This window comes from Rhinopithecus roxellana, chromosome 18 (genome assembly GCF_007565055.1).
Source record: "Rhinopithecus roxellana isolate Shanxi Qingling chromosome 18, ASM756505v1, whole genome shotgun sequence".
Lineage (NCBI taxonomy): Eukaryota > Metazoa > Chordata > Mammalia > Primates > Cercopithecidae > Rhinopithecus > Rhinopithecus roxellana.
In genome coordinates, this window is record NC_044566.1 from 76673380 (window position 1) to 76817558 (window position 144179).

Consider the following 144179-nt stretch of genomic DNA (forward strand, 5'->3'; position numbering starts at 1 on the left):
TTCCTTTTTAGATAGCCTGAGAACAGTTCTACACCTCATCATGAGTCACCTGGGTAATTATTACCTGGTGATTTTGTAACAAAATGCTACCTATCAAATGTATCATGCCACTCTTTGCATTACGAAGAAAAAACAATTTCTATATGCCAAATTACACCTGAAAATCGAGGAGAAAAAAATGTTGTTATAGTTTCTTTTTAAATGTAATAACACTCTCTGTCAAGAAATACTGTAAGGAAACTGTTCAGATCGTATTCTCAGGTACAGAAAGGCATTTTACCTTAATTCTGGTTATCAGTATCCATTTGGAAATGCGGTAACTTGAAAAAGAAACCGACACTTTGGAGCCTCCTATCACCTTTTGTGTTAAAGCTGGAATTTAGTTAAAGGCAGTCCTCAAATGATGCCCTGTCAGTTCATTGTTTTCAATTAGAACGCATTTATCCAGAGAGAAGAAAGAATGAAACTAGTATTTATTTAACTAGGGTTTCCTGTTATCATCTTTCCAGTGTAATGATGCATGTACGCAAGAACTTAGTATATTGTGAATAAATATTTGTTGAATGAATAAATAAGCAATTAGCCAATGACAAAGTGTTCTCTTTGATTCCAGGGACAAGGGGAGCCTTTCAAGCACATTCACCTATTGTTCCCTGGAGATGAGTGACATTAATGGGGAAAGTACTCATAGACCTACCCCTGGAGGTTCCTGTGCCTCGGCAGTAGGGCTGGAAAAGTGTCCTCACAGCCAGGTGAGGTGGCTCAGGCCTGTAACCCCAGCACTTTGGGAGGCCGAGGCAGGTGGATCACCTGAGGTCAGGAGTTTGAGACCAGCCTGGCCAACATGGTGAAACTTCGTCTCTACTAAAAATACAAAAATTAGTCGGGCGTGGTGGTGGGCGCCTGTAATCCTAGCTACTTGGAAGGCTGAGGCACAAGAATCACTTGAACCCAGGAGGCAGAGGTTACAGTGAGCCGAGATCACACCACTGCACTCCAGCCTGGGCGAAAGAGTAAGACTTTGTCTCCAAAAAAAAAAAATAAAACAAAATAAAAAAGCGTCCTTGCATTTTTCCTGCAGGCTATAAGAGAAGTAATCTCAGTTTCTCTGGGAATGGAAGGTTAAGAGTTGTAACTGGATATCTTTCTGAGATTCTCAACCTCCTATATTAGTCCATGGGTGACATCCAGGGAAACTCAACAATTCCACATTGGAAAGGAGTCTCCAGTTCCAACACTTCCCTCCCGCAAACACTCACTAATCACCTGGAAGTATGATTTCAGAGTTAGAGCATTTGGCCATAGTTTTGAAATACTATGTATAGCAATAATGATTTCATATCAGTTTTTCACAACCTATGTGAGCAGAATGACCTAAGTCAGAACCATTCACCAGCCAGGTAGACTTCACATCACAGGAGTGGAGCGCTTAGGATTTCACTCACCTTCTTTATTTGTATAAGTCACAAAGACAAAAGCTAATCCTGTTGCAAAGCCATGGTTCAATTCATCCATGATAGGCCCTGAGAGGTTTGCCTGGATTTCAGCTGTATCTAATTAAGCCATGGCAATTTGCAGTAAGAGAGAACAAGATGTGACTGATGGCATTTACTGTGGATCTGTAGAGTAAGCAGTAAACTCTTCTTTCTAAGGTGCATTTGGGTACTTCAGGTCAAAGAGATTTGCATGAGAAATTTTTGCACCTGGCAATATAAATTACATGCTTAATAACTGCATGTGTGCTAAAGGAAATGTTATTAAGGCCTTGGAGAAGATTGGACTTACAGACCATACATGCTAATTCCAGGAAGGGGCAAACACAGGGGCTACTTCCAAAGGATTACAATCTGAGTCTAGGTCTGATGTAGACTCCAATTCCGAACAACACTTTTTATGGTTTGTACCAGGAGTCAGGGCTGGGAAATGCCTCTGAGCTAAATGAGCAGAAGCAGAAATTTGGTACTTGTCTCTCTCTCTCTATATATACACACACATATGTGTGTGTGTGTGTGTATATGTGTATATATATATATGAAATTGTCAAGTTTTGTAGGAGAAGATTACGTTTAAGCAGTCTAAGAACAGTTTGAATAAGTTGCACTCTAGAACTCTATGGAGATGAAAGGTGAGTGATTAAAGTGGTGGTTTCGGTCTACACCATAGTGAGTGTTCAGCACTCTCTTTGGCACAGATCAGTGAATTGTTACACCCTTCCCAGAAGCTTGGGGCTGAAAGATTAAGGACAGTAGAGGTCAAAGGTTAGTTATGTTAATGTATTTATTAGGGAAAATATACAAAAGCCCTGATTAACCTTGGCTTTTGAAGTCTGAGCTGTCAATCCTTCATGTTCATGATCAGTTTTCATCTGAAAATGTTTTCAAACAGTCTAGTATCAAAACAGAATCTATGTACCTCAGGTAGAAACATGTTGAACTGCACGGTACCTATAATATTATGTACACTGGCAGCCTCATTTGGTAGATACCTATCATGTAAGCTACTCTTTTGTTCCTATAAATTTAGTTACTATTTTAGGAGAGAAGGTAATTTATTAAAAAAAAAAAAAAAAAAAAGATGGGGTGGAGGGAACATTCTCTATTATTTTAAAAAATATGTACTTTTTAGAAATTAAGCTTTCAGCTCCTTAATCTGTTAGGGGAATCCTTACTCAAAACAAAAACAAAAACAAAAACAAACAAAACACAAAACTCTATGTGTCTTTCAGTCTGATGGGGGTTTAGCAACAAACCATTATTGTTTGCAGATTGATTTTTCTGTGAGAAGGCAAGCTGCCTTAATGACAGCTTATGCAATAACAATCCGTGATATAGTACTTACCTGGATGTAGCAACAACTGTGCTTTAAGCCAAGAAGAAGGAAGAAAAAAAGTCAGTATCTTGTGCGTGAGAAGCTTGTAGATACCCTGAGGTGACTTCATATAATTCTAAAATAGCAGGTAGCTTCTTGCATAGCTAATCAAGGTATCAGCGCCTGGAGCAAATGGAGGTGGCTGACAGCATGCTTTGGTTTCAGATGCATTCAGCTCTTTTTGAGTGGTATGAGCTTAATTCATGTTCTAGTTTCCATACGAAAAGTTTATGCATTCTGATTTGGCAAATATCCTCTCCTATAACCTGACAGCTCTGTGCTTTGATAAAGCTGTTGACCTTAACATCTTACTTGTATTTATTCATTATATGTGGTGAGAAAGTTAGTATAGTTTAAAAATGGGAACAGCCTTTTTTTTTAATAAAGCATTTGAGTTATATACCCCAACCCTCCACTTTTATTCATTGCTTAGCAAAGGAGGATACAGGGGGCTCACCTAAAAACTTGAAATAGCCGGGCGCGTTGCTCAAGCCTGTAATCCCAGCACTACTTTGGGGAGGCCGAGAACGGGCAGGATAGAGGTCAGGAGATCGAGACCATCCTGGCTAACACGGTGAAACCCCGTCTCTACTAAAAATACAAAAAACGAGCCGGGCGAGGTGGCAAGCGCCTGTAGTCCCAGCTATCGGGTAGGCTGAGGCAGGAGAATGGCTAACACGGTGAAACCCCGTCTCTACTAAAAAATACAAAAAACTAGCCGGGCGAGGTGGCAGGCGCCTGTAGTCCCAGCTACTCGGGAGGCTGAGGCAGGAGAATGGCGTGAACCCGGGAGGCGGAGCTTGCAGTGAGCTGAGATCCGGCCACTGCACTCCAGCCTGGGCGACAGAGCGAGACTCCGTCTCAAAAAAAAAAAGAAAGAAAAAAAAAAAAAAAAAAAAAAAAAAAAAAAAAAAAAAAAAAAAAAAAAAAAAACTTGAAATATACTCTGCAGGGAAGTGGAAAGAGCTTAAAGAGAAGGAAGTCTTAAAAAAAATTAATTAAAAAAAAGAGAGAGAGAAAAGAGTCATCCTAACTTTGTAAGGTGGGTGGGTCGTTTCGGGAGAGAGCAGTCCCTGGATCAGAGTGAAGGTCGCAGAGTGACAGCCTCTGGTAATTTTAATTGCTAGTGTCTTGAGGTTTTCTAAAGAAAGTCTAACATTAGCAGGTAGCTTTGGTTTGTCATGGTGTCTATCCAATATCTGGGCTGTCCAACATGGTGAAACCCCATTTCTACAAAAAATAAAATAAAATAAGGCCGGGCGCGGTGGCTCAAGCCTGTAATCCCAGCACTTTGGGAGGCCGAGGCGGGCAGATCACGAGGTCAGGAGATCGAGACCATCCTGGCTAACACGGTGAAACCCCGTCTCTACTAAAAAATACAAAAAACTAGCCGGGCGAGGTGGCGGGCGCCTGTAGTCCCAGCTACTCAGAGGCTGAGACAGGAGAATGGCGTAAACCCGGGAGGCGGAGCTTGCAGTGAGCTGAGATCCGGCCACTGCACTCCAGCCCGGGCGACAGAGCGAGACTCCGTCTCAAAAAAATAAAATAAAATAAAATAAAATAAAATAAAATAAAATAAAATAAAATAAAATAAAATAAAATAAAATAAAAACAAGTTAGCCAGGCATGGTAGTGCACGCCTATAGTCCCAGCTACTCAGGGGGTTGATGTAGGAGGACTGTTTGAGCCTGGAAGGTTGAGGCTGCAGTAAACCATGATCATGCCACTGCACTCCAGTCTGGGTGACAGAGTGAGATTCTATCTCAAAAAAAGTCTAGTTTCCCTTTCTGAGTCCCTCTGGATTACTGCCTAGAGGAAACAGTTTTTCTTAGGGAACACTGGCCACCAGTAAGGCAATAATTGGCCTGAAGTGGACCTGCCTTACAAAAAGGAGGGCTCTGAATCACATTTATTGCTTTGGTGCACAGGAAGCTACAAGTGAAAATGCCATGTGCAAAGAGCCCATAATTTTACTCTAATAGATATTTAGCAGCTTAAATGAAATAACAAGGAATACATTCATCCAGGCGCCATCCAGGAGGATTTCGTGGGTATTTTACATTCCACTCTTTGAAAAGAAAAACATAATTTTTGATACTTTCCCAAGATATATGAATATTTCAGCATGCAAAGCAATAATACATAGCATGCGTTTCAAGTTGAACCAAATTCTGTTTGGCCAAAAGGATTTATTGCTGTCACTATAATGCAAGCCAGTCAATCAAGTTGAATTTTTCTTCCAAATCAGTTGATTAGAGCTCAGTCAGGCAGCTACTTGCTTTCCTGTTTGTTCACATGCTGCTGATTTTCTTGTGCTTAGCTAAGAGGCATGGAATCAACAAATATGAATGCTATAACTTGCCACTCTGTGCGTGTTTCTCCTTAATCCCTGGATCCCAGCTCTCTCATGGATGGTTTGCATTCCTATAGTTTTTCTTCCTAGCCACTCAAAATTCAATGGGTCTAAGGAGAGTTTATTATCCTTTTCCCTCATCCAATCTCATACTCCTTCAAGTTGCAGTCCTTAGAGTTTTTTGAATTTTTTTTTTTTTGAGACAGAGTCTTACTCTGTCTCCCAGGCTGAAGTGCAGTGGCATGATCTTGGCTCACTGCAACCTCCACCTGCTGGGTTCAAGCGATTCTCCTGCCTCAGCCACCCCCACACCCCTGAGTAGCTGGGATTACAGCTGCACACCACCATGACCAGTTAATTTTTGTATTTTTAGTAGAGATGGGGTTTCTCCATGTTGGCCAGGCTGGTCTCAAACTCCTGACCTCAGGTAATCCGCCCCTGTTGGCCTCCCAAAGTGCTGGGATTACAGGAGTGACTTCTTTTGATCGTTCATTGGCACCTTCATTCAATGCCTTCCCTCCATGGCTCTTGCCATCATGCAGTTTGTGTGCCTGCGCTGAACTGCTGCCACGTTGACAGGATTATTGTGCAGTGGCTACCCTAGGAAAGCACCCAGGCTCTCCAGTTAAGCAGAGCAGGATCAAATCCTGCCTCTGTACTTGGTGTAGGCCTTTGGTTATCACCCATCTATGATACAGGAATAACTTACAGGACTTTCCTCTTAAATAAGAGCATGCAAATCGAGGACTTAGCATGTGTGTCTGGCTAGTTAGTGCTCAGTACATTGTAGTTATTATGAGTGTCTGTTGGTCTTCCTGCCTCTCTGTCTCATCTTCCCACAATTTTAGTAAACTGGTCTTCCTCCTACAAGGAGTCAATCAGTCCCCTGCACTCTTCAGACATCTCTAGTCATTGCTAGTCCTAATGGTCCAGGCTTTTCAATGCACTCCAAGACTTTCCTACAAAATGGAGGAAACCCAGTTCTTTATATCCTCGTCTTCATGTCTGTGTCCTGCACCCCAGACCCACAGGACATTTTGTGTTGTCCAATCCACTCTTGTACCTCTGGGCCTTTGGTCATGCTCTGCCTGCAATGCCTCTGTCTTTCTCTGTCTCTTGTTAAAATTCTACTCACCCCTCGAGGTCTTGTTCAAATGCCACCTCTTTGGGGAAATATTTTTGTCTAAATGTGTTTTGAAATATTCCTTGGCCATCTACTTAGAATTGATTCCTCCATTAACCACAGTCTCACAGCACTTTGCTTGTACCTTGAGTTCAGCTTGACCCACTGTATTTTGCAAAAGAGTTAGTTGCTCAAATCTGTATCCTTCATGGCCTTCTAAACAACTTCACGGAAGGAATAGTAGCTTTGTAAAATCAGTATCCACACAGTGCTTTGCTCCTAATATGTGATCTGTGTTTTACAATTGAATTAAAACTGGATATTAAATAGATGGCTTCTAAATATTTGTGAGTGAGCTGCAGCCATTGGTCTGGTCAGATCTGTTACAGAGCTTAGTAAGTGTGACTCTGGCAACATAATAGTGTAGTAAAGAGAAAGACACAGGACTTTCCAGTGTCTTTGACAGCAGGCTAGTCCTCACTTATTCCAAATCGTTGATGAGATAGCAGATGGGATGTGAGCTGATGGATGAGAGTCATCTGTTACTTGAAGAGGTTAAGGGAGAGGGGTTTCCTCTTCTACTAAAAGGATGGAGAGAGGAATAGCTACTTCTAATTGGTGCATAGCTCCAAGTTGTGGTTCTTGGCCAGTCTGTGGTAAGATCTGGTCAGGGAGTTGGGATTCATTCCTGGATTCCAAGTGGTTTCCGGGTTGTGCTGACATAGCAGAGGAATTCAGCTTCCGGCATAGAGCCATGCTTTCTCAGTAGTTGAAAAAGTTCACTAGCTGTGTGAATGGGAAAGGTATTCAAAGTGTTTGTGGTGAGGATACTACTTGTCTACTGAAACCTTCTTTCTCTTGTTCCTGAATAAGAGTTGCAGATGGAATATGGTTGCCTGCCTCAGCACCTCAGTTCCCAGCCTTGCTTGTAGCTAGGTCAGGCAGAGAAATATGCTCAAGAACGTTGTGTGCAACTTCCCACTCTCTAAAGGAGAGTTTCTGGTGCTGGAGCTCCACTTTTTCCTTTCTTCCTGTTAGCTAGGATGGAAGCCCTTAACCTGGCCCTGGAAGCCACTTGTTGAAGATGGTAGAGGTCCGTCGGCCTGCCTCCCTGAACACCTGCATGAATGGGAGCCTCCTGATGGGGACTGGGAGAGTTTCAGCCATTGCTTTGCAGTTATTTTAGTAGCTGTCATTTCTGCAATACAATGTCTTTTCTTTTTCCATCTCTATAAAGCTACCAACAGATATTTATTGAGCAATGACTATGTGTTAGGTCCTGAGGGAGATAAATAGAAAATAATGCTTCATAGTCCCTATCCTTAAGGAGTTTATAATCAGGTTGACCGGAAAAACAAACAAACATGAAAAAAAAGAAAAAAAAAAACCTAGATAAGAGTAAAATGAACTGTGTAGGCAGGCTATCACTCAGATCACAGTGAATACACACTAGTATAGAAAGATTCCTTTAGGCTACAGAGAGCTAGGAATTCTTTTGAAGGAAGTAAGACTTGAGAAATTTCTTGAGGACTGATCAGATTTGGAAAGCTGAAGAGAAGCCAGTAAAGCACAGCAGATGGGCAAGTGCAGTGTGTGTCTTGAGATTGGGCAAGGTGCAATAGCGAGTCCCCTAATTTGAGTAGATGAAGCAATTCGTTTGCTTCAAGGAGTAGTGGTAGTTACCTTTGGAGAGATTGTTGGGGTGTGATTAGGTGAAGTCTTAAATACCAGACTGCCCAGGAAGCTGGTTTCTCCCTGTAGCCTAGAGCAGCATCCTTGCATACTGTTGTGAATCTACCAGCGTGAATGTAGTCACCCAAGCAACTTTTTGTTGTTCACAAATCTGTTGTTCAGGCATTTTGTAGGAGGCTATGAAAAGTCTGGGTAGGTCTCCAAAGTACAGTTTTCCTACAAATAGCTGGTTTGTTTACTGAGGGCCTGAGGCCATTCTTCAGAACAAACTGTAGAGGAAGAAATACATGGATGGTTGTCTCACAGGTTCAACTCTTTCCTGTTAACCCCACCTTTAAAATAAACTTCCTTTCAGCTTCCTGGTCTCCCATTTTCTACACCAGTGACTTCTCACTGTACCTGTCTTTGTAGAATTACTTTTAAAAAATGCAAGTAAACTTTGCATGTTTAATCTCATTCTTCTTACCTCATTCACTGGCGTTTTATTAATTTCCCTGTCCAAGAAGTCATGTTCAGACTCAGTTCCTCTGCAGTCAATCTGTCTTGTTTTTATTTATCAACAACCTAGCAACATAGTCTTTAAGAAAGCCCTCATTAACAATTGGTATTCTACATGCATTTCTACGGTATTGTGTAGATTTTTCCAGCTACATGCAAACTTCTCCTCCATTCAAACTAGTGGCAATTATCTCAAAAATTGAGAGGGTATCACTGGCTTGTCTTTCTCTTCTCCTCAGGGAAAAACAGGCTCATGGAACAGTTACTTATAGGTGTTTTTCTTTGTCTTATCTCCAAAGAGTTGGACTTCTGTTGTCTTGAAAGGTGCAAAAGTTTAGTTGAAGGAGAGTTTGATTGCAGCTGGCAATATTTGAATCACAGCTGTCAACCTGGGCGGGCTATCATTAACTTCAACGTGTTTTCTAAATATGGGAGGGTGGAGGACCAAGATGCCAGAACAGTTTTCTGTGACCTTTTGTCCAAGAGCAACCTTTCTTAAATTATTCAATCTGATGTGGGAGAAAATAGTATAAAAATAAAAAGTCTTCTCAGGTTAAAGTGTTTTAATTTTACAAAATATTACTCCTGACAATATGATGGAAAATGTTGTGTAATTCATTTTTGCAACTTAGAAAGTTAGGAATAGGGGCTCCTTTTGGGCTATCAGAAAAGATTCTCAAACTTTTCTATCTCAATAACTTCTCAATTTATAGAATATTGTATGGTTTTGGTGAAGAGAATTATGGTCAACATTCTGGTAATTTAGCTTCACTTTTATCATATTCTGGCAAGTTATGTTTAAATAGGTCATGATATTGTATTTTTTAAATACTGTCTCTGTGTTTTCTTTCCTTATAAAAGTGAGATTATCAGTTAGGAAAATGAGCCCATGTTGGCGTTAGCATCGCTAGGATACTTGCTGAAATACGGATTTGAAGTGAACAACATGATTATTTAGCTCCATCCACATGCAGCTTTGCTTATAGTTTCCTACCCCTACTTTTTGCTGTTTCTTCTTTTAGTTCCCTCATATTACTTTTCTTAGTCACTACATACCATTGTTTGTAAAGTTTATGATTAGGGTTGGGGAAGAACGGGGATTGACTATTGATGAGCACAGAGTTTCTTTTTGGAGTGATGAAAATGTTCTAAAATTGATTGTGGTGATGGCTGTACTCTGTGAATATACAAAAAGCATTGAATTTATACTTTATGTGAATTGTATGGTATATGAATTATACCATATAATAGAATTGTCATTTTTTAAAAAAACGCTTATGGTTATTCAGAACTCTGAATTTAAGAAGTTTTCCAGAAGATATTGTTCTTTCTTGTACTTCCAACTCAGCTTGTCCTTATTACTATATTAAGAAGTTCATCATGAAATCAGGTTGACACTACCAATCTTCTCCAAGTTCTGCATATTTTATTCAGTCTTGGCTGAGACATTGCAATGTGTAATTGAAATCAATGATTTGTGAGATATTACCCAACAAGCAGAAAGGTCATGTTTTACCTTAACATTTTGCTACAATCTTACCTTACTTAGCCTTAATTTTGCCTGTTGATTTAATAATTTTTTCATCATAATCTGAAAAATTGACTTTAGAGGTATAACATTAAAAATCTTGGGTTTTTTTCTTTACTCCAAACTTTGCAGATAGATAGATAGATAGATGGATGGATAGATAGATAGATAGATAGATAGGTAGATAGATAGATAGACTCATAAAGCTTCTGTAAAAAATTAATTGAACCTGACATGAATATTTATATTCCCATGAATCTGCTAAAGCAAACGCCCTTGGCTTTTGCCCTTTCAATGATTATTTGCCCTTTCAATGATTATTTTGCCCTTTCAATATTTTGCCCTTTCAAGGATTATTCAATAAAACCCCTTCTTCAACGTCTAGCTCAAACCTAACTGCCTCATAGAACGTTTGATGTGATCTCCAGCCTACTTTCTCCTAAGTTACAAAATATTTATAGCTTTCATCGTCAGAGCCACAGCATGGCAAAATATTTAACTTCAATGTATTTGACTTTGACAATAGATGTTCAATATATCATGAGACTTATGTTATTTATTTATTTCTTTTGAGATAGAGTCTTGCTCTGTCGCCAGGCTGGAGTGCAGTGGTGCGATCTTGGCTTACTGCAACCTCTGCCTCCCAAGTTCAAGTGATTCTCCTGCCTCAGCCTCCCAAGTAGCTGGGACTGTAGGTTCTCGCCACCATGCCCAGATAATTTTTGTATTTTTAATAGAGACGGTGTTTCATCATGTTGGCCTCTTGGCCTCTTGATCTCTTGACCTCGTGATCCACCTACCTCGGCCTCCCAAAGTGCTGGGATTACAGCGACTTATATCCTTTAAACTTTTAAATTTGCATACAAGTAAGAAAACTATCCTTTATTATCTAAATTGAATTGGTTCCTGAGTTAAGATGGTTAACTTTCATATTCAATCAATGTAACAGTATTTAGAATAAAACATCAAAGTTCTGTTTCACACCCTTTCCACTTCTATCATCTCATTCTCTCTCAGAAGTAACCACTATTAACAGTTTCCCTATATACATACGTATGGGTTTTTGTTTTGTTTTTCAAGATAAACAGGAACATTCTATATGAGCTACTGGGCCACCTGCTTTTTTGTCTTTATTTTTGTTGTCGCTTGTATTAGCCCATTTTCACACTGCTGATAAAGACATACCTGAGACTGGGTAATTTATAAAGGAAAAGTTTAATGGACTCACAGTTCCACACGGCTGGGGAGGCCTCAGAATCATGGCAGAAGGTGAAAAGGCATGTCTTACATGGCAGCAGACCAGAGAGAAAAAACCAAGTGAAAGGAGTTTCCCCTTTTAAAACCATTAGATCTCATGAGACTTATTCACTACCATGAGAACAGTATGGGGAAAACCACCCCCATGATTCAATCATCTCCTATTGGGTCTCTCCCACAACACATGGGAATTATGGGAGCTACAATTCAAGACACAACCAAACCATATCATTCCACCCCTGGATATTTGGGAGGAGCCAAATATCATGTCCTCACATTTCAAAACCAATCATGCCTTCCCAATCGTCTGCCAAAGTCTTAATTCATTTCAGCATCAACTCAAAAGTCCACAGTCCAAAGTCTCATCTGAGACATGGCAAGTCCCTTCTACCTATAAGCTTATAAAATCAAAAGCAAGTAACCCACAGCTAATATCATACTGAATGGGCAAAAACTGGAAAAATTCCCTTTGAAAACTGGCACAAGACAGGGATGCCCTCTCTCACCACTCCTATTCAACATAGTGTTGGAAGTTCTGGCTAGGGCAATCAGGCAAGAGAAAGAAATCAAGGGTATCCAGTTAGGAAAAGAAGAAGTCAAATTGTCCCTGTTTGCAGATGACATGATTGTATATTTAGAAAACCCCATTGTCTCAGCCCAAAATCTCCTTAAGCTGATAAGCAACTTCAGCAAAGTCTCAGGATACAAAATTAATGTGCAAAAATCACAAGCATTCTATACACCAGTAACAGACAAGCAGAGAGCCAAATCAGAAATGAACTTCCATTCACAATTGCTTCAAAGAGAATAAAATACCTAGGAATCCAGCTTACAAGGGATGTAAAGGACCTCTTCAAGGAGAACTACAAACCACTGCTCAGTGAAATCAAAGAGGACACTAACAAATGGAAGAACATACCATGCTCATGGATAGGAAGAATCAATATCGTGAAAATGGCCATACTGCCCAAGGTAATTTATAGATTCAATGCCATCCCCATCAAGCTACCAATGAGTTTCTTCACAGAATTGGAAAAAACTGCTTTAAAGTTCATCTGGAACCAAAAAAGAGCCCGCATTACCAAGACAATCCTAAGTCAAAAGGACAAAGCTGGAGGCGTCACGCTACCTGACTTCAAACTATACTACAAGGCTACAGTAACCAAAACAGCATGGTACTGGTACCAAAACAGAGATATAGACCAATGGAACAGAACAGAGTCCTCAGAAATAATACCACACATCTACAGCCATCTGATCTTTGACAAACCTGAGAGAAACAAGAAATGGGGAAAGGATTCCCTATTTAATAAATGGTGCTGGGAAAATTGGCTAGCCATAAGTAGAAAGCTGAAACTGGATCCTTTCCTTACTCCTTATATGAAAATTAATTCAAGATGGATTAGAGACTTAAATGTTAGACCTAATACCATAAAAACCCTAGAAGAAAATCTAGGTAGTACCATTCAGGACATAGGCATGGGCAAGGACTTCATGTCTAAAACACCAAAAGCAACGGCAGCAAAAGCCAAAATTGACAAATGGGATCTAATTAAACTAAAGAGCTTTTGCACAGCAAAAGAAACTACCATCAGAGTGAACAGACAACCTACAGAATGGGAGAACATTTTTGCAACCTACTCATCTGACAAAGGGCTAATATCCAGAATCTACAAAGAACTCAAACAAATATACAAGAAAAAAACAAACAACCCCATCAAAAAGTGGGGAAAGGATATGAACAGACATTTCTCAAAAGAAGACATTCATACAGCCAACAGACACATGAAAAAATGCTCATCATCACTCGCCATCAGAGAAATGCAAGTCAAAACCACAATGAGATACCATCTCACACCAGTTAGAGTGGCAATCATTAAGAAGTCAGGAAACAACAGGTGTTGGAGAGGATGTGGAGAAATAGGAACACTTTTACACTGTTGGTGGGATTGTAAACTAGTTCAACCATTATGGAAAACAGTATGGCAATTCCTCAAGGATCTAGAACTAGATGTACCATATGACCCAGCCATCCCACTACTGGGTATATACCCAAAGGATTATAAATTATTCTACTACAAAGACACATGCACATGTATGTTTATTGTGGCACTATTCACAATAGCAAAGACTTGGAATCAACCCAAATGTCCATCTGTGACAGACTGGATTAAGAAAATGTGGCACATATACACCATGGAATACTATGCAGCCATAAAAAAGGATGAGTTTGCGTCCTTTGTAGGGACATGGATGCAGCTGGAAACCATCATTCTTAGCAAACTATCACAAGAAGAGAAAACCAAACACTGCATGTTCTCACTCATAGGTGGGAACTGAACAATGAGATCACTTGGACTCGGGAAGGGGAACATCACACACTGGGGCCTATCATGGGGAAGGGGGAGGAGGGAGGGATTGCATTGGGGAGTTATACATGATATAAATGATGAATTGATGGGTGCTGACGAGTTGATGGGTGCAGCACACCAACATGGCATAAGTATACATATGTAACAAACCTGCACGTTATGCACATGTACCCTAGAACTTAAAGTATAATAAAAAAAAAAAGTAATAAAAAACAAAAGCAAGTTAGTTACTTCCTAGATGCAATGGGGGTACAGGCATTTGATAAATACACCCATTCCAAATGGGACAAATTGGCCAAAACAAAAGGGCTAAAGGCTCCATTCAAGTTCAAAATCCAGTGGAGAGTCAAACTTTAAAGTTCCGAAATGATCTCCTTTGACTCCAGGTCTCACATCCAGGTCACACCAATGCAAGAGGTGGGTTCCCATGTTATTGGGCAGCTCCACTCCTGTGACTTGGCAGGGTACAGCCTCCCTCCCAGCTGCTTTCACGAGCTGGCATTGAGTGTCTTTGGCTTTTTCAGGCATATGGTGCAAGCTGTCAGTGGATCTACAATTCTGGGGTCTGGAGGATGGTGGCCCTCTTCTCACAGTTCCACTAAGCAGTGCCTCAGTGGGGACTCTGTGTGATAGTTTCAACCCCACGTTTCCCTTCTGCACTGCCCTAGCAGAGGTTCTCCATGATGGCCCCAACCCTGCAGCAAACTCCTGCCTAGAAATCCAGGCATTTCCATATGTCCTCTGAAATCTAGGTGGAGGTTCCCAAATCTCAATCCTCGACTTCTGAACACCTGCAGACCCAACAGCACATGCAAGCTGCCAAGGCTGGAGGCTTACACCCTGTGAAGACACAGCTGGAGTGGCTAGGAGGCAGGGCACCAAGTCCCAAGGCTGCACACAGCAGGGGTCCCTGGGCCCAACCCATGAAACCATTTTGTCCTTCTAGGCCTCTGGAACTGTGATGGGAAGGGGCTGCTGCAAAGGTCTCTGACATGCCCTGGAGAAATTTTCCCCATTGTCTTGGTGATTAACATTTGGCTCCTTGTTACTTATGCAAATTTCTGCAGCCAGCTTGAATTTTTCCTCAGAAAAGGGATTTTTCTTTTCTATGGCATCATCAAGCTGCAAATTTTCCAAACTTTCATGCTCTATCACCTCTTGAATGCTTTGCTACTTAGAAATTTCTTCCACCAGATACCCCAAATCATCTCTCTCAAGTTCAAAGTTCCACAGATCTCTAGGGCAGGGACAAAATGTACCAGTTTCTGCATAGTGAGGGTGATGTTGACTCTAGTTCCCAACAAGTTCCTCTTCTCCATCTGAGACCACCTCAGCCTGGATTTCATTGTCCATTATCAATATCAGAATTTTGGTCAAAACCATTCAACAAGTCTCTAGGAAGTTCCAAACTTTCTCACATTTTCCTGTCTTCTTCTGAGTCCTCCAAACTGTTCCAAGTTCTGCCTGTTACCCAGTTCCAAAGTTGTGTCCACATTATGGGGTATCTTTACAGCAGCACCCCACTCTACTGGTACCAATTTACTGTATTAGTCCATTTTCACACTGCTGATAAAGACATACTGAGACTGGGTAATTTATAAAGGAAAAGAAGTTTAATGGAGTCACAGTTTCATGTGGCTAGGGAGGTCTCATGATCATGGCAGAAGGTGAAAGGCACATCTTACATGGTGGCAGACAAGAGAGAAAAGAGAACCAAGTGAAAGGGGTTTTGCCTTATAAAACCATTAGCTCTTGTGAGACTGATTTACTACCATAAGAACAGTATGGGGGAACCTCCCCCATGATTCAATTATCTCCCATTGGGTCCCTTCCACAACACATAGAAATTATGGGAGCTACAATTCAAGATGAGATTTGAGTGGGAACACAGCCTAACCATATCATTGCTATTGATTTGAGAGAAACATTGTATCTTGAAAATATCATTCATTTTAACTTCTGCATTGTATTTCATGGTATGGAAATTACCACTATTCATTTCAACCCTTAGCCTACTAAAGGATGTTTAAGTTTTTAGTTGGTTATTTTAACAAACACTGTTCCCTCAGACATCCTTGTGTATGCTTCTTTGTATATGTATAGAAGCATATCTCTAATATGAAGACCTAAAAGTGAAATTATTGGGATAAGTGATATTTGCATTAATTTTTATTTGTTTTCTTGAGACAGGATTTCACTCTGTCACCCAGGCTAGAGTGCAATAGCATGATCACAGCTCATTGCAGCCTTGACCTCCCAGGCTTAAGTGATCCTCCCACCTCAGCCTCCTGTCTCTGGGACTACAGGCATGCACCACCATGCCTGGCTAATTTTTTAAGTTTTTGTAGACATGGAGTCTCCCTATGTTGTCCAGACTGGTTTCAAACTCCTGAGCTCAAGTGATCCTCCCTCCTTGGCCTCCCAAAATGCTGGGATTAAAGGCATAAATCATGGTGGCTGATCTGCATTCACTTTTTAGATCAATGCATTTAAAATGCTGCCTTGGTTTCCTCTTTCTTTCCAGCAACAGGATGATCACTTAGGTATCGTCTTGTTCAGTACTCAAAATTTATTTTCATTTTCTCTGATTTACAATAAAAATATTTTGTGGTATCAGTTATATAGATGCTTTTCTTTTTATTGAAACTTTCATATGTCAAAGTCAACACTGCTTTTATCCATTCAGCAGATGTGTATTGAGAGCCTTGGTGAGCCAGGTTCTGCTTAGGCCCTGGGACCAGTGGTTAACAAAATCAGTAAGTTGCCTGTCTTCATAGGATTGGATAGTCCTTTGTGATGGAACTAATACTAAATAATTTAAAAATTATTCTATATATTAACAAATTATCTAAAGAATATTTTAAGAGAAAAATATTGTAGAGAGTTTATTTAGGATGGAATCATCAGAAGGACTCTCTTTGAGACAGTAACATTTCCGTGAACCTGAATTTTGAGGGGAAACTCAGACATGTGAAAATTTGGTGCAGAAACACTCCAGGCAGAGAGAACATGTAAGGAAAAGGCCTGGTATTGCTGAAGTATAGAAAAGGAGGGCAGATCTTGCAAGGTAAAGAAACTGATTTTTTGGCTGGGCATAGGGGTGGCTCACACCTGTAATCTGAGCACTTTGGGAGGCTGAGATGGGCGGATCACTTGAAGTCAGGAGTTCGAGACCAGTCTAACCAACATGGTGAAACCCAGCCTCTACTAAAAATACAAAAATTAGTCTAGTATGATGGCAGGTGCATGTAATCCCAGCTACTTGGAAGGCTGAGGCAAGAGAATCACCTGAACCCGGGAGGCGGAGATTGCAGTGAGCTGAGGTTGCAACACTGCACTCCAGCCTGGGCAACAGAGCGAGACTCCATCTCAAAACAAAACAAAACAAACACAAAAACCAAGAAATTGATTTTTGTTGTAATTGTAATGGTCAGTCACTGAAAGATCTTAGATAGGGGTGTACTGTAGTTTGATTTTGTTTAGAACGACTTCAGAGACCTAATAGAAGGCTGTTACATTGCTCTAGAGGGGAAAAGATGTTTATATTATGGTGAGAGTAGTAGAGATGTGTGTGTTTTTAAAATATTTCCTACCATAGTATGACAAACACAACGGACATTCTGTTAAGTGAATGAATGTTTGGAGAAGACCATTTGAGGAGAGATATCTGAACAACTACAAAAGGTCATTGATATATTGACCTTTTGTGGAATGAAATGTTGACATTTGAATTTACCAATAGTTGTTGAGATCATGGAGGATGCCGCTATGGGTTGCAGTCTGAACTTGTGTATCAGTAAAGATAATACAAGGGTAATTCCTTTGTGCTTCACTGTTCATCACAATGCAATGCTGAAAGAAAGGATTTCATTTGAGGTTAAAGAGATTGTGCAATTGGAAAGGAGGGGTGGTTTGACTTTCAAGGTAATCTCTTTTCTGTACCTTTATATCTTCCTGTTATTGTCTCTACTTGTCCTGGTGATATTTGTTGAGTTAAAAACACCATTTCTAAAAATAGAGACCTAGAACTTAGAGGGTCAGTAACATTGTAATAATATTCACTGGGGAGCAGAAACCGGAGCTATGAGATGTGGAATGTATTCTCTGAACAATCTATCTCATTATTCAAGATATAAGAAGGCCATGATACCTGCTAAGAATTAGTTCCATATTTGGATTTCTTGTTTCCTAGAAATTAACTTTGTCACAACAGGTCCATGCATCTCTTCTGGGAAACAGCTGGTATGGAAGGGAGAGTATGTCCTTTGAAAATCAGTTCATATCCTGGTTTTGCCACATACTGATTTCAAGAGCTTGGGAAAGCTACTTCAATTCTGGGCTCATAGTTCTAAGCTGCAATATGGTAGCACTCATCTACTATTTTCAAAAATAACTGCTTTTGAATGCTTTTTATATGTGAGATCACGTATATGAATTAGCTTAAAGCATGGTCTCTTTGTTTCCTTCCTAAGTGAGTAGTTGTCAGATATAATTTCATTGCTCATCAATATTGCTATGTTGGGAGAACATAGAGGTTTGAGAGATCCCAAGACAAAGGCTCATCAAGGTATTAAATTGGGTGTAGAGTCCTGGCTTTCCCTTAGGACATGCAGGGACAGCCAAAGTAGGCAAGAATTAAGTGAGCTGATGAATTTCGATGATTAAGCCAGAATCTGGGAGAATCAAAAGACCACGCTGGCTATAAGTACATTTGGATGAAGGCTGCTGAGAATGGGAAAGTACTGAACCTCCATTTAGATGTGAGCTTTTGACTTGGTTACACTGTTTCCTCTCCAAACTGGCACTTTATTCTCAGCCCTCAAATAAAGAGCTACCATTGGATTTTGTAATGTAAAAACCATTATTGCCCTTAGGGAAAGGATTACTGAACTTTCTTTACCTAGTGTTTATGCGTTTAATAAGCACAGTGTTTCCAACAGAATTGAATGCCTTTTTGTACTATGATGTTTTTCTATTACTACGTCTAAATTTTGTACCTTAATGTCTGGGAAGCTTGTTTACATAAATTCACAGAAACCTGACAAACAGTAGGAATTTGTTCCTGTAGAGATGGGTAAATCCCTAAAGAACTTGTTGGTTTCATGCTAACCACTTTGCTGTAGCCAGGCGCCTTTCCTTTCTAAGGAAAAGATTTATAGATGGGGAAAAGGTTCATGGGAAATAACACCCAGGTCACTGCAGCAGCGCCACACATTGAAAGTTCATCCAGCTCCATATGAAAACTCTTGCATGCTCTAACATTTGACTGAGCTTTAAGGTTTGTATGTAGCATTGCATTTTGATTCTAAATATGACTTAATAAAGGACAATAGCATAAAAATACTTCTCCTAAACATTAAAAGCCAAAACATGAGGAGGAAGTATCTAAGCATGGAGAGATGAGAATGGAGAAAAAAGCAAGAGTCAGATGCCAAAGGGCTTTGTGAACCAGCTTCAAGGGTTTAAACTTTATTCTCAGGAAACTTTGGAAGAATGTGGGAGGCTCATAAGACAGGAGATAGTATTTTTAGAGATACAATATTTGTTGGGGATCAGTGGAGATTTGATCTGAAGGGTGAAGCCTAGAGGGAGGTAGACCAGGTGGATGGTTTAGAGGAATTAAAGTGAAGAAAGAGGCCATGAAGTGTGGCCATGATGGTAAGGATGGAAAGATTGGGACAAGTTTGGGCAGATGAATGAATAAAGAAAAAGCCAGGGCAACAAAATCATGGCAGTTAGAACACATGATTAATTTGCTCTTTTGACCAGCCAATTTCCTAACAAATCAACAGATTGTACCATGTTGAAAGAAACATTTTTGTGTAACATTTATCAAGAATATTTAGTTGGGTTGTGGAAACTTTGTAGACTCTGGACAGAGCTACTTTTCCACTCACCTTTAAAACACTGCTTTATCATCATTTAGAGTGCTTTTTAAGAGATTCTCCTTATTAAAATCAACCAAAGGGAAATTAAGAGAGGTAAAATATTATATATTTATATATTTATTTTACTTCTGCTGCTGGATTCTTTGAAGGTCTACTGTGATTTCTTAGTTCCAGTAAGTTTTTAATGACTGTTAAAGAGTTCATCTCATTGGTTACTTTCATATTAGGAAATAAAGGAGGAGATTTAAACTGAGGAATACAACAGTAGTAGTTCATATTTTTAGTCATAAGGATTTATAAAATATTAAAACTGATGAATGCTTGGTGTGGAATTAGACATTATTTGGATGTTTTCCATCCTGTATCCTCTTTAGAAAGCATTTACAGTTCTTATTTATACCCTCCTGAGACAGCTAGGTCACAAACGCAGGAGTCATATTCAGTCAGGTGAATAGGGTCTGGAGGCAGGGAACCTAAGGCCAGTTCACACAGACTTCCCAGATCTAAATCAAAAGGAAAACCCCAACTTTCCATACCCAAGTAGCAAGAGGACCAGAGGCTACTCCCTTTGCACTGCCTCCGCTTTTCTGCATGTCAGATAAAAATTGAAAGTATCTCTAATTGGTCCTCTCCCACAACCAATCAGACTGGTCGTGGGCCAAGTCTTCATTTACATAACAGTGTAACTTGTAACTTCACTTCAGCCTCTGATTGGTCAGTTTCTGCAACCAATCAGACTGATCGCAGGCAACTACTTCATCTACATAGGGTGTACGCCAAGTAACCAATGGGAAACCTCTAGAGGGTATTAAACCTCAGAAAATTCTGTAATGCAGCTCTTGAGCCGCTTTCACCCTGTGGAGTGTACTTTCATTTTCAGTAAATCTCTGATTTTATTACTTTATTCTTTCCTTGCTTTGTGTGTTTTGTCTAATTCTTTGTTCAAGATGCCAAGAACCTGGATCCCCTCCACCGGGATCAGTATATATCACCTATGGAAAACATACACTGCTATGCATACAGTAGGCATTAAGCAAAATCACGTCATCATGCATAAGTATGTGTTGTGAGCATAGCACTGAGTTGAGGGGGTGGAAAATGAAAGGTGGGTCCAAAAAATAAAAGTTTCTTCTCTTACAATTTAGTTAATGAGACAATACACATCAATGTACAAGATTTGACTGACAAAGTCAAATGGCAATCCAAGATAATCACAAGATACAGCAACCAGAAGCATACGGTTGAGAACTAAATGAGCGATGGTGACAATAAATGTCTGAGAAAGAGAGAAAGCCATGTGGGCTGAGGTGGTCTAAGATGGGCCTCAGTAGAGTTTGTATAGATGGAGAGGAGGAAGCAGAAAACACAAAGACAGGGACATGCCAGGTATGTTTTTTTGGAAAATGAACAATGGATAGTTGCAGCCTGAAAAGTAGATTATTGTACAAGAATAAAGACAATATATCTTAGGTATTAAGAGCTGCTTTTGAGTTGTGAGTTAGAATTCCAGAACAGTCATCTGCCAACTATTTTTCTTTGGGCAAGAAAGTATCTTTCTAATCCTTAATTTCTTAGTAAAATTTGACTAATAACAATTATTCGTTGGAGGTGTGTGTGTGTGAACGCATGGTGCATGTTTTAACTGACAATGTGTAAAGTGCTCGGTACAGTGCTGTTTAGTAAATGGCAAATTAAAGACATAAGCTATATATATCCTTGGGTTATCAGGGATGGTTTTTAATGTGGACAGTGGCATAATAAAAAACTCATAAGAAAGAATGATAGGGCAATGATGAGTAAGATAGGGTATAAAGTTATAGGGAAGGACGTGCTCACATTAAAGCTATCATATTAAATCTAGCATGAGCAAGTAAGTGTACAAATTATTATTATGTTTTGTTTTGTTTTGGTTTGGTTTGGTTTTGAGATGGAGTCCCACTCTGTCACCAGGCTGGAGTGCAGTAGCGTGATCTTGGCTCACTGCAACCGCTACCTCCCAGGTTCAAGAGATTCTGCTGTCTCAGCCTCCCGAGTAGCTGGGACTACAGGTGCATACCAACATGCCCAGCTGATTTTTGTATTTTTAGTAGAGACAGATTTCATCATGTTGGCCAGGATGGTCTCCATCTCCTGAACTTGTGATCCACCCACCTTGGCCTCCCAAAGTGCTGGGATTACAGGCATGAGCCACCACGCCTGGCCTAAATGTCCAAATTATAATGGTGATAATAAAGATAAAAAAAAAAAAAACCAAAACCAAACAAACAAAAAAACAATGGGGCTTGGATCTAAGAGATTTTAAATAGAAGAAAAGTAAGACTTTATGACTGATTGAATACAGGTAAGGGGTAAAGGCAAGAGGAAATCTACACAGATAATTTTGAAATTGTGAGAGACTCTGATGTAGGAAATGCTGATTCTATTTTCAGGGAAGTGTGAAGGGACAGCCAGTTGGGGGGTGGGGTGGGGTTTGGTTTGAGATACATTGTTTTGCAGGCAGGAAGTAAAATGAAATTGCTGAGGTTTAGTAAGAAAGGCTCACAGAGCAGAGCTCACACCTGAGAGAAGCTCACACCTAGAAGAGTGAGAAGGGACAGGGGAGGCTGTAAAGAAGGCAGGTGAGCAGCAGGCAGGAGTGGGAGGCAAAACCTCGGGATGTAGTAAGAATCCGCCACAGAGAAGGGAACATCCAGCATGGATGTGGTGTCTCATCTGTAGAGTGACACTGCAAAAGAGCCTGAGGAATGTGCCAAAGCCTCTGAACTTGTCAGTGGGAGGTCACTGTCAACCCTTGAGAAGACTGTTTTCATGTTTGAGAAACATGGTGGGTGGGAAAGAGACCAGGGTGAGAAGAGACAGCAACGGTAGGGACAGAAGACTGCAGGTGAGAAGTTGGACAACCAAAAGCAGAAAGCAAATTATAGGTATCAGGAATGCAGATGGTTTTTCAAGACGAGTGATGCCAGAACCTTTAGGCAGGCAGAAGGCATAGAACATTCAATGGAGAAAACTCAGTGTGCTGGAGAGGCAGGCACTAAGAAAAGAAGTAAGTTCTTGGAGTCGGAAGTTGATAAAATGGAAAGAAGGCAAGAAACTGGGTCAAAATGGAAAGAAGGCAGGAAACTGGGTTATCTCTACCTATGAGATAAGAGAGGGAAAAAAATGATAGATATAAAAACAGGTATCTTGAATGGGGACTTTTCACTGGCCTTGGAAAAAACAAAATTTGAAATTGTCTGCAAATCGGGAAGAAAACAGGAACCAATAAAGGGAAAATGAGAGACGTTCTTTCCGAAAGAATCATGGTGTTTGGTCATTATTAGGAAAGTGAAAGAACAACAAACCTCACGTCCCGTATTGTGGGACGGGCAAGGGCATGGTCAGCTAAGTCACTCTAATAACCCACAGTATTCATGAAAGCATCTGCATCTCATCACAGAATTCTAAGGTAAATTAATAAGGGTGATGACACATTCAAGGTAAAATGGTGCTGAAGAAAAACAAAGCTTTCAATGATGGACTATCCTGCACTGTGGAGGCAGAAAAACTGGCATTTCCTGATCAGGTGAAACTATAAGAAATGAAGGAGAAACCAAAAACAGTAGGATACAACAGCTTAGAGTGTTTTGACGTCAGTCAACAACCAGTGGGATTGCCCAGAAGGAACATTTAAACAGCCAATGGAAGTGATCCAGAGAATAATAAACTCTTGTTTTTAAGTCGCCTAATTAGAAAGTGACATGACAGTATATAAACATGCAATATGTCAGCATTTTGTCACCAAACATCTGAAGTTGACAAACCAACCAACTGAACAAAATGTTACTGAGTGGGACAGGCCATTGTGAAGGGAAATTACTCACAAGCTAAAATAAATACTATTTTATGTGACATTTCAGAATGGTGAGGCTTCAAAAAATAGCAGATGAAGAAGCCCTTGCTGATAATGAATGAGAAGAAAGAAATACCCGAGACTATGGAGAAAGACAAATATAAGAGAAGGCAGAATTTAGATCAGTTGTAGTTTAAGAGTGTGGACTGTATTTCAAGAAACCTGTTATCGAATCAGTCATTGTACCTGAAGGTACAAATCACAGCAGGCTGTTCAAAATATTTCCTTGGCCTTAAATGGCAGGGGGACCCTACGTTACAGTTTGCCCCTTTCCAAAAGGATTGGGTTGAAATAATGATTAGGGTCACTTCTAGATGTGAAGTTCTGTGATATTTGATGTTCAGGCAGGCTTTTCATACAAGAATTCAGACACTATTGGATATTAGAAAGAACATTGCTTTAGGGACAGAAGAATCAGAAACCATAACTGTGTGGCTTATGACAAGGCATTTGACTTCTCAGGTTGTTTTAGAACTACCATTTGACCCAGCAATCTCATCATTGGATATATACCCAAAAGAATAGGAATCATTCTATCATAAAGACACATGTACACATATGTTCATCACAGTACTATTCACAATCACAAAGACATGGAATCAACCTAAATGCCTATCAATGGTAGACTGAATAAAGAAAATGTGGCACAGATACACTGTGGAATACTACACAGCCATAAAAAAGATGAGATTATGTCCTTTGTAGCAACAGGGCAGGAGCTGGAGTCCATTTTCCTAAGCAAACTAACACAAGAACAGAAAACCAAATACCACATGTTCTCACTTACAAGTGGGAGCTAAACACTGAGTACAAATGGATACATAGAAGGGAACAACAGGCAACAGGACCTACTTGAGGATGGAGGGTGAGAGGATGGTGAGGATCCAAAAACTACCTATTGGGCACTATGCTTACGAAATAATCTGTTCGCCAAACCCCTGCTGCAGGCAATTTACCTATATAACAAACCTGCATATGTACCCCTGAACCTAAAATAAAAGTATTTTAAAATAAAAGTATTTTAAAAATCAGGGGGTTTTTTTTGTTTGTTTGTTTTTTGTTTTTTTGCCAAATATCAGCTATAGAAACAACTATGTTGTGGGTGGCAGAAGCTGTATCACCCTCTAGAAACGAAATACTTCCTATCGGGAGGGGATCTGGTGCCTAGTGCCAAAGCATGGCATCTGGTGATGGCAGTGGGAGGCCTTGCTGTTCATGAAAGGGGTTGGTTGGTGGCTTTCCTGAGCTGGCTGCCAAGCTGTTTCCTTAATTAGGTCACAGGGGATGGTGCTGAAGGTCTGGGAAGACTCCAAGGCCTCCAGAGACTCTAACACTGTGGTCATGTACTGAAGAGTAAATTTTTACTTAGGCCCTGCGACTGGTCAGGGGTTACCATGTATGTTGGGGAGGCATCATGGTGGCATGTCTTACCTCTCAGAAAAGGTGACTTACACCTACCAGGGTTTTGCTGTGATATGCTGAGGGTTGCTTGAAGCTATGAAACAAATATATCACGTCTTCCTGGAATATCAATCATTCCTCAGAGATCTTGAAGAAGAGTAAGAGATTTAGATTGTTAAAGCAAAGGTAACAGCTGTAACCAGCTCCACAATATGCAATGACTCAGGCATGTAGAAGTGGTTTCTCACTAATGTAATTGTGAGCTTGGCATACAGCTTTCCCTTCAAGGGGTCACTCAGAGAGCCAGGCTTTTTCTGTGTCATAGCTCTGTCATCTTCAACATGTGGCTTCCAAGGTCAGACTGCTGTTTTTTTTATTTTTTTTCAGCGAGAGATGGGGTCTCACTATGTTGCCCAGGCTGCTATCAAACTCTTGGGCTCAAGCGATCCACCCACCTTGGCCTCCCAAAGTGCTGGGGATTACAGGTGTGCGCCACCACTCCCGGCCATCATGCTCTTTTGCTTAAAGTCACTCAAAGGAGAAAGGGCCTAGAGGATTGAGCTTTAAAAAGTTTATCAGTAAGGTTTAGAACAGGGTCGTGTGTCAACGACTGACACTCAAGAAAATGGTTACATATAACTGCAAAGAAGACCGGGAAAGTGACTTTAGCCCCATATATAGATAGATAAAATAGCTTTGAAGAGAAGCTATGTAGCATCCTAACAATAATTAATAATTCAAATATTATCCAGACTTCTTTTTTATTAAAACAAACACACATGGGATGTAAGACACAAATTCACATAGATTCTGAGGCTAGTGTAACTAGCCTCAAATTTTAGTGTAACTAAAATTTGAAGATGCTTTCAGCTAGCTTCAGGCTACTCTGTGTTTACCATACCCAAGATTGTTGGAGTTCCACATTCAATCTTCTCTACCAAATTATTAAAAAGGGGCATAAACTTCATTCTACCTAGTTTATAACAGGCATTTAATATATATGTTTTGATTAAATAAATCAGTGGATGCATGAAATGCTATCAGTCAGTACTTGTCTGATTCATAGGAAGTGGGCAAGTGAGTGCCAGAAAGGCCTCTTGAAAGTACTTTGCCTTGGTCAGCTTGTAAGTTGTCACCTGGATAACTTGGAATAACTGAAATTTTACTTTAGAGACTCATGCTGGTTAAATATGATAACTTTTAGGAGTCCTTACTAAAGGGATAATATATTAGCAGTTATTCATATCTTAAGTTACAATGAAAATGCTGACTGAGATTAAAGCTGCTCAGATAATCTGCATCACTTTAAAGAGTTTCTTGTTTTGACTGAATTAACAAAGCAGTTTGTAAACAACTGAAGTCAGTCATGTGACTGATGTGATAATAATTTCCATGTAATTGATTGATAATTTGACTAGATTAATCACCCTTCCCCCACCACCTTTTGTTACAGTTACTCTTCACCTGAATGACTTAAGAAGAAAAAGTGGGTAAAATAACTGGCATGCATTAATGTAACTATGTATTCACAAAATATATTGTGGGAAGAAGCAAGAAGGAATAAGAATAGTAAGTAATAGAAGAATAAGAAGATCATATACTGTGGATTTCATCAGTCACCTGACTGCTAAAAAAAAATCTAGTGATTGGCTGAGCGCAGTGGCTCATACCTGTAATCCCAGCACTTTGGGAGGCCAAGGCAGGTGGATCACAAGGTCAGGAGATCGAGACCATTCTGGCCAACATGGTGAAACCTCATCTCTACTAAAAATACAAAAAATTAGATGGGCGTAGTGGCGGGCGCCTGTAGTCCCAACTACTCTGGTGTGAACCCGGGAAGTGGAGGTTGCAGTGAGCAGAGATCATGCCACTGCACTTCAGCCTGGGCGACAGAGTGAGACTGCATCTCAAAAAAAAAAAAAAAAAAAAAAAAAAAAAAAAAAAAAAATCTAGTGATTTTCAGGAAGCTATAGATAAGACATTTGTCATTCATTGCTTAGTTTCCACTATAATTACCAACAGTCATTCATTTGTGTGTTCAACAAGTATTTACTATGTGCAATTACTGTCTTAGGAGGTAAAAATATATTCATTCATTCAATAAATATTTGTTGAGTACCTTTAATGTGTTAGTTATTGTTCTAGGAGAGTAGATATAGCCAATAAAATAAATATAGACTATGGCAGGTGAGGTAGGGACAAAGAAGAGACATAAAGGACCATAAAAGAACAGAGAGTGATGAGGAAGTTGGATAGGGTTAAAGAAGACTTCTCTAGTAAGGTGATATTTGAGCAGACTGCTGAAAGAAAGGAGGCAGGAAGCCATGCAGGAATCTGGGGATAGAATGATCTAAACATAAGAAACAGCAAGTATAAAAGTCCAGAGGCAAAATATCCTTGGTGAGAAAAAGCAAAGAGGTATATATACTTGCATCACAGTGAAGGGGAAAGAGTGCTAGAAAATCTAATAGGTACGAGGAGGTGGAGATGAAGTAGATTACATATGCCCTTGAAGGCAATACTAAGACCTCCGAATTCTCTTCCTCTTGAAACTGGGTTGAGCTTAGTAACTACATTAGTCAAATGGCATGCTGGGACTCCTGATGCTAGATCAAAAGAAACTTTACAGATTATGCTTACTCTGGGGAAGGTAAGCTGCCAAGTAAGACATCTGGATACTGTGAGACTGCCATGTTGGATAGGCCACAAGTGGCTGCTCTGGTCAAAAGTCCCAGTTGAGTGAGATATGCAGAGCTAGACCTACAAGTGTACAAACTGTGTGGTTGCATAGGGCTGTGCTAGTGCCTTCTTGAAAATCTTTTAAGAATTATCACAGAAGCAGGCTAGTTATTGCAAGAGTGGGTTGTTATAAGGCAAGCCCAGATCCTGGAGCTCCTCTCTTATGCACACTCTCACTTGCCCGTTTGCTCTCCCACCGTGGAATAGCACAGCATGATGGTCCTCACAAGATGCTGGTGTCATGCTCTTGGACTTCCCAGTCTCCAGAACTGTAAGAAATACATTTCTTTTGTTTATAAAGTACTCACTCTATGGCATCTTGTGATGGCAACAGAAAATGGACTAAGATAGTCCCATAGACCTGTCTATTCACTAAAGTACTCTTAAATGTTCTTATGGGTAACAGAAGAATCACCAGCTGAACCAAATTTGTGACATATAATAAAATTGTTGTTGTTTTAAGTTACTACTCTTTGAGCAATTTTGTGTGCAGCAGTAGGTAAAAAGATCAGTCATCTTATAAGCTGTTTCTGTGATATCCAAGTGGAAATACCAGTAGATACTTCTTTGGGTTGAAAATAAATACTTGAGAACCATCAGCATATAGATGATATTGAAGCCATGGGACTGAATAATGTGACCTGGGGAGTGAGTGTAGATTGAGAGGAGGACAGAAGATTAAATCTTACTTTTGCCCTCCAAGGTTGTAAGGACCTAACAAAGGAAATTGAGAGTAGCTTTGAGATTATAGGAAAACCAAGAGATAATAAAATCTAAGCAGCCAAGGAAAGTGATGTGTTATGGAGGATGCAATGATTAATGTTGTCAAATGCTACTGATCAAAAGAAGATGAGGACTGAGAATTGTCTATTGGATTTGGCAATATGGGGTCATTACTGAAAGTGATAAGATACATTTCATAGAATAATGGCCATGGGAGAAAAGGAGAGCAGGAAGTAGATCTAGCAAGCACGGAAACCCTTTCAATGAATTTTGCAGTAAAGGGAACCAACAACCGAAGAGAAATATAGATAAGGTCAAGGAGTTCTTGTTTTGTTGCTCAATGGGAAAGAGAATGATGCAGTAAAGTAGAAAAATGGATTATTCAGGAGCCAATTGGCAACAGAGACACAAATAACTAAGCAAAGTAATTTCGGATTGTGGTAAATGCTGTGAAGAAACTACATAGGATGCAGGACCTAGAGAAATGTTGGGATTTTACTTTGGATAAAGTGGTGAGAGAAGACCTTTCCGGAATGTTTGAGTTAAGATCTAAAGATTTTCTTCAATCACCCAGGGAGAAGGATGAAGGGAGAAGAGAGAGAGAAGAAATAGAAAGATAGAAAGTTCAGGTGACCCAGCTGAGCTTAGTTGGGCATTTGGGGGTGTGAGGAAAGGGGCCAGTGCTGTTAAAGAAAAGTGAGCAGGGCTGGGCGTGGTGGCTTATGCCTAGAATCCCAGCACTTTGGGAGGCCAAGGCAGGCGGATCATCACGAGACCATCCTGGTCAACATGGTGAAACCCTGTCTCTACTAAAAATGCAAAAGATTAGCTAGGCATGGTGGCACATGCCTGTAGTCCCAGCTACTTGGGAGGACGAGGCGGGAGGATCGCTTGAACCTGGAGGCAGAGATTGCAGTTAACCAAGATCGTGCCACTGCACTCCAGCCTGGAGACACAGCAAGATTCCATCACAAAAAATAAATAAAATAAAATAAAATAGAAAAGAAAAAGAAAAAGAAAAGTGAGCAGCAATAACTGAGCTGAAGAGGAGGCAGGTTCCAGATCTTGTCATTGTTTGTCAATCACAATAAGTTTAGATTTTATTGTAAGTGCAAAGGGAAGTCCCTGGAAGATTGTAAACAGGAGAATGGTTTAATATGATCATTAATAACATGATTAACAGAAATTTTATCATCTTGCATTTTGAAGTGCTTTATGATTTATAAGCATTGAATCTCATAAATGGAGACTCAGAGTTTGAATCATTTGCCTAAGGTGTGAGCACAGATCTGGACACCCAGCTCAGTGGTAAGTGCAGAGAATGGACCTAAACCCAGTTCCATCACTTGCAAAGCCAGTGATATTTTCCATCACTCCAGTCTGCTATTCTCATTGCTTGTTTACACTCTCTGCACACTGGAATTCATACTGATCACTCTGTGCCTCAACAAAAACTCTCTACTGCTGTCCCTTATGTCTTTTCTTTGATTCTTAAACACATCAGAATCAGTCTACACCTTTCACATTTTATGCCTCCTGCCACCCACCAAAAAGATCAAGTGAACTTCTTCCTGCTCTCCTGCTTCTCCATCCTTTCGCACACTGAGCTCTATAGTTATTGTTGTCTGTTGCTCTTCATTTTATGACATTATAATGACTTCTTAGAGGTCAAAGACTTTATCTTAATACTTCCTTCAATTAATCTTACTATGTACCCAATAGGCAATAATACATGCCTCAGATAAATGAAGTAATGTGTTTCAAGGGCCAAAACTTGTTTTCATTTAGAGCTATAGAATGTCTATGTATTCTGAACAAGGTCAATGAAACAATCACAGAGGATGCTATTTCAAAATGTCTGGTGCAAGTAGCCCTAGAGCTACTGGATGGCATTGTGTGTAATAGGATCAATGTTCTATAAGACCCTGGGGACATTTATGTTTACTGAAAAGATAAGCTTTTCAAATTTGATAGATTGAGAAAGCAGAAATGTTTCTACTATCTACAATTGAAAAATACTATTTTTTTTGGTATTTTTAAAATGGATATGTCATCATACTTATTTGGTGGTACATGTGATACTTTGATGCAAGTATACAATGTGTAATGATCAAATCAGGGTAATTGGGATGTCCATCATCTTGAAAATACTAATTTACAACTAGAAACTTACTTTTATTGGTAAATGAAAAAGATTTGGTATTTCAAGTAGAAGAGATTAGGAATTATGCCAGCTATATAAGAGTAGGTTACTAGAGACCAATATATTTTATTAAAATCAATGAGATTTGTGACTGGAACATATTAATTGTATTATAAAAGCCTGTAATATAGTTCTTCACTTGCGACTATTTAATTTTCATGTTACACTTTTCAGGCATTTTGATCATTAGTTTTTGGCATAAGTCAATGAGCAAAAGCATCCTCTTAAATCTTTGCAACACAGGAAGGATTCCCAAATTAGGGAATGTATTTTAGTCAACACAGAATTTACCTTACAACGGAGTCAGAGATAGTGACTGAAAATATTCCATTGGCTCCAGTTGTCCCAACTCATGAAAAAGTCCCAAAGAGGAGAGCTGTTAAGTCCAGGTCTCTACCATCCTCACCATCCCCACATGGACATGGGTCAAGGTAAATAAAATTTCCCTAATATTTCATTCATTTCCAATCAGCTGCTGCCATATAGAAACAACAGTATGGTGCCAAATTTATTGCAGAAAAGTTTAAATTACTGAAGATTTGGAATCATTATTTATAGGCGAAGATTATTAAAAATTTATTTTAACCTAGAACATAAAATTAGTGCAGCACAAGATTCATCTGCAGTGTAATTATTTCGCTTTGTGTGGGAATGAAATTATTCCTTTTGAGTTTAAGTCATCAAGAGGCAAAAGGAAAAAAACCTCACCCTAAAACTGAAATTGCTTTACTTGTTAGGGTGGAAGTACAATAGAGCTACAACCTTAGCTACATACAGATTACAAAACTAAGGAACTGCTTTTACAGTAAGTCAAATTATGAGATAATATTTTATTCCATGAAATCCTAATGATATATAAAAAAAATCTGTCAAGAAATCTGCAAATGATTCAATAGCAAGTTGAGACTTGGAAACGAAAAGAATTGCATAGTATTCACCTGTATCAGCTTAGCTATAATTATGTAGATAAAACTATATGTAATTTTTTTATTCAGTATTCATTCATTCAGTTAAATTAAATAGATAAAAATGGAGAACCTGCCACATATGAAGCACTGTGTTAGTCACCACTAGAGAAGCACAGATAAGTAAGATATGGTCTCTGTTCTGAAGGAATTTATTGTCTGGTGGGGGAGGTGGACAAAAACTAGATGTAATACAGGTCTGGCTGTGACCAGCACTACATGATATAATAGCGCACAAGAAAGTGTCATTGATTCTACCCAGAGGAGTCAGGAAGGCCTCACCATTCACTAAGGTGAATGGTAAGTAGAACTTCTATAGGCAGAGAGGAAATAAAAGCTTTCCAGGTAGAGGGGTAACATGATGGAACGTGTTTAATTATGGCTGGAACACAGAGCCCTGATAGGGAGTGACTAGAGACAAATCTACATGAGGGATGGGTTGGAGGTGGAACATACTGGACCTAAGGATAGATATTCAAACTAGGGTATTGACAGTCGGAATGAAAATGAAACAGGGGCTTTGGGACATTTGTGATTCTGCCTTGATTGGGCTCTCTTTCTGTGCCTGAAATGATCTATGGGAGATTTTCTGCTTATTTTTAAAAAATCAGCTCTAATATGCTCTTACAGAGTAAGCCTTCCTCCACCTTGTCAGGCAACAAACATCCCTCTACCCTTGGGGGTCCCATAGCATTTGGATCACATCATTCATAGAGTTCTTATAGGCTACAGCCCATATGAGCAGCAGGCTTTGAGGAGGGCTTCATTTTGGATCCACTGTTTGCAAGGCGGTTTTTGGTAGAGGTGGCCAGCAGGCAACTATAATTTCATCTGTAGCTCAGAAAAGAAAAATAAAGTTTAAGGTACAGATTTGGGAAGAATTTGCATAGAAATGGCCATAGAATTGAATAAAATTTAGGAAAGAAACTCTCTGTTTAGTATATATTGAGTTTCAGATGTCTGTAAGATATGCATACTTGGTTGGGCATGGTGGCTCACACCTGTAATCCCAACACTTTGGGAGGCCGAGGTGGGTGGATCATCTGAGGTCGGCAGTTTGAGACCAGCCTGACCAACATGGAGAAACCCCATCTCTACTAAAAATACAAAATTAGCCAGGCGAAGTGGCACATGACTATGATCCCAGCTACTCAGGAGGCTGAGGCAGGAGAATCGTTCGAACCCAGCAGGCAGAGGTTGTGGGGAGCTGAGATCATGCCCCTGCACTCCCGCCTGGCCAACAAGAGCAAAACTCTGTCTCAAAAAAAAATATGCATTCTTTATTTTTTTAAATTCAGGACTAGCTGTGGACTTATGTCTTTGGTGAATTTATGATCTAGAAATGTGTGACCAAAAATAAAGTATACTGTTTGGTGGTAAGCTCAACATTTTTACTGGAGAAATTTAAAGCAAGATAATATAAATTATTATTAATAAAAAGCAAAGAAAATATTCTCTAAAAAATTGTAATTGTCAGTATTTTCATACAAAAATGGAATGCCTAACTGGCATATACTACTTAAGAGAGTATCGGTTATAATTATCAGCAGAAGGATGCTGCTTATGTAAAAATCAACAGTTAGCTTCCAAATGTAAGTCAATTCTCGACTTTTTCCAGGTCGCATCCCATACATTAGGAGACAAGAGGAATGTGTTGGGGTAAAGGAATACGTAAGGTAGATCCTACTGGTGAGGAAGCTGGGATGACAGGGAGTGAAAAAAGGGACTTGGGAATGAAGAACTCCTGGGAATAGGATTAGGACGTGGGAGGGAAGTGCTCACGGAGGGAAGATACTGAAGGAATAAACGTAGACTCAGAAGGCTATCTATGAAAGAAACTTAGCAAGAGTTGTTGCCAGGGAACCAAAAGCAGGGGGCAAGTAGGGAACCAAGAAGCGCCATAAAGCTGCAGACCAGAAAATCTGCCCCCTAAGAGCACAGAATTTAGAATGTACAGCAAATTTAGTAAAAGTAGGTGAGCATAGTATGGCTCAGCAATGACTCTCAAATGTTTCCACTGTGCACACATGATCGAGAATGTTCAAATGTTTTATGTTATCATGGGAGTATATATTTTCTGGCAAGTTAACTGTAACTAAATCTCATTCTCACCCACTCACAAAAAGCCTATAAAGGTGCAAATGAGAAAGAGTGACATTGAATCCTCTCTCATTTATACAAATCACTGGCATGCATGTGCCCCCAAACAAGAGAAAGGGAAGCTCCAAAGCTATGGATTAAGAGGATAATAAATCAGGAAAGCAGACAGAGATGATTTTGTGTCTTAGCCATTTCAGGTTGAAAGGGAAGGCCCCTGTGGAACCTGTGGCCCATAAGACCATACGATGAAGAAGCTGTCAAATAAATGTGCCTTGAGAAGTAACAAAATATGTGAAAGAGAAAAACCTGAAGTGAGGGGCAAAAACTAAGAGGACTAAGAAGATGGAGAGGATATGAACAAAAAAACAGGCAGTGTCCCAGGGAAGAAATGATGAGGAGACCGAGAATTTGGGAAGGGGTTCTAGGAGCAGAGATGGGGCAATTTGCGTCTGCACTGTTTCACTGCTGGCCAGGAAGCAGGCATTGCCCCGAGATCGAGAGGCCAGGCAGGGTGGGGAGGCCCATGAGCAGGGCGGCTCATAAAAGCAGTCTTTTTTGTTATGGAGTCAAGAGACTGGTGGGTCAGATAGACCAGTTTTTTCCCCTTTGTCCCCTTTCTTTGACTTTTGCAAGCTTCATGGGCAATGTGTATTTTGAAGTCTTTAAGTAGCACTCAATCATAGGGGATTTTCCACAAGGACTTACAAAAATGCAGATTACACTGTAAAAATGCTTTTCAGTCAATAAAAGTCCATTTTTACTGGGTAAATTTCTTTATGGTGTTTAACTTTGGTTCAGGTCCTGATTCCGAGAAGTGAAATTTGGTGCAGTAAGAAGGAAAAACAACATGGAAAGAAGAAAACCCTGCGATAGCCATTCAAAACCCCACAGTCAGACCTTGTTTATGTGATATGGACTCTGAGCTTTCTCTTAAAAAATGCATGCGATTAAGAAAATACTTGGAGAACCTAAGAATAGTTCCCTGAAACCTGAGATCCACCTCTCATCTTTCTAACTCTTGGGAATGCAGCTAATAAGAATGTATGTTTTTAATACACTGATTCTTAGCAACAAAGTAGTTCTTTAATTAGTACAAAACTCGAATAATGCATTGCCTATTGTTGTGCATGACACGTAACATTCGGTAACTTGTATGGGCATATTCATTTACATATGTCACTGCTGTACCTGTAATTTAGTTTAATGCCAGATCGATGTGCCAAGTGTGTGTGTGTGGGCATATGTGTGTGTGTGTGCGTGTGTGTGTAAAGCTCTTCCCAACAGTCGTTTCATGGGACTTCTCAGTAGTAACTAAAACAGTGTTCATTTTAGGAAATCACAGTCAAAGTGCCTTTTTTTTGCAGGTGTCCATAATATTCTTTACTCACACTAGGGCACTGAGTGACTCATCAACGGTTTTCCTTTTAGGAAATTATTTAATATTATCTTTTATAAAGAGAAACACTTGGCTGAAGGAGCAATTCATTGTCCACAGTTTTGCCAAGAAAGGTGTTGAATTTTGAGTTAGTTAAATCAAAATAAAAGCACAGGGCAAGAAATCAGCTCGTGAGACTCAGTCAGATGGTTAATTCAGAGGAAAGACCAGATGCAGATGATCTGACTGAACTTTTCCAGTTTTAATTTTTCTCATTTCTCATGTTGAGACATGTAGTTTCCTGATCCAGGGAATCATTTCTTGGCAGAGAAACTGAGTTTTTCCCACGTGACCAACTTGCCCAAAAGGAGGATGTCCGAAAAACAGTGCATGCCAGGTCTTTTCAGTATCAGTATCAATCTCCATCAAAATCATCTTGTCTCTACAGGTGTTGCAGCTAGAAGCTTTGGATGAAAAGAGATTCCAAGAAAATGAGGCAATCTCATCTCAAAACTATTGAAAACTACTCTCCTCTCTCTTGATGAACCGTCAATAGGAAGGGCGTCGTTTATTCCCTCACTCCACACTGGATTCAAATGGGCTGATAGCAGGAGGATTAAAAATTTTTTTATCGTGAGTTAAATCCCTAAGATTTAGAGTATTTTGTTTGTTTGAATGTCTAACTGGGACAAACCTTAGCAATCCATATTAAAATGGAGAATTCCTTCTTTTGGTATTCACAAGCATAACATACATAATCCTTTATCTCTGGCAAAGCTATTCACTTTTTGGCCTTTGGCTGGTCGATGTATACAGTATCTATAGTTATTGCACGCAAGAGTTCTCAACTGACTTGCAAACTCTTTGATCAAACCAGCTAAACTTGATTTTCCAGATTATTCAAGAGACAAGGCACACAACTATCAGCTTTACAAGTCCTGGCAAGCAATCAAGACCCCATGCTCCCCACTCCCTTTATCAGAATCAAAGGTAAACAGGGAGCCAGTTCTCATTTAAATATTTAGCATCGGGATCTCGCCTAGACTTTCAGGGTTGTAGGAACAGAAGAAAAACAACAGTTGCCGTAAGAAAAAGGTTTCTTTGGCATGGATGCCAAACTAAATAATGACACCCAAAGCAAAAACATGCTTCATTGAAACTTGACTTTAGTCGATTCAGCCTACTTAAAACAAAGCTTTTTTTGTCATTTCAAAAGTGAACATTGTACTTTGCTCTGGCAGCCATTTATACGTTTTTGAATGATTCGCTTATACATAAATCTCCGGCCTCCAGGCCTTTCAGCACCTCAAACCCATGAGTGATTTGAAAACACAACTGAAAATTTCTGTATACAGCGCCTGCCTTTTCTTCCTCTTAACCTTTAAAACCATCCACTCTGAGTGACAATGTATTGACATACATCGTCATAGCGCACTTCTCCCCGCTCCTGCTTTTATTACCTTGGAAGTATTTACAAGAGATCAAGGACTGTATTTCCTTTTCCTGAGGAGCATGCGTTCTTCATCACCCCATCATTTCTTTCTTGCTTGCTCCGTGGATGCCACCATTCTATCGACTTCACTAAGGCAGAATCATTGGAAGACATCATTTGTGACCACCTTTGTAATTTGTGCAATCTGTAGTAGGAAGGCAACCAATGAAAATCAGATTTCTTTCTTTTTTAAACTAAAGTAGCAATGTCAAGGCCTTTATTCAAACACTGATAAGTCTGCTTGGTTAGTGAGCAGCTGATGGGACTAGCAGAGTATAAATGGTACTAGTTTGAGAACGTGTGGTGGTTTGGAAGGGGTTGAGGAAGCAGAGGACCATTTTCTTAGCCCCTCTTTTCTTTGGAGGAGTTCTAAGTTAGCACTGATGGCATAGTCTTTGGTGTAAGTGCCGTTCTAGAGGCAGGAGTTCTTGGTACATCCTGAACTAGGTATCAGCACGTTTTCCAGTTAACTTCTTTTATTTTATTTTTTTCTAAAATTGGAAGGGGATGTCCCTATCATTTTGGCTAAATTTCTAAATTGCCATTGCATCTCAGAAGTTTCCACAGATGTTAACAGAATACTTTCCTTACCTCGCTATGGCATCATCTGCTAGCTTTTGTTTGGCACTGCAGAGCAAGTTAATTGGGGGTTGCCTCTTGCATTAAAACCATACAGGTGTGACTGACAAGCATGGTGAAGTCAAAAGTGATACTTCCTACTAGAGTAGATCCTCTAAGGGGACTGTTGAAATTGAGTCAAATTCTGCACAAGGTGCTCCAATGCCCCAGTGTAGCCATAAATTGATCTCTTAAAGCCAATTCTGGGGTAGGATACGTCCACCAACCATTATGGGACTTCCTTGAAAAGTCATTATTGCTAACACTTACCTTTTAGAATAGATAAATACATTTAGAGACAGAAAATTCTTGTGGCTCTCAGCAGCTGTTGATGCTGTTGCTTACTTCATCTATGAGTGTGTGTGTATGTAAAACTGCACTCTTTTTTTATCCTGCCCCTCTGACAACTTCTTCCTAGTCTTCTTTGCTCTTTCCACTTGTTCTAGAAGTGCCAGCCAGATAACAATATTTGCTAGTAGAGTTTCAATTGCCGGCTCTATGGTAATGATTCTTTAATTTTGAGGTAACACTGTTCTTTAAGATTGTAGAGTCATTTATTCAACTAATAACTAGGTATCTGCACTCAGATGTCCCCCAGATACCTCAAACTCAACCTGTCCAACACTGTCATCGGGGACAAAACTGCTTCTGTTCTGTGGCCTATGACCTGCATCCCCGCAAATAGCACCATATTTACCATGTTTGTTTAAGCCATAAACCCAAGAGCCCTTCTGATTCTTTCTCTTTACTGACCTCATACATCTAATCAAACCAGGTCCTACTGATTCTATGTCTCCAAAATGTCTTAGATCTGCTCATTTCACTCCAGCCCCTTTGGCACTTGCCATGCACAGCTCTGTACCACGTCCTGCCTGGGTTATTATTTGGGCTTCTTGTTCTTGGCCTTGGAGATAGACCTTTCTGGACTATAAGCCAAACCTGCCCCTCTCTTTAAAGCCATCAATAGCCATAAATCTCTTTAAACCCTTTCTCTTTGGATAAAATCTAAGCCCCTTTACATAGCCTGTATAATATGATACTTTTTATACCCATCCCATCTTATCTCTTCACTCTTCACTTCTTGAATGCTATCCTTCAGATACTGACTGTCTTTCAGTTCTTTCAAATGCTCTTTAACTTCTGTATCTTCCCTCATGCTGTTTGTAGCCTTTTGCCTGGTTCTATTTGCTCCTCCTTATACCTGGATGATGCCCAATTTTTAAGTCTCCTTTAGAGAGGGCTATTTCTAGGAATCCTTCTTCAATGTCTCAACTCTGGGTAATAGCGCCTCCTATTGCCCGTCTACACTCCTGCACATAACACTGTGGATTTGATTGTCTCTTTAAGAGTTTTCTATTTTTCACTCTCCCATAAGTTCTGTAAGGCCAGTGACTTGGCAAATGTCTATCATGTAGTAGGCAGTTAATAAATAGTGGCTGGACACAGTGGCTCATGCCTGTAACCCCAACACTTTGGGAGGACGAGGCGGGTGGATCACAAGGTCAAGAGATCAAGACCAGCCTGACCAACATGGTGAAACTCCGTCTCTACTAAAAATTACAAAAATTAGCTGGATGTGGTGGAGGGCGCCTGTAGTCCCAGCTACTCAGGAGGCTGAGGCAGGAGAATGGCTTGAACCCGGGAGGTGGAGGTTGCAGTGAGCTGAGATCACCCCACTCCACTCCAGCCTGGCAACAGAGCAAGACTCCGTCTCAAAAATAAATAAATAAATAAATAAATAAATAAATAAATAAATAAATAAAAACAAATAAAAATAAAAAATAGTTTGTGGAAATAAAGAACAAATGAGTGCATCAAAACAGGGTTCGTCAATACTAGCAGGCTCTCCTTGCTTGATGAGACAGACAATGTGCCTCCATTTTATATTCCCAAATCTGGTGCTGTTAGAATCATATTTAATTGAGCAGGGAGAGAAGATCAAGGCAACCTGAGAGTTTGCAGGGTCCTGAGGGATTATATTCATTTTATAGATGAAATACGTAAGGCCCAGGAAGAGTAAGTCACTCATTACCATGCCATAGGATTACTCCTGTGACTCCCAGCCCAGCATCCCCTTTCCTCAGCCTTTTAAATTTCTGCCACCTTGATATGTATGAAATAGCGGCCTACCTTGGGGTTTCTTTGTTTTAATTTGAACTACCCTGATTACTACTGAGTTGAACATATTTCTAAATATATATATATATATATACACACATATATATGATGGAGACTTGCTAGGTCACCCAGGCTAGAGTGCAGTGGCACGATCTCAGCTCACTGCAACTTCCGCCTCCCGGGTTTGAACAATTCTCCTGCCTTGGCCGCCTGAGTAGCTGGGATTACAGGCGCATGCTACCGCACCAGCTAATTTTTGTATTTTTAGTAGAGACAAGATTTCACTATCTTGGCCAGGCTGGTCTCAAACTCCTGATCTCAGGTGATCCACCCGCCTTGGCCTCCCAAAGTGCTGGGAATACAGGTGTGAGCCACTGCGCCCGGCCTCATATTTCTAATATTTAACAATATTTAACAGCAAATAGGGGTTTCTCTTTTTCTAATTGCCTGTTTATATCCTTTGTCCATTTTTTATTGAATCATTTCTTTTTCTTACACATTTGGAGGAATTGTTTATATATATTCTGTATACTAATTCTTTGTTGTTTACATGACTTGCAAATATCTAGCAAATGTGCAGATTTTATAACCTGTGATCCAGCAATTCTATGCTTAGGCATATACCCTAGAGCAAAGCTCTCTCATACATGCCCAAGGAGCTATTTACGAGGATGTTTCCTGTGGTGCTATTTGTAAAAGCACAAAATGTGAACTAGCCTAAATGTACATTCAGTGAGTGAATGACTTATCAAATTATGGTATATTCACATAATGGAAATAAGAGGTTAAATGAATAACTGGCTCTACATGTTATTAACAGAGATGATGCCAGAAAATATTATATTGGTCAAAAATGCAAATAAAAAATCAATACATTCAGTATTGGATATATACAAGTTTTAAATGTCCCACAAAACAATTCTAAATAATATTTATGGGTAAATACATATAAGGCAAAAGCAAAAACCACATACTGCAGAACAGTGTTTGCTTCTAGGGAAGAAGATGGAGTAAAGGTAGAATATTCAACTGGATCTGCCGCACTTCTTTAAAAGAGATTAGTGAAAAACACGAAAATATTAGCATGTGTTAAAAGAGTTGTGGGTAAATGCATGCCTGTTATATGATTCTCTGTAGTGTTTGTGTTTGAAATATTTTCTAATTACAGGGAAGGGAAAAAAGGCAAAGAAGGTATGCCAGAACCTGCTTCCAGGCAGACATGACAGCATATGGACATCTTTGAGGCCTGGGATAACATGATCCATTTGAGGAATTATAGAAGGAGTGAAGAGTTCCAGTGATGGGGGAAGGTTCTGGTGAAATAGGTGGTCGGAGAAAGGCAGATCATGAAATACCCTGCTAACTGACCCAGGGTTGGGAACAGTTATCAGTCTATGAACATTATAATTCCCGGAAGGAGAAATGCATCAGTGGAAATAACAAGCTTCCATTAAACCTTTACGATTTATTCATGTTAACCAATTATAGGAGCTTTAAAATAACTCAAAGTGTATGTAGTCTGATGCCTTCTCTTAGTCATAAGGAAAATGAGGCCCCAAAAAACGAAAACATGAGGAAAATGGAGAGCATTTTGCATAAGAACGTTGAGATACAACTAACCCGGTGATTCTGCATATTTACACTGGCTGACCTGTTCACTGATATGACAGCTAACGATACTGTAGATATAGTAGGTTTTTGAGACAATGTTGTGGAGGATAGACACATTTTGATATGGACATTGTTTTGACTAATGGGACATAACAATGCAGACTTTTGGGCATCAAACAGGTAACACAAAGTGGGCTATTCCTGTTATATGGAAAGAATGCAGAGGCTCCTAGGGAGAGATTGCAGTTAAACTGCTGCTACCTCACAGTTGTGCCTGGATGGGCTGATCAATATCTTGCTCGGATCTCCCAGGCTTTTATGGCTCGTATAAAGACTATCTTATTAGGTAGCCCAAGGCCAAGAGATAACTGTAAGGATCTTCTATGAAGGTTTACAATGGTGATCTAAGGTCACCACCACTAAGGTGGGTCCCTGTGAGTTTTCTCAAGGACTTTCTTCTGGTCATGGGCAAGATGTGAGGCCTAGAAAGCCCCAGGGCATCTGCCTGAGGATCACTGTCAGGTTTCACCCTGGTAAAGATAAAGGAGGCGGCAGAATGCAGTGTGAACCACTCTGTCCAAATTAGCTCATCTATCAGCTCTCCCATCATAGTTGATCTCAAATTTCCCCAGTTAGAAATACTGATTTATGAGGCTGGGCATGGTGGCTCACACCTATAATCCCAGCGCTTTGGGAGGCCCGGATGGGAGGATCCACTGAGCCCAGGAGTTCAAGATCACCTTGAGCAACATAGGGAAACCTTGTTTCTACAAAAAACAAATTAGTTGGGCATTGTGGCATGCACCTGTAGTCCCAGCTATGCAAGAGGTTGAGGTGGGAGGACAGCTTGATCACAGGAGGTCAAGGCTCCAGTGAACCTTGATCATGCCACTGCACTCCAGTCTGGGCAATAGAGTGAGACCCTGTGTCAAAAAACAAACACACAAACAAACAAAAACAAAACAAAACCAAAACCAAAATACTGATTTATGGATACCAGAGGGGCTTGATTTGTCCTTTGATGCAAACAAATGGAGCTGTTCAGAGAAGAGGTTCTTCTGAAGTTATCACCAGGAGCTTTTATTCCACAGGCATATCAATACTACAATGAATTTATTAGATTAGCTAATTGCATCTTTAAAAAGAATAGGGAACTTTGTCCTCAAGAGGTGAGATGGAAGACTGGCAGGTTTCAACATGTTGATGATAGGCTAGACTAAATAAAAACATCAGAGCCTTAAACATCTCTTGGCCAACTCCCACTCAGACATGTTCAGGTTAGTTTCCTCTATCTTACAGGCCCTCATAAGTGTAACACATATGAACATTTTAGTTAAAAACTCAATTGTGTGATTTGTGTTTAATGTTTGTCTTTCTAGATAGCCTGTAAACTTCACGAGTAGAGGGACCACATCTTTTATTGTTTACAACAAGGTGTCCAATCTTTTGTCTTCCTGGGCAACACTGAAGAAGAATTGTCTTGGGCCACACATAAAATACACCAACACTAACCGTAACTGATGAGTTAAAAACTTGCAAAAAAAATCTCATAATGTTTTAAGAAAAGTTTAGTAATCTGTGTTGGGCCGCATTCAAAGCTGTCCTGGGCCACATGCGGCACACGGGCTGTGGGTTGGACAAGTTTGGACAATATCCCAGAGCCTAGCCTGGTGTCTAGTTTATAGTGTGGCTCAGCATAGACATGTTGAATGTATATGTGAATAAATGAGTGAATAAACATAAGTAAATGAGTGAATTAAAAATGAACAAATCAATGGTACTGGTGGAGCAGCAAGAATACTAAGGAGAAGGGTAGCCCACATAGGCCACCATGGGTGAGGTCCTGTCCTTCAAGCAATCAACATGAGATGGGGCCAGGAGTATCAAATGTTTTAGGGTCAGGAAGGAAAAGTTCCCAAGCAATGAGGGAATCCAGAAGCTGTTTCTGAGAATAAAGAACGTAAGTTATCCGTGGAGGTGTTCCAAAGTTAAATTTGACCTATTTCTTAATTTTCCCTGGGTTGACCACATCAGAATACACTGCACGATTACTGCAATGTCATCCCACAACCTCAAAAGACAGTATCTAGAGAAGGGCCATGACAGCGTCTCTTTAAATATGTATTTAGTCATTATAGAGTTTGTAAGTTCTGGACTCTGATAATCCTCAAACTCTTCACACAATGGTTTGCTGTAACTGACGTCATCTTTTATGCTTAATTGAACTACTTGTTCTTAAGATGACTCAGGACACAAAGACATCGCATACATATGAAATATTGCCATACCGTAACCATTTGATTCTAGATGACTTAAAGAATAATGTATTACTTCCACTTTCCCATGATATTTAAATCTTGGCTTTTGAGATTCCTAGGAAAGGAAGTAAAAAATGATCCAGAAGAACTCAGAATTCAGTTGTCTGTGTGATCTAGCTGCCCCTCCCATTACCTTTAAGCTGTATGTAGATGGTCCAAAAATATAGAAGTCTTACAGGATATAAAATATTTTATCTTTTGTTCTGGGCTAATAAATAGAGGTATCAATTTCATGGTGATCGTCACTGATCTTTACTTTAAAAACTGATAATTCATTTTTTGGTTCAAAGTAGACTAAGGACTCTGATATCATTGCTCTTTTTGAGCATGTCGCTCGTACACATAGGCTCAAGGAAGAGTCATAATCAGGCTGGAATTTTATATACTGCTTCTGCAATAAGAGGATATCATTAGTATTTTCAAAAATGTGATCTCTTTGGCTCTTGTTCAAATATGATTCAAATTTTAAAAAGTAGACTTTACTTTTACGAGCAGCTTTAGGTTTCCGGAAAAATTAAGCAAAAAGAGTTTCCAGTACTTCATCTATCCCCAATGTCACACATTCCCCTATTATTAAAATTTTGTTTTCGGGTGGTACATTTCTACAGTTGAAAATATTGATACCCTATTAAAGTTCATAATTGACACTAGTTTTTCTCTCTATGTTATCTAATTCTATGGGTTTTGACAATTACATAATGCCATGTATCCACCATTATACACAGTAAAAACTGTCTTAAAAATTTATTGTGCTCTACCTATTTATCTCTCCCTCCTCTCAGCCTCTCAATGATTTAATTTATAAAAAAATTATAGAGGTGTGCAAACTACCAAGGAGGTCTCTATGTGGGACTCAAGTCATGTTCCTTTAGTTATTATCATGTTTCTGGCATTATTCTATTTTGCTGTAAAATTAGCCAGGGCTGCCACCGAACCACTAGGAGATTTGTCAACTTTATGTTAAAAACATTTTCTTCTTGCCAACCTAAAAGACCTGCCTTAGAGAGAGAAATAAGGTGTTAGGGACTTGGTACCCATGTCCCAGGAAGAGTTCGGGGGAACATAAGAGCAAGTCCCATAAAAGGCTCTCAGCATCTCTCCTTCCGCAAATGTAGTGCTGAAACCAAAGTTGACTATATTTAAGTTATGTTCTTCATGCAGTAGGATGTTCTGCGGCTTCAGGTCCCAGTGCACGATTTTCTTTCTGTAGCTGTACTGGAGGGTGGACAGTGTCTGCTTAAACAGGGCCTGGGCCTTCTTGTCATCCTTGATGTGGCTGTGATGGTGTATTTGGTGGAAAAGCACTCCTTCGAGGGCATATTCCATCACCAAATAGGGGGTGTCCACCTGCCAATCACCTAGTTGAGTTTAATGATGTTCAGGTGATTCAGGGCCTTCATGATTTCTACCTCTTTCTGTAGATAGAGGGTAGGGAAGCCACTCATTTTATAGATGATTTTTGTAACCACCTGTGTCCCAGTCAGTATGTGCCCTGCCAGCTTCACCTGGACGAACACGCCCCTGCCACTGGTCTTGAGGAACATGTACTTTTTGATCTCCTCCCTAGGTGAGTTGGAGGCCAAGCTCTGCTACATGGTGCCTCCTAACTACAAATCCTACCTATGCAAGCTATGCTAACTAATGAACAATGCCAACTATACTAACTAGGCTAACACCACTAACAGACTCCACCAATTGTATTAACTTTGCTAATACTACTAAGTATTATTAGTATGCTAATAATAACCATGGTAACAATACCAACCAACAATACTAACTATACTAACTGCACTAGAAATCCTAACTAAAAAAGTTAAATGGGAAAAAAGAAAAAAGTAAGAAAAATTTGTGAAGAAAATAGGTGAAATGGGAAAAAGAAGAAATAAAGTGAGAAAATAAAAATAAACATGAGAAAAACAAAAATAAAGAAGAAAAGAAAAGAAATAAGATAAAGGAAAGAGAAAAGAAAAAAATAAATTAAAAAATGAAGTAGAAAAAAGAGGAAAAAAAGAAAAAAATGTAGAGAAAAGAGGAAAAAACTAGGAAAAACAGTAACAACGAGAAAACAAGCTAGATACAATCAGAGTCCACAGGTCACCAAAAACAGCTTCCTGGTCTACACGAACCAAAAACCTAGGCCCAGCTGGAGCCTTATATAGCTGTGTGTAATTCATCACAGTGGCTCTTTTTTTTTTTTTTGAGATGGAGTCTCATTCTGTTGCCCAGGCTGGAGTGCAGTGACATGATCTTGGCTCACCCCAACCTCCACCTCCCGGGTTCAAGCAATTCTTCTGCCTCAGTCTCCTGAGGAGTTGGGACTACAGGCACATGCCACCACACCTAGATAATTTTTTGTATTTTTAGTACAGACAGGGTTTCACCATGTTAGCCAAGATGGTCTCGATTTCCTGACCTCATGATCCATCTGCCTCGGCCTTCCAAAGTGCTGGGATTACAGGTGTGAGCCACTGCACCCAGCCCACAGTGCCTCTTTATAAGGTCAGGGCAAAACGTGAACTAATCATGACTGGGGATAATTCACTTTTGGTGGTTTTTTTCGCTTTTGGCCCCAAGAACATTTTATTTTTTTTTAATAAAAATTGCTTTTTGTCTAGGTGGGTCATAGAGATTGATGGTTTATTAGCTACTCAAACCTGTACAATGCCTCAATGGCATTTTTGTTTGTAGTTTGAAAATATGTAATAAATTTTGGCTTTTAAAGACCTCCTAATGTCTACATTCAAAATATTCCATTCGTTTTTAAAAAACTCTGAATGATTCGTCTCAGTCATGGTGGGGATGAGGGGGATATTTTTCTTCTCTTTAGGGTTTTTCCTCTCTCATATGGATGATATCATGTCATGGATGCAGAAGGAAACAGACAGATCCTACCCTTATGGAGCTTATCCTTGTAGGGTGATGAGCATCAGCTGAAGTGGAGACCAGAGGAATAGTCTTCTGGGCCACAGGTTGGTATTGCGTGAGGTGGAAGGAGGCGCTTCCTGGAAGCCAGAGTGCTGAGCCCTGCAGTATGAATAGGAGTCACCTAAGTGAGCAGGGGACCGCTTAGGAGGGCAGCGTCTGTGAAGGATGGGGATGACAGAGTGTGGCACGCTGGAGGGATGACGCTAGTCTAAAGGTGGGACTGGGGCTGGGTTGGGAGAGCTCAAGTCCCAGGACAGAATCGGAACCTGTGTTCTGAGGGCAGAGGGCTCTACAGAATAGTTTAATGTAAAGGGGACGCAGTCAGGTCTGTGTCTCAGGAAGGGACATCTGGTAGCTCTTGGAGGGTAAGGTGGACGGGGCTGGCAGGGAACAGGCTGACAAGTGAGTACTTGGCAATCACCACAGCGGGACCGTCTGCAGTGGGAGGGGAGCCGAGCCTGGGCAGGGAGTCAAGGGGCAGAGCTGTAGGACCTCTCAGAGTGAACTCCTGCTCTCTGCACCCCAGCTGTGTCACCAGAGAGAAGCGTCCTACTATGGAGCCCCACATTTCTTGGAGGTTGGGTGGGAATGACGCCCTGTTCCACGGACCTGAGCACCGCCATTTTACATGCAGAGAGACTATGGGGCCCTTGGCACCATGGTTACCCTAGGCCATGAGTGGAAGTGAGAGTTTTGTGTGAAATATTTTAATTCTTCCTTTGTTTACTGGATATTGTAAAGACTCCTTAGTTTTACTCATTCACTCACTTTCATCATTAAACAAATATTTTTTGGAATCTTTTGAAAATTTCAATAACTTTTGTGGTACAAGTGATTTTTGGTTACATGGATGAATTGTACTGTGGTGAAATCTGAGCTTTTTAGTGCATTCATCCCTCAAGTAGTGTGCACTGAATTCAATATGTAGATTTTTACTCCTCACCTCCCTCCCACCCTCTTCTCTTCTGACTGAGTCTCTAAAGCTCATTATACCACTCCATAAGTGTTTGCGTACCAATAGCTTAGCGCTCACTTATAAGTGTGAACACGCAGTGGTTTTCCATTCCTGAGTTACTTCACTTAGAATGATGGCCTTCATCCTTCCTCTTTTATTGGAGACAACAGTCAACTGTGGCTCATTTGAGAGTAAAATTACCTCTTGTTCCCAAGTCATCAAAATAATTACGTGCCCCCATAACTAACACCATCTTAGGCATCATCAACATCATCAACAATCTTTACTAAATACCTAGATGTGCATGATACTGTTAGGTTTGACCTATCAGAAGGAACTATTTCTGGATCCCTGAAACCTGCCCAGAGCTTTCTTTGCCACTCAGAGAGGATGCTTGAAATAGAAAAATCGTTCACTTGGCTTTGTCAAGCAATCAGGCTTAGATCCCTGAAGTAGATACCCCTTTCCCTGACATTGCTGCTGTATGTTGTAGGAGGAAAGCACATATAAAAGGTGGTAGAGGAGGCATCTCTCTACTCTTGACCAAAGGACCAGGAATTTCCCAGCTCTGCAGTAACTGAACTCTCTAAAGAAGAACATGACTAATTCACATGAATATCACCTTCTTTAGCTTTCATAGAAGCCTCTAAAGCATGACACTTAATTGTTTTTCTTATTAGTTCAAAAATAAAACATGTTGAAGATATTACCATGGCTACTCCTTTAATTAATAAAAAAAGCTTGTTGAGTTTAAAAACAACTAACTCTTTTCATATTCAAGTTACTTTTAGTAGCTATTATAAATTATTACCTTCCTTTACATCAGAAGTTTCTTATGACTAAAGGCCGAGCCAGCCCCCAAGATGCTCTTTAACAATGACTCTTATGTTTCTTTTGGTAAACTCATAATGTTAATTACACTGTGCAACAGATGGAGCGCCTTCCATCAAGGACCTCAATGCACCTTACATACGTCATGAGTCATCAAAGCCCTTCTGTAATGGAGGTAAATATCCATGGCCACAATTTTATAGTTAAAGAAGCACGAAGAAGGTAAGTGCTTTTGTTTTTTAAAGCCGAATATGTTTCTGTAAAACAATTTATCATTTAAGAAGGCAGGGAAACTCAGTGAATATTTATTGAACAAAGAAATGAATGAAATGACTCATCAGCAAGATTTGGTTCCCTCGCAATAAACACCTGAACGATATTAATTATTTTGATGAGTGAGGGGTAAGTAGATCAGAAGCTATCTACTGCTAGCTAATCAGTTGTTATAACGATTGGTGTAGAAAATGGGTACCTGACTACTATAGTGATAGAGCAAATCTAGATAATAAAAATGGCCACTTTTGTAACATGATACAGAAACACTGAAATTTAGAGCTGAAAGATTCTAAACATTGTCCAGTTAAGCACTTTAGCATTTTAGATGAGAAAATTGAGATCCAGAAATGTTAATAGGTGGCCTGCATGAAATCACTTAGCTTTTGAAACCTTAATTTAATTTAATACTTCTTCCTGTTTCAGACAGTATTTAATTGGCTTGGTCCCTCAGCTGGTTAGTGGCATTGATAACTAGAATCCAGGCTCCTGACCTTAAGCAATCCATCTTCCCACTAAATTTCATTAAAAAAAACTTTTACAAATGATTGTCTTCCTACACCCTAAGTATCATAAAAACCATATAAAGTGAAACTTGTTAGGAGGTTACTTTTGTTATACTTTTCTTTAATTGGTGGGGAATCTGATATTCAGGGAATTGAAGGGGATCAAGCAGGGTCTCATGGCTGATTACAGGCATACAGAGGCCTAGAATCCCCACTTTCCTTCATTTCCACTACTTCAGAATCTGGAACTTTCATCTGTTAATCAAGATATCAATAACCAAAACCACCTATATAATTTCATTCTGATTTTTCTGCAATTTTCATTTACTAAAAGCAAATGAAAAATAGACAAGGTAATATTAGGGATTTTAAAAATGAAAAAAAAAGAAAGGTCCAGGACATATCATTAGGTCAGTAGTAATTGAAATTTCAGTCATTTATTTGTTATCTTTCAAACCTGTGAATCCAGATAATGATTATAATTTATTCTAAGAACATTGAAGGATTATAAGATACCAAAGTGCTTACTGACTTTTCAGAGATTAAACTACTTCCTTGAAACCTTCAAGGCTGCACATTTTTTTATTTATGATGAAAACTGGCAACCACAGGCAAAATGTATAGTAATCCTCATTGAGCAAGAACATCTAAATAAAATAGCACATTGATTCTTTTTTTTTTTTTTTTTTTTTAGACAGGCAGAATCTAACTATGTTGCCCAGGCTGGTCTTGAACTCTTAAGCTTAAGCAATCCTCCCATCTTGCTCTCCCAAATTGTTGGGATTACAGGTGTGAGCCATTGTGCCCAGCCTACACATTGATTCTGAATCATCATTGATGACTAAGCGTTTCTAGCATTTTTATGTATTTTGAGTTTGCATCATCCCATTCTACAATCACAATTCTTTAATTAAATGGAGATCACCCAGTGAAACAGAAGAATGCTTGAATTAGTTTCCAGGACAGTTTTTCCTCTAATTTTACATAGCCTTTCCTCCTGTGGAAGTTAGCATGCAAAGATACACTTTGAACCACCTAGTCTATTTTTTTTTTTTAATATTCTAAAGTGAAAGCATCCATGTGGCACAAAACTCACAATATAATAACACTCTCCAGTTATATGGCATTTTTAACTGAAGTTGGTAAGGAGTCTGGGCAATTCTTTGGAGAGCCCTGTGAACGAGTGAAACAGACTCCTCCTATTTCAGAGATGGAGAAGGTAAGGACTGGGGTGGAGGTGAGGAGGAGAATTGTTAAAGACTTTCCTTGAACGCAGTTCTCAAGTTGTCAAGTGCTCCTCGTATGTCTTCAACTTCAATGGCAGACACAGTAGAGCTAGGGAGGAAGTATTGGACTGTGATTCTGAAAATATCACCTCTAGATCTATTTTCTATGGCTAATATTTATTCTGCTGCCTTTACATCTCGTTTCCTTGACACACTTAAGCTTACCATATGAAAATGATTCCCTGTTACTATATGTATTGGAAATCATTCATAGAGCTTTGTATTACTCTGTTTATCTCTCTGTGTATACTAGGGTCTTTGAAAGGTTGTACTGTGGAATTTGTACCGTGAGTTGAATATTAATAAGATAAGGAGAAGAAATAAGTTTTCCCCTTCCTTTATAATCCCACAGTGGCCCTGTGAGCAGGAAAACCAGCTCACATGGGTAGGCCTAGACATCCCAGCTCTGCCCTCCGTATCCCATTAATACCTCATGACAAATAGAGGGGCTGCTTTATGACAGTTTTGGATTTTCTAAGTAAAATATTCAAGAAGTCAGCATCCTCTGCTTTAGCTGAGTGCTTTATTGGGGGAACTATGAAATTTTAGCCTGTTGCTCTTCTTTTTACCTTTTTTTTTTTTTTTAAAGTATAGTTAAGGATTAGCAAAGACTTTTACCACAAGGAATAAAGCATTTCAAACTCCTTAAAGAGATACACTAATATTCTACTTTATTCCCGTATTTTGTAAGTACAAAAACTAATTTTTGTAGATTTTTTCCTCTGGCAGGCTCTTGTCTTCCTTTCCTTGTGTAGGCCCTTAACCTCAGTGTAAAAGAGGCAAATGATCTATACAAAAATATTTTAGATGTGTATATAAATGAAGTTTAGAATGAGAAAGTTGAGATGGGAAAATTGAGACTAAGGTTTCTTTTTATTTTTTCCTATAGCTGATTGATAGGTAAACTCAGAGGCCAATTTTTAATCAGTGGTTATTGTACTTTACATTCTTACACCTATCACACCATCTGAGAATATCCAAGTGTTTAATGGCAGTTGGAATGAAATCTTCACCACATCTTTTCAAATTAAATAGATGGCTTGAATTATCAGCCTCATTTGTTAGATAAAGAAAGGAGATTAATTGTGAATTACGTGAACCAAAGAACATTGGTAGCCTAACTAGTAACTGAAAGTCTAAGTTCAAGTTCTTGCCCTAAAAATTTGAATTCAGGTCAGTTCAACAAACTGGAAGGAGTCTCTACCATGTGCCATGCATAAGGCTGCCTAAACTTTGTAGTATAAGTTGGAAGGCAGAGTAAGGGTTAAATCAAGATTAGTGTTCAGGCCACTGACCCAAGCTTTTAAAATTATGACTGAAATTATATACTTTTCTGTATATTGTGTTCTGTAGTTGGAAAAAAATTATAGAGAGTGATGAGGCACCCAATAAATGCTCAGATATGGGAATGAAGTCAATAATTGGTAACTAAGTTATTTCAAAGCAAGATGAGAGTCAAATTTATTTCTAAGCAATAGGAATTTTGATATTTATTTACCAAAGCTTCTGAAAATTATTACAACTTCTAAAAGCCATTCTATCAATGATATTAACTGAATCTTTATCATATGCAAAGCATCATCCCAGGTGCTATGGGGATCCAGAAATAAGAATCCAAAGGGAAGCATTGAGCACTAGAAGCTAACATGGAATATGTGCTTGTGCAGAGTCATGACCTCTGGTTTACCAATTATGAAGTTTTAGCTCATTTTTCTACTTTACTCCCTCAATTGCTTTGGTTTATATAGCTTCCCGCTTTCAGTAGAATTTATATTATAGAATGCTCCAATTTACTATTTTATTGTATCTCTTTAGCATTCTTGAGATTGAAGCAATGCAGTTTTATGATCTCCATTACATAGACCACAAACTGAAGTTATTAAGAAGTTAAATGAATTTCAAGGTCAAGCAAAGAGCAAGGGTGAGACCTCTGTCTCCTGTCTGCCCCACTCATTTTCTTTTCACTAAACTGCCTTGCCTGAAGGACTATTTGAGCTTCCTAGTAAAAAGTTGAAAGGCACTTCATAATTTTTTCTTCAGTAAGCTTTCTCTTATTAAGATATTTTATTACACTATCATTACAATGAAAATAAGGAAATAAAAATACATCTCATCTCACTCACCCAATTTATTTTCCTCAATGATCTTCTATGCTGATACAGAGATTCAGAAATGAGATCATATCACATTAATTGCTATATCAAATAAATGTTGAGTGATTATTGTACTAACTGTAGAAATGACCATAAAATAATTTCACCCCTTTCTTATGGTATATATTGTCTGCTTCGATCATTTATTTATCACATTTCTTGTCTTCTGAATTAGGTTTTAGTTGCTGGGGGATAGAATCCATATCTGACCTACTTTTGTTTTAAATCTTCTCAGCACTTTGCACCACGAACTGAACAGAGAACAGAGAACCGTGCTCAATAAACATTTGCTTAATGAATGATTACTTCTGCTGAGGAAAACAAAACATGAACACGTTGGTGACAATGGATCAATTCTCTGCTTGCCTTCTCTCCCTCTTCCTTTCGTTTGAGCTCCCTGAAGGCTCTTGCTGGGTGTTTTCTCTCTCCAGTAGCATAGCTGGTCATTGAAAGCCTAACTTTAAGTCCTGGTCTCACACTTCTAGTGTCTCTCTTGTGGCTTCCTGGTTCCACACAAGTACTCCATAAATGTTTGTAGAATGAAGGCAGCAAGGAAGGAGGGAGGGGAGAAAGAGTAGCTAACGATGTGCTGAACAATTGTTGCATGCTCTCTAAGGGCTGAGAACTGCTTTAAATGCCTTATTTGCGAAGTCATTCACTCCCCTCAACATTGCTACTAAGTAGATTCAATCAGTAGCCCCAATTAAAACCAAACCACAGAGAGAGTTAAGTAGTTTGTCCAAGCTCACATAGCTAAGTGGTAAAGGCAGAGTTCAGACCCAGTGTTTTGTTTTTGTTTGTTTGTTTGTTTTGTCACTGAGTTATATTGTGTCTTGATATAGCCACCTGATTTTCAGTACAGCACAGGATAAAAGAGAGAAGGAAGGAAACAATGGTCACTAACAGAGCACCGGTAACAACCAACATGTTATAGTGGAAGAAGCCCTAGAGAAAGAGCCAAAAATCCTATGTCCCAATAAAAGTGTTTTCGTATTCAGTTAACTTCATCTAATGTCCCTGGACTTACTATTCTGATCTGCTAAATGGGTATAATTATCCTAGACCTGCCTTGCTTACAGTTGTAAATTTATGCAAACACAATTTGAAATTAAGTGTATAATGTGCTATGACTATGTAAGCTAAGTATTTTAACAGCTGTTATATACATATCACAGCACATTTTACCTGTTACTCTCAACAAATCTTCATATAACAAATATTAACTTTATTCAACTGAATAGAGGCACAAAATGAGCACCAACTAGACTTTGTTTAGATTCTGTGCAAATGCAGCTTGATAAAAATAGTTTTAACATAAAGCTTTTTATATAAAGTTTTATGATGGAGCTGGATGGAGTCTCAGTTGAATATTGGACATATCGAGCATTACCCAATGAACTCACAATACAAGGGTGGAGGAAATGGTGGTTGTTGGTGGTGGGGTAAATATGTAATGAGAGAAAAGAGCTCCACCTGCTGATCAGCAGTGCGGCTTCCTACCACACCCTTGGAAGTCAGCCTCATACACAGTGGATCATAGCCTGTTCACTTTGGAAGATAACGTTAGGAACATAATTACCATCACCACACACACGCAAACGCGCAAAGCCTACCACTTACTGAGTACTTTTTTTTCCCCAGGCGATGGAAAGTTATTTCTGTTAATCCTAATACCCCGCCCCTGCCCCTGCCCTCGCCCCCGCCAATGGTAGTGATAGAGAAGAGCCTGAATCCAGGCCACTCGGCTCAAAGCCTGAATCTTCCATTTTCTAGGTGTGGCCTTGGGCAATACATTTCCCTGGGCCTTCATTTCTCCATCTCTAAACAGGGTTTATAATAACTTCTACCTCACTGGGTTGTTACAACGATTCAAGGAATCAACGTTTGTAAAGAATTTACAAAAATTGGCCGGGCGCAGTGGCTCACGCCTGTAATCCCAGCGCTTTGGGAGGCCGAGGCAGGCGGATCACGAGGTCAGGAGATCGAGACCATCCTGGCTAACACAGTGAAACCTCGTCTCTACTAAAAACACAAAAAAATTAACCGGGCGTGGTGGCGGGCGCCTGTAGTCCCAGCTACTCGTGAGGCTGAGGCAGGAGAATGGCGTGAACCCAGGAGGTGGAGCTTGCAGTAAGCCGAGATCGCGCCGCTGCACTCCAGCCTGGGCTGCAGAGCGAGACTCCGTCTCAAAAAAAAAAAAAAAAAAAAAAAAAAGAATTTACAAAAATTATTCGTGCATGATAAGCATTTGTGAGATATATTTTTATTTTTTATTTTTTATTTTTATTTTTTGAGACAGAGTCTCGCTCTGTAGCCCAGGCTGGAGTGCAGTGGCCGGATCTCAGCTCACTGCAAGCTCCGCCTCCCGGGTTTACGCCATTCTCCTGCCTCAGCCTCCCGAGTAGCTGGGACTACAGGCGCCCGCCATCTCGCCCGGCTAGTTTTTTTGTATTTTTTTTAGTAGAGACGGGGTTTCACCGTGTAGACCAGGATGGTTTCGATCTCCTGACCTCGTGATCCACCCGTCTCGGCCTCCCAAAGTGCTGGGATTACAGGCTTGAGCCACCGCGCCCGGCCAAGATAGATTTTTAAAAAGGAAAACAAGCTGTAGTTTACAAAACTTTATCACAGAACTCTTAAAAGGGAAAGTCAGGAGTCGAACACAGACTGTCTGACCCCAGTGCCTATGCTCTTAAGCACCAGGCTATGTAGCTTCTCAATACGTGACTATGATGAAATACAACCTAAAAGAACTAAGGACATGTCCTCGAGTTAGTTACAGGAATGATGATTTACTATTTGAATTACATCAAGTTTAGCTCTTTCCATTATTTTATTTCTTATGTTGAATTCCTAATCATTGCCCCCCAACCCCTTAGCTTCAGCCAATTGTTGCTACAAGAATTTTCAGAAAACATAGCCATAATGACGCCAGATGACGGCAATCATGAAACACTTCTCTTTTTATTTTTCTTATCATTTTGATGGCCTTTCCTAAGCACCTCCTTGCCACTGCTTGCAAATTTCTCATTTCAAAGTTCTGTCTCAACTGGATTGTTAAAATCACATATCCAACTCCTGATACAAAGGCATGTAGTAATAATGATAATCTGCTCACTATGTTGAGGCTGCTTATGGGAACCTTCATGGTCCAGAGAAATCATAAAGAAAAGACTTCATGTTTAACACAGTGTCGAATTGGCTCCAACTGCTGAGGTAATGACTTTAGACTCATTGGAGAAATTTGGAATTTGGGTTGAAGGGTGGGACATCCTGCTTTGAGTTGACTGATGATTCCTATCTGAGAGAAGCGGAGAGTCTAAAGGTAAGAGGAATTATTGGAGAAAAGTTCTGAGCATCAGTAACTCCAAACTGAAGCTGAAGAAGAGACAAAGCCAAAGAGGGCCATCCACATACAGCTTCGTTTCCCACCTAATGTCAACATATTACAAGACGTAGTCACAATTTAGTGATATGGGAAGTGGAATAAAATATTTATTTGGAGAAACGACTGTAAATTTATTACACCATTTTAAGTATAATTGGATTTGTCTGTATTTTACATGGCCTTTAAAAATTTTGTTAAGCACCCAAAAAGAAACAAAGATAATTAAAATATTGGGAAATAGAATAGATGAAGAAAAGTTAAAGGGCTGTGGAAAATGTCATTTGAAAAGAAAGCAATTAGGGATAACTTCAGTGTTTTCAAGTCTATGGAATGTTATTTATTACAGAACCAAGTATCTGTTCTCTATTTCCATAGAGATCAGAAATAGAAATGGGCTTAAGTTGCCGCAAGAAAGCTTCTGTTTACACACAAGACAAAACTTCTTGATTAAACTCTAGAACTTACTAGGGAGGGAAATTGTGGGTCTTTGCTCCAGGAAATCTTTAAGAATTGAAGAGGTAAGCCCTGGGTAATCTGATGTGGTGTTGGGTTAAAGCAGAAGGCTTAACTGGAATTTCTTTAGGTCTCATCTAGTACTTAAATGCCATGATTGCATAAATAAGAATTTGTCCACAAAGCAGGAAGGAAGCAGACAGAACAACCAGGCATGGTTCATTTAGCAATGCAGTTGCTATTTCTGAGGGAAGATTTCTGGAAATCTCTGTTTTGAAGTAGAGTTACAATGTCATAGCCAAAACCTTGTGACCAACTTAGAAGGCAGACATTCACTTTTTTAAAGCCTTACTGATAGAGTCAACTTAAGTAACAAAGGACATAGTTACAATTTTCCTTTTGTGTCAGAATTTATGACCATTTTGAGAGTGCCTGTGTATCTACAAAATAATTCATGTTATAATAAATAGAATATTTTAGATGAATTTGTCTGACATTGCTATAATCTAGGCAGTTGCTTTTTGGTAGTTTTCTGATGGTTGTTCTTAAATGGAAATTAAAAGCTGATGTCAGTGTATGAGGGTGATGGTAAGGCATCCCCCCAAATTTTGAAAATAAGGTGCTCTTTTTTAAAACATTAACTTTCCATGAAGTTATAATTGCAAAATTTTTACACAGTGGATATGATTAGCCATCTATATAAGGTGAATGGAGAATTTGGGAAATACCGTCATTTCAGTTTAGGTAAACAGAGGAATATGAGAAAGAAAGACTGGAATGTGACTGTAACTTTGTACTCAGTTTGTGGAAACTCAAACATATGTTTCCTCTCCTGACTTGGAGGAAACATCTCTGATAACAAGGCTCATCAACTACGGAGGCTTAGAAAATGTTGAGTCACAGAAGCCAAAACTCTCAGGGGAGACTTGGCAACACTCTCCTCTACTGGCTGAGGATCTCATGCTATTTAAGATCAGCTCAGTCCTCCATTCTGATTCCCTCCATGCTCTTCACCATGCAACCTTCAACCTTCAGATGATTTGCCTTTCCACGTGGCTTGATGGTGGGAGAAAGTGTACTGATCTTCAACCTTCCTGACAGTTGAATTTCTTTATATATATGTGTGTGTGTGTGTGTATATATGTATATATATATGTATATGTACATAATTTCAATAGCTTTGGGGGTACAAGTGGTTTTTGGTTACATGGATGAAATATACATGATGAATTCTGAGATTTTAGTGCACCCATCACCTGAATAGTGTACATTATATCTAATGTGTAGTTTTTCATCCCCAGCCCCTTTGCCACTCTCCCACTTCTGAGTCTCTAAATTATATCACTCTGTATGCCTTTGCGTACTCGTAGCTTAACTCCCACTTATAAGTGAGAATATATGGTTTTTGGTTTTCCACTCTTGTGTTACTTCACTTAGAATAATGGCCTCCACCTCCATCCAAGATGCTGCAAAAGACATTATTGCATTCCTTTTAATGACTGAGTAGTATTCCACGGTGTGTATATATATATGTATCACATTTTCTTGATCCACTCATTAGTCAATGGGCACGTAAGTTGGTTCCACATTTTTGCAATTGTGAATTGTGCAGTTATAAACATATGTGTGCACGTGTCTTTTTCATATAATAACATCTTTTCCTTTGAGTAGATACCCAGAAGTGGGATTGCTGGATCGAATGGTAGATTTACCTTTAGCTCTTCAAGGAATCTTCATACCTGACAGTCAAATTTCTCATAGTAAATGATTTATAGATCAGCTCCTATGAGCTGAGTTCACGTAAATCTACACATGAGAGATGGCTTGCCCATTGGCAGGCTGGTATGAGGGGTCTGAATCTATAAGTTTCATATCATAGTTTTTTTTTTTTTTTTTTACAGTGAATGCAAACGAGGATTGTATAAGCAGTCTCTCTCTCTCTCTCTCTCTCTCTCTCTCTCTCTCTCTGTGTCTCTCTGTCTCATTGCTTGCCCTCCTCAAGTTGAAACAAAAATATTATTTTAAAATATTTTCCATTCAAGTAATGATTCTTCTCCAGCTCACACAGATGAGATCTCCCTTCCTAGCCCTAGAAGGTGGAGGTGATGGGATTGGGTTATGCCTTCATAGAAGGAGGTACCGAGAGGCTCTCAAGCTGTGCAGCAAGAATAGTTCTCATGTGAGAACAGTGGTGGGGTTGATGACTCACAGGAGCACCAGCCACATTTAATAGACACTTTGTACTTCAATCATTTTGAAATGTTAACAACTCCAATATTCATTTTGACACATATTGGTAGTTTCCTGCATTGCTTTCCAGTGAGTCAATAGAAAGGCTTTGTCTACATGACTGGTAAGAATACGGTTCCATATATCATAAAACTGTGTAGATAAATGTGTATTGGTTTTAGATAGTCATGGATTTCCCAACTCTTAGACCAGCACTCTAGTGAATCTCACTACCACACTACCTCTGGTTGTGACCTTATCAGATTTCATAAGCTGAACAGGCTTTGGCTGGGACAATTTGTGAATGGCAACAACCCAAAGAAAACCAGGTGCTACAGGAAGTGGAATGGGTGATTCAGTCAGGTGCATTCTTTCTTATGATTCAGGCTGACCCACTAACTAATCATTGTGAGTGGGCACTCTGCTCTCAGGGGTGCTTGTGAATAAGACGTATAGTAAAGGTCTTAATCACTTTTGCTGACTGAAAAGCTTTCACAGAGATTGTTTTTCAGAATTTCAAAATGGAGAAATCAATTCTATTGTGGTAATAAAAGTTATTGGTAATCCCATTGTGGATATGCTATATGCTCTATTTCCTATCTTTACTCAATATTGCAATGTGCAATATGTTATTAAGTACCTAAGGCATTTTGATTCAGCACTATGTTTGCATTTGGCAAATTTGTATTTATTCTTTTTTTGTTTATTAAGTCTTTGAACTTTAAAGTAATATACAAGTAAAGTTACTTGTTTATTTCATTTATGTTCTCTTTGCAGGATTCAATAAGAACTAACAAATAGAAGCAATAAGTTAATAAATGAGAATACTGAGGCAAGAAGAAAATACAACTAAGAAATTAAGGCAAACATAAATGTTAAGGTTGGCATCTATTATAGCTCATATATAAAAGACAGTTATAGCAAAACCATCTTGCCTAATTCAGAGGAGAAAGTGTCATTATTAAGCTCTCACTGTTTGCCATGAGACAGATCTGACTGGCCTCTCAACTCTGCTATTTACTCTGTCACCTTGGGGACATGTGAAATGACAATAGGAGTTATATCTACTCTCAAGAGTTTTTAGTGAGTATTAAAGGAGATTGCTCTGAGAAATGTATAGTGTGATGCCTGGTACGTAGTAAGGTTTATCAAATGGTAATTATTTATATTATGATAATGATTATTACATTAATTTCCATAAATTTGTGATTGAAGAGTTCCCAGTTGCCTTTGAAAAAAAAAAAAAAAAAAGCTTTAATGCGACTCAGGTGCCTTTTAAAATATATACATGTCCTTCTGACGATCAGAGGGGACGTGACTTCAGCGGGTCTTGGAGCATATGACATTGTTCATGTCCATTGTCTTCCTAAGCCACAGAGCAGGATCCCTCAGTGATGGCTCGATCTGCTTCAGGGTCCTGCTATAGTTTAAGCCTCCCTTGCCTTCATCACTTCCAGCTTTTCAATGGTGATATGTATGCCTCCTAAAGGCTTGGATGGCCAATGCAGGAATCGGTTAACAATGTATTTGTTCATTTTATGAGCAATGTGAGTATGTAGGGAAATTTTCTGGTTCAGCTTCACTCAGAGGTGAGTAGGAGATCCACTTGCCTTGGCTGCTCCTCACTGCTCGTGGTCTGGAGAAAATGGAATGTTCCCAGGGCTTTGACAAAGACCTTGTACAACCTGCAGCATTCTTCACCTAATCCCTCAGTCTCTTCTTCCTTAGGAGGAGCTGCTTCTGACTCACTGCCACAGGCACAGCCACCTACAGTGCTTACTTAGAGTGACACTTTGATCCTACAATGCAAGAATCATCTTAATGACGCTGCAGCTGCCCTAGGCAGGATGGCTACTCACTATCTATTTGGGAAAATAAAGATCTGCCAAGGAAGGTACATTCAAGGAGGCCAGGGGCTGGCTGTAGGGAAGGAAGAAGGGGCTTCACTGTCCTTTGTTTTTTGTTTTGTTTTCTTTTTTGAGATGGAGTCTTACTCTGTCACTCAGGCTGGAGTGCAGTGTCCATGATTTCAGCTCACTGCAACCTCTGCCTCCTGGGTTCAAGCAGTTCTCCTGCCTCAGCCTTTCAAGTAGCTAGGACTACAGAGACGCACGACCATGCCAGTCTAATTTAGGTAATTTTAGTAGAGACAGGGTTTCACCATGTTGGCCAGAATGGTCTAGAAATACTGGATTAAAGTGATCTGCCCACCTCGGCCTCCCAAAGTGCTGGGATTACAGCCGTGAGCCATTGTGCCGGGCCTTCACTGTCCTTTCTAAAAATATTTCATTAATTAAGAAAAAAATTAATTATAAGTAGTATTTATTTATTGAGAACATCTACTACAAGAAAAAGAAATTATTCTTCAAAAGGATCTTTTGAAGGTACCCCATATTTTTCCTTCTAACATTTCTTCTTAAAATAATTTAAGTAAATTCAAAACTAGTAGAACTTTCCGTATGAAAATAGGTCAGATGTATTTGGGGTGAGAAGCCTAGTTCACATTTCTGAAACGAGCTCATCAAGTGGTCATTTACATTTCCCCAGCATCTTTTATGAACCTTTGCCCCGGATAGATATTCAATTAGGTAGAGTACCTGAACTGCTCACATAATATTTCTGAACTGGACTTGTTTGTCCTAGTAAAGTCTTACCTTAGTAAATTCAGATCTTACATTTCAAACTTTTCTATAGTTTCTAAACTTGTTCTCTTCTCAAATTACTGAATATGATTACTTTTGGTGGGCTCTGGAGTCAGCCTAGGTTCAAATCCTGGCTCAAACACTGACTAGCTGTATAACATTAAGCAGGTCATCTCATCTTTCTAATCCAAAATTTTCTCATCTGTAAACTGAGTATTAATATGAAATAATAAGATTGTGAAGAGTAACACATGTCAATTGCTTAACGCACTGCTTAGCATATAATTCATATGAGCTACTACTGTTATTACAGTCATTATTTCAACACTAAATGATAACTTCAGAAGTGATCAATTCAAAGGATATGAATACATAATTTACAAAAGAAAAAAATTCAAGAGGCATATGCATTTATGAAGAAATACTTAAATTAACTAAAAGTGAGATAATGCAAATTAAACGTTGATAGATAATTTTACTTATAGAATTGGAAAAAACTTTTGAAAATGATCATCTTCTACTTTGGCAAAAGTACGGTTAAACAGGTGGGTACTCGGAGACCTAGGCGTGAACTCTAAATTGGTGTAGGCTTTTGATAATGCAATTCAATATGTATCGTGTTTTAAAAGGCTTCATACTCTTCAACCTTGTAACTGGATGAGTCCTTTAAGGATACAGTGATGCTGTCAAGGATTTTTATTAAACCATAATATATTAATAATAATAAAATGAAACTAATGTGTGAAAGTGGATGAATGTTAAAATATAGCAAGGGACATTATAAAGTTTTAAAATACTACTCTCAAAGAACATTTAAGATTAGGAAAAAAATACTTCTAATATATTACAAAACTGAATAGAGTATTGTGTATGATCCCCCTTTGTTATTTACGTACATATATAACATACACCTATCACTGATGTCTTTTAGACATCTCCACATGGATAACCAATAATCATCTCAAACTTTACGTGTCTACATTCAGATTTTTAAATTTCTAGCCATAAATTGTTAAATCTGTTTCTCCGCTAGTCTTCCCCATCTAGATAAAGGGAAACTTCATCCTTCCAATTGCTCAAGTCAAATATCTGGGGGTCTGTTTTGATTTCTTTCTTTCCTTCATACCCACATTCAATCCATTCACCTCTCCTCTCAAAGCATCCAGAATCTGATCCCTTTCCATGATCCCAACTTCTTCTCTGGCTCCCGCTTCCATCCCCTCCTGCCTATAGGTGACTGCAGGGATCTCTTAACTGGGATCTTTGCACCAGCCCTTCCTCCCTCCATTCTTTTTTCTCAGCACAACAGCCAGAGACAGAGGGAGCCTTTAACATACATCAAATCATGTCACTTCTCTGTTCAAAAGCCTCCAAAAGCAAAGTCAATTCTGTGTATTGACCTGCAAAAGCCTTCCTGATTGACGTTCTGCTGTCTCTCTGAACTTATTGCCCACCACTCTTCTCAAACTTTCAATTTCGCCAGGCCCAGTGGCTCACACATGTAATCCCAGCACTTTGGGAGGCTAGTCGGGCAGATCACCTGAGACCGTCCTGGCCAACATGGTGAAACTCCATCTCTACTAAAAATACAAATATTAGCCAGATGTGGTGATTTGTGCCTGTAATCTCAGCTACTTGGGAGGCTGAGGCAGGAGAATCGCTTGAACCCAGAAGGCAGAGGTTGCAGCAAGCCTAGATCATGCCACTGCACTCCAACCTGGGTGACAGAGTAAGACTCTGTCTCAAAAGAAAAAAAAGAAAGAAAAAGAAAACAACAACAGCCACAACAACAAAAACCTCGGTTTCAGCCCCACTAGCCCCTTGTGTCGCTAATTCTCACCAAACACCTTCTTTTTCTTTCCACCCACACTTAACCTCCGCCTGGAATGCTCCACATGGCTGGTGCTGTCACCTCCTGGAAGTCTTCGCCTAAGGGCCATCTCCTTGAGTGCATACCCATGTTTAAAGACATTCCAGTCTCACCCCAGTATTTCCTCTCTCCCTTAGAAAGCTCCCCCGCAACCTTTTTTTCTTAATAGCACTTAGGAGCAAGTGACTGGTTTTCCTTATTCATCCTTTCTCTCTCCAGTAGAATGCAGGCCCTTTGAGCTGGGGACTTTTTCTTGTTGCTCACTGTTGGATCTTCATTACTTAGAACAGTGCCTGGCTTATGTGGTGAATGAAAACATACATATTTGTTGATTAAATAAACAAATGGGCAAGCACATGATACATGTCTAGATAAATTTAGTGTTTTTTATTTTCTCTTTTAAACTCTTCTGTACTTAAATTTTCTAAATTGACATTATTTTTCCATCTTTATTATCAGAAAAAAACCCACAATCAATGTTACTCTTTTTTATTTTTAACGTGGTAATTACTGGTATTTATGGGCTAACTGAATGTATGAATCTTCCAGCCTTTCTGTATTTTGGATAGCTCACTATGAGGGACAAATCATCTTGATAAAGGATGAACTTCTTTGCTTTTCTGTAACTCTCATTTCCTCTTTTTCATAGCATTGTTGAAAATACCGTATTTTCTGCATTTTCTAACTCTGAATCAGCATTAGGCTGGTGGGCTAGCTCCTTGCCCACTCTTTCAACGTATTATTACTACTACTATTGCCACTACTTTAATTATTTGCTATCAGTGGCCTTTTTTCTGTCTTTTCTCTCCGTTTCTTCCTAGCACATCAGATCCTGTTCTGATCCCAGTTCTGAGGTCAGTGCATCTGTGTACCTCTATGTACACTGGAAGAGCATTAATATCTATAGGGCAGCCCAGGTTCTGGGAACGTGGTCACGTCATCTTACGTATCTTATATCTATTCATCCTCAGAGTAGCCCTCTTTAACAGCTATTATTACTCCACATGACAATGGGGAAACTGAGGCTGGGAGCTTGAGGAACTTGTCAGAAGGCACACAGCTAGGAAGTGGCAGAAAGCAAATGTCTTGACTTCGAAGTCCACACTCTTTCTATTTTTCGTAATGGTTGCCTCCCAGCTCTAAAATTTGTTTATTTCTTCATTTATATACTCTGTCTTTTCAGAAAGGATTTGAGAGAGATGACACATTTGTTATTGTTTCTAAGCTCTGGCTTCTGCCTCCATACTGCTTAAGCCCAGAAGATTGAGGAGGATGGTGTGGGCTGGAGGTGGACTGTGGGAGAAAGCTCTTCCTGTCACCAGAATCCTTTCTTGTCACCAAGTGGCCCACTTGCAGCAGACTCCAGGATGTCCCAGCCAGGGGAGTGTTGGAGTTGTTTGTCATCGGGTGATCCCAGGCTTAGCTTGGTGAGTGTAGTTTGTTTGGTAACTAGTATAATAGTAGGCGGTCTTTGATCTAGAGCTTTCGTTAGTCCTTTAGTGATTCTTTTCTTTGGCAAATTATTTTTTCTTTTGAACTCTTTTGAAAAATGTCATATATATTCTTATTCAATCTATTTTTGTGGTGAAAAACTCCACAACTTTTTAAGAAGAGAAGAGGATGTTAACTAACATCTGCAGAATAGCACTTTAAATGTATTATCTTTTTTAATATTCACAAATGCTAGTGAGATAGATCTCATTATCCTTTTTTGATAAAATAGATGAAGGAATCTTGGTAGAAGAAAATTATGTAATTTACCTAACGGGGGCTTTAAGATTTATTTGTTTTCTACCTATGAACTCATTCTACTATTACATATGCAAATATTGAGAGATTGGACTGCAGCTCTGACACTCGTGGCCTTTAAACAAAAAGGACTCATGGTATAGTTACAGAATTTGAGGCTGCAGAGGATAATGGCAATATTCCAGCCAAGTAGAGAAAGGCAGCCCAGTTTCCCGGGCTTTAGGGGGGTGCTCTGAGCATTGGTATGTTATTGATACATCTATCTGTGACTTATGATTGTAATTTGAAACCTGTTTGTAGAGCAATATCAAGACACTGGTATTCCTCACCAATATTAACATTACCAAGTCCCCTTACTGTATAAACCTCTGTCTAAAATGTTTAAATATTGATTTGTCGAGGGGCAACATGGGGGTTAACACAGAGCTTTCTTAGCTCCTTTTCTGATTTTGACTGATACAATTCTATTGCTTAATTTCCACTGAGATTGTACATTATTCACGCTATCTCACTTACCTAGAATGTGATTTTCCAAGAGTTGCTTGTACTTAGGAAGAATCAAGTTAGTCTCTGACGGTATCTAAGGGGCTTCAGAAGTAAACTAGTTCCTCCAGTGTCAGGAAACTGTGAGTCATCTCAACTCTCATGCTTTCTGACTCTGAATGAAGAAGGGCAATGTTCACATAGAAACCGTATAATTTGTCACGTTAAGAACAGACTGATCTTGTTCTAATGCTCTTGCAGAGCTCCAGATATCCTTATATAAGGAGAAATTTTCAGAAATTAATAAAATGAAGTTCAGCCTTATGGAATGTGACTAATACATCTGAGATAAGTGACTCAAACACTAGAAGAGGGAGATACTTGCAGTTTTAGCATTAAACAATTTTGAGTTACTTGAGATTTTTTTTTTAATCATCAGAACTCATTGTTTTCATATTTGAAACATGAGAAAATTTCTTCACTTTGTAGATTTAAAAGAAACTCATTGGACAGAAATAGACCAAAAATTTAGTCCTTAGAAGATAATATTTTAGTAGTATTATCTCGTAAAGAGTAAATACTTGATGCAACTGTTTGCATATTGACCTCAATGCATGATTTTAAACCCATGATAATTTCCCAAGATAATTTTCTAATGTCCACATTTCCCTGAGTGCTTAGCGCCACTCCCAGACATGTCTATGTGTCATTAAGTCTGCAGGCCTGAGGGGACAAGTGTGTGCACAAGTGCATGCCTAGGTAACAGGAGCCCTTCAGTGATGTCAGATGTGCTGAACATTGGAAACGGGAAATGTTCTGTTTGATGACCTTTGCCAAATTGCAAAGTGCAAACTGGCAAAGTGAGTTTCATCACTCAGAATCTCAGTTTTGGAGATAGCAGAGATACATTACTATCTAGTTAAATCCCTCATCAAATCAAGAAATAAAATGAGGTGTCCAGGCTGTGACTCATGCCTGTAATCCCACCAATTTGGGAGGCCAAAGCAGGTGGATCACCTGAGATCAGGAGTTTGAGACCAGCCTGTCCAACATGGTGAAACCCCATCTCTACTAAAAATACAAAAATTAGCTGGGCGTGGTGGCCTGTGCCTGTAGTTGGGAGCTACTTGAAAGGCTGAGGCAGGAGAATTGCTTGAACCCAGGAGGAGATTGCAGTGAACCGAGATCACGCCACTGTACCCTGGCCTGGGTGACATGACAGAGTGAGACTCTATCTCAAAAAAAAAAAAAAAAGTAGTGAAATTGAAATGAGGATTTTCTTATGGAATATATCTATCTTTTCATAATTACACACTTAAGACATTTCTACCCCTCCACAGTGTGTTCAGTACTCATTGCTCAGTACATGATTTCTAACTAAATATTTGTAAATGACTGAATAGATGAATGAATGAATGAATGAATGGGTGAGTAAATGACAGAATGAGTCTCAGAAGGATCGTGCAAGCACGTGCCAGGAAAAGAAACCCAGGTGTTTCTTATTTTTCCATTTTCTCGTCCCTACAAGTTCTCTTTAGGTGAGCTAATCAACTCATTATCTTTTAATCCTTAAACCCTATTTCTGGACACACCACATATTCTTAGCTGAACTAGGCCCTTTTCTTCCCCTATTTTCACCTCTTCCCCAAAGCTTTGCTGGGTAACTGGAAAAAAGGTGATTTCTTCCTCAACCGTTCTTTGTCTGAACATGCAGCAATGCATGAGTCACTCTTCACTCCTAAGACACAATAGAGCTTTCCATGGCTTGTATTTGCTATAAATATTTACTGCCCTGATCTCTGATTTACTTAATATTAACACAATTGTCTGGGTAGTCCTTAGACCTTTGGTATATATACTAGTCTTAGTATTTGTCTGAGATATCAAACTACATTAGGGTTCTAAATTTGGCAAATATGGAATCCATTCCAATTGAGGTTACTGGTGAAGTTGAAAACACTGTCATTTTTTTCTGGAATAATAGGTATTGTTCTAGAGAATGTCTGTCTGTCTATCTACTTAAACTCAAATCCCTCTAACAATCTTATGGGGTAGTAGCTGAGACTTCGAGAAATGAAATGACTTTTAGAAAGTACTAAAGCCAATATTTAAACTGAGATTGGTCTGTCTTTTCAGGCCAATTTGTGCCCACCACATCACACACTCCCCTCTTCCCATCCCATAATCATGGAGAGCATTTAAAGGCATCAGAACCATTAAATACAGACTACCATGTCTAACAGGGCAGAAAATTTCTGCTCCATTACTCCTTCTAGCCTTTAGGTTCTGAAGGCATAGTGACCATGAGAAGACAATAATAGAGAAAGTTATTCTCTGGCTATGTCTATCAGACCAGTTTATGGTGTCACCAAATGAGAATAAAGAGAAATGACCTCTTCATATTTCTCAGAATCAAGGTTTATTAATCTCCCCTCCACAGCTATGAGGATGCTTTATTTTTTTTTTATTTTTAAAAATTTTATTATACTTTAAGTTCTAGGGTACATGTGCACAACATGCAAGTTTGTTACATATATATACATGTGCCATGTTGGTGTGCTGCACCCGTTTTCTCATCATTTACATCAGGTATCTCTCCTAATGCTATCCCTCCCCTCTACCCCCACCCCACAACAGTTCCCAGTGTGTGGTGTTCACCACCCTGTGTCCAAGTGTTCTCATTGTTCAATTCCCACCTATGAGTGAGAACACGCAGTGTTTGGTTTTCTGTCCTTGCGATAGCTTGCTCAGAATGATGGTTTCCAGCTTCATCCATGTCCCTACAAATGACATGAACTCATCCTTTTTTGTGGCTACATAGTATTCCATGGTGTATATGTGCCACATTTTCTTAATCCAGTCTGTCGTTGATGGACATTTGGGTTGGTTCCAAGTCTTTGCTATTGTGAATAGTGCCACAATAAACATATGTGTGCATGTGTCTTTATAGCAGAATGATTTATAACCCTTTGGGTATATACCCAGTAATGGGATGGCTGGGTCAACTGGCATTTCTAGTGCTAGATCCTTGAGGAATTGCCACACTGTTTTCCACAATGGTTGAACTAGTTTACAGTCCCACCAACAGTGTAAAAGTGTTCCTATTTCTCCACATCCTCTCCAGCACCTGTTATTTCCTGACTTTTTCATGATCGCCATTCTAACTGGTGTGAGATGGTATCTCATTGTGGTTTTGATTTGCATTTCTCTGATGGCCAGTGATGATGAGCATTTTTTCATGTGTCTGTTGGCTGCATAAATGTCTTATTTTGAGAAGTGTCTGTTCATATCCTTTGCCCACTTTTTGATGGGGTTGTTTGATTTTTTCTTGTAAATTTGTTTAAGTTCTTTGTAGATTCTGGATATTAGCCCTTTGTCAGATGGGTAGATTGTAAAAATTTTCTCTCATTCTGTAGGTTGCTTGTTCCTCTGATAGTAGTTTCTTTTGCTGTGCAGAAGCTCTTTACAGTTTAACTAGATCCCATTTGTCAATTTGGCTTTTGTTGCCGTTGCTTTTGGTGTTTTAGACATGAAGTCCTTGCCCATGCCTATGTCCTGAATGGTATTGACTAGGTTTTCTTCTAGGGTTTTTTATGGTTTTAGATCTGACACTTAAGTTTTTAATCCATCTTGAATTAATTTTTGTATAAGGTGTAAAGAAGGCATCCAGTTTCAGCTTTCTACATGTGGCCAGACAGTTTTCGCAGCACAATTTATTAAATAGGGAATCCTTTCCCCATTTCTTGTTTCGTCAGGTTTGTCAAAGATCAGATGGTTGTAGATGTGTGGTATTATTTCTGAGGGCTCTGTTCTGTTCCATTGGTCTATATCTCTGTTTTGGTACCAGTACCATGCTGTTTTGGTTACTGTAGCCTTGTAGTGTAGTTTGAAGTCAGGTAGTGTGATGCCTCCAGCTTTGTTCTTTTGGCTTAGGATTGTCTTGGCAATGCGGGCTCTTTTTTGGTTCCATATGAACTCTAAAGTCGTTTTTTCCAGTTCTGTGAAGAAAGTCATTGGTAGCTTGGTGGAGGTGGCATTGAATCTATAAATTTCCCTGGGCAGTATGGCCATTTTCATGATATTGATTCTTCCTATCCATGAGCATGGAATATTCTTCCATTTGTTTGTGTCTTCTTTTATTTCATTGAACAGTCATTTGTAATTCTCCTTGAAGAGGTCCTTCATGAGGATGCTTTAATTTTTTCTTAATTCAGCCCAGAATATCAGGTTGAGGTGGGAAATTCAGGGCCATTGGTCAGTTGTATCTTAAAGGCATCCACCTATTCTTTTGACACTTCCATTCTTTTTCCAGTGGAAGCAAAAGACATATAACTCCTGCAAGTTAAACTGTGACCAACAGCAAAAATTGGTTTATTTATCCATCAACAAGCATTTATTGAACTATACTATGAGGACAACATGAAATATTAGAATAAAAGGTAGACAGTGATAAATAGTTTAAAGAACATGTAGAGATGGAGGTTTAGAAGAGACAGGAATTACAGTTGGGGAAGAGAACCTGAAAGACTTCCTGGAGAGCATGGTGTTTGCACTGGATCTTAGTAGTTTGGGAAAGGAAAGGAGCCTAAGTGGAAATTAGTATGAATGGAAGGAGTGGGGACCAGGTTACAGAAAGGAAATAGCTAGTAAGCTAGTTTGAATGGAAGACTTTTAAAGAAAAGAAGTGGAGAATAAGGAAAGAGAAGGTTAAGTTCCTTCTGGAAGACAGGGACCACATGTCTGACAAGATTGCTTTATGAGGGTTCAGTATATTTTTGGGGGCAAGCTCAATCTCACAAACCACAAGAGTAGATCAAAATGTCAGAAAAATATACGCAGGACTTGGTGATGATGGTAGTGGTAGTGGTGACGGTGGTGAAGGTGGTGGTGATAATGACAGAAGTGATGCAAATTTTGGTGATCTGGTGACAGGGATGACAGAAGAGGAAGAGGATGTTCAGCAGGAAAAGCAGGTTATTTGAAAAGAAATGGAAAACTCTTTTTTTTTTTTTTTTGGAGACAGAGTTTTGCTCTTGTTGCCCAGGCTGGAGTGCAATGGCACGATCTCAGCTCACCGCAACCTCCACCTCCCAGGTTCAAGTAATTCTCCGCCTCAGCCTCCCAAGTAGCTGGGATTACAGGGATGTGCCACCACACCTGGCTAATTTTGCATTTTTAGTAGAGATGGGATTTCTCCATGTCGGTCAGGCTGGTCTCAAACTCCTGACCTCAGGTGATCTTCCCACTTCGACCTCCCAGAGTGCTGTGATTACAGGCATGAGCCACCACGCCTGGCCGGAAAACTCACTTTTTAAAAAATAACATTACATAATTGCTGAAAATGTATCCTAGTCTATGTAAGGAATGCAGCATCGACTATGGTATTAGGTATGGAGGGAAACCATGAAATTGCTAATTCAGTAGATTTCATATTTAGCTAAGCTAATTAAAGAAGGCATTCTATTTAATTATTTAAGTGATTAAATTAAATCACCCAATTTAATGAGAGTGATTAGGCCTCTTTCAAATGAAAGAAAACCCAGTTAAAAATAAGTAAAATTGGTAACAAGGAAATAACCTAACATATATAATTAACCTGTAGAACTTAGTGTCATAGGATTGAATTAATGATAGTATTTATTAAAGTAGAACTGTAAGATTGTAAAAACATTTGGCACTTACATGAATAATCAATGTTATTAGTATCTAATATCCCCAGAGATAAGTATCATTATCATTTGTTAATTTCACTTAAGTGCTGAAATATACATTCTATAGCTTGCCCAATGAATATGAGAATTTTATATTTTATAGTCTTGAGTTAATTAGGAGCTACATAAATTCTGTAGAACATCATTGAAATAAATGGAATCAATATGACAACTAATCAGTGTTTTTGCTGCCAAGATGAGTGTTCTTTTTTCAAAATCCTTATTAGTATTATTTCAAGCAGGATTTCAGTGTTCTTATGATAGCTTCCATTACTTCCCTAGGGAAACTCTTCCATAAAATAATACTTGTTTCTGTCTAACAACTTTTTTCTTTCTTTTTTCTTTTTTTGAGACAGGGTCTCACTCTGTTACCCAGGCTGGAGTGCAGTGGTGTGATCTCGGCTCACTACAACCTCTGCCTCCTGGGCTTAAGCAATTCTCCTGCCTCAGCCTCCCAAGTAACTGGGATTACAGGCACATGCCACCACGCCCAGCTAATTTTTGTATTTTTAGAAGAGACGGAGTTTCACCATGTTGCCCAGGCTGGTCTTGAACTCCTGACCTCAGGTGATCCACTCCCCTCGGCCTCTCAAAGTGCTGGGATTACAGGCGTGAGCCACCGCGCCCAGCCCCAACTTTTCGTTACTTGCAGTCTTCTTCTTTCTCTCTCTATCCATCAACCATGTCTCACTACTAGATACACATTTTCAAAAACTGCAAATTCTCATCCAAGTCTTAGATAAATTTCCTCCTGCTAATATTTTGGGTCCATTTCTCCGTCACCTTCTCACATTTATGTATTAGTTTGACAAGTCTTTTTGGAACAGCTACTTACCACACCAGCAGGTAGTTTGAAATGGCAAAGAGGACAATGGCTTTGGAATCTGATAAATTAAGGTTTGAACTTTGGCTCTGGTATGTAACAGCTAGTGACCTTGAACAAGTTGTTTCACCAGCTTGAGCCTCAGTCATTATCTGTAAAAGGGATGGAAGGATGAAAACGCTTCCCTAGCAGGATTCTTATGAGGATGTGAGAGAATGTCTAGTATCTGGAACATGGCGGGCACTCATTCTGTAGCAAGTGCACTGGGCTACTTTAGTTTTGCACTACTGTGTCATAGGAGACAACACAGAGCAAAATGTCTTTTAGCTCTTCCCCATTTTTGCTGATTCTTCTTGTTTTCTATCTGTTTTACTTCTGGATCTCATTTCATGCCTAACTAAACTCCGATTTTCCTTGTTTCCTCCCACCACTCCCACCTATTTTCCAAAATGTTGTGTACTTGTATTAACCAACTAGGCTACATGGAGAACCACCAGTGAGTCTTCAGCAGACAGTATTTTCTTGTCTTTTTTCCTCCAGGCTTGTAGGAGATCACAACAGGAAAGCAAAAACCTTATTTTATGCAATAATTTTGCTTATCTGATTTACAGGAAGGGAACTGTTTCATAAGAAGGAGCTTGCTTATAAGGATACCAAAAGGCATGAATAGTATTTCTGGAATAGTAGAGACAATTTTTATCTGTTTGCTTTGTTGCTGGCCACAAAATAGATAAAATATTATGAAACTACAACATTATATAACATTTACCTGCTTGTTTTCCTCATTGCTAGCTTATATTTTTAGTATTTGGCTGTTGCTTTAGCCTTGGAAATATGTCAAATAGGTAGTGCACCCAGATTTGGAAATGGAAGAAAAGAAGAGAATCTCCTTCTCCATAACAGAGGAGGAGGGGGAGGAGAAGAGGGAGGGAGAGAGAGAAAGTGAAAGAAAGAGAGAGAGAAGACTCAGGTCATCAGAGAGCTAAGAATCAGCAAATCCATACATTTTACTGAGAAGCCAGAGTTTGCAAAGCACGGGGTATGGCACAGGAACTGAAATGAGCTTGATATCCAATGCCTGGTGCAGGACATTTACTCAGTACATATCCGGTAACTGGCTAACAGCAGCTACTTGTTCTCTTCCGGGTCTCTGTATAGAAGAGACCCTTTTCTCCTGTTCACTTTATTTTAAACTTATAGAGCAAGAACATCTACCTTGTTGGAACTACTGACTCCACCCATTTGCCCTTAAAGTAACAGGAACAATTTGCTGAGATAAGGCAGAGATAATGAACATCTTAGCATGTCCAGTTTAGATATTCTGGGCTCTCTCTTTTTCAGTCTAGCCTACCTGGAGGGTTGGGCATATACTTGTCCCCTCTTGTTCCTCCCATGTAAGGCACATCTTGATTAGGGCCCAGCACCTACTACAGAAAGACAGGTTGGGACCCATCTGAGCCTTGGGCCTTGATGGGCTCACTCCTGGCTGCAAACTTGGCCATGCTGCTTAAAAGATTCTCAATACAAGGGATTCTAGGTCTAGACTGGAAAAAAATTTGAAGGAAGCCCTTTTTTGATGAAAGAGCCAAATCTTATTTTCCAGTCCAGGTTTACAACTAAAGTATGACACCTGGATTTCTATCCGGCTTTTGAAGATTTTGTTCAATAGGTGTTACTCTTAGAGGGGGTTTGGGAATAAAGCATGCTTAATGTCCTCTTTGCAAAATACAAACCTTCAGAACTCTTGATCCCATAGTGAATTCACTAGGAAAGCCTGAAATTCAGGCACAAGGGCTAGCTTGCATAAAAACAACAACAGCAACGAAAAGCACTTGGAGATATCAAGGTTCAGCAGAGGTAGGAGATCTGGGTGCTTATTAAAAGACACTCTTAAATGTAAAATTTCAATTTTATGAGGTTGTTTATTGAACGTGATTATATACATGAGTGTCATTTAAAGTAAGCTGTAGTTATATAAGGCTTGTTGAGATATGTGGCAGCTCAATGCCCCTCTACTCTCCTCTTTCTCTCCAATGGAAGCAACTTTTAAACTCATATAACTGGTTTTTTAAAATTTTTTTTAGTTTTTAGTTTTTTCTTTAGTTTTTTTTTTTTTTTTTTTTTTTTTTTTTTTTTTTTTGCCTCCAAATGACCAGAGAACATACTTACTTCACTACTTTCTGACTTTGAGGTTGTAGACGTCACTTATTTCTTTAGCCCTTATTTATTGACTTCCCATTTTTGAGAATGAGGATTTGGGTCTCTTTCACACCCCATCTTTCACCATACAACCTCCCCATACCCCATTCTCCAAATATATTATAATGTTGGCAAATTCAGTCTTCAGGATTTTATCACTGTGATAATGAAAACATGATTGGTAGCTGAGTTCTACAGTATAATGTAATTGATGTAATTTTTTCTTTTCTGCATTACTTTTTTGTATGTGTGGAGTCAATAATTGTCATTAGCTTAATGCCAAACTTACGCCTTCAACATACCAATTATCCTAACAGTTTCTCTTTTCCAGGATGTCTCTCCTGGAGGTGGTTGACCTCTCCAGTATGAAGGAAGTCCCCTCATTTCTGGTGTTCCACTGTCATTATAATCCTCATCCCTCTTCACTATAAGCCCAGTGATTCTTTCTGCTGCTCTTGTGTCGGATCTTCTCCTTCCTGGACATGGTGCCATCCTTGTTCTTCACGTGAGGCACATCCTCCGCAAGATTTCTGCCTAGAGCACTCGGTCTGGAGGAAGCTCAATTGCTCAGAATCTCAAGAAGGAAAAAGACTGATTTTTAAAATATCCTTTGGCTTTGATATCTAAACAGGAGTAGAAAGAGACCAAAAGCAAACAGCACTCCAACCAGGCTGGAGTAAGAAAGGGATTTCTTTAGAAAAGAATCTGTTGTCTTGGAGATTAGGCCAGGCTAAACCTACTGCCTATGTAAGCCTAAAGGAGGTACTCTGCTTTTAAAGAAGACTTCATTGTCTGTCACTACATGAGAGCATTTGACTGGTATCCAAGGAAATCTCATACAGGAAGGGAGGTAAGTTCTCAGACGATAAATGGAAATGACTCCCGCCTGAGAGGATCTTATCTAGAGAACTATTCAGAGCCACTCTTTTGTTATTATTTTTTATTTGCATAAATTTAGGGGTGCAGGTGTACTTTTGATACATAAATATATTGCATAGTGGCAAAGTCTGGGCTTTTAGTACAACCATTACCTGAATAGTGTACGTTGTCCCTGTTAAGTAATTTCCCATCCCTCACCCCCTCCTCTCTCCCACCTTTCCAAATCTTCAGTGTCTATTATTCCACACTCTATGTCCATGTGTACACTTTATTTAGCTCCCACTCATAAGTGAGAACATGCAGTATTTGACATTTTGTTTCTGAGTTGTTTCACTTAGGATAATGGCCTCCAGTTCCATCCATGTTGCTGCAACAGACATAATTTCATTCCTTTTATGGCTGAGTCATAGTCCATCATATACATATACCACATTTTCTTTATCAAATCACCTGTTAATTGACACTTAGGTTGATTCCATAGCTTTGCTATTGTGAAGAGTACAGAGCCACTTTTTCAAAGCTTTGTGTGGAGTAACAACCCCTTCAACACTGGGATGCTTATACCAAGTAGTTACATTTGAGGGAAGACTGGGATGATCAGGGGAGAACATGCTAAGTATTATTAGCACAGGAAAGTTTATAGGTGTCAGTTATTTTAGCTGACCAAACGAGTATGTCATCTATGCAGAGAAAGCAAGTATGTTGTATACCCATGCCCAGGAAATTCATTAAGTTATAGAACTCTAAGAAAGAACAGAGGGCAGATGGGACACAGCTATGGCGAAGCAGGGAGGACAGCAATATTTTGTTGAAACCATCTTCTGGAATTTCTCACTTTTCCCATAAAGGTGGAACCATTAAACAAACACTAAGAGCACTGGAGAAAACCCTGCACTTCTCCTTCCGTGGTCACTCATGACTCCTTTCTAAGGGAGGGATGACTTGTCCTTGTGAGAATGCATATGCAGCATGTCTCCAAACCCTTCAAGTTGTCTCATTAAACATGTGCAGCTTTTTATATGTTAGTCATACCTTAATAAAGTGTTTTTTTAAATAAAAAAGATTGCATATACAGCTCAGCTACTTCTGGAAGATTTGTTTTCTAGAGAAGCCTCCCCAGAAGGCAAATGTGTCCTCCCCTCACATTTGCCCCCAACTTAATAAGGCTTCCTGGGGCAGGGTCTTGGGTCTAGAGACCTGTCTCCCTCTTTCCTTATTTTTTTTTTTTTTTTTTTTTGTAAGAGACAGGGTCTCACTCTGTTGTGCAGGCTGGCCTTAAACTCCTGGGCTCAAGTGATCCTCCTGCCTCAGCCTCCTGAGTAGCTGGGATTACAGGTACATATCACTGCACCTGGCTGTCCTCTTTCTTGAGTATTGACAGAAGAGAGGCTCACCAGGATTTGCTGGGCTGCTGACTGAGCAACTGTCTGATTTACAGACTCTCTCTTTAGCCAAGTCCCAAGGTATAGATTGGGAGAAAGTTGAAGAAGCTTTGTTTTTATTGCAGACCCAAATCATATTCTTCAACCCTACTTTGTAGAGAAGAAAGCTGATATATTAATCACTATCTGACTTTTTTGTCCATTTCTCAAAGGGTTCACAATCTATGGGCACAAAGGGTGAGTGAGACTCCCACATCATGGAATATAGTCTAGCAAAGTTTAAGGCATTAATATGGTGATGGAAGAAATGGAAAATAGAAACAAAAATGACTTTTATAATATGGGTAGGAAATTCTTAAGAATGAAGAAAAATGGCTCAATTTCTTTCTATAACTTTGTTGAATTTATTGGGGGTTGCAGTAGATTTAAATCCAGTTTTTCTTTTCTTTTATAATTTTTGGAAACCTGGAGACATTCCTACCCAGTAATAATGTCATGAGTTACATTTTTACTAAGAATTTTAGAATTTTTAGATAAAACAAGCTGGAAGCTATTTGTTGAGCAACAATATTTTCAAGACAGTGTTAGACCCTGTAAGGAAATAAACATGTCTATAATAAAGACATTGCAAGTTTTTCCATTTTGGGGTGGGGAACAGTGTCTCACTATGGTTGCCCAGGCTGACCTTGAACCCCTGGGGTCAAGCTATCCTCTTGCCTCCACATCCAAAAGTTCTGGGAATACAGGGATGAGCCTCTGTATCCCACAAGACATTGCATTTTTATCTACATGGTAAGCCTATTATTTGTTGAAAAGTAGACATATTCCTATAATACAAGGAAGATATTATTTCAAAAGAGGTACATGGAGAGTTGAATAGAGCTAAGTAAAATAATAATAGATACCATTTGTCAAATACTTACTGTTTGCTAGGCATTGTGTTATGCAGTGAATTAATTCACTCATTTAGTCCTCATAATCATCTGATGAGCCAGATACTAGGGCTGTTAGTATTTTAAAGATGAGCAAAATAAGGCCAAAAGAGTCAAATAAGTCAGCCACGTTCATATAGCTGCTAAGTGGCAGAATCAAGAGGGATCCAGGCAGCTTAGCCCCAGAGGTGCCATAGTGCTGAAGGAGCTGACAACCAAAAGCCTTTATTTTCCCCGGAGATGAGTCTCTAGTCATAGAGTTCCCCTCCAAGTTAATATATGAGTTACCTTTTTTTGAGATGAAGTCTTGCTCGGTCGCCAGGCTGGAGGCTAGTGGCACGATCTCAACTCACTGCAACCTCTGCCTCCCAGGTTCAAGCAAGTCTCCTGCCTCAGCCTCCCAAGTAGCTGGGACTACAGGCACATGCCACCATGCCCAGCTAATTTTTGTATTTTTAGTAGAGATGGAGTTTCACCATGTTGGCCAGGATGGTCTCAATCTCTTGAATTCATGATCCATCTGTCTCAGCCTTCCAAAGTGCTGGGATTACGGGTGTGACCCACCGCGCCTGGCCAAGAGTTACCTTTTAAGAGTTGAGATTTTCCAAGCAATTTTACATTACTATATCTGGGCTATTCTCACCTAAAAATAGCTATTTATGGCCAGGCACAGTGACTCATGTTTGTAATCCCAGCTACTCGGGAGGTTGAGGCAGGAGAAGCGCTTGAGCCTGGGAGATGGAGGTTGCAAGGAGCCGAGATCATGCCACTACACTCCAGCTTGGCAGACAAAGCAAGACTCTGTTAAAAAAAAAAAAAAAAAAAAAAAAAAAAAAAAAAAAGCTATTTATGAGACCTTTATCTGAATTTAGAGAGTTTGGCCTGCCATCATGATTAAAAACTCAGAATAGCATTGCAAGTAAACACACATGAAATATATGCATGTGTGTATATATGTATTATATTATATATTATACATGCAGTTATAATATATTACATTATACATATAATGTGTATGCACGTCTTCACCTTTGAAAATCCCAAATGACTGAATTAATCAAACAGTGTATGTATTTTCTTCTTATTGCTGCTGTAACAAGTTGCCACAAACATAGTGGCTTAAAAGAACATCAATTTCTCTTACAGTTCTGAAGGTCAGATTTTGAAATGGCTTTCATTAGGCTGAAATGAAGGTGTAGGCATGGCTGCATGACCTTCTGAAGGCCCTGTGGGAGAATCCATTTTCATGTCTTTCCCAGCTTCTAGAAGCTGCTTTGGCTCATGTGTCCCTTCCATCTTTGAAGCCAGCAATTGCTGTCAAATCTTTTTCATCATACTGTCCCCCTGGATCTGACTCTTTTGCTTCTCTTTCTCCCATTTAAAGTCCACTCAAATAATCCAGGATGATCTCAATATTTTAAAGTCAGCTGATAAGGAACCTGAACTCCACCTGCAACTAATCACGTACTATTGCACATTTCTGGGGATTAGGGCATGAACATTATTCTACCACCATAAACAGGAATTTTTCCTGCCCCTGAAGTGTACCCATTTTTGGAAAAAACATCATGGTCTTTAACTTTACACAATGAAATGATCAATTTTACCATTTAGGACAGAAAGTGAAGGATAACTCTATTAGTCCATTCTTGCAATGTTATAAGGAAACACTGAGACTGGATAATAAAGAAAAGAGGTTTAATTGGTTCACAAAAGAGGTTTAAGAGTTCTGCCAGCTGTATGGGAAGGATTGAGACAACCAGGTGGAGGAGGGGAACTCTGGAGAAACTCCAACCAGCCTGCCCACTGAGGTAGAGCCTCAGGAAGTTCACGCCCTTTGCAGTGGGGAGGGGCCTGGCCTCTCCTCTTTCTATGTGGAACCTGGGATTCAAATGGCAGGTGGGAAGCACTCTAACAGGGGACTCTGGCCTTGCAGAGGAATGCTGTTTCCCCCTTTGTTTCCTTTTACCCAATAAAGTACTCACCCTTTAAACTGTCTATGAGCCTAAATTTCTGTGGCCATGGGATGGACAAGTACCCTGTCCTCGGCTGAACTAAGGAAAAGTCCTGCAACATTTTTGGCACCCAACATGGGGCTCAAGAAGCCATGATTGAAATGGGGACACAAAACCTCTCACTGTTGCTCCTAAGCACTTTCATCCTCGGACTTTTGAGGGTGGGGGAAACATGCCCCTAAACCCCGTCACTCCTGGGGGTTGGGGGAAATGCACTTTCCTTCTTTATTCAGTAAGGACAGGCAAGTAGGGGCTCCTTGCCACCCCTCCCTTCCTTGTGAGGGGTGGAACACATGGCCCAATGGTCACACATAGCCGGCTGGCTGGTTCCCAGTCGTAAGCTGCTGCAGCCTTCTTCCCTGGCGAAGGGTTTCAGCTTTATCAGACAGTAACTAAGCTTTTCTCCTGATGGGGGAACCACTTGCCTAAGAATCAGAGTTTCTTCCCCAGCCATGTTTAAACTGTTTTTTTTTTATTCTCCCTTCTCTACCCCATCAGCAGTTAATCTTTAAAGTACTTTTTCCCTTTTAAAAGATGTTTGATATCTGCATGTTCTCCTAGCCCTGTCTCTTAAAGAACCCCACCCAGGGACTGAGTTTTCTTCTGCCTGTCTGTGTGTGTACTATATGTGATGTCTGTAAAAAGAGTTCTAATTAATTTGGCCTAAAGAAAGACAAGCACTTGGATGTAATATTTTTAAAGAGAAGTTAAAAGCTGTGGAACCTTTCAGTTCACATGACTTCAATCTTTAAGAAGTAACAATAGCCTTAAAGACTATTGGTAAAATCCAGGTCAGATGCAAGGTTTGCTAAGTGTTTTGAAGTTACAAACTGTCTTTTGGGTTTTGAGAACTATTTAACTTGCCAGCTTCACAATTGGTAAGGCTTGGGGACATAAGAAATGGGAACCATGCCCTTAACTAAGAATGCAAACCTTGGCTGCAGTTAGCACACAATTAAATCAACTTACCAAGTTTTACCTTAAAGTTAAACATTGCTAGGAGTTAATTGAAACTACTAGAAATAGATTTACATGGAAGGCGTGTAACAACAGTAAAATGTGTTTTTTTAGTCAAAGGTTAGAAAAAGGCATGGAAATGTAAACTTCTGTGTAGGGTTAAAGGATTGTTTTAAATTAGATAGGAAAAAGCTGAAGGGTCAAAGAAATAATAGAAGCATTGTTGAAATAATCTTGCAGAAGAGGTTCTCTGTGTGAACATATTGACTAAATTAAAAAAGGAGATTATATGGTTTTTCTGTTAATTGAGCATTGAAATAAAAGCGTAACAAGGTTTTCCTAAGGCGCTAATATGCTCTTTGGCAAAATTTGTAAAGGGTTATGAAAGGTTTATGCTTCTTTAAGATTTTTGAGTCATCATTTCGGCAAAATAAATAACTTACGGTGACCTGGAATTCTATTTCACAACATCAAGTGTTTTAAACCTTGAATATTTAACAGCCTTCCCCAAATCAATCTTCAGTTTCAAAATTGTCTTTCCTGACACCTGGTTTTTCAGATAGTCCAGAGGGCCCCTGGAATGTCCAGAAAAGAGAGGTAAACAAGATTATTTGACATGTTTAGGTACATGGAATTGGCAAAATGATGTTCAATCTTCTTTAGGTTATATCTTGGTGAATAATGCTAATATATGTTCCAAAATTGTATGAGATTTCTAAAATTCGAAAGTCTGAGTATATGCTGCCAATCATAATTAAGGTTATTATGTTAAGTTATTGTGAACTACAGAGATAACCAAACTTCTTTGTCAGTTGTGTTTCTAACTGTAACTACCCTGGACATTTTGATCTTCACAGACAATTGTTTTGTTTTAATTTTTTTCAGAGATGGTTTACTGAGCTATAGAAGTTTAACAGGTGCTGGCTACGCGCAGTGGCTCATGCCTGTAATCCGAGCACTTTGGGAGGCTGAGGCAGGCAGATCACGATGTCAGAAGATTGAGACCTTCCTAGCTAACATGGTGAAAGCCCGTCTCTACTAAAAATACAAAAAATTAGCTGGGTGTGGTGGTGGGCGCCTGTAGTCCCAGCTACTTGGGAGGCTGAGGCAGAAGAATGGTGTGAACCTGGGAGGCGGAGCTTGCAGTGAGCCGAGATCACACCACTGCACTCCAGCCTGGGCGACAGAGCAAGACTCTGTCTCAAAAAAAAAAAAAGAAGTTTAACAGCTGCTTTCAAATACAGGCTTCTGATAACTTTAGAGATTGTACATTGGAATAAATGAAAATGTACAGGACTCATGAAGAGTTGAAATGCTTTTGAATATCACGCAAAACCAGAGTTTACTAAATGGACTAAATTCAGAAAGCTGAAGGAACTTTTTGACTTTTGCTTGGAATATTGCTGATCCTTGTTTTGTTTTTCAGAGTCAAGGAAACTTATTTGAACTATTTATGGCCTTTAATAATTAAGTAAGATATACACTTCTGTGATAAAAATTTGGAGCATGTTTGTTTACCTCTGCCTGATTCCTCTAGAATTTGGAAACTATCTGTGAGTATTCTAACCTGTGACAATATAGTTGTTTGCATCAGTGCGATAAGATTCCATTTTTTCTTTTGCAACAGGACACAATTAGATAAAATGGTTATTTTGCCAAGGCTTTGACTGGAAGAGTATTCTTCCCTTTTAAGAGTCTAGCTGAACTTACAGAGCTGATAAAAGCCCCATGGGAGACTGGCCTCATACCTTCATCTATACAGTCCCTGTACAGGTTTCCTGACCTGTGGTCAGTAAAGAATGTCACTTTTGGCAGGGCACGGTGGCTCACACCTGTAATCCCAGCACTTTGGGAGGCTGAGGCAGGTGGATCGTGAGGTCAGGAGATCGAGACCGTCCTGGCCAACATGGTGAAACCCCATCTCCACTAGAAAAACAAAACTTGGGCATGGTGATACATGCCTGTAATCCCAGCTATTTGGGAGGCTGAGACAGGAGAATCACTTGAACCCAGGAGGCAGAGGTCGCAGTGAGCCAAGATTGTGCCACTGAACTCCAGCTTGGAGATGGAGTGAGAATCTATTAAAAAAAAAAAAAAAAAAAAAAAAAAAAAAGATTGTTGTCACTTTCTAACAGGTTAGGAGCTCCAAGTTTATCTTGGGACCTTAAGAGGAGAGGATCACCCAACTCACAAGTTTTTGAGGATGTGAACCCATGTCTGGGTTGGACTTTAAAAGGTCTTATCTGAGATTCCTTGTGGAACAAATTTCCATCAAAGCCAGTCCAAAAGACCTTTGCAGAAATAATTATTCTTGCTGCATTTTAGGCAAATCATCAGGCCAAATATAAAACTACAGTCTATTTTGCAAACAACTCAGTCCTATCATAATTTGTTATTGTTTTTTTAACAAAAATGAGGACTGGAAAGAGAAAAATTATGTTCCAAAACTTACCAAACTTATCGTACATTGGTCATTAAATTCTAAACTCATTAGTTTTTAAGTTTTTGCCTACATTTTAGACTAACTCTGCTTGTTCCTGTGAACCTACCGGCAGTCTCCGGCTACAGCTCAGAAAGAACAAAAGGGATGGGTAATGTAGACATCTGAATTGCTATTCTCTCTCTGAGCAATTATTCTGCAAATCCTGCCACGTGATGGGAAAAAATAGGATGCCCATCACTTGAAGTTATCCTTTTTGGAAAGTAAAACAAAGAGAATTAACCAAAGCCAAGCACCATGCACCCAAATCTTAGCAAGCATAATTATAACCACCAGTTATCTGGTTGTGTCACAAGACATCCTTTTGTCTTTCTTGTTGGAGGAGGACTCAGTTCCACAGTTTCACCATAGCATTTGGCTTATAATAAGGAGTCCATGCAACACCCCCCAAACATATTTTTGTCCCAGATTCAATTCCAAACTTTGGGTCAAAGCCCTAGGAAGGAAAACTGGATCTGAGGGATCCAGAAGCAGGTGATAACAGAAGTTAAAAGGTACAGCACGGGTGAGCATGGCTGATTCCTGCTAAATTAGCCAAGTCCAAGCTTCCTATTTCATGGATAAAGGCCTTTCTAGTATCCACGGCATAAATGAGGTCCAGGGAACTCCAAGGCTACTGACAGTAGGTGGGAAAGAGACATAGGGGAGAATGGATAATTCCTATTCTCTAGGCCCCCCTGCTTCATGGGTGCAAGCTGCTTTGATGTCCCTGGTGGTACCTGCCAAGGTCGTTGGAATTCAGAAATACGAGGATGGAAGAGGGAAAGAGGAAACTCTTCCCTCTCTCCCTTAAGTACCCCAGGTATGTGCTAGGAAGAGAAGAGAGCCAGGGACGCCTGCTCCCCTCTTTCCAGATAGCTAGGCATTCACCTTCATTGTGTACCCCTTTCAAATGCATCCGAAACCCCGGTACTCCTTTGAAAAAACACCGTCTTTTTTTCCTCTCTTCTCTGTCCTCTCTTCACTGATAGTAATTGTGTCTCTGTAGTATGGAACACTCCCCACAGATGCATCCTCCAAACTGGAAAGAGTTAATTTCTCAAATCTTAAACTGGTTGGCTTAGGACTGGGCTCAGGGGAAGGGAACCCAGAAGCCTGACATGCTGGCAAAAGAGTAAAGTTTTCTTTTAACCAGTTGGGCTTTTGGCCTCCCTCTCCCTGGGCAAATGGGTAAAAGGCCTCAGAATGTTTGAGCTGTCCTTATTCCTCCCCTTGTTTTATTTTGATACATGTTTTCTAATAACTCGGTTTGTTCTTGCCTTCAGGCCATCACACTCGTCATGCAACTGGAGCCTCTAACAATGGCCTCTTTTGCTGGGAACCCTTAGATAGGCCTCTGAGGGAAATCTGACTGCTCTTTTCCCAAAATGGTGTCCCCTGTCAGCAGGAAGCTGTTAAGATCGGTCTTTGTCCTTATCTTCAATCTAACAGCGGTTAGAAGTACTTACTTAGAGGGGGGAATGAGACAGCCGGGTGGAAGGGGGACCCTGGAGAAACTCTAACCAGCCTACCCACTGAGGTGGAGCCTCTGGAAGTTCGTACCCTTTGCAGCAGGGAGAAGCTTGACCCCTCCTCTTCCTGTGTGGAACCTGGGATTCAAATGGGGGGCGGTAAATGCTCTAACAGAGGACTCTGGCCTTGCAGAGGATCCCTGTTTCCCCTTTTTTCCCCCTCTTTCACCCAATAAAACCTTGCTTTACCTACTCTTTAAACCATCTGAAAGCCTAAATTTTCGTGTCGGTGGGACAGACAAGAACCCTGTCTTTAACTGAACTAAGCAAAAGTCCTGCAACAGCATGATGCTGGTGTGTCCGGAATTGGTTCCTGCCAGTGGGTTCATGGTCTCACTGACTTAAAGAATGAAGCCGCGGACCTTCCCCGGTGAGTGTTACAGTTGTTAAAGATGGCATGGACCCAGAGTGAGTGGTAGCAAGGTTTATTGTGAAGAGCAAAAGGACAAAGCTTCCACAGCGTGGAAGGTACCCGAGCAGGCTGCCACTGCTGGCTGGGGTGGCCAACTTTTATTCCCTTATTGTGCTCGCCCATGTTCCATTTCTGTCCTATCATAATGCCCTTTTTTCAGTCCTCCCTGTGATTGGCTACTTTTAGAATCCTGCTTATTGGTGCATTTTACAGAGTGCTGATTGGTGTGTTTTACAATCCTTTTGTGAGACAGGAAAGTTCCCCAAGTTCCCACTCAACCCAGAAAGTCCAGCTGGCCTCACCTCTCACTGGCATCTTCTGGGGAGGCCTCAGGAAACTTTCAATCATGGTGGAAGGCGAAGGGGAAGCCAGCAAGTCTTCCACGGCCAGAACAGGAGCAAGAGAGAGAGACGGGGGAGATGCCACATACTTTTTAAATGACCAGATCTCATGAGAACCCACTCACTATCACAAGAACATCAGCAAGGGGGAAAACTTCCCCATGAGCCAATCACCTCCCACCAGGCCCCACTTCCAATATTGAGGATTACAATTCAACATGTGGTTTGGGCAGGGACACACATCCAAGCCATATCAATAACTAATCCAAACTGGAGGGGCAAACAAGAAGCTGGGGCCCTGGACTGATCCTCAGTTGCCCAACTTCTTTGGGCTCTGGTAAAAAGAGATACATTTCTGACATCATTTTTTTTTTTTAATTAAGATTTTCTACAGAGACAGGTCTCATGATATTGTTTAGGCTGATCTCTAGCTCCTGGCCTCAAGCAATTCTTCCACGTTGGTCTCCCAAAGTGCTGGGATTTACTAGTGAGCCACTATGCCTGGCCTGTCATCATAATTTAAATGGAGAAAACATTATCTTAAATCACTTGGTCCTGAAAAATCTTAATGGTTTGGTTGATTATATTCAAATATATGCTTGTGCATTCTTTGTGCTATTTCTAGTAGTTTTGCTTACAGGTTTATTTCATACAGCTGTTAGTGTCATTTTTCCAGTACTAAAAAATATCCTAACAGCAGTAAATCACCACACAATTAAAATGACCACACACATACGCACACACACGGACACGCACAGGCACATATCTCTCTATTGTTAATGGTCTAGTAGTCAGATTCAAAATGGAGAAATTTGTTATAAAGATATTAACACGTGATGGTCTTTATAGATCATTGTTTCCAAAAATGCACTGAAAGTTAAAGTTGCGTGCATTTTCTGGGAAAATAAGTATGTAACATTCTGAAAGTCTGCATCTTTCATTGGTCCTTCTAATAGGCTCATGGGTTTCATTTCCTTTGTTTTGCTCAAGTCGGTAATGCAAATGTTAAGCTCCCTCTATTAGTGCCCCTTAAAAGTAAGTTGATACTTTGGAGCTTTTAAGTGGACCTAAATGGTTTTTCAGGCATTATCATTTCTGTTTTCTGCTAGCGAGGGAGACCCTAAGGGTGGGGAGACATGGCTTCTTTGTAACCCTCACAATGCCCATGCAGTCCATTATGGGCTTAGTAGGATTTTTGTTATTAACTTGGGAATGCAGTAGTTGTCTGTAGAAATGAACAGGAAATAAACATTGTCTACATGCAGAAATGATGCAAATTTTAAACTCTTATAGTACACTTTTGAAGCCAATTTTAAGTTGAGACTCAGAGCATAGATAAGTAAGCATTCTATAATGTATCTCTGAGCAGGGCCATTTGACTTAAAATTAGTGAAGTTGTCTCCTTGACCTCAAAGGTTGAAGACTCAATGAAAATAAATTAGAGCTGAGCTTTAAACCATTCATTCCTTCCCACTCCCCAAGTTTCTAATTGTTTTGGGTCCTGATTTAGAGAAAGCCAATAAAATATTACAGCTTTCTAAGCTATCAATTAATGGGCAATTCAGAAAAATGCTTATGGGTTGTCTTCCATTTCCAAACTTGGTGGAGCAAATTGAAATGGATGACTCATTTCTCGGGGATCCAGCATGTTAAATCAATGAGCATGTTTGCTTGAATCTCATCTCCTAATGAGCTGAAACAGATAGAACATTTCTCATGCATCCAGATGGAATTATTTTGGAAAGTAAACTAATGCACATGCCCACACAAAATTCCTCTGCTATCTCTAGCCAGATTCTGTTAGCTGTTCACCAAGATGATTTACCAACAATATGATGTTGGGCTGCTTCTTAATATTATTGGCTCCATAGGAATTCTTCCAGAAGACAATTTTTTTCTGTTTTGTTTTGTTCAACTTAATAATACCATGTACAATATTTTCTAGATGCTGTGAGTTTGTATGTGTATCTGTGAATGTGGGGGAGGTTTAGGTTTTATGACAGTAGGTGGAATTCACTTAGTAAGGTTATTTGACTTAGAATTGATTATTTGTGCCAATACTTGCTAATATTTAAAATTATTTCACTGTTCATTGTCCTTACTATGTAAAACTCCCTTGAAAGTCACTAAGAAAAAGCATAAACAACTTAAAAGAAAAAAGTAATTTGCTCTGGTTATGTATACTGGAATAACTTTTGGAGGGCAGTTTTCCAATGTGTATCAAAAGCCTTAAAAAATATACTTCCCGTGCAGCCAGTAGCAATTATATGTCTAAGCTTATATACTAAAAAATTAATTAATAATGGCCATGTATCAGATCTTACAAGAAATTTCATTGCAGTTCAATTTAATACAAACGAACAAACAAAATGCATGATAGCCTGTGTCCAACAATAGGGAACTGGTTCGTGTTAACCCGGGTCTTCCAAAAAACAAAAACTGAGATAAGATTAATAATGCAACAGGGCAAACACCCAAGAGAGGATACGGAGAGAGATAGCCATCAAACTACCATGCAGTTCTCACAGTGGCAAAAGAGAGAGGGGAAGAAGGAAGTTTGGGTGAAAGAGTCTTAGATAGCAGTGCAGTTTTAACAAAGTTTTGGCAATATTGATAAAGAGTCCTCCAGTCAAAGGCACCTATCAAAGGCGTCCTGTGTCTCTCAGGAATACTCACTGGAAATGTGGTTTTTGCACAAGTTCAGAGGTGGATTCCAAGAGTAGCAGCTGAAGCCATCAGTCAATTACGTTTCATGCAGTAGGAGATTTGAGAGGAGTATTTTTATGGCTACCATACATTAAATAAGTTATAACGTGACCACGCATGAATGTAACCACTAAAGTCAAGTAGATGAATAATTGTTGACAAAGAAAAATGTTTTTATCTTTATTAATAATTAAAATATTAATCTACTTAAAATTTAATTAACTTTGTACTTTTTACCATATCCACAGAGTAATCACAAATCATTTTTACACCTTTTACAATTTGGGAGAAGAAGGCAATATAGATTTAAAAACAAAAAAACTAACAGAATTGTCACTGGAAATACAATTCATTTACTTCATATTCACCCTCATTTTTGCTTTTTTATCCTGGGATGCCTAAGTTATCATTACAATAAAGAGAAAGAAACTTATAAAATTCAATATTGAACATGAGTCAGTCATCCATGAATATTAGATTAGGGAAGCTATTCTAGTTAAAGCATAGGGCTCTAACTGGGGCTAATGCTTTAAAATGTTCTAAAAATAAATATGATTTTATTTTCTGGAAAAAAATGGTAGAGATGTGATGAATAAATGCTGAGTAGAAAAACAGACCTTTTGATTACTTAGACTTTCTATTGCTCCATACAGAAGGCGAGAAGAATAATAGGGTGCAATGAGTAATACCAGTAATGAGTAATACCAGTTTACACTATGGTGAGTCTGGGACCTTATCTCTCCAAACAAGGCCACATATGCATAGGAGATCAGCCCCTCAAGGGTTAAGAGAATAAGAGGAGAATAGAATAACCCTCCCACTGAAGTAGGATTTTATATATTCTTGCTCTGTTCCATGTTCCCACACATTCACCTGTGAAGCACATCATTCAATGATGATTAATAATTGCTGTGATGATGACCTTTGTGTACGTGCCAATTTGCAATTAGCTCCTTCAGACTGAAAAATGGAATTTCAGAGCTGGAAGCAACCTTGGAGTGCACTATTCCCATGATGCTCCTGTGGTCAAATGAATTTAGATATTGCTTCATAGTATAACCCCTCTCCCCGATTTATAATGGCAATTAGTATATTAAAAGACATGAGCAATCCACTGGTGAAACTCCATTTAAGTTTCTTTCATATAGAATTTCTGAAACATAAAAAAAAAAATGTAAAATTCTTTTTGCACATAATACCTTAATAGGTATTATGTATACCCAGTGTACTCATGAAATGCACTGTGGGAAACCAGAATGTTATCCTATCTTTTCGTTTTCATCTAAAAACTTTGAGGGGTTAAGTTACCTAAGGTCACACAGATGGGTACTGGAAAACTGAATAATAAGACTAAGGTACTTGGCTCAGTAATAATATTGACTATACCTCTAGCTTGCTATTATTGAAGTTGGTATGGCCATTTCACCATGTTCTTTAGATAAAGGTAGCTGAACTTCGTAGACCTTTGGAAATTTAACTAAAACTATTCGAAACAGCTACTTCAGAAAGTATCCAAATTATTTTGAAGTATACCAAAAGGACAAGTGGAAAATAAGATTTGTTATCTTTTTCATCCTCCTCGGCTACTGTTTTCCGGATGTGTTTTAGATTATTGGGCTGAAGAGCAAGCTTCCTTGAGGAACTGCTTCTGAGTAGCGATTTATTAATTGCTTCTGAAATGATTTTGAGTTATGTTTCTTTTATTGGATTCCATAGTGGAATGTGACAGAGTATGTTGCTTTTTCTTTGATGCTTTCAGAGTTGTTATGGAGGCATCCCTTCGGCCAAGTGGAAAGCATATTTAAAAGCAAACATGGAAATGTGTGCTTTGGGGTGGATTGTGGATTCTTCATCTCCTGAGGCGGACAAGCAGCTGTACCCTCAGGTTGCCCCTTCTCCTGCCTTGAAGGCTGAACTAATTTCCCAGAAGACTAGAAATAGATTGATGTAAGGGTGTGCAGCCTGGGGGTCAAACCATAGGCTAACTGGCTCTTCCAGTTGTTGATGTTTTTGTTAAAGTTTCCAGTGATCTTGATGCCTCATGTTGAGTAAGAGATCCAAGAATGTAGCCAGGTCGCTGGACTGAAACCAACTATACAAATTCTGAAGCTCTGCTGGGCTCAAACCAAGAAACACAGGTGGTCTTACCGAGTCACTTCAATCTTGGCCCAGCCTTAGAATAGCAGCAAGTACCTGGGTGTGTTTATTATTCTCCAACAAATATTTTTCCATTTATTTCATTTTTAAAACAACCAAAGACAAAGCTTATTCAGCTGTAAAAATGAATTTATGTCTTGATTCAGTTGACTTTTCTTTTGTATTTTTCTCAGTTAAAGGGAAAAGGGAAAGTGGTAGGGAGCAGCAATAATTTATACAAGGGCATCAATTAGGGAGTCCTTCAATGTAACCTGACATTTTTTAGGGGTAAGAATCTCCTGACTTGTTCAATTATTTCTGGACTTTTCTACAAAGACCCTCTGAATGTTTGTTTCCACAGAGATCTTGACAAACACTAGAGACCCACCAGCCGGAGTGAATTCCCTCAGTGAAATCGCTATTCTCTGCCAAGAATCAAAGGTCGTCCCAGTGGAGTGCCGTCTTCGTGTTCAGCCGCTACGGAGTGTCTGGAACAGAGTGAGAACAAAAATTATCCTCATTTGGTGCCCCTTGACTCTTTTGGGAAGAATCCCAACAAAACTGCCACTGGGAATTCAGAAAGCACATTTGGAGACTGGGAAAGGGCCAGGCTAAACAGAAGAGAATGGCAATTTAGAGTCAATAAGATAAAGGAAATAAATGACTCAAAGAAGAGTTTTAAGCCAATATTTACACCCATATTGCCATATTTACAGCTTAAACACTATGCACTGAACGTGCAGGAAGTAAGTTTTTATGGATCTCTTAATGAATGTTAAGTCAATAGTATCCCAAACAATGGGCCCCAGTGAACTTTCTTATGAAGGCCATACAGTGACTTATTCAAATGGAGTCAGAGTCAGGTTGAGCTCGGCAATGTACAGTTTTAGAAAAAAAGCAGTTTTCCACCAGGCAGTGTGGCTCACGCCTGTAATCCCAGCACTTTGGGAAGCTGAGGTGGGTGGATCACTTGAAGTCGGGAGTTTGAGACCAGCCTGACCAACATGATAAAACCCTGTCTCTACTAAAATACAAAAAAAATTAGCCAGGTGTGGTGGCAGGTGCCTGTAATCCCAGCTACTTTGGAGGCTGAGGCAGGGGAATTGCTTGAACCCGGGCGGTGGAGGTTGCAGTGAGCCAAGATCATGACACTGTACTCCAGCCTGGGTGACAGAGCAAGACTCCCTCTCAGAAAAAAACAAAAAAAGCAGTTTTCAACATAGACATTTCTAATATGATAGATGGCATCTTAAATGTGTCTGTTGTTTAAAGGAACGATGACATAGAATTAGAAGTCTGCTATATTGTCTGACTCTAACTATCTGTACAGCAGATGTTATTGTAACAGAGGCAATGGTCAAAGATGCTACCATCACCACTATCATAAGGGAACAATCATGCAGACAAAGCTAATGAAAGGGCTAATTAGCAAATTAATATGTGCAATTGTGAGTCCATGACAACCAGGCAACTGAACAGTAAAATGAATTTTATCAATTGGTTGGTGCCATGGAGTCAGTAACTGCCTTTTTAAAACCAGTAATACCAGTTTTTTCTTTTCCTTCTTTTTATGGGGGAGGGAAGAGGATCTTAGAGACATCATACCCATATAGGCTGGTTGGCAGGTCCAGATGAGTGATCAATGAAGCAGAAACACTCTGATATGTAAAATACAAGCCCAAGGAAAATACCACAGAGCTCTTTGATTTTAGTGATATGCTCAGACAACGTTTTGGAAACTTATTTATTTTCAAGTGGTGCCCCATTGTTCAGCGTCCTCTGGTTGCATTTACAAGTGTAATAGAAAATGGCAGCCCTGCTATCCTTCCTTAAAATGTCAAAGACCACGTAAAACAAACCTCATTCACAGACATCCCCCACTTTTAAACATCATGCCAGGTAACCAGCATGGCAGAGCAGACCTCATATTTTGAGAGTATTCATTCTTGGAAATTCCGACTTTGTAAAAAAAAAAAAATCGTTCTGATTAAAAAAAAACAGATAGTATTCTAATTGATGGCTCATATACAAAATTAATAGACAATTATTGCACCAACTGACAGTCCAATAGAGCAGACATCCAGTTTTCTATCTGTAAAGATACAAAACTCATTATCACACAATTTAGATGGAAATATAAGTAAAGAGAAAACTTTTTTTTAGTAGTCACTAGCACGTTCTTTTTTTTTTATTTCTTTTTTTTTCTGATTTTTTATTTTTTTATTATACTTTAAGTTCTAGGGTACATGTGCATAACGTCCAGGTTTGTTACATATGTATACTTATGCCATGTTGGTGTGCTGCACACATCAACTCGTCAGCACCCATCAATTCATCATTTACATCAGGTATAACTCCCCAGTGCAATCCCTCCCTCCTCCCCCCTCCCCATGATAGGCCCCAGTGTGTGATGTTCCCCTTCCCGAGTCCAAGTGATCTCATTGTTCAGTTCCCACCTATGAGTGAGAACATGTGGTGTTTGGTTTTCTGTTCTTTTGATAGTTTGCTAAGAATGATGGTTTCCAGCTGCATCCATGTCCCTAAAAAGGACGCAAACTCATCCTTTTTTATGGCTGCATAGTATTCCATGGTGTATATGTGCCACATTTTCTTAATCCACTCTGTCACAGATGGACATTTGGGTTGATTCCAAGTCTTTGCTATTGTGAATAGTAGCACTTTCTTAAAAGTAAAATCACGTAATTATTCAGGCAGATGTTACTGTAAAGTTGTAGAGGTCAAGCTGTTGGAGATAAACTTTGGTTCCAATTCTGGCTGTCAGGGCTATGCAGGCCACAGATGTAGAAATTAACTTCTTTGAACCTCAGTGTACTCTAGCAAGATGGGCATAGTACTGGTCTCTCAAAGTTGTGGTAACAATGAAATACGTGTACATATGAACTTAGGTGGCACCTTGCCTTGTCACTTACATGAACTATATCTGAATAACTGTTTCTTAATATCCTGGAGTGCAGTGGCATGATCTCAGCTCACTGCAACCTCCGCCTCTGGGGTTCAAGCGATTCTCCTGTCTCGGCCTCCTGAGTAGCTGCATCTTAGAGACTTCTATTGCTCAAAACCTATGGTGGGTTTCCAAACATGCACACTCATCAGAGGACACGAACAAAAAAAAGTGATTAATAATAAACATCATAATACAATTATGAAACTAGTTTTGACCTCACAGGCTCCCTAAAAGAGTCTCAGCATCCCTGGCTCAGGGTTTCCCAGATCACTTTTTGAAAAGTACCAGACTAGGGAAAGCATTTGAACCTGTTGGCCAAGGAGAAGCCCTAACAGAAGTAATACGGTGAAAAAGGAAGAGGAAGTTGAGTCCTCCTTCATTGAGTATTTTCCCCAAAATCTTCAGCCAAAGTGTGTCATGGTGTGCAGATGCCAAATAAGACGTGATTGCTGAAGAAAGACAAAATAAAATGCATGGTGATGATTCCCAGGAAAATCAGACAAGTTGGCAGTCAAGAATAGATATTTTTCCCCTTTAGGCTCTAACTCCTTATTATTATTATTATTTATCTTACTTTAAGTTCCAGGATACATGTGCAGAAAGTGCAGGTTTGTTACTCAGGTATACAAGTGACATGGTGGTTTGCTGCACCTATTGACCCGTCCTCTAAGTTCCCTCTCCTTGCCCCAACCCCCAACAGGCCCAGGTGTGTATTTTCCTCTCCCTGTGTCCATGTGTTCTCATTGTTCAACTCCTACTTATGAGTGAGAATATGCAGTGTTTGGTTTTGTGTTCCTGTGTTAGTTTGCTGAGGATGATGGTGTCCAGCTTCATCCATGTCCCTGCAAAGGACATGATCTCATTCCTTTGTATGGCTGCATAGTATTCCATGGTGTATATGTGCTACATTTTCTTTATCCAGTCTATCACTGATGGGCATTTGGGTTGGTTCCATGACATTGCTATTGTAAATAGTGCTGCAATAAACATACGTGTGCATGTGTTTTCATAGTAAAATAATTTATATCCCTTTGGGTATATACTCAGTTATGGTATTGCTGGGTCAAATGGTATTTCTGGTTCTAGATCCTTGAGGAATCACCACACTGTCTTCCACAATGGTTGAACTAATTTACACCCCCACCAACAGTGTAAAAGCATTCCTATTTCTCCACAGCCTCGCTAACATCTATTGTTTCTTGACTTTTTAATAATTGCCATTCTGACTGGCATGAGATGGTTATCTCATTATGGTTTTGATTTGCATTTCTCTAATGATCAGTGATGTTGAGCTTCTTTCTCACGTTTGTTGGCCACGTAAATGTCTTCTTTTGAGAAGTATCTGTTCATATCCTTTGCCCACTTTTTGATGGAGTTGTCTTTTTTCTTGTAAATTTGTTTAAGTTCCTTGTAAATTCTGAATATTAGATGGTTGTCAAATGGGTAGATTGCAAAAATTTTCTTCCATTCTATAGGTTGCCTGTTCACTCTAACGATAGTTTCTTATGCTGTGCAGAAGCTCTTTAGTTTAATGAGATTCCATTTGTCAGTTTTGGCTTTTGTTGCAATTGCTTTTGATGTTTTCCTTGTGAAGCCTTTGTAGCTCCTTTTTTTTTTTTTTTTTTTTTTTTTTTTTGAGATGAAGTCTCGCTCTGTCACTCAGGCTGGAGTGCAATGGCGTGATCTTGGCTCACTGCAAGCTCCTCCTCCCAGGTTCATGCCATTCTCCTGCCTCAGCCTTCTGAGCAGCTGGGATCACAGGCGCCTGCCACCACACCTGGCTAATTTTTTGTATTTTTAGTAGAGACAAGGTTTCACCATGTTAGCCAGGATGGTCTCAATCTCCTGACCTCATGATCTGCCTGCCTCTGCCTCCCAAAGTGCTGGGATTACAGGTGTGAGCCACCACGCCCGGCCGTAGCTCCTTATTTTTGATATTTAAATTTTTATTTTTAGCTTTTTATATCACCTTTTAAAAGTCAGTGCTCTTTGAAAATTCACTCCTGTTAAAGTTATTACTTGAGTGATATACTTGTGATCGTAGATGACCTGATTTAGGGAAAGCTATTTACTCCCCACACTGTAGGTGAAAGAAGTTGAATGAGAGGTGAGCTCTGACATGGAGATGAATGAGCTGACCAGGGTGATCTGTAAAGGGCTTGTGTGAGCTGTGCTGAGAGTGGAGGCTGGAGCCAGGGGTGGGGGGCTCTGAGGGACAAAGGGGATTCAAGAAGAGTGTGCACTAGGGAAAGAGGCCCGGATTAGCACAGCAGAGTGTAAGAGAAGCAGGGGTCTCTCCTATATGTGTAATAGGCTAGAAATGATGTACAGATTAGAGGGGCTTATCCCGGGGAAGCAGAGGTGTCCATCACAAGGATAAAATTAAACATGGATCCAACATTGTGTTGTAGGTGCACAGACCCTCAGTTCTCTGTTAGGGGCTGCAAATTATTTATTCAAATGTGTTTATTCCAAATTAAGCAAGCATGTTGCTATGGTGGCGATACTATGATAATTTGAAACTCCAAAAATGTAAGGAAAATCTTAATTCTTTATTTGAATCCTGATTTCAATCATCAGTATTTCAATCCTGAGAACATCTTTATTTCAATCATGAGAATTTAGGAAAAAATGACTTTTAGAAATCTCAACTATTTTAACAGGTCACATAATGAAAATCAATGGAAAAAATCTGACTTGGCATATGCAGAAGATTGAAACTGGACCCCTTCCTTACATCATATACAAAAATTAACTGAAGATAGTTGGGTGTGGTGGCTCACACCCATAATCCCAGCACTCTGGGAGGCCAAGGTAGGTGGATTGCTTGAGTCCAGGAGTTTGAGACCAGTCTAGGCAACATAGTGAAACCTTGTCTCTACTAAAATTACAAAAATTAGCTGGGTATTGTGGTGTGCACCTATAGTCCTATCTCTTTGGGAGGCTGAAGTGGGAGAATCACCTGATCCTGGGAGGTTGAGGCTGCAGTAAGCCGAGATTGTGCCACTGCACTCCAGCCTGTGAAACCAGAGAAAGACTCTGTCTCAAAATAAAAAAAAATTAACTGCAGATGGAGTGAAGACTCAAAAGTAAAATTCAAAACTACAAAAACTCTGGAAGACAACCTAGGCAACACCATTCTGGACATGTGTATTAGTCCATTTTCACACTGCTGATAAAGACATACACGAGACTGGGGAAAAAAAGAAGTTTAATCAGACTTACGGTTCCACATGGCTGGGGAGGCGAATCGTGGCAGGAGAGGAAAGGCACTTCTTACATCGCGGCAGCAAGAGAAAATGACGAAGAAGCAAAAGCGAAAACCCCTGCTAAAGTCATCAGATTTCATGAGACTTATTCACTATCATGAGAATAGCATAGGAAAGACCGACTCGCATGTTTCGATTACCTCCCCCGGGTCCCTCCTATAACACGTAGGAATTCTGGGAGATATAATTCAAGTTGAGATTTGAATGGGGACACAGCCAAACCACATCAACATAGGCACAGGCAAAGATGTCATGAGGAAAATGTCAAAAGCAATTGAAGCAAAAGCAAAAATTGACACATGATATCTGATTAAACTAAAGAGCTTCTGCCCAGCAAAGGAAACTATCAACAGGGTGAATAGACAGCCTACAGCATGAAAGAAAATTTTTGCAAACTATGCATCTGACTAAGGTCTAATATCCAAAACCTATAAGAAATTCAAACAAATACATAAGCAGAAAACAAACAACCACATTAAAAAGTGGGCAAAGGACATGAACACTTTTCAAAAGAAGATATACACATGATCAACAAGCATATGAAAAAATATTCAACATCACTAATCATTAGAGGAATGCAAATCAAAACTTCAGTGAGATACCATCTCACACCAGTCAGAATCACTATGATTAAAACATCAAAAATTAATAGATGCTGAAGAGACTGTGAAGAAAAGGAGCACTTACACTTTGCTGGTGGGAATGTAACTTAGTTCAGCCATAGTGGAAAGAAGTTTGGCAATTTCTCAAAGAACTTAAAACAGAATTACCATTTAAGCCAGCAACACCATTACTGACTATATACCGAAAGGATATAAATCGATCTACCATAAAGACACATGTGAATGTTCATCACAACACTATTCACAATAGCAAAGACATGGAATCAACCTAAATGCCCATCAATGTAGATTGGATAAAAAAAATGCGATACATATACACCATGGAATACTATGCAGCTATAAAAGGAATGAGATTATGTCTTTTGAGGAACCATGGTTGGAGCTGAGCCCATTATCGTTAGCAAACTAACACAGGAACAGAAAGCCAAATACAGCATATTCTCACTTAAATGTAGTAGCTAAATGATGAGAACACATGGACATATAGAGGGGAACAACACATGTTGGGGCCTATTGGAGGGTGGAGGGTGGGAGCAGGGAGAGGATCAGGAAAAATAACTAATGGGTACTAAGCTAAATACTTGGATGATGAAATAATCTGTACAGCAAACCCCCATGACACAAATTTACCTGTGTAACAAACCTACACATGTACCCTTGAACTTAAAATAAAAGTTAAAACATATCTGGCTTGGTGTATAATTCACAGCCTCATAAATTACATTCAACATTGTAGTTTCTTAATTTTTAAACACAATTTGTACTTAATATGTTAAATCCAAATAGTGTTTCTATAAAAAGGAAAACTATTACTATCATATTATCATTCTAAGAAGAATGCAAATGAGTAACCAATAAAAATAAAGTATACGAAGATATATAATCAATTTCCATATAAGACTATAGCCATAATATTGCTTGATCAGGGATTCACTCTTCTGTTAACTTGTAAAGTTATTTTTCAATACAAAGTATTGAAGTGTTATTAAAATCTTTTACTTTTTGTTTGGATTTTTTTCCTCTTACATACAGATAATAGTTTTCCCACTCTTATTTTCTTTAAACACCAGAATATTCCAAAAATATGTTTTGTCAATATAAGTTCTACATGATGTTTGTAGATATTCCCCAAAAAGATTTCATTGTTAAAGAATTTTGGAAAACCATGAACACAACAAAGAAGTTTCTTTGTGCTATTACTTTCACAAGCCTTTGATATGACACTGTTCATCAAGAAATTCCAAGAAGGTCATTCTTCCAGGATGACTTAGCTTGAAAAACTTAATTTCATAGGGGCTCTACCAACAGCTCTTAGAACTAATATTCTGAACGAAAGCACTGAAATAAATGCTTCTTTGAACTGATGAGCAAAATGTCTGGATTTGTACATAATATTTTTGCAAAGCTATTGGGTTCAAATTTCTGGAGGAGCCTCCTTTAGGATTAAGGAAAATCAAGATGAAACATAAATAAGGCAGATTTGTCACCTTCATATGTTACTGCTTATCAAAATGAAGCTCAGCAAGGCTTAAGTTAGAATAACTGAAGTAGGAGTATGTCATAGGAGAAATTGCATTCCTTCTGCTCTTCCATGCCCAGGGTGATAAAAAATTGCTAAGAGGGAGCTTCTGCTTCTGTAAAAGAAAACGCTCTTGTTGTGGTGTGTATGTGTAGCTCTTATCCTATATATATAGATAAGTAATGATTTGTTCGTGATTGCCCACACGATTTTCTCATTTGGTTTTGCTCAGGCTAATGCATGTGCAGTAGGGTTTTCTTATTTTTAAAATTATAAAAATATTTATTTAAGATTGACACATAATAATTGTACATATTTATGGGGAATAGCATGATGTTCTGATATATGTATACGCTGTATAATGAGCAAATCAGGGTAATTACCATATCCATTACCTTAAATATTTATCATTTCTTCATGATAAGAACATTTTAAAACCTCTCTTTTAGCTATTTTGAAATACATAACAATATTACTGTTAATTCTAGTCATCATCCTACCATGCAATAGAACAGTAAAACTTATATCTGACCAGAGTTTTGCACCCAGTCTTTCTCTATCCCACTTTTCCGCTTCCCTCCCCATCCTCTGGTAACCATTATTTCACTCTTAAGAAAACCTTTTTAGATTCCACATGTGAGTGAGATCATGTGGTATTTGTCTTTCTCTGCCTGGCTTATTTCACTTGGCACAATATGCTCCAGATTCATCTATGTTGCTGTAAAAGACAGGATTCCATTCTTTTTTATGGCTAAATAGTATTCCATTGTGTATATATGCCACATTTTCATTATCCATGCTGTGCAGTGTTGACTGTCAACACTGTCAGTTTTTTTGCACAAAGTGAGGGAGGAATTGTGCAGTTAATGGAATGGGGGAGATGGCTTGTCCTCCATCTTCTCCAGAATTAGCACTTCATTAATTTGTTTAAAATATTTCAAACCTCCAGAATTGAGGCATATCTACAGTAAAATGCAAATACAGAAACACTTTTCAAGGAGAAATATTCAGGATTCATTGATTGTTTTTCTTTTCCATCAATATGCTGCCATTCTCCTTTATTGACACAGATACTCAAGAATCGGCCATGCAGTCATCCCTTAGTGTCTGTAGGGAATTGGTTCCTGGGCACTCCCCAGCCTACCATAGATACCAAAATCTGTGGATGCTCAAGTCACATATATAAAATGGCATGCAGTATTTGCATATAAGCTATGCACATCCTCCTATATACTTTAAATCATCTCTAGATTACTTATGATACTTGATTACTTATGATTACTTATGATACAATGTAGATGTTAAGTAAACAGTTGTTATACTGTATGTTTTCGTTTGTATTGTTTTTATTGTTATTTTGTTACTTTTTCTTGTTTTTTTTTTTTTAATATTCTTAATCCACAGCAGACTGAATCCATAGATGTGGAAATCATGGATACAGAGGGCCAAGTGCACTTTGTTTATCTAAATATTAAACTGGCAATCCATTAAAAATCAATCTTTCCTAAATTAAACTGTTCCTAAATTTGTTTTTTTTTTTTTTTTTTTGGAGACTGAGCTTTGCTCTTGTTGCTCAGGCTGGAGTGCAGTGGTGTGATCTTGGCTCACCGCAACCTCCACCTCCCAGATTCAAGCGATTCTTCTGCCTCAGCCTTCCTGAGTAGCTGAGATTACAGGCATGTGCCATCATGCCTGGCTGTTTTTGCAGTTTTAGTAGAGATGGGGTTTCTCCATGTTGGTCAGGCTGGTCTCGAACTCCTGACCTCAAGTGATCTGTTAGTCTCGGCCTCCCAAAGTGCTGGGATTACAGGCGTAAGCCACTGCGCCCGGCCCCTAATTTTTTTAAGTGCCTCTCAATACAAAAACACATTGTCACCCATAAGCTTATTTCAAAAAATAAAAAGTAAACCTGAATAAAATGAAGCCTCAGAAAATTCAGAGACCAGGAAAAAAAATAGCTGGAGTTACCTTAGAGGGATTAAATCATCAAAATCCAGTCTACAGGAAACTTCACAGGCCAAATCACTTGATTTCTTCAAATTGCAAAAAGCAAAAATGGTGGGGGGGGGGGGGCTGTAAATTGAGAACCCTCAAGGATACTTATTTTTAAATAGTTCACATACTGAACTGTTGTGTAGAAGGATGCACATTTAGGGGATAAACCATGAAGAAAAGGGAGGAAGTGATGACTGTCAACGTCTGGACAGTTGTTGCTTTTAGGGAGGAGGTAAGGGCTGTCACTGGCACAGGGCACAGAGGCAGTACTACCAAAGCGTTTGGCAAAGGTCTGTTGTTCCTAATTTTAAATGGGCTTAGCTAGAAAGGAACATATATTAAACATAAAAAGCACTACAGGGAGTTTATAATTTCACCGTCATTGTATCTCCTGGTAGTTTCTGAACTATCACACAACCCCAGGTTCTGTGGAGTCCTTCATGCCTACTGTAGAAGGGCATAAATTCCTTATCACACTTCAACAGCTGTCTGTGCACATTTGGTCAAAAGTATCAGAGAACATCAACTCCTCAAAAAGTAGGAGTGTGGGAGAGGGACGAAGGTTTAAGTCTAAACCTAATTTCCCGGTTCAGACAGTTGTTGGCACTAAAGGGCTCCTATTTTCTTTCAACAGAGATAGCATTTGGTTTTCCATATTCATATTCCTATATACTTGTGTGTACAATGCAAGCTTTGTTGTGCTGTATCTGGCCAGTGTTTTCACCCCTTTACAACAGGCAGTAACTGTAGCTGTGCATAATGTACCTGACGGTGAAGGTGGCTGGCTATTGGAGTCTCCTGTTGGGCAACGTTTGTGCTGGCACAACCATGGTATTTTTCTTTCTTCCTGTCCCTCCAAACTTTCTTGATTTAATGACAGTCTTATGTTTCATTTGTTTTCTCTGATCCAACGTGTTTATATGAGGGCAGCTCTAGAGAACATAAAAGTCCGTTGCAGGGTGGTAATTATTGACCATGGTTTTACACAGCACCTCATGTGGTAAGAAGATAAATGCATAATCACCCAGTAATAAGAAAAACTCTGACTGAAGGACCGAAGGACGTTGTCATTTTACTCCACCCTCTGTGAGTCAGCGAAATGGATTGAATTATAAACCAGAAACCAGCACTTCAATCTGATGAAACTCATCCTATAGAGGAAAGTGTCACTACATGTTGGCAGTTTGTAAAATGTGATGATCTGCCCTAATCCATTGGAACTGACATGTCCTTAATAATAGCAACATTCTTTGTAAATTAAATAGCTATTATTTTTTTAAACCTGTCAGGATATGCTTATGCAGTTGACGCACGTGTGATCATAGGCATGTTCGCTGTGTCTAAAAGTCAGAAAAATAGAATCCATTTTGGAATTTGTAAAATTAAGCCAGTATCTTGGTCTCTCAAGGCATGAACCAAAACTGAGCTGAAAATCCTGGATTGATTTTCCACATATGAATAAACGGAGTCTGGATGGTAGCATATGTCCCAAGGTCATTGTGCAACAGTAATTAATGATTAATAATCATGTAGTAAACATTCATTGAGCACCTATTCTGTCCTAGACACAGTGGTAGGCAAGGTTGCAGCAGAGAAATGACAAGAATAATTCTCATCTGTTTCCACTTCTCCACTGCTTGTTTAACCCTTGCTAGTCAGCAAGCTGGTGCTCTGGCTTCCTTCTTTTCTCTCCTGTGAGGAGGTCTCCTGCTTCGGTAGGGAGATGACCTTCTGTGTTCCCTGTGCCTTCAAGGCTGCCCTTGCAAAGGACACTTCTCCTACAGAGAAACAAGTGGCATATGGTTTGTGTTGGTTGCTTAGCTGAAAGGGAACATATTTTCAGCATAGTGCTGCCACCCTTTTAAAAAAATTTCTTGTAACCTCCACGAACCTCAGGAGAAATTCCCTAGAATTATTTTAGAGTACATGAACAATTCTTTTGCAAAGTTATTTCATGACTTGAAGATTATAACAGGTAAGGATTGCAACATGAAGTCATGCAAGACAGGCTTAAAATAATTTGAAATTTTCTGACGTGTCTTACAAATAAACCACTGTGATAGTCATCTTAAAGTCAGGCTTTATCTTGGACACATCAGCTTATAACCTGGGTAATGATGTGTCTGAAGCAGACAGGATATGGCAAACTGGGAAGCCAAAGGTTTAATCAGGGGGCTTACTATCAGCAGATCTCACTTAATGGACTGTTATCAAGGTGTTGCTGAAGATTGCAAATATTAAGCCCAAAACACCCGATGGTTGCTGCTTTTTTTATAATATTTGAATGAGAACAGCAAATGAAGAGTATAAGTTGGCGCTATTGTACATGTAGGCTGTGCCTTGCACAAGGGCACCCAGTGGAGAAGATAGCAGGCTGGGGCTAAAATCCCATGTGCACCTTGCTCACTGGGCCATACACCATGAGGTAAGGCTACACTGACTCCGAGGGGTGCCTTTTGTGTGTTTGTATAAAGGTGCTATATGGGTGGCGTTGGCACTAGCACTATTGTCTTCCCAAGATGGATTTTTGGAAACTGCTGACATGGCTAAGATGGGGAAGGACTGTCTTACTGCTAGTGGAAAAACTAACTTCAGCTAGGATATATGTTCTTTCCCAGAACAAGCTGGGCACTCTCCAATGATTCCAAGTTACCAGGCAATTCTGGGAGTGGAAGAGCTTTGTTGCTCCACCCACCTTCTTTTCCTGGAGAATTGTCAAGATCTAGGATTTCCCCAGAGCTAGAATAATTACTGAGCAGAGTCCAGCCCTGCTGAGAAATTGCAGAATTGCAGAGTAAATTTCCCCTGAAGGCCATGTCTCCTGCATCCTGCCACCTGCATCTGGGTTGTAGTTTAAAAGTCTTGTCCAAGAGGATTGCTAAAATATAAATGTCCAGACTGACAGCTGCTCTCTGCACAGTGTGAACACATTAGCTTATAAGAAATCCTAGGTTTCCAGTATTTACCATCGCACACCACTTCCATGGAATTAAGTTGGGTCTCACTAATGTGTGGAATGTTCCATATCCTAATGAAATCTTCTTTTGCATATGTGCATGATATGAGAGTATAACAGCTCAGAAATTACCACAATGCTCCACTCTACATTTCCTAGCTCAAACACACACACACACACACCCCAACCACTATTAGTAACAGTAACTTTAAGTGGAGGAAGCTATCAAGATATCAAAATAAGGAGGGCCAGGCATGGTGGCTCACGCCTGTAATCCCAGAACTTTGGGAGGCCAAGGCGGGTAGATCATGAGGTCAAGAGATCGAGACTATCCTGGCCAACATGGTGAAAACCTGTCTCTACTAGCAATACAAAAATTAGCTGTGTGTGGTGGCGCATGCCTGTAGTCCCAGCTACTCAGGAGGCTTAGGCAGGAGGATTGCTTGAACCTGGGAGACGGAGTTCCCAGTGCTTGCACTGAGCTGAGATCACACCACTGCACTCCAGCCTGGCAGCAGAGCAAGACTCCATCTCAAAAAAAAGAAAAAGATATAGATAAAGAAACATACAAAACACTTTTTTTTTTTTTTTGAGAGAAAGAACCCAAGCAAATGGGTTTTAAAATTCTACTTCTATCACTGCACTCCATTTAAAAGCTGAAGGCATCAAGAGTTGACATTGCTCATGGCACATCAAGGGAAAATTCAGAAAAGAAAGCATCTATTCACTCATTACCCAAATGTAAATTATACGTGCTCTTGAAGTATGCTCTTTATTTAATTTTAATGCATTTTAAATTTTAATATGAATTACTCTACATGAATCACCCTTTTTGGTTTCAATGCCATTAGCACACAAAAATTGAGGGAAGGATTCTATTTTCTGGTAATTCAAACTATTTTATGAGGTGCAGCACATGATATTGTGTCTTCCATAGAGAAGGAACTCAATATTTGTTGAAGCAATTTCAATGTGATATGTTAGCTATGATTTAATGTGAGTAGGTAATGACTTCCCATATTCTTTTTTTTTTTTTGTCTGCAGCTAAAAAGGATTCTTCTGTTCCCATTCATATTTTTAAAAGTCTTTGGTTCTCAGTAAAACCAAGGCATAGTTTTTTAAAGAGTATCTTGACATCACTCTCAGACCTATGCAATCAAAGAGATTCAAAGTCAATATTGTGAAGATGACCATATTGCCAAAAGCAATCTACAGATTCAATGCAATTCCCATCAAAATATCATCACAATTCTTCACAGAACTAGAAAAAAGATCCTAAAATTCATATGGAATCAAAAAAGAGCCCTCATAGCCAAAGCAAAACTAAGCAAAAAGAACAAATCTGGAGGCATCCCATTTCCTGACCTCAAACTATACAACAAGGCTGTAGTTACCAGACAGTATGGTACTGGTATAAAAAATAGGCACATAGACCAGTGGAACAGAACAGAGAACCCCTAAATAAAACCAAATACTTACAGTCAACTGGCCTTCGGCAAAGCAAACAAAAACATAAACTGGAGAAAAGACACTTATTCAACAAATGGTGCTGAGATAATTGGCAAGCTACATGTAGAAGAATGAAACTGGATCCTCATCTCTCACCTTATACAAAAATCAACTCAAGATGGATCAAAGACTTAAATCTAAGGCCTGAAACCATAAACATTCTAGAAGATAACATCAGAAAAATTCTTCTAGATATTGGCTTAGGCAAAAAGTCTATGACCAAGAACCCAAAAGCAAATACAACAAAACAGATACATAGATGGTACCTAGTTAAACTAAAAAGCTTTTGCACAGCAAAAGAAATAATCAGCAGAGTTCACAGATAACTCACAGAGTGGGAGAAAATATTTGCAAATACTGCACCTGACAAAAGAGTAATATCAAGAATCTAAAAGGAGCTCAAACAAGTTAGCAAGAAAAAAACAAATAATCCCATCAAAAGTGGGCTAAGGACATGAATAGACAATTCTCAAAAGAAGATACACAAATGGCCAGTAAACATATGAAAAAAAATGCTAAAAATCACTAGGTATCAGGGAAATACAAATTAAAACCACAATGAGCTACCACCTTACTCCTATAAGAATGACCATAATTTAAAAATTAAAAAATAATAGATATTGGCATGGTTGCTGCTGGTGGGAATGTAAACTAGTACAACCACTGTGGAAAACAGTATAAAGATTCCTTAAAGAACTGAAAGTGGAACTACCATTTGATCCAGCAATCCCACTACTGGGTATCTACCCAGAGGAAAATAAGTCATTATATGAAAAAGACACTTGCACACACATGTTTATAGCAGCACAATTAACAATTGCAAAAATATGGAACCAGCCTAAATGCCTATCAGCCAACAAGTGGATAAAGAGAATGTGGTATATATAGACCATGGAATGCACTCAGACATAAAGAAGGAATGAAATAATGGCATTCGCAGCAACCTGGATGGAGTTGAAGACCATTATTCTAAGTGAAGTAACTCAGGAATGGAAAACCAAACATCGTATGTTCTCATTTCTAAGTGAGAGCTAAGCTATGAGGATGCAAAGGCATAAGAATGATACAATGAACTGTGGAGACTCAGGGAATGGTGGGAGGGGGCAAGGGATGAAACACTACATAATGAGTACAGTGTATACTGCTTGGGCAATAAGTGCACCAAAATCTCAGAAATCACCACTGAAACACTTACCGATGTAACTGAAAACCACCTGTTCCCCAAAATTATTGAATTAAAAATAAAAAATTTTAAAAAATACTAAATTATTTTCCAGTTTTTGTTTGTTTGTTTGTTTGTTTGTTTGTTTTGAGACAGAGTCTTGCTCTGTCCCCCAGGCTAGGCTAGAGTGCAATGGTGCCATCTCAGCTCGCTGTAACCTCCGTCTCCCAGGCTCAAGTGATTGTCCTGCCTCAGCCTCCCGAGTAGCTGGGATTAAAGACATGCACCACCATGCCTGGCTAATTTTTTGTATTTTTAGTAGAGACAGGGTTTCTTCATGTTGGTCAGGCTGGTCTTGAACTTCTGACCTTGTGATCCGCCCACCTTGGCCTCCCAAAGTGCTGAGATTACAGGCATGAGCCACTGCACCAGGTTTAAATCATTTTCTTATGCTGTAAAGGCACTCTATAAGGTCTGACTCTTTTTTCATTTGAATAAATCCAGTGATTTGAAAACCCTGTATTTGATGGGTGAATACATTAAATTAGTGGCCTAGAGATAGTAGGAGACAAACATTATATTTTTTAAAAACTAGTCACGCACTGGCGGCTCATGCGTATAATCCCAGGATGTTGGGAGGCTGAGGTGGTAGGACGCCTTGAGGCCAGGAGTTTGAGACCAGCCCTGAAAACATAGCAAGACTCCATCTCTATAAAAAATTCAAAAATTAGCTAGGCATTGGTGGTGTGAGCCTGTAGTCCCAGCTATTTGGGAGACTGAGATGGGAAGACTGCTTGAGCTCAGGAATTTGAGGTTGCAGTGAGCTATGAATGTGCTGCTGCACTTAAGCCTAGGTGATGGAGAGAGACACTGTTTCAATAAATAAATAAGTATTTTTAAAAAACCAGACAGACACAAATATTTGGGTCGTGATTTGATGTACTTTTGACTTTGAGAAGGAGAAACAACAAACATACACCTAACTCTGAAGCAAGTTGGAATGTGATAAACATCAGACAAGAAGTTCCAAAATTGAAACAGAAAGTCAGAAAGCAAGGCTGAGGCTAGAGGGAGTATTTTATGGAGAAGACTGTGGAAGATGGCATGAACAAAGGCAGAGTGGTGGATGGCTTAGAGTCATTGGGATAGGTACAGCATGTTTGATGGCTTAGAGTCATTGGGATAGGTACATGTGGTCTCCTTTGATTAGAGGAGAAGACACATGAAGGGAGAAGTTTGATGATCAAGCTTCAGGATAGGCTGGAACCAGGGTGTAAAAGGCCTTGAATACTGGATATGGGCAGTGGCATCATGTAAAACGTTAAATTACCAGGTATTGGGGTTATATTATATATATATAATATATAACCATAAAACACTTAAGAGTGAAGATACATATCTAGTCATGCCATTGCTTTGCTTAAAACATTTCTTGAGTCCACTATTACCTTCAGTACCAAGTGAACACTATTTAGAATGACAGAAATCTTTTCAGGATATGGCCTTTCTCCACTTCTCAGCCACATCACCCCACATACTAATATATTTCATGTTATTAGAATCAAAGAAGCCCATAGCCATATTGAATGCTGTGATTATTCACATCACGTATTGTAGTCTGAAATGCCCAAGTGTTTCCACTATTTGGAATTCCCATTTTGCCCAGCTCAGTCTGCCTGCTCACACCAACTGAGTCTTTAAGACTTGGTTCGAATCTTCTTTTCTCTAAGTTGAATTAAGCAGTTCTTTCTCTACTGCTTTATCACTCTGTAGCTTTCTTTCTAATTGCACTCACCTCTCTGTACTGTAATTATTGACTTATATAACTTGATCTAGACTGTGCACTCATTAAAGATGAAAACTATCATATATTCCTCTTTGTGTCTGCAGCATACAATGTGTAGTCCGCACAGGACTGGATAAATGAATCTATAGATGGAAAAATACATGAAAGAATAAATGAGTGAGTGAATGAGTGAATGAATGGGGAAGAATATTTATAATGCATTCATCTCCCTTACAGGTGCCTTTCATGCCCTCTATCAAGCACATGAGAGAGGATTACTGTTTTGCACCTGGTTGTTCAGTGCACCTGACTCACAGAGTCTTGATTTTGGTGCAGCTTCTCCACCTAATCTATGTTGTTGCCAGTTCCTCATATCTAAATCAGAATTATCCTTTGAAAGTGAGTTCCAAGTGTTTTCTTTCCTGACCCGAGTAGTTTAGCTTTATATTTTCATTCCACTTCAGCTTTCTGAGAAAGGGTCAATTTCTCAAATGATCTTTCCAAATATTCTCTGGAGCAATTTCTGTTGAGGGAGATTACAAAACTCCAACCTTGGTGTTAAGGTTCAGCCTTGGATGAGGAGACAGAAGAATGAAAAAAAAATACAGTGTGGGTTTTCTTCATAAATAACTCTCATGTGTAATGATCAAACACAGTATCTCATTCTCTACCTAAAGCTGCCAAAAAGAAGAGGAGGGCAAATCATCATTTTGGGAATTGAGAGTTCAATTATTCCATAGTTCACAGAACAAGTATCCATCTAAAATTGAGAATTATTTTTTAAGTTTTAAGAACGTATGTTTAAAACTTACTTTTGGAACAAACTTTTTTGGAAAGACATGATCTGTCCAAATAATACCAAAAGACTAATTTTGATTCACAAAATCTAAAGTAAAAGAGATCAATAACTAATCTTTTAGGCCAGGTTCTAAGCATCCTAGATTCATAAGGAATAGGCAGGTTAATTTGGAACTTCAAGCAGAATCCAACCCTCTCATTTGCTTCGCAGACAGCAGATCCCTGATGTGGGGCTGCCCAGAGGACCCCATGAAGATGGTTGCTTCTTTGATCTTGGGGTGGAAAGAACCCAAGGAACAAAACCCTGGGCCACTGGCTTGTTTCTCCAAGGATCTGGTTTTATTGGATGAAATTTTCTGTGTTGATGCTGTTTTCCTGAAGTGGCCTCTGGGCTCATCGATACCACAAGTTCATAAATACTTTAATATTAAAAGGAATTCTGCTCATGGACTGGACTGAGAAAAATTATCCTCTTGGACCCAACTACTTGAACTCAACTGCTTATTTTTAGCATTTTAGGTGAAGTCTCATGCTTTGTCTATTATTGTTCTGTTGAGAAGTAAAGACATTTGATTAGGCCATGTTTCCAGTACTGTTTAAAACTGAATTAGAGAACGTGCACTCTGAAAGATGTGTTAGTTTTAGGATTTCCAACTTGTGGCTAAAGCACCCCAAAATTAAATAACTTGCCCAAGGCCAGCAAGTATTATAACCTTAGAGTTTTGTACGAAGATTTCTGCACTCATTAATGTTGCATCACACACACACACACACACACACACACTATATTGTACACAGTAAGGATGTAGTTTGTTGCCTATTATAAGTTGAGCACAAAATGCTAACTTTATGTTTTTAAATGTCATAGTCCTCAGGAATGTGAAACCCATAGAACATTTAAGCTTCCATTTTTCTAAAGACTAAAGGATCATTTAAATAAAGATGTCAGTACCCATGAAAGGTATCAGATAGACAGATAAATAGATGCTCTATTTATTCAATTCATGCACAGAATATCTGTTCAGTTCCTGTTGGCACAGGTCTTTCTGGTAAAGTCGGGGGACTTGAGGCATTTCAGTACTCTGTTGGGAGGATAATATGTGTTTCAATAAAGGAGCTTCCTTTGGGGAGATTTGAACTAAGAAATTAATTCATTTTCAGTAGGATTACTAAGTAGATCTTCTTGGAACACAGAAGTTTTAATGACAGCTATGACAATACCTTACATATGACAAGCCTGCTTGTTGCATAACCTTCATGTTTTGCCAACATGGCCTCACCCCTCTCATCTCACATCCTTGGACAGGCACTGGGGTACCTCTGTCTGTGTGATTTTTCCTGTGTATACCTTCTTCCGTACTTCAATAAAGTTGGTCTAAGTATTAAACATGGATTTCAATCTGTGATTTATTGATAATTCATCCAGTAGTCCATTATAAACCTCATCTGTAATACTATTTTGGGCCATCTCTTGAGTGGATCCCATAAGAAAACATTTGTTAGCTTTTAACTCTCCAGCAACTTCTGTCAGGTTTGGGCTCCCTGTCCTTGGCTGTGATGTTGCTGCTGCAGGCCAGGATAGCATGGATCAGAAGAGGTGTAAATCTGACCGCCAGAAGCCAAGAGAAAAGGGAAATATACAACCATAATAGGTTTGTTTTGAGGAAAAACAGGAATAGTCATAATGAGTCCCCAAAAGGACATTTACTTAGAAGCAGATTTGAAACCTGGCATGTAGGGAGAGTTCTAGAGTTAAATATAACTTCATCACACGATCCAAGTGTGGATTTATGAGTCCGTTTTGAGAATTACATGAAAAGCTTTTCATAAAACACATATTAAAATATAGAATTATTAGTGTTCTCTGCATTTCATCGAAGTATTTAGTTCACATACTGTGGTTCTGCAGCATTCTCGTACATAAATACAAAATAAACATCCATCTATGCTCATTAAGAAGGCATTATTGGTGCTTTATCATAGAAATTTTCTAGTCTTGTTAATATTCAAAACCTTTCTTTTCAACCTTGTGATTATGGGATGATCTTCCATTTAAACTAAAATTGCATCTATGAGGCTCAAGTTATTCTTAAAAATATAATACTGTTCACATAGGGCTGAGGACCAAAAACAAGGGGAGAATTTCTTGTAGCAAAAAAATCAAGCAATGTGGCAATCTAAGGTAATCTTTTCTCAGTGGTTATCACAATGGGCATTGGTCAGCCCAAGTCCCGAGCATTCTAAAATGAGGAGAAAGGTTGCCAGTGCTCCTAAATGGGAACCTTGCAGAGAAGAGAGTTGGACTAGGAATTGTGAATATCAACCAGCTTTTTGGTGAGCAGCCAATAGCCTTCTTGTTGGAAATGCCCAAGTCTTTCCCAAACCATTTGGCTCACCTCCTGACGTAATTGCATCTGTAAAAGAAATATTTAAATAGGTTGGAGTGATGGTAATGGACGGATTTCAATTACCAGGGCGCATACTGGATTACTTTAAGTGGCATAAATTGGCTGTAAGGCAAACTCACGAATCAGGCTCAGCATAGCTTTCCAATGCAGTATGTCTCTCTGAAGGTACCACTATGTGCTCTTAGGTAATGTAAAACAGAGGTTAGGAGTCAGGATGTAATTGGAGCAGATATTCTATTGGGAAACATACAGTATAATTTTGAAAGTGGAGTGAGGCCAAAATGGTTGAGTATGCTGAAATAATGATCAAGGGGCTCTAGGTAAGTTTCAAATGATGTAAATAATTTTAAAAATTCATGGAAATGTATATTGAGAAATATTTGGAGAAACCAATTAAAAGCTGTTGGAAAGTTTTAGAGCAAAATATAATATCTTGCGTATCCAGCCAATACAAAGAATTAGAAACTTTGCATTTAAATATTTAAGCAAAATAGAGAATAGAGCTTAGCACTAAATGTAGTGATACATGTTTTACTGAATAGCTCTCACATCATTGGCTGTGTGTATGCAAAGTCTCCTTATTTGAGTGCTAAGGAATTTAGCTGGATCTGTTTCTAGTCACCAGGATAGCTGGCGCTATGCAGTTTATACAACATACTTCTCTTTCCTGGGACCTTACACACTGTCCTCTCCTTTGTGTCTTGCCTCTTCGCTTTCTTCTCACACGGATACTCTCCTATTGCGTTTCCTACACTCACCAGTCCTTCTCCTTCTCCTCCTTCTCCTTTCTAAAACCTTACTTCTGTCCCAAGACTGGCTTCCTCTATGAAAACACCACTGTCATTTGGCTTACCAGCAAGGCCTCCCCGACTGGACTGGCATCTTCCAGACTTTTCCTTATTTCCTTTTTCAAGTTGCCTTATGTTGTACCTACTAAGCTCTTTTGCTACTTGGTCAAGTCAGCCAGGTAACACATATGTATTTTATATATGAATTTTTTTTTTTTTAAAAAGTGTGAGTCAAGATGACTGCAACCGCCTATACCAGGAAAATAACAATAATTAAAATAAAATATGATAATGGTACAAAAGTAGGCATATGTGTTGATAGTAAAAGAGGCCAGAAAGGGAACTAATGAATTTTGAACCATATTGTAGCTAACATTTACAGATCACTTACTGTTTGCCTAACACTAAACTTACTCCTTTCATCCTCTCTGTGACCTGATGGGAATATCATTAGAGGTGAAGGTGCTGAAAGTTGAAGTAATTTTCCCAGACTAGCTTCATCATCTAGAGCTGGAACTAATATTAGATCCAAGCCACTGGGCTCTAGAGCTACATCTTAACCTTTACACTCTACTGCATCTGAAAAATGAAGTTTAATAAAATAGTTGGGAAGGTTATTATTAACTAATAAGCACTTTAGGTATAATTATCTTTTTGGTATTTTATACCCTAAACTTAAATGAACTAGGAAAAGTGTTACATACTTTTTAAGCCATGGAAAAACACTGGAAACCACAATATAGAATTCATTTCAACTCTGTTAGGAATGATAATTTTCTAACTATTGAACAATAGAAAATGCCATTATCTTCAACAAACTAACTCGGGAAGAGAAAACCAAATACGGCATGTTCTCACTTATATGTAGTAGCCAAATGATAAGAACACATGGACACATAGAGGGGAACGACACACACTGGGGTCCATGGGAGAGTGGAGGGTGGGAAGACGGAGAGGATCAGGAGAAATAACTAATGGGTACTAGGCTTAATACCTGGGTGATGAAATAATCTGTACCCCAAACCCCCATGACACAAGTTTTACCTGTGTAACACACTTGCACATGTACCCCTAAACTCAAAATAAAAGTTAAAACAAAAAAAGTTACAAAATCACACATTTGTCTATAATTTATCCTTTATACTATTGACTTTTAAACTTTATTACTATTAAATACAATAAAACACAACTTTAAAAAGCCAACAGAACAGGAAAGTATTTGTGATAAATGTGATTAATGAATTTATACTTCTAATACATAAAATGCTGTAATGTTTATAAAAATATAAAGGTCTCAATCAGCTAAACTGGCAAAAACGTTTCACACAAGAGAAAACACAAATAACAATAAATAAATTTGTGCTGGTCAGGCCACATTCAGAGTGTTAAAATCATTTAAACTAATTTTATTATAAAAGCAATATAGAACAGTTAAATATGCTACAAAAACCTACAATGAAAAGACTTGAAAATTTTTCAGAGGAAGAATGAGTGGTGAGGTTACTGAGCAAAGAGGAGCTGGGGGCCTTGGAGAGGAGCAAGCAATGATGCTGAATGATATGTCCAGGTCTGGCTCATGGGGTTGCCTGACCTGGAGCTTGGAAGAAGGCTCGGAAACTAGAACGAGGCTTATGGCAATGGACCTCAAACTTTGAGGTGTATCAAAATCGTCTGGAAGGTGCATCAAAATCACCTGAGAGCTTGTTAACACCTGGATCGCTAGACCCCACTCCCACAGTTTCTTACTCAGTCAGTTTGGAGCAAGGCGATTGCCCATATTTCTAAGAGGTTCTCCAATGATGCCAGTGTTGTCAGTCTGGGACTCGCACTTTGAAAACTGCTGGCTTACAGAATCATCTGCAGACGTAACAACTGAAGTGTAGTAAAATCAACAATGGAGCAAAGGAAGGGTGGCAGGAGAGATGAGGCAGGGATAAGGAAAGAGGAAAGGATTGAGAGAGACAGACAGGCAGAGAGGAATATAGGGCCAAGTGCTATTCCTCAAAATTTATCATTGCCATTCCCACACCCTGGCCCTGTTTTGTTCCCTTCCCTTCACTGTCAATCATTCTGAATGACTAGTAATCTGCTACAGCTTCTCCCTCTTCCACCTTCACCTCTGACTAGTCCACATTCCTTATCTCCTGCCATCACCTCTTCATTGCAATTACTCTTTGAAGTCACCGAATCTGCAGATCTGCTGTCAGCTCTGTATCCTTGACACAACAGCAGTGTTTGATAGTTCTGTCCACTTGCTTCTTCCTTGTTTTTTATGACATACACTAACCTGGTTATGTTTCTGAATAGTGAGCACTGAACTGCATTTTTTTTTGCAAAAGGCAAAGTAGACTTTACTGTATCAAGTAGAGTGAATGATCCTAATTACCAAGGGAAGAAAAGGTCCATTTCTATATAATAGGTGCAAAAAGGAGTATGTTTGGAACTCAGGGTCTTCTCAGAGTTAATCATTAGCACTTTTGATCATTCAGGGGTAAAAGGTAATAGAAGAGAACAGCAACCCAGCAGAGGCAGGAGCACCAATAGCTTAGACTCTTTAGGAAAGAAAGGAAAGATCATCCTACCAAGTAAAGAACCAAAGAACCAAGAGACACCAAAGTGCTGGCCGATGACAATGGGAGTCTGAACTGGGTCACCAAAGAGGCAACTGAATGGCTTCATGACCAGTTGCACAAACAAGGACTAGAGTTGCTATGCACAGGTTCTTCTGTGCTTTATGTATATATTTGCATATATTAAGTTTATTTCCACCACTATGCCACACCCACTGCATTATGCAAGATGTGTTTTGTGGAACTATTAAGTTTTGTCTTTCAGTTACAAGAAGTCAAAGGCAAGTGTGACTAGACCCAAGACAAGCAAGTATCTCCCAGAAACGGAGAATGTTACTGGGGAGATTCTTTTGTCTTTTTTTTTTTCAGACGGAGTTTCGCTCTTGTTGCCCAGGCTGGAGTGCAACGGTGTGATCTCGGCTCACCGCAGCCTCCACCTTCCAGGTTCAAGTGATCCTCCTGCCTCAGCCTCCCAAGTACCTGGGATTACAGGTGCCCACCACCAGGCCGGCTGATTTTTTGTATTTTTAGTAAAGACGGGGTTTCACCATGTTGGCCAGGTTGGGCTTGAACTCCTGACTTCATATGATCCACTCACTCTTGGCCTCCCAGAGTCCTGGGATTACAGGTGTGAGCCACCATGTCTGGCCCTCTTTTTCTTCCTTTATTGGAACAAATTTTAGTTTCTTCTCAAAGAGCCCTTCCTTGACTACTCAATCTAAAGTAGACCCTTGTGTATAATACCTATCTGAATTGCCTATTTTTTTTTGTCCATTCTAAGCCTCATCAAAACTTGTAATGGTTTTCCTTCTTTAGCTGTTTATTATTCTTTGTTTGCCTATCTCACCAACAGGGAAGCTTCAGAAATAGTGCCTGTGTTAAATGTACATATTAACATGTAGCACAGTGCCTGACACACAGTAGGTAACCAATACTGTGGATCGAATGAATAAATTGGCACTAGTAGGAATGGTGAGCAAGAGGCTATTTCAGAAGGGTTTCGGGTCCCTCAGTTCTCTACACAGCAGCCTCTTAAATATGATTGGAAAACCAAATACTTCAAAGTCACAATATGTTGCAGTTTGGAGTAAAACTTTAAGAATAAATTCTTCTAAGGTTCTCCAGAATCCATTTGTGTTGTACCAGAGGACATAGTATATTCTACCTCATTTGATCGATCAAGACAGTAACATTCTGTTTTTGTCATTTAATACATATTTATTGGGTATCTGTGGTTTGCTATGCACTGGGCACACTGCAGTGAACAAGCTTGACAAAGCCTTGTGCTTATGAAGCCAACATTGTAGTGGGGAGGACGCAGGCAAAATATTGATCAACAAAGAAATAAATGGAATAATTACAGCTAGTGAAATGCGCTCTTAAAAAATTAAAACAAATTGCTATAGTGGACAGTGCCCAGAGGGGACACTTTGTGTTAGGGAAATCAGGAAGGTTTCTCCGAGGAGGTGATTTTTGAGCTGAGATCTGAATAGTACAAAGAAACAAATCAGGTGAAAACAAAGCCTTCCAGCAACAAGGAGGCCAGTGTGGCCAGTGAAGGGGACATGGAAAGTGATGGGGACAGAAAGATATATAGAACCATGTCGCATGGGGCCTTGGAGGCTGATATAGTCTGGATGTTTTGTCTTCTCAAAATCTCATGTTGAAATTTGATCTCCAGTGTTGGAGTTGGGGCCTAATGGGAGGTGTTTGGGTCATGGTGGTGGATCCTTCATGAATGACTTGTTGCTGTTCTTGCAGTAATGAGTTCTCACTCTATGTATTCATGTAAGAGCTGGTTGTTTAAAAGAGCCTCATACCCCTTCCCTTTCTCTTTTGCTCCCTCTCCTGCCATGTGCCATGCTGGCTCCCCTTCACCTTCCACCATGACTGAAAGCTCCCTGAGGCCTCACCAGATGCAGATTCCTGTATTTCCTGTACAACCTGTAGAACTGTGAGTCAAAATAAAACTCTTTTTTTAATAAATTACCCAGTTTCAGGTATTCCTTTTTAGCAATGCAAATGAACTAACGCAGAGGCCATAGTAACATGTTTGGAATTTAGTCTTAATATGGTTTTTAAAAATCTACTGGAGAATTTTAAACAGTAAGTGATATGGTCTATTTTACATTTTAGCATAATCGTTCCATAAAGATGTTAAAGATGGTTGATTGCTCATATGTGTTTTTTCTTCCTCTTATTCCAAAGACTGTGCTGAAATAATAGCAAAAGAATAAAAAAAGGCATAAACCTTTAAGAACAATGAGGAGAGGTGAGGAGATAGTAGGAGCTAAAACAATAACATGTATTTTTTTGAAAATGGAAATAGATGGACAGAGGAATGAAGAGTGAGCCAATTCTTACTGTCCAAGACTTGAAGGCATGAGGTATCATGCAGAGCAGGATGCGTGAGCTTCTGAAAATAGGGATTGGATGAAAGTTTGTACATGAAACTATTAGTTTCATGTACAAGAAAATGAGCATGAGTCCTCTGTGACAAGAAAATGAGCATGTATTCTACGGAGCATTTGGCTTTAAGTGGCTAAGGAACCAAGGCACATGGTAGAATGAACGGTGGGTGTGTGCAGCTTGGGGATGAAAACAGAAGTTTAATCAAGAGCCTTCACACTGAGTAGGGAAATTCCCAGACCCCATTTACCTGCCTGTTGTGTGAATGTTGGTCCATACTCCACAGGAAAGAGACTTGGGGAAATTCTGCTCAGCTGAAACTGAAAAGTCCCAGAGAGCACATTTTTACATAATTCCCAGACTGTGTGGCTTACAGTGAAGCCACCACTTGGCCAGTCTTGATTGTGGACTAGATCTGGTTTCCAAGCACCATTCAATGTAAACAAGGAGATAAGAATCATCAGATATTTGAGAGAAACCTCCAATATAAAAAAGAAAGCTCAAAGCAAATAGAAAAAATCTTCTAAGGGAAACAGAAATAAACCAAAGAACAACATAATAATTTGTGAAAATTGTTAATATCATTAGAAAGATAGGATATTGCATACCTAATACAAGATCAGGAAACTGTAAGAAAGGAACCAAAAAAGAAAGAAAGTAGTGATGAAATAAGAAACACAAGAAAGGTGATAGAAAATAATGTTGAAGAAATCTTTCAAAAAGTTTAACAAAAAACAAAATGATCACAAAAAGAAGAAAAAAGACAAGACTTATAGGACCAGAGTCTTTAACATTTAATTCAGAGTATTACAGAGAACTAAGAAAAGAGAGAAAAAGACAGTATGAAAAAAATTATACAAGAACATTTCCCCCGTTAGAGGATGTGAATCTTCAGATTGAATAGTGTTAACAGAATTTCCAGGAGAATGAATACAAAAGACCCACTGCAAGACACACCATAATGAAATATAAGAGCATCATGAGAGGCTTTTAGAAACTTTCAGATAGGAAAAGACGGGTTACGAAGGAATAAGATTTAACATACCATTCGACTTGCCAATATTATCATCACTGAGAAAAGGAAATGAGGAATGCTTACAAAGTACCAAGGAAAATATTTTCTGCCTAGGATTTTATGCCCAGCCAAATTATCATCAAGTTTGAGGGTAAATTAAAATTATTTTCAGACATTTAAGTCATCATATGAGGACCCAAAAAATTACGTCCACAAATGAAACACAAAAATACATAAAAAAGGAAACTACTTAGCTCTGGAGTGAAAAACTAACAATTTAAATGAACAAAATAAGTCCCTGATAAATTATTTAGTAATAAAATAGTAACATTATCCTGAAATAGAGAAGGGGGGAAGGGTAGTATAAGAGAGCTAAGTCTTCACCAACCATAAAAGGGAGCCAATGAATAATACTGAAAATTCATAAATCAAGAAATAGTAGTTTATTCATATTATTTAGCAATGTGTAAGTAAACACCAGAAGAAACATGAAAATAAAGGGAAGCGAGTTGTTTTTCAGTACTTCACATAATGTATGTTCATGTATCATAATTTTTCAATACATCATATATTTTCAAATTTTGCATACATATCACTTTCACCAAAAAGAAACAAAATTTAAGACAAAAGTTTCTTGTGGCAGGGTGGACACTAGATTGCAGGGAGACAAGAATAGAAATAGGTAGTGATTTTTGCAGTTCACCTGAGAGATGGAAGTGGCTTGGATCAAGTGGTAGTGGTAGAGAGAGAAAAAAGTGGACAGATTCAGAGCATAGTATGGAGTTGACATAATTTACTGAAGTATTGGCTGTGAGTATGAGGAAAAGAGAATCTTCAAGAGTGACATATAGGATATTAGATGGTGGTACCACTTGTGAATGTAAATATGCCTAAATAAAATCTTAGTTAGGAAATCATCAATCAAGATTTCTATTTTGTACGTGTTAAGTTTGACATTCCCATCAAAGAGGGGTGTCAGGGAAACAGTTTGATGGTGTCGTGGGTTGAACTGTACCCCTCTTGCCTGTACCAAAAGATGTTGCAGACCTAATCTCCTGAAATAGGGTCTTTGCATTTGATGAAGTTAAGATGTGGTTTTTAGGGTGGGCCCTAGTATATGAATGTGTCCTTGTACAAAGGTAACATTTGGGCAGAGGTAGACACACAAAGAAGGAATTGGAAGTGAAGACACAGGGAAAACACTATCTACAAGCCACGGAACGCCCAAAGCTGTGAGAAGACAGCAAAGAGGAATGGGCTAGATTCTGCCTCACAGCCCTTGGAAGGAACCAACCTTGCCAACACCTTAATTTCAGACTCCTGACCTTCAGAATTGTGAAACAATAAATTTTACATCGTTTAAGCTACTTGGTTTGTGGTACTTTGCCAAGGCAGCCCCATGAAACCAGTACAGGATAGAGATACATGTGGAGATGTCAGAAGAGGAAACAGTGGAGATACACATTTTGGAATCCCATGCATGTAAGTTGCATTTAGAGCCATGTGACTGAGGAAATCACCTCAGTAGTGAGAAAAGAAGAGGATAAGTTTCAGGAATCAGAATGGAGACTAGAAAACTCCCATGTTTAGAGACCTAGTAGAGGGGGCAAACTCACCAAAGGAGAATGGGAGAACGATGGCCAGAGGGGTGGAAAGAAACTGGGAGAGTATGGCATCACGGTGGTCAACAAAGTAAAGCTTTTTTTTTTTTAAAAAAAAAAAAAAAAAAAGAAGAAGGAGTGGATAGCTGCCAAGAAGATAAGCAAGATGATAAGCAAGATGAAGTCAAGAGGGATGGCTGCTTTCGGAAACGTGAGACTCCTTATTGACTTGAGAACCCCACATTCTTCTGTTCCAAAGGGGCTCAAGATAGAATTGCAGGAGAAGGAGGTGAGGACCATAATATGTAGAAAGCTCATAAGATGATTTGTTCTGAAGGAGATCAGAAAACCAAGTGAGAGCTAGAAGAAGATATGGGTCCAAGAGGCAGTTTTAAAAGATGGAGGACACTTATGTTGGATGTGTTACCAAAACACCAGGGGTTTGGTCTAGGTCTTGCTGCTCACTGCATGGAAAACCAATCACTGAGACGACCAAGGAAGAAGGCTTTAATTGGGTGCTGCAGTCAAAGAAATGGGAACTCAGTCTCAAATCCATCTCCCTGACTGACTAAAACTATAGCAGGCAAGAAATGTAGCAATGTGTAAGAAAACAGGAACTAGGAAGGGACAAGGAGGCATTTGGTGCCCTGACCTGGTGAGTTTCAGTTCTTCAATACTTTTTTTGAGAGGCCTGAAGGTCCTTTCCTGAGAAAAAACTCAGATAAAACAAATGCAGTCCTAAGTGAGCCAAAATCCTCAGTAAAAGAAGGTAAGTGATCAGGGGAGGTTAGTAATAACATCAAAAGAAAAGGGGGGGGGGTGTTGTCTGGTGTCATGAAAGTCAGAAGGGTGAGGGCTTTTGAAGGAAGAAGGAGAATAAAATGACTTAAAACCAGCACTCTGGTCCAATTTCAGGCTTTTCGGTACCAAGATGAATGAGGATAAACAGCCTCCTCCTTAGAAGGTTGCAGAGATCACTGTGACCTGTGCACAGAACCCCTCAATTGTACTGGCCCCTCTCAGGGTGGCTATGGGCCTTCTACATTTCTCATTTTTACTGCCATTGCCTGCCCCAGGTATTTTGTAGTTTATTTATTTTCTTTTCATTAAGGGTGCTCTCCAAAATGTATGTTTCAGGACTCTCAAAACCCTGAATTCACCCTTACTTTAAGGGCTGGGTGGGGTGGGAGTGCTGATAGTTTCAGTAACTTACACTTACAGTCAAGAAAGCTTTCAGAGAAAAGGTTGACAAGTAGGGAATTTGCCAATGGTGCATAGTGACATTTAGAATCTACTAAAAAGACAGAGTCAACTTCCCAGAGGACATATATTCTGCAGAAAAAAAGTTGGAACCCAGATCTTTGAGACTCCCCTTTGGAAGTTCTATTTTGAAGCAAGGCATGCCACCGCTGTCACTTCTCTTGAGAACGGCACTTCCCTGGCCCACCAGTTGAATGGCTTGATTAAAAAAGATAAAAATAAACCATTGATAGCTTCATGTCTTGGTGTATGCAAAGATTTTTTTTTTTACATAGGGCAAAGTGCTAATTTAAAGGGGAACAATAATAAAATTGATCTACATTAAAATTAATAACTGCTCATCAAAAGACACCATTTAGGAGAGTAAAAAAGCATGCCACAGACTGGGAGAAGATACTCCTTGCAATATTATGCTGACAAAGGACTTGTATGAAGAACAGAAAAAAACTGCAATCAAAATATGATTTTTGTTGAGTTTCATTCCAGTCCTTGCCTGATACATATGTTTTCATTTTATTACTGTGTTTCTGCTTTGTTTCACAGAAATAGGATCACTCTGTACATGTTGGTTTGTACCCTTTCTCTCCCCCGCCTCTGTTTAGTTGTGTATTACAAATAATTGGATCTTAGCACTGTAAGACACAGATGATATCCTTTAGTCTAAACATTTCTTGCAGGGTCCTGGAGCAGCAAAGTGACTTGTCCAGGCTTGTGTAATTGAATGATACCAGGGGAGCACTGTGTCCTGGCCCTCGTCCACTCTCCTCATCCAGAGAGAGAAAGTCTTATAGAGGGCCCCAAGTTTATCCTTTGCTCTCCCTCTGGGTTGTACCCAGTTGGGTGCCAACCTTTAGAAAAAAATATTTGTGAAGGTAGGTTCCATGATTTCCTTTACTAGCTCATTTTTGGGGGTATCCAGATTCCTGTAGGGATGAAATTTTGATGAATTATAATATTCCTGTGTCCCCAGGATAAAAGGAAAAACTCTTCAGGAGCAAGAAGGAAGAGAAACATTCACTGCTAAGAAGGGCTCAGGTTGCAAACTCCTCTTGCTTATTTATTGAGGTTAAAAGTTAAACTGGATTAGGACAATCATATTTTTCTGACACATTGAATTGCTTCTTAAGAAAACATATTTAGCTTTTTTTTTTTTTTTTTCATGAATCATTTCAGTCGAAGAGCCAGGAGTTAAGTTCATATGCTGGGTAGAAACACTGAAGGCCTCTTTGTGAAGGACTTAGCTAGCTTACATGTATTTATTTGGCTCATTTTGTTTTTCTCCCTGGGTTAAATTTTGACTTAAATATTTGTATGTGGAGCAGGAGGTAAGGCAGTCAGGCTCATTTTTGTGATTTTCCACAGATAAAATTAGCAGTAAATATATGGGCATAGTGGCATTGTTCTGCAAGCTGTGGCCTGGAAGGTTTTCGTGTGGTTGTCACCATTTCCTTCTCTCCCAGTTTCCTCCAACTATGCTTTCTCTTGCTTCCCAAGAACTGGCTCACTTTGTGCTGGTGAGTGAGATGAAATAGGGCTGAGAAGCAAATCAAGAGGTACCCACCTTCAGAAAAGCATCATCATGATACTAAGAAATCTCCTCCACAAATAGACTGCCAGTCTGCAAAGCCTCTTTATGCCATGACATATGTAACCCCTCATTCCAAGTGATCATTCTGTCTGCCGAGGTCCACACAGCCACTGGATGTAGGGATTTCCCATTGACTTTGTCAGTGTCTGGAAGTTTCAAGAACAGAGCCCATTTTCCATTTAGATTTTCATTAGAATTTAAGTAAGGCTGGTTTTTGATCCATGGATTAAATTTCACATCCACCTATCGAAAATGGCCAGAAATTACTACTTACCATGACATCTTCTCCTTTATAATGGGAAAATGAAGGGGGGCAGGAAAATTCCTTTATTGTTTTCTCTTGATTATAATAACTTAGAAAATATAGACAAATATAAAGGAGAAAGTAAAAATTTTTTTTAATCTCACCACTGAAAAATAATGTTGATATAATTTTGGTTTGTATTCTTTTAAAAAATGAGATCCTACTGTAAATATTCTTTCTGTGACTAGCTTTTTCAGTTACACGTATATTGGCCTTTTTGTATGTCAATAAAAATAAATTTGCATTCTTACCAAATGAAGGATATTCCATATATAAATGTACCATTTGTATTTAATTAATTCAGCATTGGTTGACAGTTGGACTCTTCCCAATTTTCACCAAGTGGTCAATCCTTGTGGTGAAAAACTTTATCATATCCTGTGCTCTCTTCCAATCCATTACTGAGAAATAATTCTTAGGAGGGGAATTTCCATCTCAAATGATTTGTATACCACTAAGGCTTTTAATACATGTTACCGTATTTCTTTATAGGAAATTTGCACTGACTTAGACTGTCACCAACAAATGCACAGAAGTGACTCGTTGCCTTCATCTTCATCAGTTGTAGGCATGATCACTCTAAAAACCCTTTCTTAGTCTACTGGGTGAAAGTGCTCTATCCCGTTATTATATATTAATTTGAATTTATTTATCAGTGAGATAGAATATCTTATTTTCTACTTGGCTGTGTTATGATGTAAATTCTCTTTTCAAGTCTTTGTCTTTTTTTTCTATGGGAGATGATTTTAAAAATTGATTTGTGAGAACTCATGTATTAATTGTAGTAATCTTTTGTCTATCAAGTATTTTACATATTCTGTTTCTAGTTTTGTATATAGCATAGTGGGTTTTGTGCTACAGAAAATGTTATTCTCATGTAGTTAAATCTAAAATGTTTTTCATAATGATTTCTGCCTTTGGGTGCCATGCTCAGAAATTCTTCTAAACCAGTTTTTTAAAGTAAATACACAAATAGGCACAAGCCTCCTTGTGCACATGAGTAGATTAGTGACAGAAGGGTCTTCAGATTACTAGAAAGCTTCAGGCTGAACATTTTTTAAATATAGAATTTACAGAAGTTTTTACTCATGGAAATGTACTGATGGTAAGTCTATGAAAGACAAATCTGTGATTCACAATTATGGATTTGTAACTGTGATTATAATTATAATTTATAATTTGTGATTATAATTTCTTAGGAATTATTATATTTAAAATAATCTTTGCTCTAGCATTTGGCATTGAAAGTCATCTATTCTTTCTATCAGTCTTTATTTCATGCCAAGATATCCATTTTGTTTTTCCTGTGAGTAATAAGTTCAATAGAGGTAAAGTTGAGTAAATAAATAATATTGAGAAGCACAATGCTTACAGTTCTATTTAAAGTGGTATAGTGTCATCATAACAAAAATTAGTACATTTATACTTCATAAACTAATGATGTTCAAATTATCTTAAGTACTATTTTCATAACTTACTAGGGTTACAAAAAGTAATAGATATGATTTTCCTTACAAGCTACAATTAATCCAGAAATCTCAGTTTTTAACCAGCAGAAGGCATAATCACAGTTTCTCTCTTTCTTGAAAATATTATAAATGTTGTAGCTAATTGAGGAGAAGAGGGGAGAATAGAGGAGAGAAGAGACATAATAAGACAGACAGGAAGAACAGTAGAGACATTGGTATTTTCCATGTGACCTCATTCTTTAATTCTATGCAATGAATTCATCTCCAGGGTACAGGACATCAGCATCAAAATGTTCAAAATGAGCTAGGTGTTAAACTCTGACAGCAATTTTGAAAAATTTGCATAATATTTAGATTTTAAAAAATCGTTTTAGGCCAGGCGCAGTGGCTCACGCCTTTAATCTCAGCATTTTGCAAGACCAAGGCAGGTGGATCACCTGAGTCAGGAGTCCGAGACCAGCCTGGCAAACGTGGTGAATTCCCGTCTCTACTAAAAATACAAAAATTAGCTGGGCACCGTGGCAGCTGCCTGTAATCCCAGCTACTCAGAAGGCTGAGGTAGGAGAATCATCTGAACCCGGGAGGCAGAGGTTGCAGTGAGCCGAGATTGCACCATTGTGCTCCAGCCTGGGCAACAGAGTGAGAATCCATCTCAAAAAAAAAAAAAAAAAAAAAAAAAAAAAAATCATTTTCTAGTCAACCAAAATAAGATCCTTTTATATTCCTTATCAGTTTTGGAAGGAGCTTCCAAACCATCGCAGGCACAGCATAAGTACACTTGATGTCAGAGTTATCCATCCTGCCCTGACCATCCATGACTGCCCACCAGCGACCCTGCCCATCAGTGATTATGCCTACCCCTGCCCTTACCCACCAGTGACCCTGCCCAGCAGTGGCCCAGCACAGGTTTCCATTTGCTTTGGTCATCTTTCACTCTTGCGAATCTTTCTTCCTTTCTCTCTTTTGCTGTATTATGATCCATTAATAAAATTCCACTAGAAAATTTCCTGTGAAAACATTTCATAGTTTCGGTGCCAATCTGTGTAATTTATTGAGATTGCAGATAAAATATTCAGTATCTTCTGCTGCATTGCATATAACCTGGGTTCCAAGTCAGAGACATATTAAAATTGTGATTATAATTATAATTTGTGATTATCATTTCTTAGGAATTAGTAGATTTAAAATAATCTTTGCTCTAGGAAAAATTAAGTGTAAAATGCTATATGTAGGATGAATGTATTTATTATTCAAACCAGGACATCTTAGAAAGTGAAGGGATGGAAAGGACTATCAGTAAGTAAGCCAGAATAACAGAAATAAACCGGAAGTGTCCCAGGCAAGCTAGGGCATAGGATCCCCTTGTTTGGAAAAAGATTTTAAAATATCATGTGTGGATGTTGTCATCACTGAGTACACACTACTTTTGAGATTGCCTGTTTAAATGGATCTATTTTAAAGGCTCTGATATCTTAAGGAAGGAGGAGATAATAGATGCTATATGCAACTCTATTATCTGGCAATCTTTCATTGAATTGTAGGCTTCCTAAGACATCATTTCTTTTACTTTTTTTTTCAAAAAATTAAGGAATAAGCAACTTAAAAAAATGGCAGATTTATAGAAAGATATCTCCACTGTAAAGGCTTTTAAAATCTGTGTTTATGCTTTCTTCAATTGTGTGTTTGCTTATTTTTTATGATTGTGAAATATTTGTAAGTATTTGGATGTTGACTCACTGGATTAGAATGCATTTTGTATATGGTAAATACAAAAAGCAGTAATAACTACAGAGCACTATTAATAAGCAGAAATAATAATAGTTATTCCACATATATTATCTTTAATCTTTATAAAAACCTTGTAAAGTACCATTAGCCCCATTGTATAGAGAAGAAAATGAGGTTCCCTAGCTCGATGAAGGCCCCAAAGTTGAGACTAAACAGGCCAAAACCCACGATCTTCACTACACGTTGTCTTTTTCTTAAGAAATACCTTGAGATTGTCCTTGTCTGATGTCCATCTTCATCTCAAATTTTTTCTGGAATGATTATAGACCTATAATTACAGTATAATATTATGTACCTTTCCTAGCAAAAATAAATCTGTTATTTATGTTGTCTGTGGAGTGGATTTCCTAGTCTACCTGCTATACCAGCTTTACCAACATGTTTAACCAAACAAAATTATAACAGCCTTCTACAACTGAAGGTTGTATGCCAGAGACAGGAGTGACATTATTTACTCAATTGCAGCAGTTTTGGAGGTTATAATGGACTAAAATGCATAATTTTTTTCCTAAAACACACTGCATCTCTGATCGTTCCATTTCCCATAATGGCTATCTGACTTGGGAGCCAGTGTCACCCACTTCTTACATATTCTGGTCTGCTGTACCTCACAGCCACAGCATCTTCCCAAGCCCTATTTAGATAACAAGTAGTAACAGGCCCCTGATGACTGTGGAAATTGTTCATAGGAACACAGGTCTAATGAGTGGTAATGACATATGGGTGAGCATAAACATCATGCCACTAATTTTACGTAACAACAATAACCTCACTCACGAAACCTGCCTCAGTGTGTTTGTATCCAGGAGGTAAGCCAAATCAGTCTCCTACAAGATCTGAGGTCCAGGAATATTGGGAACAGTGGTGCTGAAAATCCTGGCAACCGTTATCTCTATTCCCATCAAGACGGACCTATAATCCACCTGCTACTACATTCTAGAGTCACTCTGAAGTAAAGGGGTATGTTCTTGGCTTTAAAACATTTGCAATCTACCTGAAGGCAAAAGTGACCTTTTTCCAGTTGCTTTCTTTCCACATCCCATGAAATTTAGCATGCTGGATTGAAGCATTTCTTAGAATGGGTTCCAGTTGTATTTCTCTTTCTAACTTGATCTTCTCCTCTGCCTATCACATCAAACATATCAACATTCTCCTGATCCTAAAAAACAAAAAAAAACAATCAAAAATCATAACAAAAATTTCACATTCCTCTAACAATGCCTCCACTCAAATTCTTGCCTTATATCCAGCTTTCTAATTTCAGTTTTACAGACAGGGTCGTGCTCTAACCTCGAATGCCTGGGTTCAAGTGATCCTCCCACCTTAGCCTCCAGAGTAGTTGGAACTATAAGCATGAGCCACCACACCTGACCTTTAGTTTTTTATTGATGTTGTCATACATTTTTAATACTTCCTCTTTTATTTAAAAATAGTTTTAAGGAATTTTTACTTTATTATGGAACAACTCCAGCCTTTTAGAAAATGTGCAAGTATAGTATAGAGTACTTTTTCTCCCAGAACTACTTGAGAGTAAATTACCAACATTACCCTTAAATACTTATTATTTGGGAAAGAGACCTCAATGATGTTTCATCCTGGTCTTTCTCAGTGTAAGAGACCACACTGCTGTATTCATAGCTCTGCATTTGGAACTGCTGAGCCCTAGGTGTGTATATCTTTACTAGGCAATGCCCAGGTGTTCTCCAAAGTGACTCTCAGACTTCCTGAAACAGTCTTGTGGCCTCCACTTTTCTCATCAACAAATCTTTCTTAAACTCCAAATCGTGGCCTGTGTTCCTGCCCCTCTGCAGGAAGGGTCCCTGTGAAGACCATATCAGACCCCTTACGGTCCACAGTAAAGTGCTCTTATTGTCTATCCTCATCATCCTTGTTTTTTTTACTAGTACTTGACATTTTCATTACCATCCCATACTTTCTGAAACTCTGTTCTTTTAATTAGTTTCATTCACTTGTCTGTTTAATTAATGAATAAAAATGCTATTGGTTGAACACCTGTTATGATTCAAGCATTGTATATTCAATGGTGAATAAAACAGAGAAACTCTCTGCTTTGTGGAACTAACATCAAACTGAATTAATTTTCCTAAACCACAGATTGGATCATGTTATCAAATACTTTTAATACCTTCTTCTAACTTAAGAAAAAAGCTTTATAATCCTTCATTCTGCATCCTCCTAAAATGATAATATCCTGCCAGCCTTGCCCTCTGTTACAATCATACCTGACATCAATGAATTCTAAACAGTGGGCCAAGACCTCTGCCTGGGAGAACCAAGTTAGTATGACAATGGAGCCATGAATCAATGTATATCTCACTAGTAGACTGAATAAGTAATAGGCCTTGTACATCTAATCTCGATATTGTTCAAATGTATATAGATGTTGCTGTAAATTTATTCCAAAGTGAATTCAGAGTAACCTGAAAGTCATACATTGATTTCTATGAAATACTGCTAAAAGTATGAAATCATTTCGGGGTGGGGTGGAATGGAAACCTTTTTGATATTTGCAAGTGGACCTAAGTTATAAAGTCTTAATTCTAACAAATCTGGACTTTCTTTCTTTCTCTTTCTTTCTTTCTTTCTTTCTTTCTTTCTTTCTTTCTTTCTTTCTTTCTTTCTTTCTTTCTTTCTTTCTTTTTCTTTCTTTCTTTCTTTCTTTTTCTTTCTTTTTCTTTTTTTTTTTTTTGGTTTAGTTTTATTATTTATTTATTTATTTATTTATTTTTACAGAGTCTTGCTCTGTCACCCAGGCTGGAGTACAGTGGTACGATCTCGGCTCACTGTAAACTCTGCCTCCTGGGTTCAAGCAATTCTCCTGCCTCAGCCTCCCAGGTAGCTGGGATTATAGGCATGCGCCGCCTCACCCGGCTAATTTTTGTATTTTTAGTAGAGACGGGGTTTCCCCACGTTGGCCAGACTGGTCTCGAACTCCTGACCTCAAGTGATCCCCTAGCCTTGGCCTCCCAAAGTGCTGGGATTACAGGCTTGAGCCATGGCACCTTGCCCAAATGTGGACATTATTTTCCCCCTCACTACCCTGCCTCTAAGACTCTATTAAAGCTGATTGTCCTGTGGTGTTAGCTTCACCTGCAAGAATCCTGTCCAAGGTTCAGTTTTTATTTCAAAAATATCCTCCTCCAAAGTGTCCATTCATGTTGTAATCTCTTCCCATACTATCCTTCCCCATGGTTGTCCCAGTCCTATGTATAAAATACTATGTTTTCCTTGTCTTTCTATCCCCTGAAACACCTAGCATAGTGCTGGCACATATGAGCAGAAAAATTATTGTAAAATCGACATAAAGATTGTCCATGAATAATCATCATCAACAAGTGTATAACATAATTACAGTCACCTACATTAGAGCCAATAGAAGTTTAGTAATATGTTTCAAGTAATGGTTACTTTATTGGAAAAAATAATGTGTAAATTCATTATTAGGATACGTTAGGGCTTTTAGAACTCTAGAATTCACTCTGCTTTTAAATTATTTTCAGCCCTTACACCTAATGCTGAAGAAGGTGAATTATGTCATGGTTATTCCAGATGGAAAATAAATTTCCTTTTTCAGATGATTAATAAAATAATATTCTTCCCCCAAACAATGTTGCCCGATTAATGTATTTCTATGAAGGATTAATCTGTGAAAGTTGAGGCAGGAGCTCAGACTTGGCACTGTGTTGTAACACAAATCTTATTGTTATTTACTGTACAACTTTGATGGATCTTTAAGTTATTATCAGGGACAAATACCCTAACACGTTCATCTCTGTATTCTCTACTCCTAGAGAAGCCACACAGCTTCGTAGAGAATATGTGTTTAAAGCATCTATTAGGGGAATGCACACATGAATCTGCTAGAGGAAAAGCTCTTTCTGACCTGGATGTTGGGTCTAGTTAAGTAAAACAGACCCCTGTGAAATAATGACTTACAGTCAAGGCCTAATAGGTAAGACAGGCCCTCATTTCTACTTATCTAAGAGAGAAGCATTGGCTTTTCTTCTGTCTTGTTAAAAGTATCTGATAAATCTTTTCTCTATTCACAGAGAATTGTAACAAATTTTTATCAAACAAAGGTACATGCCTTCATTGAGTAACCAACATTCATTCAAATTATCCAGCACTTTCAGATCTGTTACGGTTATGAAGGTGTACATCTGAGAATAGGAAACTGCAAAGCAATCCTTGGAAAGTGCTATGGTCTGAATGCTTGTGTACCCCCCAGAATTCATATGTTGAATCCTAATCACCAATGTGATGGCATTAGGAGGTGGGACCTTTGGGAGGTGATTAGGTCACATGGGTAGAGACCCCATGAATGGGATGAGTATCCTGCTAATGGGCTGAAAGGACTGGAGTTCTTCCTTTCCACCTTGTGAGGACACAGTGGGAGGGCACCATCTATGAAGCACAAGATGGTGGCTCACCAGACCCAGATCTGCTAGAACTTTGTCTTGGACTTCTCAGTTTTTAGAACTGTGAGACATACATTTCTGTTGTTTATAAAGTACTCAGTTCATGATATTTTGTTATAGCAACCCAAACAGACTAAGACAGAGACCTTCCAGAATTTCTGAATATTATTTTGGTCCGTATATATAGATCAAGGGAAACCGGTAAAGGGAAGTTCAGAAATTGATTTTTTTCCTTGCATTTTATGATTCATGTATGTTAGAAGATAGGTTCTTATCAGTTAACATTCAGCAGATCACTTCTCTGTCAATTTAGAGAATAGTAATTGTGACTTTAACTGGCAAATCATCTCAAAATTGTAAGTGATACTTCTTCAGAAAGAACAAGCTCTTCTTGTCACAGTGCTAATAGCGTACTGAAGTAACACCATGAGTCCCAAATAAGAGACACTTTTCATGGGAGGGTGTAGAAAGGCAAGGACTGATGTTCCTGACACAACTGTGATCCTGATTCAAGGCAGCTTGGTGGACACATGGAGATTAGCCCCACTTCCCACAGCAGAGCTAGGAGCAGGATTTAGGGAACCTAGAAAGAGAGATGAGACTACTGTCAGAATGACGGCCATACAAATTTGGAAATGAACACCTCATGGCAGTAGGATTAGGAAATATTCCTTAAGGTCAATTGATTCTATCATCAGACAAGCTATTTTTAAAAGTGTTTTTTAAAACCTCCATATAGTCTTACTGGGGCGTGGTGCTTATTTCTTCCTTCCTTTATCTTGGCAGAACATCCCTATAATAGATTTCCTACAAGGAAGTGCCAAATTCTAACATCAAACAGTTATACTCGGAGCAAATAAAATTATTCCACATTCCCCTTTGCAGACCAATCATTGTTACTATAACCCATTATATTGGTAAGAATGTACCCAATTTCTTGATACACTTCTAGGCATTTGAACATACACACACACACACACACACACACACACACACACATATATATATTTTGAGACATGGACTCGTTTTGTTGCCCAGGCTGAAGTGCAGTGGCATGGTCATGGCTCATTGTAGCCTCTGCCTCCCAGGATCAGGTGATCCTCCCACCTCAGAACCCAAGTAGCTGAAACTACGGGCACATGCCACCACACTCAACCATGTTTTTTATATTTTATAGAGACGGGGGTCTCCCTGTGTTGCCCAGGCTGCTCTTGAACTCTTTGAGCTGAAGCAGTCCTCCCTCCTCAGTCTCCCAAAGTGCCGAAATTACAGGTGTGAGACATCGCACCTAGCCTAAACCTACATTTTGAAAGATCTTCACTTAGTAAAAATCCAACCAAAAGAGTGAGTAAAGCTTGACAGTAAATGAGACAACAAATTAGACACACTTCAAAGGTCACTAGACCTTAACAGAAACAAGAATATTTCAAGACAGAGCTCTCTTCCTGCAGCTCCTAAATCGAAGTGTGGGCTGGGAGAGGCAGGAGAGGCAGGAAGCCACAAGGTGTCCTTGTCCTGGAGTAGAGAGGGTCCATTTTAGGGTTAATTACAATGGTTGAGAAGATGCCCTGAGAGGAAGGTGATCTTTTGAGTCATCAGAATTTAAAGTCCAGCTTAACAGTTGCTCTCATACTGAGAAACAAACACGGAGGATGGGCAGTCCTCAGTCACCGGTGTGAACTGTCAGCATCCTGAACTGGTCATTATCCATCTACCAGATCTTCAGACCTCTCTGAAATTGTTACCTATCATTGAACTCTAATTCTAGGAGGTTGCTTGAGTTTTCTTTACTAGTTGGGGGGAAAAAAGCAAGGAGGACCTATTCTTCTTTAGTTTCATCCTAAAATGCACTTCACACTGAATAATCCAGAGAGTTAAATGGCATTTGCTGTCTTGAGTTTTCTAGTTTTTGCTCACAGCAAGATTAACAAAAACATTCAGACTTGCATGTGATATCAATTCAGCAATATCAGTGCTTTCCAGCCCCTTTGGAAGGACAAAAATACTGACTACAAAGATGCTGCTTTCTCTCTTCTCATCCTTTTTTTTTTTTTTTTTCTGCACTCAGAATGTTCATGGCACTTATTATTATTACTACTATTGTATGAGAAATGAACCATACTCACTAAAGAAAGATCCAATGATGTGCTGAAGTGGTAAGATAATTCTCTTTCAATTTTATCCTACGTTACCAAAGCCCCCAAACTCCAAAGCATAATAGTGACAGTATTAATGGTTTCAAAGAATTGGCAAGTTTTAAGAGATTGGTGTAAGAATCATGGGTATTTTAATGACAAATCATCATTTATTTAAATCTAAGTAAATATTATCTACTAACCTGTATCAGAACAAGACATTAATACTTTGTTTGATTCTTTAAGCAAAATCACATTAAACTTAAGTAATCTCTCCCAGGGATTGTGCTGAAACACCTGTGTTCTTAAGCAGCATGTCCTCCGTGAGAAATAAATTCAAAGTAAGTAAATAGGACACGAGACCATTTTATAATTTCTGCCAAGGTAAAATCAAAAAGTACCTCCAAAGTTAAGCCCAGTGAAAACAGAAATATGTGACAGGTTTGTCGACTAATAACCCTGTGTTGTTAATTCAGGTTATCTCTATATAAAGCTGCTTGATTGAGTCTCATCTTATAAAATGTGTGTAACCGAGTTGATGCCAAAACCTACTTCATAATGTACTCCACTTTCTTTTAATCTTGCTAGGAATTCAGACAGAAAATATACTTTAAACATATCAATATTATGTTTATTTTTAGCTTATCCATTTATAGAATGTCAGAGCAAATTAATATGGACCCAGAAAAGGCTAAATTTTAAGATGGGCATTTTTAAGACCTAATATGTTTTACTTTCAAAACAGTACCCCATGTGTGTGCCTTAAGGATCTTAGTGTGTTTACACTGTGTATTTCCTAACTATTTTTTGAACAAAGATCTGATGAACTCCCCTACATATGTCAATACTCAACTCACAGGAAAGGCATTTTAGAATTCTTCTCTATCCTCCTATTTCCTTTTGCCCTAATCTTTAAGTCACAGCAGGTGCCATACCATATATATTATTACTTGGAGATTCTCTAACTCCTCTCCAGAATGTCATATCTGGATGTCTATACTTTTGTGTATGACCCTGTATTAGTCTGTTCTCACCCTGCTAATAAAGACACTGCCCAAGACTGGGCAACTTAAAAAGGAAAAGAGGTTTAATTGACTCACAGTTCAGCATGGCTGGGGAGACATCAGGAAACTTACAGTCATGGAGGAAGGGTATGCAAACATGTCCTTTTTCACATGATGGCAGGAAGGAGAAATGCCAAGCAAAAGGGGAAAAGCCCCTTATAAAACCATCAAATCTCATGAGAACTCACTCACTATCATGAGAACAGCATGGAGGAAACTGCCCCCATGATTCAATTACCTCCCACAGGGTCTCTCCTATGACATATGCGGATTACGGCAACTACAATTCAAGATGAGATTTGGGTGGGGACACAGCCAAATATCAGTCAGTCCCCTAACGCCTTTCAGTGGACTCATGAATAAGCAAATTAATACCTGCATTATATAAGGGCCTAGAATTGAATCATTTTAAAATCACATGAATAGCAACACAAATATAAAATTTTTGTAACATCTACTAAAATTTAGTGACTATTAAATAGAGATACACATTTTCATAGACAAGAAGCTTCCTTGCTGCTTATAATCCTTTTGAAAAGCCAAAAAAGAAAGCAAAATAACAAATTTTATGGGGTCATCAGATTGATTAATATGGCTTAAAATGTAAAAAACACACACACACAACAAAACTAGCCAGAACAAGAAAAATGCTTTTGTCCTAACATACTCAAATGCTTGATACCATTCACGTTCTGAGATGCACATCTTTGGTGATGGCTTGTTTGGTTCTTTTTGGTAGCAAAAATATGTTGCTGTAACAAAACCATCAAAGGCTGTGTGAGATGGAATCTGGAGCATCTAAAGGTATTTAAAGTAAATATTTCTGCCCTTATTTCCACCCCTGAGTTTAGGAATTTTGAAAACAGATGTCTTCTATCAAAGATAGTAGCAGATTTTTTTCTTCTTTAACTTGGCGGGGACATTTGCATTTTCTATACTCTCAATTCCCTGATAGGGAAGGAGTTCATTTTTGTTTTCTTCTCTTGCATTTTTCCTGATTTAGAGCTGTACCATGAGGGACAGAGATAGTATGGCGCAATGGTTAAGCTTGGTGATGGGTTTTATAGTCCAACAGTACTAAGTTCAAATCCCAGATTACATAATAATAAAAGCTCATGTTTGTGGAGAGCTTATGAGGTGTCCAGCTTTGGTGTAATAATTTTTGCATGAATTATTTCAGTATCATTTGATTTTTCACAACTTAATAGATATTATTATACAACTTTATAGACAAGAAAACTGATATTTAAAGTATTAAGAAAATTTACCGAAGGGATTCAGCTAGTAAGTGGAAAGATGGGATTTGAATCCAGGTCTGCTTAACTCCAGAACCATGTTTTATTCACTACACTTTAACCACCTACTAATTGTGACCTTGGACATGCTCCTGCACGTCTCTGCATCTTGTATTATTGTAGGGATGAATTAATATTTGTAAAACATTTAGGACGCAGTGCCTGATATAAAGTAAGCTTCAATAAATCATAACCTCAAAATGATTGTTTGCCTCGCCTGTTAGACAATTAGAAAAAATTATTTTATATTTATTCACATATTTATATTTCATATACCCTTCATTCCATCCTGTAATTCTAAATTTCCAACTAGTATTATTTCTCTTTAGCCTGAAATGCTCATTCCTTTACCCTTTCTTATAGGATGGATTTGCTCACAGCAGATTATCTCCACTTTTGCCTATCTGAGATTTTCTTTATTTTCTCTTCACTTTTGAAGGTTATTATTTGAAGGTTATATTTTGAATGTAGAATTCTAAGTTCACGGGTTTCTTTTTTTTTTTAATTTTAGCAGTTTGGTGATGCCAATCCATTACTTTCCACCCTCCTTTTTTTCTGATAACAAGTCAAATGTATTATTGTTCCTCTACATGTAATATTGTCTCTGGCTGTTTTTAAAACTACATATTTGGCTGGGTACAGTGGCTCATACCTGTAATCCCAGCACTTTGGGAGAACAAGGAAGGAGGATCACTTGAGCCCAGGAGTTTAAAGACCATCTTGGGAAGCACAGGGAGATCCCATGTCCACAAAAAATAAAAAATTAGCTGGGTGTGATGGCATATGCCTATAGTTCCAGCTACTTGAAAGGCTGAGATGGGAAAATCACTTGAGCCCAGGAGTTGGAGGCTACAGTGAGCTATAATTGTGCCACCACACTCCAGCCTGGGTAACTGAGTGAGACCCTATCTCTAAAAAAAAGAAAAGACTTTTTCTTTGGTTTTCAGTAAATGTGTCTAGTTGTGTAATTTATCCTATTTAGGGTTTGCTATGCTTTTTGGATCTGTGTGTTGATATTCTTCATCAAATTTGGCAAAATGTTGTCCAATATTCCCTCATATTTTTTTCTGTTATCTCTCTCTTCTCTCCTTCTGGGACTTTAAGTATATGTGTGTTTGACCACTTGATACTTTCACATAATTTATTAAAGTTCTGTTCAATTTTTCTCAATTGTTTTGCTTTCTGTGCTTCAGTTTTAATAATTCCTACTGACCTGTTTTCACCTTTACTGATCCTCTACTTTGTATTGTCCAACCTGCTACTGATCTTAACAATGCTTTTGAAACTTCAGATACTGTATTTTTAAATCCTAGGTGTATCATCTGTTTCTCTTTTAGAGGTTCCATCTGTCTCCTGAAACTACCTGTCTCTTCACTTGTTTTTCCTGAAGATGCTTTAACAGTATTTATTGTAGTCATTTTAAAGCCCTTGGCTACCAACTCCACGTGAGAGATCTGTAGGTCTGTTTCCATTGATTGATCTTTTTCTTGGCCATAGGTCACATTTTTATATTGTGTTTTGTTTTGTTTTTTGGGGTTTTTGCATGTTTAATGATTTTTTTTTTTTTTTTTTGAGACAGAGTCTCACTTTGTCATCCAGGCTAGAGTGCAGTGGCATAATCTCAGCTCACTGCAACCTCTGCCTTCCCGGTTCAAGTGATTCTTCTGCCTCAGTCTCCCTAGTAGCTGGGGTTACAGGTGTGCATCACCATGCCCATCCAATTTTTTGTATTTTTAGTAGAGACGGGGTTTCACCATGTTGACCAGGCTGGTCTCGAACTCCTGACCTCAAGTGATCTGCCCACCTCAGCCTCCCAAAGTGCTGGGATTATAGGCGTGAGCCACTGTGCCTGGCCCATGTTTAATTATTTTCTAAAAGAAATTTACAATGGGCATTGTGCATGATGATACATTACAGGGATTCTGTGTTCTGCAGTTTCCTCAGAAGAGTAAGGAGGCTTTATTTTTAGCAGGCAGTTAAAACCCTAGTGGATTACCTTGATACTTTCACTGTTTGGTTTTAGTTTGGGGCTTTGTTCAGGTGAGTTTATTTCTGTTTTGATCTTTGTTTTGGGGTGCGATTCTTATTCCTAAAGTGTGGCCATTCTGAGTTTTAATGGAAAGTCCAGGATGTTCACCAAGCCCTGTTAACTTAGTAAGACTTCAATGCCAAATTCTGTTAACCCAGACTAGGCAGATGTTGAAATCTCTGCCCAGCTCCTTCAGCCTTTGAGTATTTGATTCCCACTTAAGACATTCTTTTCAATTGGCATTTCAGAATATCGCTAAAAATATGAAGGGTCATTTTGTGCAGATTTGAGGATCTGCTCCCTTTGGTGACTGCTTCATTTATAGAATTTCTTCCCTCGATTTTCAGGTACTCTGGCAGCCCTGAACTCTGACTTTTGAGCTTCTCAGCGCAGAAGGATTTCTATTCTCTGGCAGAGCTCTAGACCCCATAAGCTGCACGGACTGGGGATTTCCCTAAAAAGAAATACCAGAAAAAAATATATATGTATTACTCAACTTGTTTTGGTTATTTCAGGGATCATATCACCTTCATTTTCTGCCTGCTTTTGGTTGCTCTTTGGTAACTCAAGCAGTTGCGTTTTAGATTTTGTACAGAGTTGACCATTGTTACTGGCAGGAAATTATTCTAGGATATGCTACTTGCTATAACCAAAAGCCAGCAATATGTGTTTTTAATAAACTATGTTATAAATGTTAATTATCTTTTTATCAATGAGACACTATGAATGTTTAATTTTTGGCATAGGACCACATCTGACATAGAAAGCACTTTCAAATTATAAGCCCATCATCATTAGAGGAATGAGTTAGAGCTTATCAGAAGGACAACCAAAGAGGAAACAACCACAGAAGAGAACGTTGCAGTATACACAAAGCCCTGCAGCAGCCTGAACTCATGATAACCTGCTGTCATTTGCACAGCATCCACTGCAGCTGTGAAGTCCTTATAGCCAGATGTTGCCTCTGAAAAAGTCATTGTAAAGTTCATAAACTCAAAGCAAAGACTTCTAGTCTCTATGTGGTGTAGCTAACAGACTAAGGCTTAGACAGATACAGAAATCAAAGAAATAGATAATGTTAGATAGATAATGTGAGTCTCGACCTGCTATGGCTAACAGACTAATGCCTCAGCAGATAGAGAAATCAAAGAAAAACACAAGACTTATGACATTTCAAAATAATTTTCTACATTGGAATAAACAAGTCTCATTGGCTACAGATCATGTTCATACGCTTCTACTTCAGAAGTACGTAGAAAATTGTGTTGCATAATGTGCTCATGTAAAATGTGTGGTACAGCACCTACTTATGGCTCCTATCTAGTGTTTTAGACACTGGTTGCTTTTATTTTTATTTTATTTTGTTTTATTTTATTAAGAAGGAGTCTTGTTCTGTTGCCCAGGCTGGAGTGCAGTGGCTTGATCTCAGCTCACTGCAACCTCCGCCTCCCGGGTTCAAGCAATTATCCTGTCTCAGCCTTCTAAGTATCTGGGACTGCAGGAGCACGCCACCACGCCCAGCTAATTTTTCTATTTTTAGTAGAGACAGGGTTTCACCATATTGGTCAGGCTGGTCTGGAACTCCTGATCCCCCCACCTGGGCCTCCCAAAGTGCTGGGATTACAGGCCTGAGCCACCGTGCCTGGCCTCTGGTAGCTTTTAAATACAACTATGGGCCGGGTGCAGTGGCTCAGAGCTGTAATCCCAGCACTTTGGGAGACCAAAGTGAGCAGATCATTTGAGTTCAGGAGTTCGAGACCAGCCTGGGCAACATGGTGAAACCCCATTCCACAAAAAAATTTAAAAAATTAGCCAAGCATTGTGGCATGTGTCTGTGGTCCCAGCTACTCGGGGGGCTGAGGTGGGAGGATTGTTTGAGCCTGGAAGGTGAAGGCTGCAGTGAGCCTAGATCACACTACTGCTCTCCAGCCTGGGTGACAAAGTGAGACCTGTCTCAAAAAAATAAACAAATTATAAATAAATAAATAAATAAATAAATAAAGGTATGAAAATACATACAAAAGCACAGCTGGAAAAAATCAACAAATATTTATTGTTGAAATATTTGAAAGAAATATCATGAAATACTTAAGAAATATTTGAAATATCATGAAAGAACCTCTGTAGAGTACCTAAATATTGGCTTTGTTCTAAAAATCATAAATGCAATAGAAACTCTGTGAAGAATCCTGGACAGATAAATGTTCTAGAAAGCACAGCAAATTAAACTAGAACTTGAAAAGTGAAAGTAGAAACTATAGAAAAGTGGGATAGCATCCAGATACAAGGATAAACATAACCAAAAAAATCTAGACAATAAAACATATGATGGAGATGAGAGCAGGTCAGTTTAATTATGGTGGTGAATACATGGTAGAATATGAGATTGAGTTAATAGTATTGGGTAAGGTGAGGATAGAGCAAGTCAAATGCTATGGGGGAGGAGTTTGATCCTGCCAACATGACATTTTCCAAGTCTAGAAAATAGTAAAGGGAAAATGGTACACTTTAAGAAATACCTTTAATGGAAAGGCATATTTGCTATTATGATATCACACATTCAATTTTACTTGGTATTGCTTCTGAAATTTTTTTAATAAAAAAGAGAAAACACAAGACACACTCAAGCAGCAGAGGAAAATGTCCGAGACAGATTTTGCACTCAGTGGAAGTTCAGTTACTGTGACAATTATGGAGATAATTATTATAATGAAATATGAAGGGAAAGCCCTTTTGCACAGCCTGGCTTCATGCATTCACCCCTTTAGGAGCATATTTCTACTCTAGTGTAGTCAGATAGTTTTAAAAGCAATTTTATGCCATACATACTGAAGTTGACATAAAAGAGACATTTATTTTGTGCTCTGAATCACACAAATTCTCCTTTCATTCATTCAGGTATTCAGTCAACCATTTATTATTAACTGACTATCTACAATGTGCCAGATATCATTTTAGACACTGGGGCTACCATGGCAAACAATTTGATGATTTTCTTCCTCCATGGAGTCTACTTTTTGGGCTTGATCCTTACTTACTCTCTCTGCTTCTTTGGGGTCACAGCCTTCCTGCCCACTCTCCTTCCTTCAGATTGATGCACAGTCTACTCTATTTTAGTTTGAAACCTCAGTTTCCCTGTCTTCTCTCTCCTTTCCTTCTTAGTTTCATGAGATCTTGAAGAACTTCTGGTGTAAAATCTAGCTTTGAGAATTGCTTCTTTTATATCCCAGCCTGCATACAGAACAATCCCAAGTCAGCCTTAGCCTCCTAAATGGGACCCAAGCCCAAGACCTTGGTAGGTGTTTGGGAACATAGCTGGAAATTAACCTATTTCACTTTGAACAAACTAGTGAAGATGTTGCTGAATAGATTCAGTTTTAAGATGTAATAAAGGTTTCTTATTGGTATGCATAATATAAAACCTCACATACTTTTTCCTCAGTCTATTAATCAAGTGTCTCCTCTTTTATGTTCTCTCTTTTGTTGAAATAAAGCAACAACCATAGCTCCATCATGTAACTTTTTCATTTTGTTACTCTTTCACAGGAGGACACATAATGTTAAATCCTAATGTTCTCTGTCACAAGAAGAATTAAACCATACCTTGAGGCTGAGTTATTTTTTATGTGGTATGAATGACGCTAACTCAATATAGATCTCAAAGCAGTAGAACCCATCATCAGTGCTTTGGTCTCCTAGTATTTGGGTACATCAATGACCTATATGCATGGAGTCGAGAGAAGCTATGAGTCAGTTGAGGCCAGTGCTGAAAGCAGAGCTGGTGACCCAGAGCTTATAAACCCTGTGCATTGATATGAATAGCTTGATTTCTAGAAATCTGTTTTATCTGAGGCTGGCTGTACTAATAACCATAGTTCTAAACATCTTAGTACCTCTTCTGTGGCCTTCCAGGCATATTTATAAAATGAATTCATGTGGTGTTCATTGACAGATATTTAGCCTATTTAGCAGATTTTATATTACTAGTAGCAAAGAAGTTCTCATGGCAAAAAGACCCCTGCATATAACTATGCCAATTTGGTTCAGAAAATCTTAATAAGGTCTATAAAAATATTCTCAGTAATAACGGACATGCCAACAAAAAGATTTATGAGAATGAGCAATTACACTTTACTTTCATTCTCTCTCTCTCTCTGTCCTATTTTTTTCCCAAAAAATGGATGGCTTCTACTATAAATCAAGAACAAATTCCAGGATAAAATGTCTATGAGTGGAACAATTAACACAATGGCTCTGTGATTTCTTTAAGCTTTTTTTTTCTGGAGAGAGGGTCTTGCTCTTTCACCCAGGCTGGAGTGCAGTGGCACGATCTCGGCTCACTGCAGTCTCAACCTCCCAGGCTCAAGCGATCCTTCCCACCTCAGCCTCCAAGGAGTTGGGACTACAGGCACATACACCATACCAGGCTAATTTTTGGGTTTTTTTTTAGAGATGGGGTTTTGCCATGTTGCCCAGTGATATGGTTTGGCTGTGTTCCCACCCAAATCTCACCTTGAATTGTAATAATCTCCACATTTCAAGGTCAGGACCAGGTGGAGATAACTGAATCATGGAGGCGGTTTCCTCCATGCTGTTCTTGTGATAGTGAGTGAGTTCTCATGAGATCTGATGGTTTGATAAGGGGCTCCCCCTTCGCTTGGCACCCATTCTCTCTCCTGTTGCCCTGTAAAGAGGTGCCTTCGCCGTGATTGTAAGTTTCCTGAGTCCTTGCCAGCCATGTGGAACTGTGACTCAATTAAACCTCTTTTCTTTATAAATTACATAGGTGTTTCTTCATGGCAGCGTAATAATAGACTAATACACCCAGGCTGGTTGATTTAAGTCCAGATGGTGAAGTGGTAAATTTATTATTCAGAAAAGACAGTAGAAAATGACTATAAAAAGTTACCAGAACTTTCAACCCCTTATTTTCCAATTCCAGAGCCCAAGCTACCTCAACTGTGCCTTACTGCCATGACTGAGGCCACAAGACATGGCATCCTCAAACTGGGGACTATATTTCCAGGCTTCCGAAGAACTCATTAGAGCAATCTAATTCATAAAATATTCCATAGCTGTGATAAGTGTGAATCCAGTGGAATTAAAATGAGAATTTAGATATATAAGTATAGTAGACACATTGGGTTATCTGAATTCCCTTATCTTCTCTGGAATTCCCTTATCCCCACTGCTAGTCACAGGGGCAGGTTCCTAACAGTCATCTTTAGACATTGTGACAAGGCCCAGTAGGCTCCAGGCTTATCAGTCCAGGGTTAATCAGCTAAGCCAAGCAACATCCCTTTCTTGGCAATTTTGAGAGTGGCCGAAGAAATTTCAACTTCAGTCTGTGCTGGTGAAGGAAAATATAAACACTGAGGCCGTATTTTCTACCACATAGATCAGGGGGCTGAGGAAATAGCCTGGAAAGATGGAGAGGAGAAAGAAAGGGAAATACATGGAAAAGGAGAAGCAGAGGATTGGCAGTGGAATGGTAGAAAGTAGGGGGCTTGGAAGAGGTTTCCCATGATGCCTGTTTCTGGTGAATGACTACTCTGTTAGACTGATGCTCCTACGTGTTTCTCTAATTCCCTCAGACCCCTTAGGGTGTCATGGATTTCCTAGTATCCATATAATAAATCCTCTTTTTAAAACTTCAACTCTCTCTAGTTGACTTACATTATTTGAGCCCCAAAGTCTATATAATACAAGAAGAAAAATTAATCCTAAAACATAATTTCTAAGATATTTAAAGTAGACGTTCATTAGCTGTGTCCATTTTTCCTATCCATATCCTGCCCATGCATGGGGATTTCATGTCCTGGACTTGCATTAACAAGTCCTGGCTTCTGCCCTTTGTGTCTAACCATCAAAATCAAGGTCAAAATGCAGGTATTCCAGGAAACCAGCACATCTTCACCAAGCCCATTACGGTTTCTTCATAATTCTCTTCCTAGCATCTCTCCTAAGCCCTAAGAACACACTACATTATTCTTCATGTGTTTAAATGTTGCCTTACAATCATTCTTAAAATGCTTTGTTTGCTTATATTTTTTTTCTCCAAAGAGACAATGAATTATTTGACAAAAGGGATAAAATATTTTATTTAAAAAAAGAGTCAGAAAGGAAATATTTTACTGATTTACTTTAAATAGTCCCTGTACTATGAATTGCATACCATAGGTGCCCCATAAATATGTTAACGGCCTCTAGCACATTGTGAATTGGTCATGAAAATCCCAATTTTCTAATACTCGAAGTGAATATTTGAAAACTACTGACTTAGAGAAAATAAGATAGTGATGATGTCTGGAAAGGGCAAAATGTTAACCATCCAAAGTTTACCTATGATGCATTACTTCGCTAATAGATTTCCATTTTTCAAAGAGAAGCAGTGTCAGAGTTCTAATGCAAATTCTTTTATGCATAATATATCTGGGTGACTAACCCCAGCGGTCCTTCCTTCTAAATGAGGCCAAGCAAAGGGCAGTTCTCCTGTGAGTCCAATGCCTTGGGTTAGATTTCCCAGGCCTAACTCATCAATAGATGCAGGAGATGGTAAACATTTTAAAAAGAACACATGCTTGCAGGGAAAACACCAAACTGTCAAGAAAACGACACATTAAAACCTTTGAAAAAGTGTTTGTAAAAAGTGCAGGGGGGAAATTTTTAGATTCTAATCTAAAATCTAATTAATGTCATTTTAAAAAATGACTCCTTTTCTAATGAGACTATTTTTTAATGGTAGAGGTACCCCAAAACATTTTTAAATTCATTGGCAATTGGGGAATAATACAAATTGCATGTACAAGAAATTTTAATATTTTCAGAGGGCTAGGAGGAAGCTATTGTACAAAGCTGAAATACATAGAAATTTTCTTTAATGAGTCTCAAATTTTATACTGTCACATGCCCTGAAGCTGCTGAGATGAGAACATTTTTGTAAATCTAAAATAAATAACTGGAGTAGATTTGTTACTCACAGAAAAACACAGCATGTTTACATGAATACCTCTTCTACTTGATTCCTTTGACCTGAGAACTTGAGCAAAACTCTGAAAAAGCTGCCAAGTTCCAAAACTGGGAATGGGCCCAGCCAGGCATGATTTTTATTCTCTTCCTCTAGCTGGACACAGTATCTCAAGTAGACAGGGTTAAAAAATACACAATTCAATTTGTTTATTATTTTTCTTTAAGGTCTGGCATACATGTGCAGAACGTGGAGGTTTGTTACATAGGTATACATGTGCCATGGTGGTTTGCTGCACTTACCAACCTATCATCTAGGTTTGAAACCCCACTTGCCTTAGGTATTTGTCCTAATGCTCTCTCTCTCCTTGCCTCCCACCCCCCGACAGGCCCCAGTGTATGATGTTCCCCTCCCTGTGTCCATGTGTTCTCATTTTCAACTCCCACTTATGAGTGAGAACATGTGTATACCATTCAATTTTTACCAAGCAATGTTTGTGCTACTTTTGAGACTGCATATATACAAAGAATAACAAATAATTTTGTTTTAGTCATTGGTTAGATGTGAGAAGATTTTCACAACAGTCTTCTTGTTTTGTTTTGTTTTCCTATTTCCCTATCTCTGCCTTCTCAAATCTAGTATTCTGTGGATTTTTATCCTGTGGTACTCTTTGCCCCAGTGTATTTTGTACTCAGATCAGCTTCTTCTTAAACCTGCAGACCAACAGTCTTCTCCTAGCCATGGCCCTGATAGATGACATCTCTGGTTATCTCCCAGGTCAGAGGACCTTTGGTGACTTGGCAAGTTAGGAAAAGCCAGTAGGAAGCAGGAAAGAGTATCACCAGAGAAAGGGCAGAAGAAAAACCAGCAGAGGAGCTGTGCTCTTGGGGGGTTTATCTGTCAGGGGAGTAGCCATACCTACCTATTTACTATGGCCAACATGAGACCCTCCAGGCTTTTCTTCTCTTTTCTGGAGTTTGACCCAAGTACTGGTCATTTTATCCACTGATGTTTTATTGGCTCCTTCTTCCAGTCTTATCTCAAGGCATTTGGTTTCAGGACCACAGAAATTAGACATGCTTGCTAG